Source organism: Chamaea fasciata, unplaced genomic scaffold, assembly GCF_029207755.1.
Source record: "Chamaea fasciata isolate MVZ Bird 193981 ecotype frontalis unplaced genomic scaffold, bChaFas1.0.hap1 SCAF_4, whole genome shotgun sequence".
Taxonomy (NCBI): Eukaryota; Metazoa; Chordata; class Aves; order Passeriformes; family Sylviidae; genus Chamaea; species Chamaea fasciata.
In genome coordinates, this window is record NW_027094089.1 from 29,334,664 (window position 1) to 29,478,842 (window position 144,179).

The 144,179-nt window shown below is 39.6% G+C and overlaps 3 protein-coding genes across 7 annotated transcripts; 2 read left to right on the plus strand and 1 right to left on the minus strand.

Moving 5' to 3' along the window:
• Positions 1 to 2,759: 2,759 nt before the first annotated feature.
• On the minus strand, positions 2,760 to 30,948 carry ERCC8 (ERCC excision repair 8, CSA ubiquitin ligase complex subunit). 3 transcript variants are annotated; one of them, XM_066181184.1, is made up of 12 exons: positions 30,844 to 30,948; positions 28,756 to 28,851; positions 28,494 to 28,595; positions 20,691 to 20,814; positions 19,051 to 19,132; positions 18,343 to 18,411; positions 15,730 to 15,796; positions 14,374 to 14,477; positions 13,209 to 13,333; positions 11,339 to 11,536; positions 4,824 to 4,910; positions 2,760 to 3,111 (listed from the first exon to the last, which is right to left on the minus strand). In XM_066181184.1, the coding sequence occupies exons 1-12, from the start codon at positions 30,918 to 30,920 to the stop codon at positions 3,043 to 3,045; spliced, it is 1,200 nt and encodes a 399-aa protein (XP_066037281.1). In that variant the 5' UTR covers positions 30,921 to 30,948; the 3' UTR covers positions 2,760 to 3,042. The 3 variants fall into 3 exon arrangements, with proteins under 3 accessions (XP_066037281.1, XP_066037282.1, XP_066037283.1); XM_066181185.1 differs by lacking the exon at positions 30,844 to 30,948 and adding an exon at positions 30,381 to 30,544; XM_066181186.1 differs by lacking the exons at positions 28,756 to 28,851; positions 30,844 to 30,948 and adding exons at positions 28,936 to 29,009; positions 30,381 to 30,544.
• A 98-nt stretch (positions 30,949 to 31,046) lies between these two features.
• NDUFAF2 (NADH:ubiquinone oxidoreductase complex assembly factor 2) lies at positions 31,047 to 102,533 on the plus strand. 2 transcript variants are annotated; one of them, XM_066182368.1, is made up of 4 exons: positions 31,047 to 31,243; positions 73,380 to 73,469; positions 87,967 to 88,007; positions 101,190 to 102,533. In XM_066182368.1, exons 1-4 carry the CDS (start codon positions 31,117 to 31,119, stop codon positions 101,445 to 101,447), a joined length of 516 nt encoding a protein of 171 aa, XP_066038465.1. In that variant the 5' UTR covers positions 31,047 to 31,116; the 3' UTR covers positions 101,448 to 102,533. The 2 variants fall into 2 exon arrangements, with proteins under 2 accessions (XP_066038465.1, XP_066038466.1); XM_066182369.1 differs by lacking the exon at positions 73,380 to 73,469.
• Positions 102,534 to 105,302: 2,769 nt separating this feature from the next.
• On the plus strand, positions 105,303 to 108,059 carry SMIM15 (small integral membrane protein 15). Of its 2 annotated transcripts, XM_066181189.1 has the most exons (4): positions 105,303 to 105,366; positions 105,481 to 105,536; positions 106,059 to 106,140; positions 106,235 to 108,059. In XM_066181189.1, the coding sequence occupies exon 4, from the start codon at positions 106,262 to 106,264 to the stop codon at positions 106,484 to 106,486; it is 225 nt and encodes a 74-aa protein (XP_066037286.1). In that variant the 5' UTR covers positions 105,303 to 105,366; positions 105,481 to 105,536; positions 106,059 to 106,140; positions 106,235 to 106,261; the 3' UTR covers positions 106,487 to 108,059. The 2 variants fall into 2 exon arrangements, with proteins under 2 accessions (XP_066037286.1, XP_066037285.1); XM_066181188.1 differs by lacking the exon at positions 106,059 to 106,140 and having other exon boundaries at positions 105,342 to 105,366.
• The last annotated feature ends 36,120 nt before the right edge of the window (positions 108,060 to 144,179 follow it).

A 144,179-nucleotide genomic window follows, 5' to 3' on the forward strand; every position in this document is an offset into this window, starting at 1 on the left:
CTTGGCAGACAAAGAGAGTCTTCTAAGCAACATACAATTCCCAGAACAACCAGAAAATATTAAATTCCCTAGAATCTAAGATTAGATTCTCTATGTTCTCTGATACAGTATGACTACTAAATCCCACTACCACTAGTGAGATAAAAATGCAGTTCATTGCAGCCTAAGTTCTCTCTTTAAACTCTTTAACTTTTACTGTTCTTAACAGCAAGAATCCAGCTATGAGCTAGCTGACTCTCAAATGAATAATTTTTTTTTTTAGTAAGAACAGAGCACTCATTTTGACATCTGACTGGATTTTTAGATGTGTTTTTTTTCTGACTGATGGGTAAGGATGGGAAATGTGATTAAGTCTATACCACCCTACTTGCTCCATTTCAAGTTCTGAAAGAGTTTTGATACTACAAAAATACATGCCATAAGCATATAAGCAGAAAGGTATAAACAAAGAGGAAAACTCAGATTTAATTACAACATTTAACTTATACACAAAAAAGAGATTGCAGATGCAACTGATATTGTTGGCTTAGTACCTAGTTCTTGGCAATGAGAAATCATATACAATATACCTTCACTGCTCTTTAAAAGTTTTTATTTTGGAAGCACCAACACTTAGTAATTAAGTACAGCCACCATAAGAATTCAGAAGATACAAAATATAATTTTTTTTTTCTAGCAAAAGCTTAAATAAAAATTTTAACACAAATACTGAAAGAAGCAGTGAAGGAAGTAATAGCAAAAGTGCCATTCTTCAAAGTAGAATTTTCACAGAAATTGGTATTTGAGATGCTGGCTAGTACAGAGGTTTTAAACCTCACAAACTAAGCACCACATATCAGCAACTGCCATTATGTGGAAGGATTGCAGGTGCTGGGTTGTAGAACGTGTCTGGATTCTTGCCCACCTGAGAGGCAGGTGTTTCTCATTTCCCTCATCAGAAACACCTCTCCTTCCAGCAGAGGACAACAGGCAAGAGGGAGAATAATATCACCAACAACTGATATCAGAAGAGGATTTGGAAAGACTCCTATGAAGAAGGTATTAGCTGCCAGAAGGTGCAAGAAGCCCCCAAAGCAACTAATTTCTATTTTACCTGTTTGAGACACTAAACCCAGAAGCATCTGGGTAAGAAGATACTTGGACAAGTAATTTACAGCTCATCTCTTCTTGAGCTGAATCCCACATTGCTTTCATTCATGGTGCAACTTAGGCAAAAACTGACATGTAAAAGGTTATTTGGCAATAGTGCCCCAAATCTCTCTCCCGATGTGATCTGAGAAATGCTCCTTAGGAACAGCACCCAGACTAAGCCTCTCTTGACTTAGCAGTAAAAACACTGTCTGCTCCCAGGAATTTGTGATGTCTAACGAGCTCCTGTGTTTTAAACAGCCTTGGACACTTCTTTTGTCTGAATAAGAACCCAAGTGGAATAGTATGTTTTCTTCTCACACTTCCAAAGAAAGTTTCCAACCCGAGGTGTGGCCAGGATGGAACACTGTTATGACCAAAGCCCCCTCTCTTGCAGCCCTAGGAGCAGCACCCCAAAATGAGACCCTTTGAGCTCTCCTGGAGCAGCACCTGTGACCAGCAAAGCCTCTCTGAGTGGGGCCTCTCAGCGCCAGGGAACTCCCAAGTTTGCTGAACTCAGAGGATCCCTGAACAATGATACCCCCAACTCCTTGAGGCTCCACCCTTCCCAAAGGCATCTGAAGTGGGTACTTCACTACCTTTGAGGGGAATTTTTCACCTTGTACAGGCTCTTTGTGTCTGTGTGCATTCAAGTCTGCATACTCTGTACCAAGGGCACAGGAAATGCTGCTCTCCTAGATTCTCTAAGGACTTAAGGTTTGTACGTTAGGTCTCTAAGATACTGTTGTGGTATAGTAAATCCACATATGAGTCCCTTGCTAATCATTTAACTTCAGTTATAAGTTATGTGGCATAGTTTTTGGTTTATTTTGGACTGGACTGGTTGACTCTGGATTTTTTTTTGCTTTTCCTCAGTGTGCCCCTTAAGAGTGAACCTTGCCAATGAACCTTGTCATGCTGTTGCTTTTATACTGGACCTGTTTTTACTGATACTTTTGCTGGTGATGCTTTAAGAAATCTGAAAACATTCTTTAGTGACAGACTACATTATGTCTGAAGCACAAACTAGTGACTGAGATGAGACAATATCCCACAAAACTCCCTTTCAAAACAAAGCAGGCATTAGGACCACAAAATGTTTTAGATGAAAACAGTTTGGAAGGATTACATTCAATATTTTCAACTTGAAACGCAATCAGCTTTCTGCCTTGTACTGTACCTCAACTCTGTTTCTGTCCAGGAATCGTTCATGTTTGCTAAGGACGTGTGATTCATACGTAGAAGACTGATCTTAAAAACCTGCTAACAGGAGCATCAAAAACTCTAAACTACTTTCTGTTCTTAGCTTTCTGGGGCAGATTCAGATATTAGATGATAGGGTCACCATATAAATACTTCAACAGAGGATCCCAGCTATACCTCATTCTGAAGTGAACACTACATTTATGGAAAAGCATGCACAACTGAAAATACAAAAAGAACAGGCACAAAAATCTGTTGACTCCCACAGCTAAGAAGCATTTGAAAATGGATACAATCTGCTCCACCAAGACATTGATAAAAGTAAGTTGGAAGTATTTCTCAGCTTGCCCTCCTTCATAGAAAATCCTCTGTATCATGTGTCTTGAAAATGAATGAGTTCTCATGAACTAATAATAACAGAAACAACGTAATTTTGACTGGTCCCAAGGGCTTTTATTTTTTCTTTATCAGCTGGTCAACACTGAATAAAGTATACCAATGTGAAAGTACAAAAGTCAGACAGCATGAAAAAGTAATTCTTTGGATTTAACTTTACAGTGACGAAGAAACACAGAGAACAGTGGAAACTTATTTCTGAAAGACGTTGCTCTAACAGAACTGTACCTAAAATCCAGTTGTGATAAATCCAACAATGTCCAATTCTGTACATAAAGTTTGCATGTCAATTTTATATCCGTCCATAATTTAAATTCAGCCTTCATCATCACTGCTGCTCCATGCATCTTCATATGCTGGATTTAAATGTTGTTGAGGCAGAGACTAGAGAAAATATAAATTCTCAGTGTTTTGCTTAATTAAAAATACTATAATCAAATAAGGGCAAAGCTAAATGAACTTTTTAAATGACTACATGTAGACAAACTATTCTATCTCTCATGAGTACTGGATTATTCTTAATTACCTTTTTAGACATTTTGCTGATTAGAGACATGAAAAATTATGAAAAGAAATAGTACTGTATTTAATTCCAATTTCAGCATAAAATATCTGGAGGACTGACTGGAAGCATTACAAATCTTTGGTACAAAATGTAACAAATGTCACAACTGTGTTTATTGTATGCCACTGTTTTAATTTAGGTCATAATAGCCTCAGCCCATCATAACTTAGCACTATAGTGTCAGGAAGCAGTCCTGGCCTCTATCCACATCCAAGGAAAATTTCTCACCTCACCAATAGGGTAACTAAAGGGTTTGTGTAGCTATGCAGCGCACTGAATCACAGTCACTTAGGGTAATTTTTTTTTCTTGTTTACTTCTATTCTGGGTTCAGATTTAGTTCATACAAGCACTCAAATGCCTATTCTAGCACCTGAGAGGGAGCAGGAATTAGTGGCCTGTGGACAACAGAACAGCTTCTTACAGAGACAGGGCTCATCTACAGCATTTGCAAACAGCAGCTCTAGCTTAACAGATTTCAAAACAACGGCATATATTACATACTGCCAGTGTGTCAAATTAAAAGGAATAGTTCCAATCAGAGCTAAGTAAATAATCTTGTTCCTGTGAGTTTGTTTCTGTTTTTCAGACTAAGAAAAATACAATTCATTCACATCAATGTTTTCACAGCAAAGACGTAATTTCAGGTCAACACATTTTGGGTTTAGGGTATCAAACCTTTGGAACTATATTTTTCTTCTCTGCTTAACTGCAGAATAGTTTTGAAATACAAAAACTTACAAAAGGTAAATGTTACAATAATGACGCATCTTATCATTTCCTCATCTAAAATGGAACAATGACGGAATTTTTAAAAGTGGAATTTTCATATAATATTGGCCAAAACATTAATACACCCTCATTTTTCAACATTAGTACAGTTCACCAGACTTTAATTCTGTAATGGTTTCAGTTCCTTAAACATAGACTTTTTCCCATTCAGGTTGTTCACTGCAATATTTCTTGCCCAAGAGGAAAAGAAAGTACTCTACTGGAAAACAGTCTTACATATAGTTTTCCCTGCAATCACCCTGAATGTCTTGCCTGGGGCAAAAAAATACTTATTTAGAAACTCCTATATTATATTTTCACATCAAAAATATTTGCGTCTAAAGTGTGGTATCCCTAATCTTACTGCTTAATACACAGTATATTCTTAAACAATTTAAAATACAATCTAGCACCTCTACAATTCCAAAACAGGGCAAACTGCAGAAAGCAGTCTGGAAATTAAAGAAGCAAAATTTGAACAACCCATAGTCAAATGACATGAACTACTCTTAACTTAGTAGGAAGTGCGCAGCCTGCAAGAGGTTTCATTATAAGAGAAAATGTTTTCTCAAAAGCCTACAAGAATCAAAAGATTGCACAGAAATAACAGGTAATTCTCCTCATAATGAGGCATTATTAAAAATGTTGATGGTGAATACTTGAGCAACATACTTCATACTGAATTCCAACACAACCTGCCCAAGTGTGACAGCCATTAAAAAACCCCCCAAAAAACCCAGTTCAAACTCAAAAATTCACTACCTTTTCAGAAACATCATCAGGGACTGACTCTCGTGGAGCTGGTATCCATGCAAGGATATTGCAGTCTTTGCTACCACTATAAAGTTCCTGTAAAAAAACAAGCAAAAGTTATTTTCACACAAATTTACTGAATAGTGACATAGGTACCATACTGGGCAGGAAAAAAGGTACAGAATATTATTTAAAAATAAAGGAAAATAGTAAATTTCTAATTTATATTATAATCTGGATAAGTAGTATTTTAAATAATATGCCAAAACAAAATAAATATGTTTTTATAATTTTTTCCCAGATTGCTCACCAAAACACCAAAACCATATTGAAATGAACTTTCTTGCTCAAATTCATTTTTCTTCTTCCCTCTCTCTTGTCTCCTGAAAATACACCTATTTTAACAACTAGGAACTTTAAAAGATTGTTCATAGGGAAGTAAAAAAAAAACCCAAAACAATAACCAAAATAACCACATAAACCAAAAAAGGGCAAATATCTTACTATAATTAAAAACCAGGAATTAACTCAGAAGAATCAAGAATCTAGTAATACACGTTAGAAAAAAGCATATGTATGGAGCAAAGAAGTATTGAGTAAACATAGTTTCAGTATGCCTAGGGAAGGAAAATAACAGAGTACAGTGTAAGGCTTGTACCCTGTTGGGAAGGCATAGATCAGAAAGACCAATTTATTACTTTTAACATAAAAAACTCTATTTTGGTAATGACTAAGGACTGAGATCCCATTGTACAAGGCACCCTGCAACACATCGCAACGAACAGTCCTTACACCAAATAGCTGTAAGTCAAATGTGTCTTAATTTTCTTAGTTCTGTACTAAAGGAAATACAGAGTTCTCTGTCACTTTAAGATAAGGAAATTTTGCTGGTGAGAAATACTAACACCATCTTTGCAGTAAATTTTGCACCTATAACACTTGCATATTCCGAAGTGCTACTTAAATGAACAGGCATGAAGATACTGAAGGCATATGAGAACATGCCTTCAATATTGAATATAATTATATAATATCTGATGTTTGACCACACTTGAGTATTTTCAAATATTTAAACTGCCTGAGTGAGACATATAAAGGGTTTTTATGTGGTATTCAGGCTGACAGTATGAAAGCCTTGCTTTAAGTATGCTGGCTTTTATACTTAAACTAGCCACTGTCTGCATATGTGCATGTTACGAGTACACTGATTCAGTGTAAGCTCAAGACATTATCACAGGTCTGTCTTTGCAGGAAGTTTCCTATATAATTTATATATAATTAGAACTGCATGAATTATGTTGACATTTGGTGCACAAACTTAATGCTCAATTCCTATAAACATTTATGTAGGTAATCTTATCAAGCAAGCTGCCATACTTTTTAAAAACCGGTCCTATGCACGAAGTTGTTCATATATGAAAAACATTCACTATTAGAGTTTACAATTTTAAGAGAGATAATCATCCTACTTACCTCACTTGAAAGAAGATATATTACAGCAAAGTATAGGTCAAAATCTACTTTATTCTGTCAGCAGTATTCTACTTGGGCCTTCTGTCTTTGATAGAAAATAGACTATCACTAAGAACTTTAAAAGACCTTTCCATGGCAAAATATCTCCTAATGAGCAATGTCACAGTGACATCAGCATACTTCCATTTCATTCTTCTTACCACTTGTGTCACGTTCTGATCCTGGTATGGCATGATCTTCTGTTAATATCCACTGCATTAAGCAATACTTACAATTAATTATTACTATCTAAACTGGTGACTCATACCGTAAGTCAGTCAAAAGAAGACCTAGTGACCTCTATGTAGAATCATAGTACAATACAAGATAGACCCATATATTTCACTAAAAACATGCTCTATGCATGTTTATGGTAAAATATATGGAAAGACTGCATATAAAACCTGATTTAACTTTCAGTTAACTTGATGTAATAGCCTACAACTGGATTTGCCAAATACTTTTGCAGATGTCACTAGCATTTTTTGAACAGCATGAGCAGCTATAATTTAAATCAAAATTGCTTCCTGTTGCATACCTACTATTTTATGACATATTATTTATGCATGATGATTTACGCTACTTCTTTTTCTGAAAGGGAAACGTAGGTCTTGTTTGTTTACTTAAATCATTCTAAGCAGATAATATGGTACGCTGGTATCTAGTGTGTTAGATTCATCTGTAAACATCATCTATTGCACAATGAAGATTTTCTCTTCCACACCACCCTTGAAATTACTGACCTCTTATTAAATTAATGCTTCTTATTAAAGGGCCAAATTCTGCAGTTCTTATTACTCAAGCAGTCTAACATCTTATTAACCTTACTGAGATATTTACATAAGAACAGTATAGGCAAACAATAATATAGTGGATTTTATGGCTCTGTTCCTAGGATTAGAAAAGGCATACATTAACACACATTAACTAAAGCTCACACCATTCTCTGGAGACAGCTCCATACTGTACCTCAAACATAAAACATATATTCTACACAAACATGTTAATTAATTTGGATAAGAACAGATAAAGACTAGTAATAATTGAATTTCACATAGCTAGCTGCTTGGTTATCAGTGATCATATTTGATTATACAGTTTCATGCAAACAGAAGACACTTCTCATCTCAAATACATAATTGGCTCAAAGTTTAAGTTCTTTCTTAGAGCCTATTCTAGTCATGACATGACACAAAGACAGCAATTAAAATACAGTTAATGAACAGAAAGAACATTAAAGACTGCCACCAACCAGTATCAATAAGAAGTTCTGAACACAGTAAAAAATAGTGATAAAAATCTAAGGACCAGATTTGAGGATGGGTAGGACACAAACCAGGGTTAAAGACAGCAGAAAAAGTTTAGAAAACTGTTAACATGAAGAACACTATTAACAACGATAGAAAATACTAGATGGAAATGGCCAAAGCTACAGAAAAGTTGTAGACTTTTTTTCCCATGAACACAGTATACTAAAGTCCAGTAAGTGCTAACAAGTAACAAAAAAGTTACAAAGTTATCCACTACACGTTTCATCAGCGCATACATAGCTTACATCAGAGAGACTTAGAAGAACCATCAAGGAAAACTTCCGGCTTGCTTAAGTTAATTACATTTTGGTATGTATTTAAAAATTCCAAAGCTGATTAGCTGAAAGTAAGCTAATATACAATTCAGAAAGAAAGAACAAAATAAAAAGCAGAATAATATTGACAAGGATGAACTGACATTTTTTTAATCCTAAATATGACAATGGAAAAGATTATTAAATGATTCAGTTACTGTACAGTTAAAATATAGGTATATAAATATCACTCAACAGGGTTTGCAATAGAGCAGGTTTTGTTAAGCAAAATTGATTTTACTTACAACTAGTAACAAAATACAAATGCACAGCTGTGAATAACTGCAGCATGTTGATTTAATAATGCTTGAGAGAGTAAAATAGAAGAGGCGACTATAATTATTACAACCAGCATTACATTCTCAGGAATTTCACTGGCAAAATCATAAATTCTATAGGAATTACATAAAGACTGATGAATACATTTAATTGTCTCAAGATAGGATAAGATACTTGCAAGTACATGTGTGAACACAGTGAAAATAACAGTACCACTTCCTTTGGTGTTGACATCCTGATTACAGTGTGTTGATTTGGCATTGCCTGTTTTTTTGGTACCAGGGGAGGGACATGGGTAGCTTTTGTGAGAAGCTGCTAGAAGCTTCTCACAAATGTCCGACAGAGCCAATCTCTAATGGCTCTGAACATGGACATGCTGCTGGCCCAATTGAAAAGGTTGGTAACACCTCTGTGATGGCATACTTAAGAATAAAATTAAAACAGCACACAGGCAGTTTTTTTCCTGGGTGGGGAGGCGCCATGGACACCACTATCTCGGTGCAGCCTGTGGCTCCTCTCTGCCTGCCTGGCCACCCCCAGCCAGCCGTGCTGTGGGCAGAGAGGATAGGGTCAGCAGTGGCTTATCCTTCCCGGTGCCCGCGTGAGGAGCAGCGCTAAACCGCACCAGCGCCACAGCAGCCGCCGTGCCTGCGCCATGGCTGTGGGGGCACGTGGTGATGGCAAAAACATGGCCCATGACTCCCCAGCATAGAACCTAGACGAGATCAATCCCTCCGCACTGCAGGATGCTGCAGGAATCTTTGAATTAGTGGAACCTGCTGGCAATGGTACCCACGAGCAACAGCTTTTCTTCGACTCAGAGAAGAGGAAGAAGTGAGGACGTGTGAGGGAAAGCAACATGGCAGAACCAAGGTCAGTGGAAAAAGAAGGGGAGAAGCTGCTCCAGGTGCCAGAGCCAAGACTCCTCTGCAGGCTGTGGTGAGGACCATGGTGAAACAGGCTGTTCCCCTGTAATGCACAAAGTCCATGGGGGATGCAGAGATCCACTTGCAGCCCATGGGAAAAGTGCTCACGTCAGAGCGGCTGGATGCCAGAGGGGCTGTGATCTAGTGGGAGACCAGATAGAAAGAAAGGGCCCCTGCTTCCAGAGACAGAGGCAGGGCCTTTCCTTCCAAAGTAGAGAGCCTATACTTAGAGGACTGCACCCTGTGGATGAGTGACTCACACCAGACCAGTTTTTGAGAAGACTGTTTGCCTGTGGGAGGGATCCCATGGCATGGGAGAGAAAAGACTCCTCTCCCTGAGTGGACAGAAGATATCTTGGCTGATGAACTGACCAAACCCCCACACATGGTCTCCCTGTGCTGTTGGTGGGAGGGAAGAAGGGGCTGAGGGGGAAAAAAGTTGTTTTAAAGGCTTATTTTATTCCTCATTATCCTCCTCTGACTCTGTTAATAATAAATTTACTTTATACCTTTAAATTTGAACCTGTTTTGCCTTAGAATGTTTTTCTCCCAATCCTTATCTCAACACATGAGCCCTTTGTTAATTCTTTTTTCCCTCTCCTCTGCCCAGCTGTAGCAGGAGAGGGTAAGTGAATGACTCTTGTGGGTGCCTGGTGTTTGGCCAGTGTCAAACCATGACATACAGCAATGTTGCTTCTCAGACTATTCAATACAACTGAAAGCAAAGCATTTAAAAAAAAAGAAAATCCAGTCACACTGCTACAGAATAGAACTGAACTCTGGAAAACGGTGCTTCTGAAAAAGAATCAGGAGTCACATCAGATAAGCAAATGGACATGCTGACATCTCAAACTTCTAAATACAGTGACTGATGTAGTTCTTGTGTGCATATGCACATATAAGTGATCCTTCACCATGGATCTTAAATGCCAAGATAGAGACATGTAAAACATGTTTTACAGACAGAACTAAATAGCCTCACCTCTTCAGTCTATCAAAAAGAACACCAAAGACAACTTTATATAAACACACTAGAATTTTTGTTGGGGAACTATTCTTGAAAAGACAAAAAGCTTTTCAAGAATATACTGGAAAAGATATGCTTTAACCACAATGTGAATATTGCAGTTGATGTATTTCATTGACTATTCATATCGGAACTGCCTTCCAGGTCTGGCAAGGGGTCTTGGGGTCTACCATGTGTCCATAATTTTCAGGGCAGTCTGTCTCAGTGATACTGTCTCAGTGATCCAGTCAAAGCTACAGAACTCAAAGCAGAAGCCACAAGAGTCACTTCTATGATGCATTGTATGAGAGGTCATGAAAAGGTATCTACATGCCCCTTCTGCCTCAAATATTTCTGCCTGATACTCAGAAACAACAGGCATGGAAGGAGCTGAAACATGAAGTATGATCCTTAACAAATGAGGGCAACTATGTAACAGCCTGAAAATCCACACTATCATCCATTCTGCTCTTGGCACAAAACATGCCACATGAACAATCTGTTCTAAAGTATCTCACAACAAATTAACCTTTGTTATCCTTAACTTTTTTATTACAAGAGAAAAAAACACCAGAGGGGGATAGGAAAAGAGAAAAAGGCGGAGAGGAAGAAAAAAAAAAATCTGTCAGTACCATGAGTCCCTGTAATGCTATGGTATCTCTCGGTTAAAATGTTCTCTGATTAATTTAAGAATCTTGTGATGTTGCCAACACTTTATCCAAAGCGTAACTACAAGAATTTGAGCAAGACCACCTTAGCAAAGTAGTTGAGAGCCTTCTCAGTACCCACAGAAGTACTAACGCAATTCACATTCCTTCTTACTGTAATTAGTCTCAGATATCTCTGAGAAAGAAAACTCCTCTTCAGTGTTACAGAAAACAAAACCCTTCACGCATATTCTTTATTAATGACTACACAAGCCAAAAAATTACTAAAGGTATATAGAAAAGTTACATATATGAGACAAAACAAGCAGTGTAAGGAACCTAATTCAGAAAACGTCATTCTAAAAACTTGACTAAACTTTTCCTGGATGACACGTAAACCACAGTACACCCTCTTATGATCTTTGATTAAAGCATACACCTGAAAAGTGAATGCTTTTATAGTGCAAATGGTATGTCAATCTGCATAAGTATTCCTGCTTGTCTGGAATATTTGCTTATATTTTACTTACCTGAAAATGAGGTTGAAATACACAGCAGTTGACAGTACTATAATGCCCTCTAAGCATAGTTATCAGTTCTCCTGTGAAAACTGTATAAACAGCAATGGTACTTCCATATGGAACAAAGGCAAACTCTGGATTACAGCCACAAGAGATGGCAAATTTGAGTCCTTTCCTACTTTCATTACAGACTTTCCCATAGTTCACCTGCAAAATGAAAGACCACATAGATTACAGTCAGCTACTAAACCCACAGGAAATTATATGAAAAGATCAATTTTACTTTATGTTTAATACTCAATAAAATTAATTTTGGGTTATGTTAATATCTCTTGATATTTCAAACTACAGATGTCTATCCAGAGAATTATTTTTATGTTCAATAAAGTTTACTCTTCATAATATAATTTTTAAGAAAGGGAAAGAAAGAAATGCTTAAAATTTAGCAATTCCACACTAAGAAATAGGATTTGCACAGCCTGTTGCATGCCAGATCTGCATCAAGCACCTAAACCCTCACGAAAATTAGACATCTTTCAGGAATTACCTACCACATGTTGTGGTTTAGGAATGATATTTTCCAATTCAGTAGTCCTGCTATAATAACCACTTGCTTGCCTGCCTCAGATTCAAAGCACAAAAGGCAGAGATCATGGGTTGAGATAAGAACAATTTACTGGAAATAGCAACAAAAAACTGAACAGTAACAGCATCAATATTAGTAATAAAAGGTATGAGACAGGGAAATCATTTACAAATTGAACAAAAGAATACTGGACTGTTTTCTCCCAGAGTAGCTTTGATAGGAAAAATTTCGAAGACCTTGCTGATGAGGTGTAAACGGACGACTCGAAAATTAAAACAGTATAAAAGCACCTTATTAACACCTGTATTAATGTCTCAAACTACAGAAAAACCAAAAAATCAGTGATCCAGCTGGAGAGTGAACAAACTGTATTATTTACTTCAGTGGTGGTGATTTGAAGACAGAAAGATGTTTGTGTATGAGGTGCTGAGAACAAGCAGGCAAATATGGGTAGCATGGAGAGTAGCCCTTTTTTTCAAATATCTGTAAGGAATTCTTTTTGCTCTGTTCTGAAACTAAGCAGCAGAATTAAAAGATTTCTGAGGTATAGCAAAATTTCTTTCTTTCCTGATAGCAATGACAGACCATAATTACAGCTGACTAAAATTCTATGGACACTGATTTACCTAGTCATATTCTTCTTTCAAAATAAACAAATAAAACAATTTTCTTTACTGAACAGAAAAATTAAAACAAGAACCTTAAGCACAAAAAAAATCCACAAGCCACTGAAAGGACTGGAACAGCAGTAGAGGTTTAACACACTTCCCACCCCTCATTCCTGCTGCTGTGTGATTACAACACAAATCTGGAAAGATGGATGACTTTTAGCACTGCCATGCAACTCCACAGGAGATATTCCACAAAAACAGAAAGAGAGCTGCAAGAAAGCCAGGCAGCCAGTGAAACTCTCAGGTATGGCAAACTGCTCAATGGATAGTACACTGGCAGCTAATAGTTTGAAAAAACCCAAAACTTTTTACCAACAGTCACCGTTTATTAAAGTTTTTATTACTGTATGAGATGTTTACAGCTATACTCTCTAATTCACGAACTTCGAGGTACCATATTCAATCTTTAGGTAGATCCAGGCTTCTTCATACTCTTTTTCTTTATGATAAGTAGAAGAAATCTGGAAAAAAAAGATTTACACCAAATCTTCTAGTGATGAAATTGAGCAGCTACATCCTTTTACAAAAATGAATTCCAAGTTCTACTGACAACTGCAGAAATTATAAATCTCTTAAAATTAAGTGAAAGTAAAAACACAACTGAAGTTCCTTGAAAACTTACTAAGGTGTTTTCTCCAGTGGAGCTGTTCCAGAGTCGCATTCGATCATCTGTACCAACGGTTAGCAGGTGAAGTCCATCACTTGTATAGCACAAACCATTAACTCTCCCATTGTGAGCAGTGTTGGCTGCCAGGAAAAAGAGCCGTCTCAGGTTTCTAGAGAAGAATTACTACTTTGTATACATTTTTACTTCAATGGAGAGCACTGGAAGTGGTTTTTAAATGGTAACCTTCAGTTAAAATTATTTCATTACTTGTTTACAAAAGCATCTGGCCAGCAGACAACACCAGCAGTGCTCCTCAGGGTGAGGTTCAAGGGCCAGTTCTGCCCAATCTGTCATCCAGTTGTTGATGCCCCCCTCCTGTCAGTGTTCAAGAGGAATTTGGACAATGCCCTCAACAACATGCTGTAGCTTTTGGTCAGCTCTGAAGCACTCAGGATAAGGTGTCTCTGTATTATACTGCAGTATCTAATTTAGACATACCTTTTAGGTAGAAGCATAAACTGCTTTTTAAAGATTTTATTAGAAAAAAATTATTACTTGCAATTGGTTTAGCTCATATACATTTCAGTAAATGAAATACCCTAGCCTATACGATTGATATTAAATAACAAAAAAAAAATCATCTTGAACCTGTCAGACAAAAAAACAGTTGAAAAAAAAGATGCTGTGATTGAACCAGTCAACATGTTATTCAAAGAAATGCATAAAATGGCACCAGGTATCTTTGGAGTTACATCGAATTTTGTTTTTCATTAAACAATATTTCTCTTTCTTTAACCAAGTACCAGCTTTCTTTAGAATATTTTCCTCTCAATAATTTCTTGAATTTCAATCAATATTATATTTTTATAATGGCTAATCTACAGCATAAACAAATTCTTCCACTCACAAAAAAGATAACAGAATTTTCCTTTTTAGAGGAAAGCCATTTAGAACAGATACACTGCTGTTGTTAAGGCAATCCCTCTAAACAAGGTCCCAAACAACAAACACCGACTCTATAACAGAAGTAACTGAACAAAGCTGAATGGCCTCTGTTATGTACTAAGTAACAACTGGATTATCACTACTGTCCTTGCTGATCATAGTATTCAAAACATTCATGAAATATAAGAATGATTCTAGTTACATATGAATTACCACCAGTTATTTTTTTTATTACCTGCCTCAGAAGATGCTTTGGACTTTTCCCCGTTGTGCTGGTCAAGTGTACTCAGACATCCAGAAGCTCTCCTCACATCCCACAATTTTACTCTGCCATCAGCACTAAGAAAGACAGATTTACATCAATTAGAGAAATTGTGTGCACCATGGTTCAGGAACTGCCTTTGGTCAACCCACCTGGCACTCACCTTGGTCCAGAAACTATTCTGAACCACTCATCATGTGGGCACATTCAAGTCAATAGAATTCCATTAAAAATATTTTAACACAAACTTCAGACTTTCATTTACATGTACTAATAACTTCAGCTAGTACACTATCAGGACGTACGAGTGAATCTTTAGGACATACGAGTGAACTTGTCTCTTTGAAAACAACATAACACCCCTGCATACATACACAGCCTAGGAATAAACTTGCTAATTCTTCTGTTGATTAAACTGTAGTTACAGACTCTAGCATTGTTTGTAATAGTGGCCTGAAATTTGGGCTTTTGTTATCACAGATGTTTCGTATGACTGGTACAGAAATTGACTACAAGCAAACAATTTTTCATCTGCGACAACAAGACAAGCAACAACAAAAAACCCAGAAACAAACAAACAAACAAACCTCTAAACAACACACTATTAAAACATTTTCCAACTTTGATGAGCCTTTCAGAAGCCTGACTTCAGAAACCAAAGGTGTGCAAATCTGGTAACTTCACTAAACTTTATATAACAGCCATTCCTAAACTTATGAAATAGCTATTTTTCCCTGCAAAAGAAAAAAGACATGGCATCTAAAAAGCGAGAAATGTCACACTATAATCAAAACAGAACATACACAAAAGTTATAGAAAAGCCGAGAAGATTTTTTAAAATTAAAAATGTCTGGACAGAAAACAAAAAAGGCCCAGGAATATCAACATACAATCAATATTCACTAAATTAGCTTGGAAAGTTGTATCAGCTAAGCTACTCAAGTTATTCTCTTCAACATAAGTATGATTATTAGAACAGTAATTTGAGCTAGACATGTTTTACTTTATTACAATACGGATTAGCAATGCACACACTAATAAACAGTAAGAAGTGAGTATCTTCTTAATATTCTACCATTTCCCTATACCAGTAGTTATAGTTAGTGTTTCAACACTCTGCACAAACTTGCTATAAAATAAGCATGACTTGTACAGCTCTTCAGGTTTCATTTTTCTAGGGAAAAGCTATAAAATTGTGAATAGGTAAAAGTCAATGAAGCAAATTAACTCCAGAAGTTCATTTGAATTGAAATAAGTCTGCATAAAGAATATGTAAAATTTTTACTGACCAATATTCCAGTGCATTTAACAATTCAGCAACATCCCTACCTTCCTGTTGCCAAAATATATTCATGACGTGGGGACCAAGACACTGCCAATACTTCCTGTCTGTGACCTAAGAATTACATGAAAAAGCTTACAATACACACCATTTTATGCAAATAAAGTAAAAGCAAATGCAAATATTTAGTTGCATAGGATTCACTAAGCCAGAATAATAATTGGAATTGTAACATCAACTTAAATTTCATGAAAATGTATTATTTTGGAACAGAAGTTATTTCTCTATCTTCTTCTTCCTTGAGAGGGATTGCAGTGAGCAGAAAGTGATACACACAGAACTACATGTCCATAGATTTTGATAATAAAGATGGTTTTACCTATGAAAAACACATTACAGCCCAGTCACAGCTTTTTGTGTAGCACTGGTATTCTCATACATGGAAGGAACTTTCCACTTATTTTTCTTCAAATCCTTTAATAATGTTCAATATAAACTATATCTACCTTATATACTTATAATTAAAACTTTACTCATTCTATCCTCTAAGAATTTAGTGCTGATTTTGCAGTATTTTTCCCCTAACTTAAGGGAAAAGTATCAATAAAGCTAGTGAAAGGTGTTGAGCACAACTCCTGAGAGTAGCAGCTGAGGGAGCTGGGGGTTTAGTCTGGAGAAAAGGAGATTTGAGAGGACCTTACTGCTCTCTAAAACCACCTGAAAAAAGCTGTAGCCAGGTGGGTGTCAGTCTCCCAGACAACATACAACAGGAAAGGAGAGGGAGTGGCCTCAAGTTGTACCAATGGAGGTTTTGGGTATTAGTAATAATACCCATACTTTCCAAATAAAATTCTGGCTGGAACAGGTTGCCTAGGGCAGTGGTTGAGTCATTACTCATGGGGATATGCAAAAGATGTACAGATGTGGCACTTAGAGACATAATTCAATGATGGATTTGGCAGTGCTGGGTTAACAGCTGGACTCAATGATCTCAAAAGTCCTTTTTTATATATATATATATATATATATATATATATATATATATATATATATATATATATATATATATATGGGGTTTTGGGGTTTTGTTTGTTTATTTTAACACACACACATGCACACAAACACACATTTTAAAACTTGGAAAGTTATATTAAATAAATACAGACAATGGGAAGGATAAGATGTCCTAAATAGAAAGACTGCAATCATGCTTCACGTCATAACAGAAATATACTGTTGAAAAATAAACCAAATCATTTTTGCTAACGCAGTTTAGAGGTGGTGTGAACCACCTTGCTCCTGGTGCATCTTCTAGTAGGTGCTTTCCCATTACCTGAATTAATCAAAGCACTCTAATGACCAAGATAACAGGAAAAACCTCCAAGATACAGGTACTACAGGATACACTTAGAAGGCTCAGAACAGATAAATTTATTTGGATTCATTAATTAAACTACAGCCATGCACACATCTCCATTTCGTCTGCTAGAGTTAGCCTATGTGAAAACATTCATACATATAGTCAAGACACTACTGATTGCTTCAGTTCTGCAAAGAATTTTACTAGATTATGCTAAATCAATAACATATTCTCCTTCCACTTATTCCTCCAATATTGCACTTGAGGTAACAGGCAGGCTGTGTACAAAGGCACAACAGAGCTTGTGCCCGGAAAGCACTAACCCTTGTGTCAAAATTAAGAAGCCTTGATGAAACTAAGCATGATCTTTAGAGAACTCTTTTTGTCACTTCCCCCTCTGGAGCTCTTGGTTCTAGAAACTGAATATGAGATGCCTGTTTTAGCCAATTCAGTTCATAGAAGTTTAACAGCTTAAGCTCTGCATCACAAAAAGATCACATTGGCTCCTTTTAGACTTAGCTGGCCAGCGAAGAAATAAAGATGAATTTGCACACTGCTGTGTCTGACTTCATGTTTCTCTACAGTTTAACGCATGAAGAATTACCTCATAACTACCTTCTCTTGAGCAAGTGCATATATGCTAACACAAAAAGTACACATTAGAAAAAGGCCACCGAAGACAAATTCCCATTCAGTGCCAAAATTAATGGATTATGGAAATTATGGAACAATAAAACCTTACACTTAACTGAATTAGGAAAATGCAAAGAATTTGGTAACATCCTTTTATAGAAAGCTTGTTCTACAGAAATCAGAAACTTCTAAACAAATCCATTCAAACACCGCCATGGGATATTTTATTAAAAGCAGTGAAGTTTTCTTTTTGTTTAGGTAGGAGGTTTCTTTTCTGGGGTGTGGTGGGGAGTTTCTGTTGTTTTACTTGGTCTTTTTTTTAAAACACCAAGTAAAACACCACTTCTTGACCACTCCATAACCTCCCCCCCCCAACCAATTACTACATTTAAGCATGTAATAAATAGTAATCAGTATTGATTAGACCATGAAAATGCCCAAACATCTGTAGTAACTGCTCACTGATTAATGTTTGTACTCTGCAATTCATTAGCTTTAGAAAAACACCCAGAAGAACCTTTTGCCACTGTGTAACTTTCACAACCAGCTATAAATAAATTAGTCATCTTACTGACAAAGAATACATTGTATACAGTATTTCTTTACAGGACTTGTTTTAACTCAAAGTAGTTATTGTTTAACATTAATGTTTCAGACTAAAAAGTACCCTGCAGAATGTGAGAACTGGATCCAGACTTCAAGTCACAGAGCTGTACTTTGGGGCTTTTGGTACCAACTGTAACAAGAGAAACAAAGACAGCTAAAAAACCCTCCGGCATTTGAGAGAACAACAACAAAAAATCTTAGCAATGACAAAAAAATAGAAGAAAAACGCTTGCTGCATAACTGGTCATTCAGTCAGAGCAATGCTTCTATTAATAGATTTACATTTTCAGTTGAAACTAATTTACCATATAAGAAACAAAATTTAGAAACTGGGGGTAAACAGGACCATACTTGGGAAACCTAAAAATACCTACTCCAATTATTTTTTTGCTAAGCATAGTTAAATTGTGTACATGTAAGCAATACACAGATCTATTTACAAAATTTACTATATTTGGATCTAATAACCTTTAAATGATAACTTATGTAATAAAAGAATCTAATTATAGCAAAGAATTTTATCAGTCAGGAGAACTGATTGATGCATTATTTCAGAAGAACAAATGATACTCTCATTGACATCATCCAACTAATGGATAGTATTTTATTGTACCAGTAAACTTACATCTTATGAAGACTTGATTTATGTAAAAATAAGAGAGAGTAGGGGAAAAACTCCAACTGAAATATTACATGCTTATTATCATAAGCCTTATCTATCCATATATCTGTATCTATGTATATCTGTTTCTTAAAAATAGATACATACCTGCTATTAAACAATGCTTCGTAGCAACTGGAGACATGTGATGGCTATAGACTGTTCCCTCAAAGTGAAATATATCCGCAGGCTGATAATAAAAACATTAAATTAATTACAATGCAAGTATATTAGCAGAATGCAAATGCTCACCATTATTTTTCAAGTAACAGCTACAAGTAAGAATAATACAAATAATACTATTTACATAGTAATGATAGCTCTCCTGGTTAGAAGCCAGATCACACAAACATCACAAAGTAAGCCTGTTTCCAACAGCAGGACAACACCAGAGCTCAGAGATGACCCAAAAGACAGACCAAGAGAACTGACAAATGAGAAGCATGAATGGAAATTATTAGTTACCAAAAATTAATAAAGTTAGTAAGTAAACAAAAAGGTTATCATATGGAAATAGAATCAACTGGAAGAAGGCATGTAAGACAAAGTTTAAAGCCCCATTTTCATTCACAAATACTACACACTATTTTCAATTCCTAGAAAAAATAGAACACTTCCATATGAAACTATTATCTGCCTTATGAATGTTTAAAACTAATGGAACATATTTACTTTAATATTTACTTCGATAGGAACTATTAATTCCAGGGAAACTGCTTTTGTTGTCTCATTCTAAAATGAAGTATATGAAAAATCTCTTAAAACTGAATTGTCTGTACTTTCAAAAACACCATTTAGTGGCAGAATAGGTCATTCAATAACCTTTATGAGTACACTGTGTCTTTCAAGAGATGCTCACAGAACTATCTGGAAACTTAAATGTTTATGAGAAGATTTAGCAACTGCAAACATAACTTCATATATATATATCTATGCTAAAAAAATTTTCCCTATTACGTCCATAGGATGACAGACCTATTTTCAAAAAAATTCTCTTGCTATCTGTGAAACAGCAGTCAAATAATACAAATGTAAATTCCTGTTCCCTATGAATATTTACATATCAATGATACTATAATTCAATGTAAATGTTCATAGGGAACAGGAAAAACCACAGTCATGAATTCACAGTTCAACACAAGATGCAAGGATTAGTGAGTCAAAACAGTACAAATTCCTAAATAATCTGTTTACCTTATTAATGTCAGCTACATTGGTTAGAGTATTTTTCATGGTTTCTCTCATTCTCTCCTGATTTTTAGAAACGGTGTCTATAGTGCTTACAACAGCAGAATTTTGGACCTGAATCCTGCATGTCAAGAGCACCAGCCCTCAAAAGCACTGGTTATTACATGCTGGTTATTAAAAATAAATCACCCTGCTGTACACTTCCACTAGACTCAACAATCCCCAAAAATGAACTGCAGACTAGACCTTCCTGGACGAGTTTGCCCAGCAAAAATTCAACTAGCTGTATTCCTATTCACAGCAAAAGCAGAAAGGAACTGTCCCAAGGGATCCAAGCTCCCCTACAGTTTAGATATTCAAGTCTTCAGAAATGGGCAGGTACACATCAAGGTGTACACGAATGCCAGGACTAGATCACCCTGCTGCTGCACCCACAGTTCTAACAGGGGGCTGGTTTTCACCATCAGGATGCATAGTCCTGTTCACCTCTGCAAGAACTTCAGATATGCAATAAATAACATGAACACAAAGAAGGTTGCAATCTGTAGAAACTTTCTTACTTGTAAAGTATTTGTATCCCATATTTTCAAGGTTTTATCAAATGAGCTCGATGTAAACATGCCAGTGTCATGAGGATACCACTGGACTGTCTCCACACTGAATTTGTGTACATCAGGATGACTCCTAAAATCAACAAAAATATTCCAACTGGTTAGAGTTTTGATAATCATCTTGTAGTTGTCTTGGTATTTGATGACAAGTTGAAAACAAACATTTTTCTTAATTTGTCCTGAGGTTTTCAAGAAGAACTATATTTTTGTTGGCTTAATTTTCATTCAACTAACACTCATTACTTTGAAGAGCCTTCATTTTAGGAAACTACAGATCAAAAAATGGTAGCTGCAGCATATCTAAAGACACTCATAAAGCATAAAAAAAGGCTTTTGAAATGTTTAAGTTGCAATGTTTACAGATCTCATGTTAAATGTGATGGCCTAACACTAGAAACCATTTATGCTTCTTAAAAATGGATCCACTGAAAAATACACACAAAATTAAAAAAAATTCATTAGCATTAGTGAATAATTACAGCTACATAGTAATTGGCAATCCCTGTCTGACAAAGTCACCACAGTAGGCTAAGTAACCCAGAGTCATTTATATTTGCATTCAAAAATGAAAAGAGGAAGAACAACAAGAAACTTTAAACTGAACTGTGGATACTTAGACACTGTAATATAATTAATAATTATCTGTGGCAGAAAGAACCAACAGCAGAGCCAATCTTGACAGCTCCAGGATACAGACTCAACTGACCAGGCTCTGAGTAATATATGTCATTCAAATACCTGGTAGACGACTCATATCTCAGCTGGATTCACATGGATCCAGCTTCAGGGGCCCAAAACCAGCTGTTTGCTCACTCTACCCTCTGCAACAGGATGAGGGAGAGCATTCAAATGGTCAAAGTGTGAAAAGTTGTGGATTAAGATAATGGCATAGACTCTGATTTACTAAGGAACAAAACTAGTCACAATAAATAGTGACTTAATTTAACTGAAACAATTTCTATGATCTCCTCTTTTGGCTTTGAGAACTAATCAATGGTTTCAAATAGATATATTACCTCAGTGGGAGGGAGTTAATTAAAAAGACCATCAATTGATCACAGGTGCACTCAGCATAGTCCAAACCAATGTTTCTTTAGTTCTTACTTCTATCCAAGCTCAACTATGGATGCACTGATAACAGCTACAATCAACAGGGAAGGTGAAGAAACCATTACTCATTGAAATTTGAGAGGTAATATGGGATAATACAACTGAATTTCAAAGAAATTCTAGTTCTGCTGGTACTTAGTCAATTTTACCTATGATCCCATCAGCAGCACAGCTTTTGTGTTAACAGTACACAGTGCTTCACTATATGATATATACCCAGTCATTGCATTAGCATTAAACCACAACAAGACCACACTCATCCTCTGGAGCATAGAGTATGGGCCTGAAAAGATGGAAATAAATGGGAGACTGCTGAAGCCAACATGTGCATTGCATGAGAGCAACAAGGATACATTTCTGAATGTAACACCATCAAAACCCAAGGTATTTGTTGTGACGCCAAGTAAAATATTTCTCATTTTGAGAGTCATCCTAATGAAAACTTGGAAACTGTGTATATTGGTAAATGATGTGCTTTTATGAGGCCCTCTTGTAATTTTGTATTTGTGGATAACATTACTGTAGACACAAGTAATCACTCTCACATCTGTGCTATAAATTTGTCAACACTATGAAATGTAATTTTAGTTATTCAGCTCCTATTGTATCCTATTAAACTATTAAAATCTAATTATACTCTGATTCAAGATTGCAGCCAACTCCCATGGGTATGACCCTCATGCTGGCAAAGGAATCCTTACAGCATGAAGACCTGAGCTGCTTGTTCAAAACAAACCCCCCCCAAAAATGGACCACAGACTTCATTTACTGTCCATCATGATGTGGAAGAAATAAATCACATGATGGAGTAGGTGAAGAAAGTGGTGGGACACTCTTTTTGGATGGTCACTAATACCGACCAGAATTCTCAACAGAGTGTTTCACCCTGTTGTCATTTTGTTGATGGTAACTCTTCTGCTTTTTTTTTCTAATAATTATATTGTCTCTTAAGGTTTGGATATTTATGGAACAATTAGCCTATTGGCTACCCTCACTAATACCAGATTAGCACATACTAGAAATGTATTGGATCATCTGCACCATATAAAAGTGTGAGACATTCTCAAATTCTATATGGATATTGTGAAGTTTGAGTGACTTGTCATGGGTGGATTTATGTGGAAATCCATAAATGGATTTTATGGGGGTAAAATTAAAGGAAACTAAGAAGTTATATTCACATCCTAACAGAAGTTATAATGATAAAGAAATTATACGGTGAAGTGCAGTTGCTTCTTCTGGATGGAATGTGGCGAGCATGACTGAAAGCCATTCCACAATGATTCCCCCTACAAACAGCCTGCAACTTCAAGCACCTGCTAAGGCAGATGAAATGGGGGTGGAGCCGAGACACCACAGCCAGGCACTGTTAAATTCCATGCAGGGAGGGGTACTTTCTATCTGATAGATCACACAGCATCTGTCCAACAAGAGAGATGGAAGAAGATATTTTGCTGTTGAACCAGCAACTGTGGTGAAATCGCCCTCCTTGGATGAACTTGGTTCACTATCATCTAATTGTAATACTAACACAGATCTCCATCTCAAAGTTCAGAATCACAGAATATTCTCAGCTGGAGAGCAGACACAAGGATCATCAAGTCCAGCACTTAAGTGAATGGCCCATATGGGAATCAAACCCACAACCCTGACATTATGAGCACCATGCTCTAATCAACTGAGATAACCTCAAGTTACCCACCTCCAGGGTAAGATCACCCCTCATCAAGCATGTGGTCTGCATTTTTATTGACTGCATTTTTAAGAGAAAGGGAGAGAATTTTACACCATTTAGTAACAAAGGTACAGTACCTCAAACTCCAACTAAACATAACAGAATAATATAAAAGTAAGTCAAGAATGGTGAAGACTCCACCGTAACTTCAGGGATCAGGCAACAAGGTGATCTGTCTTCTTCCTCAGAGCAATGCCTGTTACTAAGAACCTTACTCTATGTGTGCTTTATTAGGGATTAAACCTTGTCTGTATATTGGTCTGAACAGGTTTTTGCAGTCAGAAACAATCACCAGCAGGCCTTGAACCTTAACCTGTCACATTTTTTTCTTATTACCTGTTGGGGGTTAGGTTTGTTCCTTCTTTCTCTAAAGAATTTTTCCCCCATAGGTTACCAAGGAGACTAAGTGTTGGATACTTGAGAGTACTTAACCGAAACAAAGAGGTGGACAAAGTTGGAAGAGGGAGATAACGAAGGTAAAAGACAGAGCTTAAGGCAGATGGGGGCTCTTCTTTTTCCTGCGTTCGGGGAGAGAGAGAACAGCTGCTGCTGGCTGGAAGAGTTTCACTGTGGCCAAAGGGATCCAGTCCTGGGAAATCTACTATCACCAGTTCCGCCTGAATCCTGAGTTTTCTCTGCCACCCACGGGAGCTGGTCCAGGCCCTGCCTCGCCTTCGGCTTCTTCGGTGCTGCTCCTCTTGCTACAGTGTGACCCTGCACCCCCTGCGCTGCCGGGACATCCTGCCCCTGCCTGCCGGGACACCCTGCCATCCCAGCTACCACCCCGGGACTCTTCCACTGTTTCAGCTTGGTGCTCTGAGGATCCTGCAGGGACACCGAAACCAAACTGCCCTGGGTTTTGTGAAACAAAGCCCTCAAGGTTCTTGGTACTGTTTTCGTTTGTTATTAATGCTGTAGTTGTTTGGTGGGGTTTTTTTTTTTTTTTTTTTTTTTTGTGTTTGTTTGCTTTGTAATACCTACTAGTAAAGAACTGCTATTCCTATTTCCCAAATCTTTGCCTAAGAGCCTCAGATTGTAATTTATAATTGAAAAAAGAAAAAAAAAAGGGGGGGGGGGGGGTTTACACTCTCCATTCCAAAGGAAACTGCAGTTGTTTTTTTTATTACCTGGCAGATACCTGTCTTCCCAAACCAAGACAGATTACCAAAGAATGTTATTCCATAGTTGGAGTGAGTCCTTCATGGACACTGGCACTCACTGGCAGTAGGTAATATACTTGAATAAAGGGGGAAATTCCACTGAGGGGGTCTCTCTTATGCTGTTGGCGTGTGCTCCTGAACAAGTCAGTCACCCTCTGATCCAGCAGGACTATTCAGTGAAGGGTCCCTGTAAGAGGTGCTGAGGGGTTAGTTGGACACAAAGGTCTCAGCTTTCCCAGGGAACTGACAAACTAACACTAGGGGTTAAGGAAATCTTCCCTTTTCACATGACATCTATAGACCTGATTTCATTTGAGCTAATATACCTTTCTGCTAACCTGGGTTGCTACAAAGCAAAAAAACACAGGAGAGTTAGCCTGAAGCCTGCACTGACAATACCAAGCAAGAGATATGGAGCAACTTTTGAGCTTAGTTTAATAACTTCTGCATTGCTCCTCCACCTCTGAGGCATATCCAAGAATGGCCTGTTACTCCGGCAGTGCTAAAAGTAAACAAATTTCATGCATCTATCCTTTAGGGAGGTGTGCTGGTTTTGGCTGGAGTAAAATCAATTTTCCTCACAGTGCCTGGCATGGGATACATTTTGGATTTGTGCTAAACAGCACTGGTAACACAGACGTGCTTTTGTTACTGCCCAGCAGGGCTTACAGAGAGCCAAGGCCTTTTCTGCTTTTCATACTGACATGCTGGTGAGGGGACTGGGAGTGCCTGGGAGGCTGGGAAAAGACACAGCCAGGACAGGTGACCCCAGCTGACCAAAGAGATACTCCAGACCATACAATACCAAGCTCAGAGTATAAAGATGGGGGCAAGAAGGAAAGGGGAGGAGACACATTTGGAATGATGGCATTTGTCTTCCTAAGTAAACATTAAGTGTGATGTGGCCCTGCTTTCCTGGAGATGCCTGAAGCAGTGAATTAATTCCTTGGTCTGCTTTGGTTTGCAGCTTTTGCTTTTCCCCTATTAAACTACCTCAGCCCAGGAGTTTTCTAGCTTTTACCCTTCTACTTCTCTCCCTGATCCCACTGGTAGCAAGCACCTGAGCAGAACTTGGTTGCTGGCTGGAGTTAAACCATGGCAAGCTAAAAATCATTAGTACCTGCAGAACAAGGAAATCAAGCTTGACTCACAGTGAGCTTACTCCTGGAGAGGCATTTCTAAGCACTGTGCAGAAAAATCTAAACCCATGGAAATAATTATTCGGCTATAGTAACTATAAGTGCACAACACTGGACTGTAATCCACTCTGCACAAGAACAATAAATTGTCCCATAATCCACAGGGCTGAGGAATGAGCCAGCCAGCAAACTCTCAAGTTGCTCTGCAGGAATCATCTTTGATCTGGCTAAGCTTAGTAGTGGCTTCATGCCATTCAGCCTAGTTTCATGTCTCAGGATGTACACTATTCCCAGTTCATTTCATACGAAGCATTTTCATCCACTACTCAAAATATCCCAGCCTTTTCTACCAAACACAAAAGGAGAATTTCTTCTATGGATAATAGGTCACTGTCATTCATTCTTCCTAGACATGTTTTGAGTAGTAGAGACTACCTTAAAGATAAGCTTATCTGCATATTATCTAGAAACTGGTACAGTTTGGTTGTCTCTTAACGGGTGGCAGTTTTTGTCATAGGCAGCATGAATCATATGAAACCAGGTAAAGCTCTCTGTGCTGACTCTCAGGAAAACAGGGAAAAAATTATTTTTGTGTTTGCAATAGTGGCCCTATATTCTGGATGAGAAATATGAGAATCACAGCCTACCACCAGGAATTCTCTCTTTTGTTGCTCTATACTACTGGATCATCAGCAAGCCCAGTTCAGGGTCTATTCAGAAACAGCTTTAAAGAGCCCCTAGCAGAAACTTATTCTTTAAGCAACTTTGAGACCAGACCTGTGTTCTGACCCAGAAACTTGGAAGACAGGCAAACTTTCACAACATGTCAGCACTAGATCTTTCAAAGATAGGAGCTACACAGACAGAGGGAAATTGTTTCTGAAGTATAAATTCATTTATTAAGTCAGGAACTCTGAATAACATTCCAAATATCTGAAGATAAATATTAAATGTAGCTAATTAGTTACAGTAAGTATTCAAAACATACTAGGAAGCTTCATAACTACTACGAATAAATAATTGAGGCAATAAACCTACTAAGTTTATTTAACCAATAATAATCATAAGCCTGTCATTTAGAGGAGTGCCACATAAAATCCAATTCTACAAACAAAATTTATGCCTCAAGTGGTAAGAAATAAAAGATGCATCTATGCAAATTAACACCAACTCAAGAAACAGACAACCAACTGAACATCCTCCTAAACAGAATCTCCAAAGATGGAATGCTTCTACTGACCTAACTGAAGTTAATGATGGCTTGATTTTAGCACAGATTTGACAGCTTTTACGTTGTGCCTTCTTAGCATGAATTCCTTCAATTTGCTGCATCTGTCTCAGAATTCATTTTGAGATTTGGGGATGTATAGTCATTATATGATCTTAACTACAATTTAAAATGATTTTGTGCAAGAATCCCAGCCATCAACACTTGTCCTATTAGCTATGCTCTATTTGCCTTTTCTTTCTTATGAGCCAAGATATTGTTAAGGCCTTTTATTGTTATAAGTCTGTCTTGTTCTTGTATACCTGACTTATGAAGACACTGACTGATAGACTTCAAATTATTTGTAAACTGGGAAGAAATAAGGGGAAAATGCAGTTACCAATCCTTTACAAAGCAGAATATCTCTTACTGTGAGTCTTAGTGAAGTTCTAACCTACTAGACAAGCCTATTATCCAAATAAAGGAAAAAACAGCTACTGCTAGAAAACTTAATGTCTGTAATGAAAAAATTTGTATTGCCTGTAGGGACAGCCTGATAAATCAATAAAGGCTTTGACTCTTTACAAAGATTACACACAGCATGGTAGCTCTCTAGAAAAATACATTCCATGTTTTCAGTAACACATCTTCATTCAAACATATTCTTAAGAAGTTTTGTATAAATCACTTCTGTACCTGCTGAACACCTGATGAACTAAAAATAGCTACTAGTAAAGCAGCAAAGAGAGAGAGGGTAAATACAACAAACAACTGCAAATAGGTATTAGATTTTTTCCCAAACAGATTAAAAGGATTATGCAAATAATTGCATAATAATCCTGCTTAAAATTATATTTACTCAAATGTATGTACTATACATATTTGGGGAATACAGGGAATATTTCTACAGCAGTACCAAAGCTTCCTTCTCAGTTATTCGCATAGAGGTACCAAATTTCATCATGAAATAATATGAAAACTCACAGGTGAAAAAATTTGAATTAGAGGAAGGTTTGGGGTTTTTTTCCCTCCCATCTTTTTTTGCTAGTCTTAAAATATGAGGTTAGAGTACTAGTCTGACTTCTCTTTGTGGTGTCTACAGCAACATAAGACTGTCTAATTTTAGTTTCCAGATGAGTACAATTGATATCCTTCATTTTAACTTTTGAAACTGCTATAGATTTGCTCAAACAATACCAGAGTCACTGTACATATACTGTAACTTTTAGAGCAGACAAATCAAAAAGAAACAATTAGCTCCTGCTACTACACTTCAAGGACTTCTGGCACTATTCTCTACAGTCTTTTTATCCTAGAAATAAGAACAGATAATTTGCAAGGTTAATTATAGCCACACAAGAGCTATATCATGTACTTTTAAAAGACTTTTGGAATACTTACCTTCCAACAGAAAAAAGTGCTTTACACGTGTAACTTGGTTTCCTGCTCAAGTTTTCAAGGTCATAAAGTACAATAACACCATCCGATCCACCAGATAACATGCTGAAAGTGTTAATAAAACACAAATAATCTCATAAACACAAAACACTCATAATCTCAATATGCTCAGTATAACAGACTGGTCAACAAGACAGCAAATCCATAGTACCAAAACACAGTGGATTACTTATGTACATTTTTACCAAGCAAAGTATATACTTACTATCTTCCCTCAACAGGTTCAATATCAAGGGTGTTGATACCGCTTCCATGTATTCTTTCCACATCTCTATCTTTATTTAATTCCAAACTTAGAACCCTACCCGCAAAAAAAAAAAAAAAAAAAAAAAAAAAGGAAGAGAGATGAACACCAAGAACAGAATTATTAAATGTCATTATGTACCTTTGAAAAGCTGAAACTTAGTTTCCTGCTTCTTCAACGCCTTTAACTCATCCTTGCCATTTTTTTTTGCAGAGCTACACAATACAGAGACAGAAATAAGTCTTGTGAAGTCGGCAGAAAAAATACTCGTTTGTTTGGAAGGCAAGAGAGAAATGCATACGTAAAACGGGCTCAAAGAAAAAGCAAAACTGCATTTGGGGTCAATATATTAAACAAAACCTAGAATGTAATTGGAAAACACTAAGAAAAGGTGTAATTAAGAAGGTTGTAAACGCCACAAATATTGGCTACTTTGAAGCTTCATCATGTAGGATACTTTCAGGATTCATCCGGAATGGAACTATGGACACCTAGTGGACAAAGTAATGTAGTTTATCAAGTTTACAGTATTTCCTTTAATGAAAGGAAGTATGTCTGCTACATTTTCTGCAATGCTAAACAAAAGCTGGGCTACCCCCAAAGATGAAGCTTCCAAGACAACCTTTTCTGACCTACAATTCTTCACTCACATTTTTAAATACGTTAATATTGCATAGTCCAAAAAGAGATATTATGCTTCATTAAATCATACTACCTGATATAAAACTTAGCCTTGCAACATGATCAGAGCTTCCTACAGCACCATTTTGTACAAACCACAACAAAAACGTAACTAAGCAGGTAACTGAAAAGCTGTGAGGCAGAGTGCCTCTACTCAGCTTCAGCTCAAGTGGCAAAAAAACTTCACGTGAGAACCTTAGGGAGCTACAGGCAGGCCCCCAACGTCAGTCTGCAGACATGCTATAAGTGCAGCAAATCATTTAAGCTTTCTTAAACTATGAGAAATACAATTACTCAAGAATTCACCTAGAATAAGAATTCTGACATATACAAGATACTTAATTTAAAACCTTTGAGTTCCAGATGGAATTTTAGGAAGCAAGAAATCCTCCTGTGGAAATGTGTTAAAACACATGACTTGGAAATGTAGCTATAAATAAAATCCACTCAAGACAACAGACTTTCTTTTTTCTTTTTTTATGTCAAAATTAAAAAGTTTAGGAAAGGAAATGCTAAGCAGACAATTGTCCAAATAAGGTTAAGTCCATCCAGTGTATTTCCGTTCTTAAAACTGAATGGTACACGAATGCTGAGGGCACAGAGTGACATAACTGTGTAGTCAAAATGCAGCCAGAAAGAAGTTTCCTGAACTACCAAACTTCATTTCAAGTTTAAATATTTGTTTTACAATGATAGAGCGTCATAAAGCCATAGATCACCAACACAGATCCAGAAGCTGTATGAGTAACTGAACGAAGGTAGGCTTTATTGGATTTATCTTGAAATACATTCGCAAAGTAAATTCTCTGAGAGTGAACAAACACCACACTATAACCTTTAGCATGATTATTAACAATCCGTCTATGCTTCCATCACTTCCCAAGAAACTAAGAACACCCCCTCACCTAACTCCTCTTCAACCTGCCAAAAGGCCAGGTTTGGGAAAAGCAAAGACGAGCAGCTGAGGGTACATGAGCCGTCCAAACACCCATTTCCTCACAAGCGGAGCACAGCCGCACGCAGGTCGAAGCCCTGCAGGAGCCGCGCCGACAGCAAGGGCAGTGACGGCGAGGTGCGGGGAGGGAGGCACAGCTTATTGCGCCGCGCACACTCCGCCCCGGGCTGAGTACACAGACCCCAGGGCTGCCGACCCACCCAAGCCACCACAGCCCCGCGGGGCACGCCGAGACGCGGCGGGCGGGCGCGCAGCTCCCCGCGCACACACGGGAGCCGCGGCGGTGCAGCCCCTCACCCCGCCCCGGCCCACTCCAGCGCGGGCCGGGCAAGCGAGGCTCCGCGGCAGGGCGGAGCCAAGGGCTGCCGCTCCGGGGCCTCCCCGCGCAGGGTCACCCGCCCCGGGCCCGGTACCTCCGGGTGCGCTCGGCCCGGCGCAGCCGCGCGGGGTCGTCCAGCCCGGCCTGGCGAGCAGCCACAAGCCCCAACATGGCGGAAGCACCCGGCCCGCTCCACGCCGCGCCGCCATCTTGCGGCGGGCGGCGCCAATGGGCAGCGGAGTTGCTGGCGCGCCCGGCGCCCATAGGCGGGCTCGGGCCGGGCGGGCGGGGCCGGGGAGCTCTTCGTGCGCCAGTGTCGCCGTGTCCGTGTGCCGGTGTCCGTGGGCCTTGCCGTCTGGATTCCGGCATGAGCCGCGCCTGGCAGGCTCTCCGCGCCCTGCGGCTGCGGCTCGTGGGGCCTGCCAAGGAGCTGGTGGGCACCGACCAGTTTGGCAACAAGTACTACCGGGTGCCCAAGCACGAGAGCCGCGGAGGTACGCTCCGGGGCCGCGCCGGCGGCTGCGGGCGGGCGGGCGCGGGAGGAGCACTGCCCTGCGCCCCTGTCCGCCGGAGGGCGGCTGGGAAAGGAATCATAGTGGCTGAACAGTAACGGGAAGGGAAGTGCCGCGCATCGGGAAACACGTGCGGGTTTCTGGTGCTCTGATGCCGGAAACACCGTAAAGCCACTCACGGGAGGGTTTCAAAGCGCAGCCTGTACTAGGTAGATAGGCAGCGATTATCTGCTCTTCTTGGTAATTCGGAGCGCTTTTGCATAAGCTTTAGAAAGCTGGAGTCTAGAGAAAGGCAATGGAGCTGGGGAAGGGTCTGGAGCACCAGTCCTGTGAGGAGCAGCTGAGGGAGCCGTGGGTGTTTATCCTGGAGAAAAGGAGGCTCCGGAGTGACCTTATCACTCTCACCACCTGTCTGGCAGAAGGGTGCAGCCAGGGGTTGGACATCAGGAAGAATTTCTTAACGGAAAGGGCTGTTAAACATTGGAACGGCTTGCCCAGGTAAGTGATGGAGTCACCATCCCTGAAACTCTTCACAAAACAACTGGACGTGGCACTTAGTGCCGTGGTTTAGCTGACATGGTGGTGTTTGGTCAAAGGTTGGTTGCACTTGATCTCAGAGGTTTTTTCCAACCTAACTGGTTATGTCATTCTGTGAAATTTATTCTTACATTTACATTTATTACACTCTTGTAGAAAATACTTTTCTAGGTTTCTGCCCATGTTCCAGGAATCCAGATGCCCTTATTCCCTGTGGATGCCCTTATTCTCTATGGATATGCTACGTTATAAATAATTCATGGAAGGCGGGTTCCCTGAAGATGGCCAGGTGCACATGCTAAAATGTTTTATATTACTCTTTCCTCTCCCTGCACAGGCTTGTTTATCTACTTACTGTATTCCACATCTTTTGTATGACTGCATCAGCTAGAGCATCCTGAGGCTGTAGATGCTTTTTGCTTGTTACTCTTCAGAATCCAACAAGAAGCAGAAGGTCTTAAACTGTGCAGTTACTTAATCAGTATGCCTTCTCCTTAGTAACACATAGTGTCCGCTGGAGTAATTTTCCCTTTAGAACAGTTCCCTTGACATGTTTTGCCGTTTAAGTTCCTGAACAACTGGCAGTGACTTAAAGCAAGCGTCAAACAAGAATCTGGGAAGAAATTGTGAACACTCTTTTTTTCCGAAGTATGTTTTTCCTCAGGGGTGATATGCTGCAGTAGTTAATATGCTTCCAGGGTTTCTTGATCCTGCTTTCAACTTTTGGTCTTCTCACTGCTGGGGTTCATGCTGACTTTGAGGAGTGTACAAAAGGCTTTATCTTTTAACAACAAGAAACAGTGAAAACTACAGTCGGATTTCTTCTGTATGGTTGCTGCAGTGTCAGTCCCAATTAACCAGTTAAAAATTATTTCTTCTTTCAGAAATACTGGTAGGTTTTTTCTTGATATTAGAAGTTATGCTGGCTTGCCTTTCACAGTGATAGCCACCTGCTGCAACTTTCAGGTTTACCGCTGTGTTTGGAGCTGTAGTCGTTGTGCCAGCAGGAGGACAGAGAAGGTGGAACATACTCTGCAGGAGCACAGAATAAGAGGCTTTTAAGGTTAGTAAAGAATTGAAATAGCTTTATCTAAGACCACATTGTGACAGCCCTTTTGTTTCCCAATTTTTGTTCATCTAGACTGTAATAATACTGAGAATCACACTCCAGAGCTGAAGTTGCTTTGATTTTTCTTTGAGCAGAAAGGATTGGCTCTTAAATGCTCTGCAGTTGCAGCTCTGAATTCTGCAAGAGCAGCACTTATGTGAATCTTAAGTCTCTTGCACCTGAAGTCTATTTTAGTGATACAGATGGCACAATGCAGATCTGCTGAGTTATCAGTATTCCTCTGTTACTCTGTGATTCTTCTCCTTGTTTAAGGTTCACTTGATATCTTGAGAATTCTGCGCCACCAGCTTGCAGTGACACAATGTTTAATGCCACCAAAAGGGAGAGATCTTATTTTTCTTCTGTTTTCTTTCTTGCTGCTGACGTCTTTTCAGTCTTTTGATGTTGAAAATGGTTTTATACTTCCTGTAGAAAACTTTAATAAAACAATAAAATGACTGATGAAGAATAAATTGCAAGCCAGAAATAGCACAGAAGTGGGAATGAAGAGTATAAGCTGTTGTATGGAGAGGATAAGCCGTTGTATGGCACAAGGTTCTGCAAGATGTCTTGAAACAAAGTGAAATGGTGGAATTTTACAATGTGTCTAATAATTCCTTACCATACTTACCTCAGTTTTTCTAATAGTTTACCATTAAGTTTTTTAATTCCTCTAGTTTGACCCAGTCAAGTGCATATTATCTGGGAAAAAAAAATTGTGTATTAAAAAGCAGTATAGGAAATCTGGCAAAGGCCTAATGTTTAATTCACTTTTTCTATTCTTCTCTTTCATCTTTGGCATCAAATTAGGAGAAGGCTTTTTACAGTTCAGCTATACAAACTGAAATTTTGCATACTGAGTAGTAAGATCATACCTTCCATGTGATCATTCACAGTCAGTAAATTCTCCCTTTTTCTTTTTCTATGTAAATAGAGAATAGGAGAGTTCATATGGGAAGTACTACTGCTATGATTTTGTGAAAATACTACTTGTGAAAATTCTGCTTATTTTCTGTATATTTGTCACTGTGCTTTAGCTTGATCTAAAAAATCCGTAATCACTCAACATCAGCAGAATGACAGAAATCTGAAAGAAGTAAGCATAACCTTCTGCTAACAAAAAAGAAATGGATGTGTTTTTTTTTAAATGAAAGTGTTCAAGCATTGCATTTTATTCTGTTGATTTATCTAATGTTACAATAGTTGACGGTACTCAGTGTTAGACATACTTGACCATGAGATGTGGGTTTTAGCATTAGTTATTAAGGAGAAAGGGAAATAAGTAGAATGAAAGCAGCATCAGGCTTCACAAAAATTCTAAAAACAGATAGGAAATATCCTGTGAAGGTCTTAGGAAGAATCCGTGAAAACTCACAAAGGACATGTCACAGCTGTACCTCTTCCAGTGGTTAAAATAACTAGTACAAATTACCCTAATGTGGATGAAGACCAGGAAGTATAGCAATAAATTAACTGGGCTAAATAATAAGTTTTTAGTGACCATAAAAGAAAAAAACAGACCCTCCAGAAATCATGCTAACTGGTATGAGTGCTGGAAAAATGAAGGAACAAGTAATATATCCTAAATAGACTCACTAGGTAGGGAGTGAAAACTGATGTGACATTGTTGGTTTGAGAAGATAGGTTTGTATCTTTTTTTTTTTTTCTGCTTGGGCAACACTTCAGTGTTTTTTAGACCTTTTTGTGTGCTAAATTTAAGAATATGGGTTATGAATTTGCTATGCAGGTGCATAGCAGGCTAGCAACTGTTCTTGGAATAGTCTGAAATGCTACCCTGTCAGATGCAGGGAATCCACCAGCTACCTGTCAAAGGCAGAACTACTCAAAAGTTTTTATGAGGCATTTGGATGAAGAACAATAAAGTATTTTTATTGCATTTGAAGGTCAAACTCTGCGGGTGGAAATGGGAAGTAGCTGTGAGCATCTCATGGCAAGTCACTGTCAAACTGTTATAAAATTCAACTAGAGGATCCTAGGTAGGCTGGGATCAAGATCTACTTGTTTATAGAGAAAATGTGTAATTTATTGGTTAAAGGGTTCTGAGAACATGGATCTACACAACTGACAAATTTTCTGTAGTACCACATGTGTCAAAGTATTGTGCTGTTAGAAATTTCATTTCTGTGACCTCTTAGTTTGGATGCCCATTTTCTTCTTCCGTTTCCAGCTGACAGACTGTCCTCCACTTTCCTTACAAAATGGACTTCCTTGTGAATGTTCATTATTGTTTTAAGATAGAGTTCTCCCTGACCTTTGTTGTTTGGGGTTAATTGCATGTAGGAGATTCCATTTTCCCACACATTGGTGATTAATTTCCACTGTAATTTATGCCTTTGCTTTTTGTGAATGGCCATCCTTATGGTGTCAGTATAGAAAAGATACAAGGTTTCATATATTCCAGAGCAGGAGAAGTATGCCAGTTCTCCCTCAGGTTTGTGGCTGAGGAGAAAAATCATCCTGACACTAGTGAAGTGATTACAGATGGTTTCACCCACGGTAGTGGGTGATGGTAACTAACTGCCTCTCACAACATTCTTGAACAGCATCCTGTGCTGTGCTGTACAAACAGGGTCACACCTGGCATTTGTGGGCTTTAATAACTTTGTGAAGAAGTTTAAAGGTATAGATGGCAGAGGTAATAGAATTTGATAAAGGTCTATAGAAGTTAAAATATACACAGAAAATTTCTTACGGTTAGTTTTTGAAAGAAACTAGGAATTTAAAAGTGCTGAGAAAGCAAGGCTCCTTTTCATGTGATGTACAGCATTATTTGTTGTATATTAGGAAGATCTGCTGCATATATTTCATAGCTCACCCAGTGTTCTAACCATATAGAGGCCAGTTCAGGTTTGGAGCAACACTGGAAAGAAAATGAGTTGTAGAGGAAACCAGTGAGATGATGTGTGCAGGTTTCACTGCAAGGTCACTGCAGTGTGTCTGCACTGTGCTTTGCTGTCTCCCCTATGGATTTAGGGAGGACTGAGTAGCTCTATGTCAGTGCTGGGCCTGATGTGCTTGATCCCTTTGTATTGCACTGGATCAAATATTGCAGAGAGTGCAAAACAGACAGGTCTTGCTTTCTCTCTGTTCACTTAGGGTAGGTCTATCAGGACAGGCTGGGCTTTGTTTCAAACCAACATCCCACCTTAAGCTGGAGGTGAGAGTAAATAGTGTAGGTAGTGTCTAGCCACCTTCTGCTTCGGTCAAAAGCCATCTGACTGCCCTGCCTGCAAAGCCTGCCCTGGTCTTTGTTAGGGATTTAGAACAGAAATAGGGGAGTGTGTGATGCAAAGAATTAATGTTTTCTTTCTGTCAGTTGTGAATTGTGCTCTTTTACACTGAGTCCAAAACACTTTTGGAACTGGAGGCCTTGTCTGTAATAGAGGGTAATAGGAGTAGGTCAGTGTATACACATGGTTGATGGTAAGTTTCCTTATATCCCCATCATCTGTGATTCAGAGAGTTTTCTTCTTAAATGTGGTCTGTTTTCCAGGAGTGAGCATCTGCAGTATAGACTTCGGAGACCCCTCAAAGGGGTAAAAAATTTTTAGGTATATGCTGCAGCTATGGCTTTCGCATTGCCACAGCACCTAATATGCTGTTATTTTTTGAAATGCTTTCTAAATTAGGATTTCTTCTTAAAAAAAGCAGGTTATGCACTCAAAAACTACTTTGAGATCCGAATCAGCACATGGTGAATAAAGGCAACACAGGACAACACTACACTTTCTTTGATCCAACCTGCTACAGTAGGTGTAGTCTCACCAATATCCCAAAGTCTTGAATGTCCAGGTCAAACTCAAGGTGTAGCAACTTTATCCTGAGACCACCCTTCACTTCTGTCATCAAAGGACAGTTACCTTGCTTTCCTGATTTTGTCTGTCTCTGTGTAATTAGGCTCTTAGGAGAAGAGCTAGCAACTTGAATAGGTTTTGTTGGGTGAAGGGAATAATTGTGGAGATTAAAGGAGTGTCAGTGATGTGCAAATGTTGATTTTAATGTGTTTTGCCTTAATTCAAAATGTTCTAATGAGTAATAGTAAAAAGATATGAGTTTGCAAGAGTATTGTAATTCTCTGGGGTGAATATAGAAAGGATTGGCCTTTTGAAGTGGAGGGGAAGACAGATGTAAAATAATGCTGTTTCAGCCAGGTTGTCTTATTTCTCTTGAAAGAGTGAAAGTGAATGCTTAAAGTCCCTAGACTGTAAGAATAAGAAGTCATTAGATTCAGTAAACAAAGTAATGGCTAGAAATAGAAAAAAATATAAGAAAAATTTAAATGCCAATATAGAGGGAAAAGATCCTAAGAAAGTAACTGTACTGTCAACAGGATTATGGGAGAATTCAAAATTAGAGTAGTTAATTTTCTGAAAAGATGAATCTTGAGACAAGGTACACTGTTTAACATTTATCAAGAAATTTTATTTTCAAGTGGGAAAAATAATCATCTTGAAAGTCAGGTCACAACTTCAACAACATAGTATGATGGGCTTATTTGAATGTTAAGATGGTTCTGTATTTCATGACATTCTGTAAGTGTGTTTTTACAAAATCATCTTAAAGTGATGACAGTGATATAATACAGCTACACCAGGCTTGCCATGAGAGGAACTCATGGCATAACTCAGTAACTCTGAGATAACTCTTCAGTTGATTATGATAAAAGATGGGAATAGACAACTGAGTAGTAGTGATTGGTGACTCATTTCAGTATCTTGGACAAGTATTTCACTAAACAGACAAGATTTATCAGTTTAATTATTTTTCTTATCAAATAACATACTACCAGGGCATTGCCATAGCTTTGGTACATGATTAATTGTTCTTGCAGTAGAACATGGAGTGATGCTTAAAGTGTTCATACATTTTTAATTGAAAAACAAATTTCTCATACAGTTTATACATTTATTGCAAGCAAACACATCTTGCTGGAAATAGCTGGTTCTATTTTCCATTGAAAATAATTTATAAAGACTCTTAATAACCATTTTAGTTTAAAAATGCAGGAAGATAAGGGGCCCTAAATACTTAATATCTGGTATATATTTTTTTCTTCAAAACGCTGATTAATGAGCAGGTTATATTTAAACTTTTTCAATATCTTCATTTGCACTCTTATGTATTGTAATGATTAAGAGTTAAAATGAACATTGTAAAGTACCATCATCATATGCAAATTTTTATAAGAACAGTAGGTCATCATCAAGGAGTCAGTTTATTTCAAAGATTATGTAGGAGTGTTAAAAGCATGACTTAAGTTTTAAAGTTCTCTTTATGGGAACAGCAACCAAGTTTTGATTTGTTTTGGACCTTCAGCTTACCAGGAATTGTTGGAAAAAGCATGAAGCATTCTCTATTCTGTAGGTTTTTATATGTTGCACAAGCTCTGCATTAGGGGCTATATGTGGCCTAAGCTTCTGCTGCTATGAACTTTAAGAAGGAAAGTGGCAAGCTGAAGTTTCTGGGTAGCCTTATCAAATATCATTGAGAAATGCATGTAGAATTGAGAAATACATGTGGCATTACCAAGTTTCAGTGGTAAATTTAGTTGCTAATAATTGATTGTAAGCACTGACTTCTGTGGGAAACATTTTCTTCATGTGAAATGCCCCCTCACATTTGCATAAGCCTGTATATTGTGCAGGAAATTCTCAACAAACCAGAAATGCATAAATAAAGAAGAATCTGTATAAGGAAAAGTACTAAGTATTCAGTGGCATTTTATATATACATTATGCTATATCTGATTGAATCCAGTCTTCAGCTGAAGTATGTACATTTTTTAATGAAAGATTTAACATTCTGTTGAGACTAAAGGACTCCTCCCTGATAGTTTTAGTTGCTCCTTGTTTCCTGTTTTAGATAGTGGCCTGTCACCTTCCTGTGCATCAGAGATTTAGAGTAGAATTTCTACTTTCCTTCAAAATCTTTTATAAAACACAGCTTTTTATTGAAGACTAGACTGAAACATTCCTGTAATGCTTTTATGATGAATGGCAGAGTTTGGAAGAAGCAACAAATTCTGAAGCATATCTTCAGAGATAAAACCTATGGTTTTTTTCTGAGTTTGAATGTTAGCTTCCTTGCTAACAGGAATGGAGTCTGAGGAAGAGACTGATTGGTTGTGATTGTATGAAGTATTTGTAAGCTGATAATTGAGATTTGCAGATAATCGTACATCATATTACTGAACATTAAAAGCAGTTTCTCAAGTTAGTTTTTCAAGTGTTGGTGGAAAGCTAGTAAATTTGAGTTTTACATGTCTAATGTTAAGGTACTAATGAAACACTGAATCTGAATATTGATTCATGAATAGTAAACCAAATTTTAGAAGATCTCATTATCTTGGTTATGGAAATAATTCTATTGAGAAAGTGTGGGTTTGTTCTTTTTCCAGATGCAGACACTGACACCACGGCGATACCTGGCAGTTAGAGGTTTGTCCAGGTGGTGGCAACGTTGTTTCAAAAACAGAAGAACAGCAAATACTGACAGCTCTCTGAATATTCCCTTATGGAGAGATTATAGAATACAGAAACATAGTTGTAAAATAATTGTGTGTATGTTTGTACAGAAATAAAACTTGTACTGCACACTGCTAGTTTATAGGACTGTAATTCTATAATGACAAAATAGCTTTTCAATCTGGGTGATACTCTACGTAGCAAAGCAATTACACTTGGAAGACTTTACAGATTATAAAAGCATTAATACTTGAAAAACCTGTGTTTGCTTGCTGTGATGTAGAATCATAAAGGTATGAAAAAGACTTCCAAGTTAATTTAGTATAACCTTCGACTAAACACCACCGTGCCAACTGAACTATGGCACTAAGTGCCGCGTCCAGTCGTTTTGTGAACAGTTTCAGGGATGGTGACTCCACCACTTCCCTGGGCAGGCCATACTAATGTTTGACAGCCCTTTCCGTTAAGAAATTCTTCCTGATGTCCAACCTGAACCTCTCCTGGTGCAACTTGAGGCCCTTTCCTCTAGTTGTGCCACTGGTTGCCCAAGACAGGAGGCCGACCCCTGGCTGCACCCTTCTGTCAGACAGGTGGAGAGTAATAAGGTCACCCTGGAGCCTCCTTTTCTCCAGCATAAACACCCTCAGCTCCCTCAGCTGCTCCTCACAGGACTGGTGCTCCAGACCCTTCCCCAACTCCATTGCCTTTCTCTGGACTCACTTCAGCACCTCAGTGTCCTTCCTGAATTGAGAGGCCCAGAACTGGACACAGCACTGGAGGTGTGGCCTCACCAGTGCCCAGCACAGGGGGACAATCCCTGCCCTGCTCCTGCTGGCCACACCATTGCTGATCCAGGCCAGGATGCCATTGGCCTTCTTGGCCACCTGGGCACAGCCTGGCTCATGTTCAGTCACTGTCACCAGCACCCCCAGGTCATTTCCAGCCACTCTCTTCCTGCCTGTGGCCCTGCCTGGGGCTGTTGTGACCCAAGGGCAGGACCCAGCCCTGGGCCTTGTTGAACCTCACACCATTGGCCTCAGCCCATGACCCAGCCTGTCCAGATCCCTCCAATAGTTAATGCTCCCACTCAATTTGGTGTCATCTGGTAACTCACTGGCAGTGTATTCAATCCCCTCATTGAGATCATCAGTAAGGAGATTGAACGGGGCTGGTGCCAGTATGGAGCCCTGGGGAACCCCACTCATGGCCAGCCACCAGCTGGATGTAACTCCATTCATCAACACTCCCTGTGCTCAGCTATACAGACAGTTTGTAGCAAGATAAGTGCATCTGTCCAAGCAACAGTGCGAGCATTTCCAGGAGATTGCTGTGGGACACAGTGTTGCAGGCTTTACTGAAGTCTGAGTCGATAACATCTACAGCCTTTCCTCTCATCCACTAAGCAGCTGGTCCTCTAATCCACCTGGTCGTAAAAGGAAATCGGGTTGGTCAAGCAGGACCTGCCTTTCCTAAACTCATGCTAGCTGGACCTGATCCCCTCGTTCTCCTGGATATGCTGCGTGAGAGCACTCTTGATAATCTGTTCCATATGTTTTTCTTTTAGCTGCTAGAAGCAAACTGGCAGGAGGCATGATATGTTAATCTCAGACTTGAAAAACCAGGAATAAGTAGTCATGTGGACAGGTAGTAACTTGTATATTATCTGGCCGTTGCTACAGCCAGGTTTGATCTTCAGTGTGTGTCTTGATATTAAACTGAGATGCTGATCTTGTTGAATTCTGCCTGCTACTATTAACATTCATATGCTGTACATTTTTAAGTTAATTATTGCACGTTTGACTTGAAAAGCTGTTTTGGTTCTTTCAGTAGAGGTATGTGAAAAGGTAATGGTTTGAGTGGGTATCTTTTTTTTAGGTTTCTTCAGTTACCAAAAAAATCAGATAGTAAAAAAAAAAAAATTAAAAAAATCCTTATGTTAGTAACTCACTCCTACAGTGTATAGAGAGAAAATGGTCGTGTAGTGCTAGAAAGATAGGTGTTTTTAATCGGTGAAAAAATTTTAGTGTTTTAGTCATGGTGGTTTGAACAGCTGACACCTGTAGAGCTGAGGTTAAAATGGCTGAGTGTGTAGCTAACATGATCATTATATCAATCAGGATTGTTGGCATATCATCATGCCTGCTTTGTGACTAAATCCATGCCTTTTAATTTCATTATTCTGACGTAAAGGAGAATTCAACTTACTTTTCTGGTTCCAAAGGAGAAAAAAAATCTATCATTAGTTATGCGTAAAAAGAACAAATCACCTCCTATGTGTAAAGTTTTAGGGTTTGAAATCATGTTGGGAAATGGAGGAACAGCTTTTACAGAAGAGAGTGCAAATATGTCACTAGCAGGTACAGGGAACTTTTTTCCTAAAATGTGTGTGTAATTAATTTCAGTGCATTATTTATATGAATTTGGATAAACAAGATTACAAATATTGTATATGTACTTTGTTGTGATTCCGATATGAAAATTTGCAGTGTCCTTTTTTGCTGGCTTCTTAATTTGGTGTATCTTTTTTTAGGATATATTTGTTACTGTAAAATAAGAGTGCAAATAAAATTAAGCATTTAAATAAAAGTGGTGGAGCTACCCACCAGTGATGTCATTTCAAAAGAGAAGATAAAATGACAAAGAGCTTAGCAAAATGCAGTTGAGAAACCATGAGATTGAAAACAGCTGAGTAATGTTGGCATGCTACCTTATGGGCCACTCTAACTTTTTTAAATTCTCCTGAAGAATAGAGAATGTGGTAAAGAACTAGGTCTTGCTTCTGCTTTGTGCTATAAGTTTATTGTGTTCTTTATAAATCTTTGAAATAACAGAGTTTCTGTCACCAGAGGCTTTATAGTGTTAAGGTTAGGTTTGCCAATACAAGAACTGCTTTGCTTTGAGGAGAGGGAAGAATCAGTTTTATACTCATGCTCTGGGCACAGGGATTGCACAGAAAGAGAGAATATGGAGAAATTAATGTGACAGGTTGAGGGAGTGTAAACGATGACATAGGGAGGAAAGATCTTAAATTCTAAATGTCCCTTGTTTGTGGCCGTGCATGTATGAAAAACAATATGTTATTTCATTCGTCTTGAAGTGAAGGAGTGATTTGACTAGCCGCTTTCAACTAGATGGTCTGGAAACACCATCAGCAGGAATTGCAGTCAGTGTGAAATTTAGGAGAGATCAAAGAAAGGGTGGATTCTGACAGACCTCTGCAGGCAATGCTCAGTGCTGTAGGAACTGAAAATGTCACTAGCTTTGGAATTAATAAGCACATGTACTGATTGATATTTTGTGTCTGTAATAGGGATAATAAATTAAACTCCAGGATGAAGAAAAGTTAGTGCAGACAACTACAAACAGGAGGATAGAATGGAAAGATACATAGCAATATGCAGCAGGATGTCCACTGAACGTAACATCCACTACAGATGAACAAGTAGAAGTAGACATCTATGCAGCAGTGGGGGAAGGTGTTGGAAAATTCTGTTAACTTTAGCACGGTTAGTATGACCCCTGTATTCATGGTTAGAACTTAGTTTTGTACCCCACAGTGCTTGGTACAAATACTAGGCGTCAGTGTGGCCTTGTGCTAACTCCCTGTTGTGACTAATAAGTCTTGTGACACTTAATGCTTTATTATAATTTAAATTAGTGATTAATATGTACTAGTTGATGTCATAGTTTTGAGAACAGAGATAGAGTGCTGGAGTAAAGAATGATAAGAGAAACGCATCATGACCTGACCACATATTTGAGATACTCTTCAGGGAAGAAGATTCTTCAGAAGATCCGGGACCATAAAAGGGAATTTTGAGTATTAGGATGTTCCTAAATGACCACAAGAAGTCCCTCAAGAGACTTACAGCCAGATAGGTTTGGGCTACAGGGGAATATCTCTGTTTTGGCATCTAGAACACCTTCTTACCCTCGTTCTTTGCTTTACTATGGTGTGTGCAGAGTTCTGCCATATATTCTCACTGTTCTCTGGTTGCAATTTCATCTGCATGGTAACTTTTTTTTCCTTCTTAAGTGTGTTAAATCAGAGGTGCCACCAGTGTTGCTGATAGGCTTGGCCTTGGCCTTGGCCTGTGGTGGGTTCTTCCTGGAGCTGTCTGGCATTGCCTCTGTCAGATATGGCGGAGCTTCTCACAGCTTCTCAGCTTCCCGTCTCAGAAGAGGAGCTCCCTGTAGCCATCCCCTCCACTAACAGAACCTGGCCACACAAACCATATATATGTATGTGTATATGTATATGTATGTGTAAATATATGTTTGTATATATATATGTCTGTGTATGTGTATCTATATATCTATATCTATATCTATATATATAGATATATTTATCAGTGGCTTATTATGGTCAAGAGTACCCCAGTTTAGCAGTTGTAACAGTAAGATATACAATGTAATGAAGAAATTCAGATAAGCAAATTGAACTCTTTCATATCATGTTTTGCTCTCTGGATTATAATGTCCTACCCAAAGACTGATAGCAGTCATGGTGAAGGTTCTGCCTGAATAAAGGAGGAATTCATCCAAGAGTATAATTCATGTTTAGTTCATATAAAGGTCAGCTGAATATTGATATTGTTTCTCTGAATGTGCCTAAGAGAGGAATTCTGTAACGCAGACCTACTGATTAGGAATTGAGGAAGGGGGAAATAAAGTTCCCAGGCACTCAGAATGTCAAGATCTGTGTTTTAGGACTGCTGGCAGTTATCTGGAGCAGATGCATCCAGATACAGGATGCTAAAGAAACACTTGCTCCCATGACCAAACATCACAAATTATTTAATTTTTTAGAGAAAAACAGTTGCTAACAGTAGCAGTTATGGGCGAGGAGGTGAGGGGACACCCACAAAACTGTAGGCAATTTTAAAAGACCTTGCAGTTAAGGATAGTAGCTGTTGTCTACTTGATTATCCTGCACTCTCACTCCTAGTGGTCTTTGCTACTATTTTTCAGACTAGCACAAGGCCAGCCAGGCACAGCAAGTTCAGTGTTAGCCTAATTTGCTTGTATCTAGCAACTTTCCTTGTTCTCCTATCAACAAGCCTTCATTTTGTGTTGAAAGAAAGTGAAAAACAGATAAGCCTGCTTCATGCACAAGAGCTTCATGGCTGTATGAGAGTCATGAAATGTTCAGGCAGAGCAAGAGAGAAGCTTCAGAGGTGGTTATTACCAGAAGACTGCAAAGACTGTTTAAATATGTCTGAAAGCTGCTAGAGTTGATGTTTAGCCATCAGACCTTATGTGCTTGTACTTAAAAAGTGGTGGCTTTTCCCTGTATGTTAGCTACAGTGCTGTTTAGTGTAGTCATCACAATATTGAAACAACTAAAGTTTCAGATGAACCGATCCTCCAAAAACATTTTAAAAAATCTGGTATGGTGCCAGCAACCTCTAATTGTGGAACTATATGTATGCTTCAGATACAGGGACACAACTTTAATAAGCAGCTGTAATGTATCTTTTCCCATATTTAGTCAATTAGAAAATGTTTTTTAATAAATTATGATGGCTTGATTATGGTCAGAATCATCTTTATGTTTTCTCTTTTACTACATAAGGTTTTTAAAATGCACTGGTTTAAATGGTTTTCCATAAGAAATGAGATAAAACTTTTTCTTTTGAAATCGATGATGGACTATTTGTTACCTCACAGAATTTCACTTTTTGCCATTTTTGCAAAATACCTATTGAGAGTCTTCGGTAATTTAATGCTTGTGGGGTGTTCTGGTGTTTAAACCAATGTATAAGCACAAGTGTAAATACTTAATCTAAGCAATATGATAGAAACACTGAATTCTAAAATTGCCAACAATTCAACTCCTAATGGTCCCATTTTTTGCAAAACTACTTGGCTGTAGTAAATTTATCATCTCTATTTATTTGTGTGATAATCTCTGATCTGAGAGTTAGTAGTCTAGTATTTCTGCCAAAGACCAGCTGTCCTCTTCCTTCCTCTTCCTGCTCATGTCTGCCTTTTAACACTGGTTACAAGTGTTTGTATGGCCTTGCGCTCAGTCTGTTGCCTGTCTAACCCAGTGCGCTGATTTTTTTTTTCAGCAAGAGTAGTTACTTGGTCTGGTTCATGGCACAAGCTGTGTAAAGACCTAAAAAGCATCCAGGAATGAAAACAACCCAGGCTGACTACTTTCTGTGGCTCCTTTGGTTTGAAATGCTAGCTGAACTACTAAATCAGTATAAACTGTTCCATTACCTTACTGGGTACTGAGGTCAGGTTAACTGAGCTGTAATTACCAGGATCCTCCTTCCCACCATTTTTATGAGTGGGCATCACACTGGCCAGCTTCCAGTCCTCTGGAACCTCAGCAGTCAGCCAGGACTGTTGGTAAATGATGGAGAGAGGCTTGGCAAGCTCATCTGCCAGCTTCCTCATCACCCTGGGATGGATCCCATCTGAGCCCAGAGATTTATGAATATCCAAGTGGCTCAGCAGTTCTCTGATTGCCTCCTCCTGGGTAACAGGGGGACCATTCTGCTCCCTGGCACCTTCTACCAACCCAGGAGGACAGTTGTCCTCAGGACAAGCTGTCGTCCCACTAAAGATTGAGGCAAAGAAGGCACTAAACACTTGTGCCTTCTGATCTGCAGTTACTAAGTTCCCTCTGTGATCCAATAAGGAGCAAAGGTTAGTCTTAACTCTTTTACCATTAATATGTGTGTAAAAACAATTTTTATTATCTTTTACAAAAGTTACCAAATTAAGTTCAAACTGAGCTTTGGCCTCTCTAATTTTTTTCCTACATTCCCTAGCAGCCCCCTTAAATACTTCCAGAGAGACCTGACCCTCCTTCCAAAGATGATACTTTCTCTTTTTATTTCTTAGTTCCTTAAAAACCTCATTGCCCATCCAGGCTGGACATTTGCCTCATTGACTCATCTTTCAGCACGCAGGGACAGTCTGTTCCTGTGCCCTCCAGATCTCTGTTTTGAAGCACTCCCATCTTTCCTGAACTCCTTTATTTTTTAGGGTTGCTTCTCAAGGAACTCTCTGAATAAGTCTCCTAAACAGGCCAAACTCTGCCCTCCAGTAGTCCAATGTAAGAGTCTTACTGATGTTCCTCCTGATTTCACCAAACATTGAGAACTCTATAATTTCATGATCACTGTGCCCCAAGCAGCCTCCAGTCACCACATTTCCCCCCAGCCCATCTCTATTTGCAAACAACAGGTCCAACACAGTCCCTCCCCTGGTGCGCTGCAACAATAAATTGTCGTCCACGCACTCTAAGAACTTCCTGGACTGCCTTTTTTCTGCTGTATGAAGTTCCCAGCAGATGTCTGGTAGGTTGAAGTCACCTACAAGAACAAGGGCTGGGGGTCCTGAAACATTCTTCAGCTGCTTATAGAGTAAGTTGTCCACGTCTTCCTGGTTGTGTGGACAATAACAGTCTCCCAGGAGGATGTCAGCCTTGTTGGCCTTCCCCTGAATTCTTACCCATAGGCATTCAACTCCATCATCATTAGTTTCAATTCCTATGGTATCAAAAGCCTCCCTAATATGAAGGGCCACCCCTCCACCCCTTCTCCTTTTCCTGTCTCTCCTGAAGAGCTTGTAGCCATCCAGTGCAGTGCTCCAGCTCTGTGAGTTGTTCCACCATGTTTCCATGATGCAGACCACATCACAGCTTTGCTGTTGTGCCCTGGCCTCCAGCTCCTCTTGTTTGTTCCCCCTGCTGCCTGCATTGGTATACATGCACCTCAGCTGGGCTACTGATTTCACCCCTCATCCTGGCTTACCACCCTTGGGCCTGCTTCCAGACAGCCCAGCTGCATCCCCTTCCCCCTTTAAACCTAGTTTAAAGCCCTCTCAATGAGTTCTGCCAGTTCATGAGCTAAAATCCTTCTGCCCTTAACGGAGAGATGGAGCCTATCCAGTTTCCAGCAGGCCAGGTGCCAAAAAAGTTACCCCGTGATCAAAGAACCGAAGAAGTTGCCTCATGGTCAAAGAACCAAAATTCTGCTGATGACACCAACCCTTGAGCCACTTGTTGATAATGTGGGCTCTCCTTTTCCTTTCATCATTTTTTTCTGCCACCAAAGGGACTGAGGAAAAGACTACCTATGCTCCTGCCCTATCAACCTCTTGACCCAGTGCCCTAAAGTCTTTTTTAATTGCCCTGACACTCCTCTTTTCAATTTTGTCACTGCCAGCCTGGAGTATCAGCAGTGGCTAGTAATCAGAGGGCTGAATCAGCGCAGGAAGTCTCTCAGTGATATCCCATATCCACACCCCAGGGAGGCAGCAGACCTCCCTGTGGGGTGGGCCCAGAAGACACATGGGGCCCTCTGTGCCCCTCAGAAGGCAATCACCCACTATGACTACCCTTCTCTTTTTGATATTAGAGGTGGTGATATGTCCTACAGATGGAGCATAACTGGGAGGCCCACTGGGCAGATAATTTTTCTTCTGTGTCATCTGGCTGACCCTCTGGGTCCAGGGCCTCATACCTATTCTGAAGTGGGACCTGGGTAAGTGATGGGGGTCAGGAGGAATTTTTATTATTACCTCCCCAAATAGGGACCCATTTCCACTCCCCTTCATCAGCCAGGTGTCCTCCTATTGCCTGACACTGGGAGGCATGGGAGTCCTCTGACTCCTGGTGGGCCTCTCTTCAAGCATGGAAGAGTGGAACTCCACTGGTCTATTTCCCTTTCACTTTCCCTGATACTCCTTAGTCTTTCAACTTCCTCCCAATGCTCAGCCACCAGCGCAAGGAGGTCATTCACTTGTTCACACCACAGACAGGCTTCTTCTGCAACAGCCCCTGGAACCACTGATAAGCTCAAACACTTGGCACGGGAATGGGTCTGTGCAGCCACATCATTTTTGGAGAGTTCTATTTAGTTATGCATACTTGTACTAACTACAGTTTTTGGTTGTGTAAAAGCCATTACTTATAGCCATAACATAAAAGCCATAACAAAAAGCCCTAAAACCGACCAACCAACAGAAACACAGCAAATGAACCTTACTAGCAGGAAAAACCTGCAACCCTGCCTGCTTGCCCTGCCTGTGTGAACTGCCTCCCAAACTGCTGTGCCACGCCCATTTGCCTGCTCTGGGTCTCCACACTCCCTAGAGGCCTCTTTTAATCAGCCCACTGCTCGCCGGTGGAGGAGCCCTGCCCTTGCCTGTGAGACTCACAGGGTGAGTCCCTGATTTCAGAACCAAGAATCAGTATCCATAAGCACTGACATTGGTTTAGTGTAATGTACCAAAACTTCCTAGGTTGTTCTTGAAATAATTAGGTGGGAGATGATAGGTGGTTTATGAAATCAGCTAGTTTTGTGACAGTTTCATCACCTCAAATTGAGAAGACGTGCTGTGTAAGCAATTTCTGAGCCAGAACTGGAAAATGGGCAGCTCTGGATTTGTTTCTGACCCAGATATGTAATAGCATGGGAAAAAGTCCAAAAACTGGAGCCAAAGTCTGCCGTGAACCTGAAGGTGAAATGAGGTTGACTCTTTTGATTAACATAAGTTTGTCATTGATGAAATGGAGAGATTATATTCATCCTTCACGTTCTCTTCTGCAAGCTGACAGTAGCATTCATGAGAACTGTTGCTGAGCTAGTTTAATTCAGTTGTAAAAGTTGAATGTGTGGTTCCATGAATTAAGAAGGTGGGACAAAGAAAGAAGGTGGAACATTTGAGCTAAAAGTGGTGTGGGAGACTGGTGACCCTGGGTGGAGGTACCTTGAAGACTGCCAGGGGAACACGTGCCTCTTTATGTAGCTTACTCCTTAGTGTTTCTATAGGATTACTAATGAGATTCTGATTTTTGTTTTGTCTTAGATTAAAACAGATCTCTTGTATGAGAGAAAAGGGGTAATATTTTCTGAAATAGGAAGCTTACTATGATTTGTTGCTATGATCACAGGGTTTTGGCAGGTATATTAAACTGTTTTTCAGTTCTGGAAGAAGCTATTTAACCCTGTCACAAGGAGAGATTATCAAATTGAGTGTTTTAACAAGCTTTATAAAAACTTTTTGCCAATGTAATCTCTACTGAAAGGTCTGTGTGGTCTGTACAGGTGCTGTAAGGTAATGCTTCTCAGGAGGTCCTTGTCCATTCCAGACCAGGACTTTCCTCTGAGAGCAGGGAGGAGTTAGGAAGGCCCAGTCTCTTGAAGAGTGTATTAGATTTTAGACTTTTGCAACAGGCACAGTATTCCCAAATGTGACTAACTCTATCCTCTGAAACAGACTGAAGGTTGGTCTGTTTTTCCAAGAGGTGTAAATAATTAATTTCTGGAGTAATTAATTGGTTAACTGATTTCTGCTGCTGTGTTGCTTCTGTGCAGCTAGACAGTTCAGTACAGTCCGTAAGCCTGATTCTTCCGTGTCCTTTGGTTGTTCACTTCATCCCCTCAGGAAAGAAAGCTGGCTAATCCAAATCAGGGTTAGAGGCCTTGAATGCCTAACCATACCACCCCATCCATCAAAATAGTTTCAATGTATCAGAAAACCAAGAAAAAATGCGCTTGTTCTAGAAGTCACAAGTTAGTTGTTATATATTAGTTTTAATTACTTTTGATAGTATTAAGGCAGCTGGTGAGCAGACTGCTCCAGTAAAGAAATAAGTGTGTGTCACCCAAGCACCTTGGAGCCATTTACAGTTGTGTCTAAAAAGGAAAGAGGGCTTCAGCTAGTTACACATCTTGACCTGCCTTCTGAGTGACAGCTTGGTGCTGTCTCTTACTATCTGCTTTTTACAAATTATGACTTGTTGGGGGTTGGGTTTGTTCCTTCTTTCTCTGGGGAATTTTTTCCCCACGGGTTGCCAAGGGGACCGGGTGTTGGATACTTGAGAGTGCTTGGCTGAAACAAAGAGATGGACAAAAGGTGGAAGGGGGAGATAACGCAGGTAAAAGACACAGCTTGAGGCAGCTGCGTGCTTTTCTGCTTCCGGCGTTCGGGAGACGCGTGTCGGCCGCTCCTCGAGGATCTCGGCCGCCGCAAAGCACGCCGAGCAGAAGCTGGGCCGCCGCTATTCTGCCTCGCCTTCGAGCTTCTTCGGCGCTGCTCCTCTTGCTGCAGCGTGACCCTGCACCCCCTGCGCTGCCGGGACATCCTGCCCCTGCCTGCCGGGACACCCTGCCATCCCAGCTACCAGCCCGGGACTTTTCCACTGTTCCAGCTTGGTGCTCTGAGGATCCTGCAGGGACACCGAAACCAAACTGCCCTGGGTTTTGTGAAACAAAGCCCTCAAGGTTCTTGGTACTGTTGTCGTTTGTCATTAATGCTGTAGTTGTTTGGTGGGGGGGGAGTTTTTTTTTTGTGTTTGTTTGCTTTGTATTACATACTAGTAAAGAACTGCTATTCCTATTTCCCAAATCTTTGCCTAAGAGCCTCTGATTGTAATTTTACCTAGCAGATACCTGTCTTCCTAAACCAAGACAGATTTTGGCGCCCAAGTGTGGGGCTTGAGGGCACTGAGAAAAGAAAAGGGAAGAGAAATAGCAGTTCTTAACTAACCTAGTACTTTCTTTTGTGTGCGTTGGATATAAAAACCTCATTAGGCTGCATCATGTGGTCTAACTTAGCCTGGTTTGGGTGGCATGTGGTTGTGGCTGTATTCCTTCCATTTGCAGGCCCTTATCTAAACATGGGCCCTATAACTAAGGCTACTGTGACTGTCATCCAGTTTATTTTATGGCTTAATAAGGTGAAGAACTCATGGATTTTTAATTTCCTCTGGAAGGCAGGCACATGGATTCAGGGCTATCGTACACTAACTGTGTGTTTTTGGAGTTACTTTAACAATGGTACCTACTGTGAGGAAATGACACCGGGGGAAGTTTCTTTTTCCCAACCCTTTACCCATCTCTTTGGGTCTGCCCCACCAGTTTTTGAAGGGTTTAAATCCTCTCTGAATGCTAATGATATCATACAATGGCTGGTGCTGCTAATATGCGTATTCTGTTTAGCATTCAGAGATAAGGGAAGATTGACCTGGATAACCACCCTGATACCTAGCCCACAGAATAGGGATGATACCCCAGAGCCTGACTCTGCCCCACAGCCTGCCTCAGAAAGGACCCACTTGGATTGCGTTGAGGTTCTGGTAAAAGAGATAGGCCAAATGCTGAAGGAATACATTTCCCCAGCTCATGAAAAACCCTCCCCCTGCCCCGAGAAGGCAGAGACTGATGGTGCAGCAGTGGAACCCACAGATGTTACAACTGTCCAGGTTCCAGCTGAACCACAAGGGCAGCCACAGCCAGCAGCAGTCGCCCCTGTGGAAACAAGGAAGTGTAAAGTGAAATCGTCAGATCCTGATATTAAGGGTAAGAAAGGAGGGTCCTCACAGTCCACAGAAGAGCCACAGGTTGAGATCATCACTGAGTCCCTGACATATGAAAGTCTACGTAATCTGCAAAAAGATATTGCACGACGAGGACGTGAGGCTTATACAGCCTGGCTACTTCGAGTCTGGGACCTTATGGGTACAGGTGTGCAACTGGATAGTGCTGAAGCAAGGAATTTGGGACCCTTGACCCAGGACTCAGGTATAAATCAGGTATTTGTAAGAGAGCAAAGGCCCCTTCCCCTTTGGGAACGACTTCTAATGAGTGTGAGAGAGAGATTTGTCCACAGAGACAGAATGCAAGAGCACAACAATAGAATGCGATGGAAGACCCTTGAGGAAGGAATCCAACAGTTGAGAGAAGTGGCAGTATTGGAAGTACTTTTTGGGAGGACCGGACAGCATGATAATGACCCCGACAAGGTTAAATGCACAGGGCACATGTTGTGGAATCTGGCAACTCATGGACCATCCCAATACGCCACATTCATCGCAACAATTAATGCCGAGGATAACCGAGAGACAGTGGGTTCTGTTGCCAACAAGCTCAGAAATTATGAAAGTATGATCAGTGGTCCAATGCAGGCTCATGTCTCTGCGGTGGTGAAGGAACTCAAAGAGGAGATGAGGGAAATGAGAGAGGAGATGAGAAGGAACAGTTCCCATGTAGCACCGGTGTGAGTCACAGGCCCCAGAATCAGAGCCCAACATTCCCCAGCGAGAGAGAGAGGGTACACCCCTCGAGCTGACCTGTGGTTTTATCTGCGGGACCATGGGGAGGACATGGGAGCGTGGCATGGGAAACCTACTTCTGTCCTGGCAGCACAGGTACGTGAGCTCAAGGAGAGAAACGCTAACAGAGGGAGTTCCACTAGAATGAAGGTAGCCTCAGCCTCCCATGAGCAAGCTGCCAGGTATTACGGAGGTGGGAATGCTGTGTCAGATTCCCTCGAAGGAACCTCTACCATGTACGTCCAAGAAGGGAATAATAACCAGTGCTAGAGGGGCCCTGCCTCTAGCCAGGAAGAGGCACGGGAAAATCGGGTTTTTTGGACTGTGTGGATTCGATGGCCTGGCACATCAGAGCCACAAAAATATGGAGCTTTAGTAGATACTGGGTCGCAGTGTACTCTAATGCCATCAGGACATATGGGGGCAGAACCGATTTCCATTGCCGGGGTGACGGGGGGATCACAGGAACTGACTCTGGTTGAAGCCGAGGTGAGCCTGACTGGGAAGGAGTGGCAGAAACTTCCGATTGTGACCGGCCCAGAGGCTCCATGTATTCTGGGCATAGACTTCCTCAGGAATGGATATTATAAAGACCCTAAAGGACTCAGATGGGCTTTTGGAATAGCTGCTGTGGAGACAGAGAACATTAAGCAGTTGAACACCTTGCCGGGACTATCAGAGAACCCATCTGCAGTGGGACTCCTGAAGGTAGAAGAACAACAAGTACCTGTTGCCACCTCGACAGTGCACCGTCGGCAGTATCAGACAAATCGGGACGCCGTGATCCCCATCCACAAGATGATCCGTGAGCTGGAGAGCCAAGGGGTGGTCAGCAAAACCCACTCACCCTTCAACAGCCCCATCTGGCCTGTGCGCAAGTCTGATGGAGAATGGAGACTGACTGTGGACTATCGTGCATTGAATGAAGTGACTCCACCGCTGAGCGCTGCTGTGCCGGACATGCTGGAACTTCAGTACGAGCTGGAGTCCAAGGCAGCGAGGTGGTATGCCACTATTGACATTGCCAATGCATTTTTCTCCATTCCTCTGGCTGCAGAATGCAGGCCTCAGTTTGCTTTCACCTGGAGGGGCGTGCAGTACACCTGGAACCGGCTGCCCCAGGGGTGGAAACACAGCCCCACCATCTGCCATGGGCTGATCCAGGCTGCACTGGAGAAAGGTGAGGCTCCAGAACATCTACAGTACATTGATGACATCATTGTGTGGGGAAAGACTGCAGCTGAAGTGTTCGAGAAAGGAGAGAGGATCATCCAGATTTTGCTGAAAGCCGGGTTTGCCATCAAGAAGAGCAAAGTCAAGGGACCTGCCAGAGAGATCCAGTTCCTGGGAGTAAAGTGGCAAGATGGACGGCGGCAGATCCCCACTGAGGTCATTGATAAGATCACAGCAATGTCTCCACCGACCAGCAAAAAGGAAACACAAGCTTTCCTAGGAGCCATAGGTTTTTGGAGGATGCACATTCCTGAGTACAGTCAGATCGTGAGCCCTCTCTACCTGGTTACCCGCAAGAAAAACAATTTCCACTGGGGCCCTGAACAGCAACAAGCCTTTGCCCAGATCAAGCAGGAGATTGCTCATGCAGTAGCCCTTGGCCCAGTCAGGACGGGACCAGATGTGAAGAATGTGCTTTATTCTGCAGCCGGGAACAACGGTTTGTCCTGGAGCCTTTGGCAGAAGGTGCCAGGGGAGACCCAAGGCCGACCACTGGGATTCTGGAGTCGAAGTTACAGAGGATCTGAAGCCAACTACACTCCCACAGAGAAGGAGATCTTGGCCGCCTATGAAGGAGTTCAAGCCGCCTCAGAAGTGATTGGCACAGAAGCACAACTCCTCTTGGCACCCCGACTACCAGTGCTGGGGTGGATGTTTAAAGGAAAGGCTCCCTCCACGCACCATGCCACCGATGCCACATGGAGCAAATGGACTGCCCTCATCACACAGCGTGCCCGTATTGGAAACCCAAATCGCCCTGGGATTTTGGAGATAATTACAAACTGGCCGGAAGGAGAAAACTTCGGTTTCACGGACGAAGAGGAGCAGGTACAAGTGACACGAGCTGAAGAAGCTCCTCCATACAACCAACTGCCAGCAGAAGAAACACACTACGCTCTCTTCACTGACGGTTCCTGTCGCATCGTGGGAATGAACCGTAAGTGGAAAGCAGCCGTATGGAGCCCCACACGACAGGTTGCAGAAGCCACTGAAGGAGAAGGGGAATCAAGTCAGCTTGCTGAACTCAAAGCTGTTCAATTAGCCCTTGACATTGCTGAAAGAGAGAAGTGGCCAAAGCTCTACCTCTACACTGATTCGTGGATGGTAGCCAATGCTCTGTGGGGCTGGCTGGAAAGGTGGAAAAAGGCCAACTGGCAGCGTAGAGGAAAACCAATCTGGGCTGCTGATGAATGGAAGGACGTTGCCACTCGTGTAGAGAAGCTGCCTGTGAAAGTCCGCCATGTAGATGCCCATGTTCCCAAGAGTCGGGCTAATGAGGAACACCAAAACAACAAGCAGGTAGATCAGGCTGCCAAGATAGAAGTGTCAAAGATAGATTTAGATTGGCAACACAAGGGAGAGTTGTTCCTAGCCCGATGGGCCCATGATGCCTCGGGTCATCAGGGCAGAGATGCCACCTATAAGTGGGCCCGAGACCGAGGGGTGGATTTAACCATGGACAGTATTTCTCAGGTTATCCATGACTGTGAGACATGTGCTGCAATCAAGCAAGCCAAGCGGGTGAAGCCCTTATGGTATGGTGGGCGGTGGTCCAAATATAAATATGGGGAGGCCTGGCAGATTGACTACATCACCCTTCCCCAAACCCGCCAGGGCAAGCGTTATGTGCTAACCATAGTGGAAGCCACCACTGGATGGTTGGAGACCTACCCTGTGCCTCATGCTACTGCCCGGAACACCATCCTGGGCCTGGAAAAACAAGTCCTGTGGAGACATGGCACCCCTGAGAGAATCGAGTCGGACAATGGGACTCATTTCAGGAATAGTCTTATAAGCACCTGGGCTAGAGAACATGGCATTGAGTGGGTGTACCATATTCCTTATCATGCACCAGCGGCCGGGAAAGTTGAACGGTGCAATAGCCTGCTTAAAACTACCTTGAAAGCACTGGGTGGGGGAACCTTTAAGAATTGGGATACTAATTTAGCAAAGGCCACCTGGTTGGTGAACACTCGAGGCTCCACCAACCGAGCAGGTCCTGCCCAATCTGAGCCCTTGCAAAAGACAGACGGAGATAAGGTTCCAGTGGTACACATGAGAGGTATGCTGGGAAAAACTGTTTGGATTAATCCTGCCTCCAGCAAAGACAATCCCATCCGTGGGGTTGTCTTCGCTCAGGGACCAGGTTGCACCTGGTGGGTGATGCAAAAGGATGGAGAGACCCGATGCATACCTCAAGGGGACCTTGTTTTGGGGTGAACTACCCATGACAATGTGGCTGCATCCATATTTGCATATATATATATGTATTTTTAATAGTTAAAACTCAATGTAATATGTTTGTATGGGAAAAAAATTCGGGGTGGATAATGTTGGGGGTTGGGTTTGTTCCTTCTTTCTCTGGGGAATTTTTTCCCCACGGGTTGCCAAGGGGACTGGGTGTTGGATACTTGAGAGTGCTTGGCTGAAACAAAGAGATGGACAAAAGGTGGAAGGGGGAGATAACGCAGGTAAAAGACACAGCTTGAGGCAGCTGCGTGCTTTTCTGCTTCCGGCGTTCGGGAGACGCGTGTCGGCCGCTCCTCGAGGATCTCAGCCGCCGCAAAGCACGCCGAGCAGAAGCTGGGCGCTTTCTGCCTCGCCTTCGAGCTTCTTCGGCGCTGCTCCTCTTGCTGCAGCGTGACCCTGCACCCCCTGCGCTGCCGGGACATCCTGCCCCTGCCTGCCGGGACACCCTGCCATCCCAGCTACCAGCCCGGGACTTTTCCACTGTTCCAGCTTGGTGCTCTGAGGATCCTGCAGGGACACTGAAACCAAACTGCCCTGGGTTTTGTGAAACAAAGCCCTCAAGGTTCTTGGTACTGTTGTCGTTTGTCATTAATGCTGTAGTTGTTTGGTGGGGGGGGAGTTTTTTTTTTGTGTTTGTTTGCTTTGTATTACATACTAGTAAAGAACTGCTATTCCTATTTCCCAAATCTTTGCCAAAGAGCCTCTGATTGTAATTTTACCTAGCAGATACCTGTCTTCCTAAACCAAGACATGACTGTATCTCTGAACTTGTACCTTTGGCATGAAGGGTAGTCATCAAACTGTCTTGTAGTAATACATTTGTAAGTTATTGAAGTACAGAAGTCATCAGGTCCTTTAATATGAGTTACTATCTCATGACCCAGAAGAGACTGCATTGAATTTTACCACGTGATTGATTAGGATGTAAGTTGAGTTGACCATGAAAGGGAGTCACTTTACCACAACCAGTGTGGTTCTGGGGGAGTGATAGGGGCAGGCACTCATGTTGTTCTACCCAAGGGAAAATGGAGATCTCTTATGTTCTGTCGTGTAATAGTTATATTAGATAAAATAGTTAGGCATTACTTAATGATAAAATTACTTCTGCTTGATCAGTAACACGCTGCTGCATGTTATCAAGTCTGAAATTATAGAAGCTTGTGGTTTAACCCCAGCCAGCCACCAAGTCCCATGCAGCTGCTTGCTTCCTCCCCCTGCCAGCAGGATTGAGGTAAGAATTGAAAGAGTAAAAGCTGGAAAATTTGAGGGGTGACATAAAGACAGTTCAGTAGGGAAAGTGAAAGCCATGTATAGAAGAAAATCAGCCACCTCAGGATAGCAGCATAATGGTTGCTGAGGAAGATAAATGCTGTCACTCCAAATGTCCCCTCCTTACTCCTTTTTGCCCCTGCTTTGTATACTGAGCTTGATGCCACAGGGTCTGGAATATCCCTGTGGTCAGTTGGGGTCACCTGTCCTGGCTGTGTCTGCTCCCAACCTCCCAGGCACCCCCAGCCCCCTCACCAGTGTGGCAGGAGGAGAAGCAGAACAGGCCTTGGCTCTGTGTGAGCTCTGCTCAGCAATAACAAAAACATCTCTGTATTACCAACCCTGTGTTCAGCACAAATCCAAAACACAGCCCCATACCAGTCACCTTGAAGAAAATTACCTCTACTCCGGCCAAAATCAGCACAAGGCGACTAAGTGGATTATAAGCATCTTGACTCATACCCTGACATTGCTCAGTGTAATACACTAGCAGTGATGATTCCTCGTCGTTTTTCTGTCAGCCTCCATTACTGTATCTTTCTCCCTTTGGGTGTCAAAAACAAAAATCAAACAAAAAAGTAAGTTAGGAAATCTCAAATATTTAACTTCCTCCTTACTGCAGATTCATTATCTACAGAGGTCTGATTTCTTTCTTCCATATTCTACCAAACAAAAAGCAAATACCTTGAAAAGAAGCACCTTCTTCTGAAACTAGAAGAATAAACTGAAATAGAATAAAAATAATTAAATTTGAAGAATAGTGAAGTTCTGTTGCTGCTGGTGAAATGTCTATATATATGTGTATGTATTTATGTACAGTTATTTCAAATTTTTGATCTTATGGTAGGAAACACCTGCTGTGGAATTACTTCAAAATTGTCTGTACTGCTGAGGAAAGAACAAGAGCCATATCTACTTTTATTTTATCTTCCTGTATATTGTGGCAAGATTTTTCCCATCTGTGTTGTTTAAATTTGTTTTCAGATTTTTTTTATGCCCATGAGCCACAACAATGTCTTGCATCTCTAGTGCCTGCTTGGTCATTGAGATGGAATAGTCTTTATCCAAGGTGTTTAAAATTGATGCCTAAGAAGAGGTATTGTAACTAAATGTGGATAGTTATGGCCATTCCTTATTAGCAAAACCACTACCCACTCATGGTAAAAATTTTATATTTCACATCAAATAGAAGTTAAAAGAAGATTTTGAAATTGCTTTGTGGATATTCTTCCAAATTTTGTGTGTTTGATACAGACCCATATGTGATAGAAGTCCCCTTGTCTCGGGCTACAGAAAGAGAAGGGTACAGAGGAGACTCCTCCTTGCATAGGAGTTTGAAAACAAAGTACCCTGTAGTCCAAGTGGAAAAAAGATACCTTGTGGAGGGTCTAAAGATACAATTGAGTTCCCACAGTTCCTGACCAGATAACCAATCTTTGCAGCAGTGCTGTGAATTAATGAGTAGGGTGGGATGTATATACCATGTCAAGGAACAATTGTGTTGTTACAGTTGTGCCTGAATGACAGATTTAGCAGTGTGGAAAATCAGGAAAGTCTTACTGAAAATATCTTACACAGAAAGAACCTACACATTTGAGAGGAATCCTGAGTTCCAGAAAGAAAGGAGAATGAAGGCATTCATCATGAATATGTGGACAGGGAGGATTATGAGACCGGTTTGAGACATTCTAATTTTTATATGAAAATTACACATGTATTTGGAGGAGCCAGACAGAGAGAGATAGTAAGACAGAAGGAGGCTGGACTAAACTGTAGTAGAGAAGAATTTGTTTCTGTGTGATGGATGAATATTGATAGGAAACTCAGCAGAAACTGTGAAGGGTGCTTAACAGTAATTTGAATAGAAAGGAGTAGTAAAAGTGTTTAGAGTTATGGTGTGGTATCTGTACTACAAATACTTGTCTGAAGAGTGTTTGTGTTGCAAAGATTGTAGTGTCTCCGGAGGTGAAATGCAGGAAGACAAGCAGGGATGAAGGATAGGAAGTGCCATGAGGCACTTGCCTTGTAAGTACCGCAAGATAATTATTAGTTATATATTTCTGAGAGCAGCTGTTAGAACAATTGCTGTAAATGCAGTAATGCACTGGAGCTTTTTTAGCTCATCTTGCTAATGCAACAGAAAAAGCTGGAAACCAGTGAAATGGCATAGAGAGAAAATGTAACTGTAGTGAGAAAGGGTGTGGTGGTGGTGTTTTTTGAAAGCAGTATGGTTGACAGACTGTATATAGGAAATGTCATGAAAGGCCAAATAAGTAAACATTGGCAATAAGGTGAGAGGCAGAAAAGGGTTGGATCAAATCACAAAGTTTCTTCATAATGGATATAGTTAAAAAACAAATGGAATCAAAAAGACTGAAAAGTTTTAAAAAGCACTCTTCAGTGGAAGCTTTAGTGTTGGATGGTGATTGGTATTTGTGATTTGGTCCATTTATAACTGGTTTTGGAACCAGTAAAATAGTTCAGAGGGCGGAAAGTGGTCAGAAATGTATGTGCATTTGATATTTAGAGGAGTTTCATGATGCAGTTTTGGGGTTTTTTTTTCCTATGCTGTCTTGGTTTGACACTAAAGGTGAACACTGCAGAATGAATTGCCTCCCTTTATAGGTTCAACCAATTCCACCAATAAGGAATGAATATGAGTAGATACAAATGCAACAAGTAACAGTTTGCTAACAAGGGGGGCAGCAAGCGGCAAGAAATTAAAGGAAATAGCCAGCAGATACAAAATTGCTATATATCACAGAGGACTTCTAACCAGGCACACAAAATACTGTTTATCCATGACAGCTACCAATATGAAATATGGGTGTTTTCCCTCAAATTAAACCACTGTTTATTAATCTTTAACATTTAGTTTAAGTATTGCGTAAATGTATAATATGATATAATGATGTCAGCTCAACCTCTACAGCACTCACTATTTTTGGGATGGTGCACCTCTTTTTAGAAGGCAGTATCTTTCAGTTTAATTTGAACTATATTTTAATTTTTGATCCAATTAGCAAACAATAAGAAATTCTATCTGTTCAATTGTGTAGAAGAACATTTAATCTCTGAAGTACATTATAATTTCTAAAACTGACAGCATAATCTGTTGGGTTTGTGGTTTTTAAAGTTTTATTTATACCAAGATGACTCTTGGTACAGTTTTGATCCAGAAAGAAGCAATTTTCTATTTAAAACTGACCTATCTCAAATTATGAGGTTTTTCCCATCACTTCTGTGGCCCTGCAGTGGCCACGCAAATCATGATATGTATGCAGTGTTCACCAGACTTCTCACCTATCTTCCTTCATAACCTCAAGCTGTGAAAAATATAGCAACCACTATGCGTAATTTTAGTAACAATTCACAAGTAGCGATAACATTTTACTCCTTTTGACTACCCAGCTCATGTGTAGCCAGCATATTTCTGAATAGCTGCACACGCCTCTTTTTCTCGGGGTTGTTTCCCAAAGCATGTTCTGTAGTTTGCCTTCTGTCATACTGAAGGAGCTTGCAGACGATGAAGGCAATATTTCTGTGAATTTAGAAAATTTTGTGTTCATAGATGGCAGTTTGTCATTTACTCATTATTGCTTTATTTTGAGTCTTTTCAAAAGACATTCAGATTTATTTTCAAAGTTATTGGCAGACTGAAATTTTTATGTTACTGTAAAGTTCACACAGTAGGTTAAATCATCACTATTTAATACTTTTAAGTGTTGGTGTTTTAAAATAATGATTTTATCATGAAATCATATGTAATAGAAGACCTCATAACTGCTAGTAAAATTGAAATAGTTTATAGGAGGTAATTTCTAGGCAAGAGTGGATAGTCTGCATGAATAAGATGGCAAACTCTTGGACTGACATTGGCATAATGGGGTTCTGATGCACTTCATAAGTGAACAAGTATGGATGCAGGGATTTTGAAGTGTTTCTGTAGAAAACTGAGCCATTTCTGTGCAATAAGGTTCAAGAATGAGTTGGCTCTGGATTTGAATCTGTACGTGTATATGTCTACCTGTTTTATCTAGTTTGACTAAGTGAAATGACTTCAGTTAGATCAACTAAACTGGGGAGAAAAGAGAGGACTAGAAGGAAGATTGAGCTGACTAAAAAAATTGTGGCATTGCTAATTAGGAAAAGATACAGTGTAAGGAAGTTGGCCAAAACTATAAAAGCAACTTGGAATTGGCTCAAAAGAAAAGATGCTATTGGATGTATCTGAAGATTTGTGTAAATGTGATAGGTAGAAAATGGCTGAAGATGAATGAGGACTGAGACACAGTATTTAATTCTATGTAGAGAAAAAGAACTTGCCCCTTGTAAAATGAAAGACAGAGTGCAAAATATATTTAATGTGGACAGTAGAATATTTTACTCATTGGAATATTTTTTTCAATTACAATAAACACCTAAGAAATAGTATGTCTGCATGTGAAAAACAACAAAATAATGGGCTAAAAGGAAAGTGATTGGTAGTTTCTTCAGTACAGTATTAATAAGTGTTTAATAGTATGCCTAATAGATGTTTCACAGGTGCTCAAGAAAATAAAATGGTGAAACAAAATGTTAGAAGAAAACTTGCCTGTTGGATGTATGGGATATGATGTTGGATTAGTCTGATAGCTACTACCCTGTATCATAAACAGTACCTCCACTGTTTGCCTTCAGAAAAAAAGTTGGATCTCCTATGTCTGGCTCTTTTTTTTATTCCAAAGGTGTAGAAAGCCTTGGATGGGAAAATCCATACAAGGAAGTCCACACTCCTGTTTTCCTTTTCCATGCTCTCCTTTGGATACTTTCTCTGTAGGGCAGTAGTCTGAACCTGCTATTTATGATGCAAATTGCAAGAGAAATTAAGCTTAGAGGGTCTTTAACATCTCTGTCTACATTGTTGACTGCTAAATTCTGTAAGATTCATGTCCTTCAGGGAGGGAAGTTTGTGTAGAGAAAATACAAGGTCATAGTAAACAACTGTGAGACAGTTTTTTGATGGTAGTTGATTAGTTGAGTTTTTCCCTTTGTCAAGAGAAAATAGGCAAATAACAAAGCAGTTTGAGCTAATATTTGAGTAAGTGAAAAAAGACGTTGAAACTTGAGATAGTTTTAGTGGGGACTAGGAATGCAGTTGTAAATATTAATGAACATGGAAAGCTAGGATTTGATGGCAGATACCTAGAAATTGTTTAGTGATTATCTTTTTTCTTTTACATCAAGCTTTAGAGAAGTCTTGTATTGTGCACATAGCCTCTTTAGGATCCTTTCTTTTCGATTCTAAATTCTTTTTGTTGATCATCTCATTGATGGAAGATACTTGAAAATTCCCTTAATGTATAAAATGACAGAAAAAGGATAGTGTTTGCTTGGTTATGCATTAATTAGCATAGCATCACTCCAGATGAGGCTTTTGAGGCTATCATAAATAGTGATACTGGAGATCACTGTGCAACATGATTATTCTTACAGTCTTGCTAATGGTTCAAAGGTCTGGAACACACACATTTCTGTAAACTACACAGATTTCTATTATACTGAGAAATATTTTTGGGAGGCAGGATATTATCCATGTTTCCTTTTAAAAGATAAAAGGAAATTGTGTATTTTAGGGGTGATGCAGTGTTATTATAGATGCCATTATCTAAGCAATGCTTATAGAATTCTAGAAATGAATCCATCCAAGTTTATACTTTGCCTGAGGGATAAACTGACATTTCCATTCTCTTTTTAATTTCCCTGTGACTTTACTGGGTTATCATGACAATTTTTCTCTAGGGATCCATCAACTGATGGAGGGAAGTACTGTGATTCTGTTTCCTTCTCCCTCAATGGTAACAACTGTAATATTTCTTTTTTCTCTTCTTGCTGGTGTCCTAGTGCTTTTCCACAGACTTTTCCTGAGAGAATTTAGGTACAAGGTTGTGGCACTGGACAACTGGCCACTGTCGCAGTATTCTTTATGTATCGCATCCTTGCTTCCTTGTTAAAGTGCCATAAACTGTGAAGGCCATGAAGTACATATGAGTTCATGTTCCCAGAGAGGGTGTGTATTTTATGCCTGTGGTGAATCAACTGACTGTCCTCCTAATAATACCATTTTAACCTCTGCATGTGCCTGCTTTGGAAACTATTTATTGTTTGCTTTATAAGATTTGGTTAAACTTCATGTCAATTTTCAGCAAGATACTTTTCAAGTTTTTTGAATAGAATAATTAGATTACATAGGGACTGCCTTGCAGCTGAGTACCTTGGATGAGAAAGTAATGTATCTCTTGGTTTTTTATTATGATTCACTTCACTTTTGCCTGCTTCCAGTATTAGCAGTGATTATGCTGTATTTTAAAAATCATCTTCATAAGGCAATAGTGCTCCCAACCTTTTTAAACAGTCTTGCCATTTAAAAACTTTCCTAGTTGTCTTAGGAAGAAGGTGAGAAAAAGGAAATCTTCATGAACTTCTATGCATATGTGTGTAGGAGGTGTTATTAAATTAAGAGCAAAACTTTTAATGTAGGAGGAAAGTAATGTAATCTGCTGGTGATGTGCCTTAATGCCATAGGAGTTACAATTTTTGTTTATTTGTGGTACTTCTGATACCTTGCCAAAATGTAAGTTTAGTGTCATGCTAGGTTATATTGGAAGGAGAAAAGAAATCCCACTTCTTCAGTGGCTTTACTGTGCAGAAGATGGCATTGGGAAATACATAGATCATACTAGGTTTTAAAGGATCACAGTTGGGTTTGTACTATGGGTTTTCTTTTATGCAGCTTTGTGTGGCTTATTAACACTGTTTCACTTTTCTTTTACTTCCCTAAGATTGTAATGACTTTGCTGTTTTCAGTTTTGGTAGGATGCCTAGAGGTTAGCAAGCCCAACTCCACACATAAATTGGAAAATTCTACAGATTGTTGTATTTGATGGAAGTTTAATCAGCTTCCTTTGGAAGTCCATCAACACCCTGCAGTTTAATAAAGGGTCATAGATAAAAGTGTGACACATAGATAAAGTGTCATAAAGTGGCCTAGAACTTGAAAGATACAGATAAAATAGGAGTAATTGTTTTTGAGAAATGGTGAGGTTTTGAAATAACGCAAAATAAAGTTAAATCCTAAAGAGACCAGTTGTTATACAATGATTAATACCATTAGGAAGGGCTCTGTTCCTGTGCTTTGCAATTATTACAAACTCTCTATCAGTAGTGCTCTCAATATTTTGAGAAATAGAACTAGATTGCCTTGTTATGCCTACCTTCTTTTCTGGTAGGCTCCACAGATAAAAATGACCAAATAATATTCAAGAATCTGTTATAATGAAAGCTATTATAAGACATTCAGTAATTATCACTCTTACTACCTACCTGGGCAGAATTTATAGCTAAAACTTGTGACTGGAAACCATGTGTGACAGAACATCTGCTTCACTATGTGAAATTACTTGTAGTAGAGGAGAGACTTGTCTGTGTCTTGGTTTTGCTGTTAAAATTAATTCGTAAATGACAGTGTAAACGTGAAAGTATCAAGATTATTTGATCTGGATGTTGTGACTCAATGAAACTAAATCAGAGTTCTGTTGAAATAACATTTTCAGCAAAGTTGAGGGGTGTTTTTGTCATGCTGAGCAGGGAACATTCTAAGAATAGCAAGTTTATAAGGGTCAGTTTAATAAGTGGAGGAAGCCCAGTAATTTTCCTCTGAGTGTCATGTCCCTCTGACCTGTCTGTTTGCCAGAGCATAAGATTTCACCTAACTAGTGCAAGTCCTTCTCCAGCTGCATACCAACATTCTTTCCTTGGGTGTTTTTTGGAGACTAACCTTATTTTTGACGTAGACTAGTGCTCTTGCATATTTATTAGTTTTTAAATCAGTGAATTATACTTACGTTTAAGAAACCAGTCAGGGAAAGTATATTGATCAGTTTTGAGGGTTTGGAACTGTGATCAACTCTCAGGGCATTCCAGTTCACATAAACCAGAATGAAGGGCAGATAACTGAGGGAGGGGGCAGGTAGTGGGGAATGAAGAAATGATGTAGTGATAAAAGAAATAGAAATTATAAAGTGATAGAACCTTGGTACATTGAAAGTCTTTTGAAATGGCATTACTTTGTAGCTCACTTTTAGGTTTCTTTCCTCATTCTGATAATGAACTGAAAGTTTGGTGTATACAAAAAGAAGAATGCCCATTTGAATTTTCTTTAAACTGAAACATTACTGTGTTTTAGAAAGTGATATTTATACTGAAACATCCCATACAGTGTAATTCTTTTCAGTGATGGTGAAGTGCAGTTCAGTAAACATTTCATCCTACCACAATATTTATCCCTAGAGAGAAGAAAACAAACAGAAAGTCAGTTAGTTCTCAACTACATGAATAGATTAATCATCATTAATAATGAATTTCTTTGTGTGAATTTTTCTTACTTCCTTTCTCTATAATAAACAGACTAATTGGTTTGCTTGCAAATTGGTAAAGTAGTATTGTTTTATATGTTTCATGTCAGTGCCTACGGAAGAGAGAAAACAAATGTTTCTCTAAAGCAAAATATTTGAATTGCTATTATATACTTGGTAAGCTATGTGTGCCTCCTAAGCTGCTACAAGAAATAGTAATTGTATGGGAAACTGTGTTTTATTGTATTCAGAAAACAGTAAACAGTTCGAAACTCTACTTAAGTTTTGATTTTTGTAATTTATGCATCTATTTTCTGTTTTCCATCAACATTTAATGTAAGTTGGGACTTAAAAGAAACAAACTACCTCTATGAACTATTTTGGCACCACAGGAAGTTCTGTTGCAACTAGTTTCTGGGGGTTTATCACTGCAAAATACTGTAAAATAAATAGCAGGTTCACAAAACTGATTTGAGAGTATTTGGAGTGTTTTGGAGGCCTTTCTATTTTTCTTCTAAAATGAACAAATGGGATTTAATTTTTTAATGTACAATAAAAAAGAAACAGATACATTTTTGTGGGTTATTTTTAACCCTTTCAGTGTCAGAGTTGAGATAATGAGGGGGAAAATTACTTGTCTCAATCTGGCAGGCACTATATCTGGACTGGCTCTATTTTAGTGCAGCTCAAATTCTAACATGAGAAAATTGGAGAAATTTACAATTCAAAGTGTGTTTCATCAGGGAGAAATCCACAGATTGTTTTGACACTCAGTTAGAAATTCAGCATGAAGATGGACGTCTCATGAAATTTGCAGCTGCTGATTGAATTTATACTTCCATAAAGGGCATCAACAATAGCAGCCTGCAGGGGAAGTGGGGGGAAAAATGACAAAACTTGTGAGGCTAGCATTTTTTCCTCAGCCCTATAGTAACAAATTACTCATAATAAGGTCCTATACTGACCACGATTAAAGAGAAATATAGGTAGCCAGAAAGGAAAGATTTTTCAGTTTAACTGATTTGAACTAAAAATGTCAGAATTTTGATACTTAAAGATACATGCAGTCACGTGTACAGTATGTAAAATGCAACTGTAAATCAGAAGTGTCCTTAAACTGAAAAATAAGACTCTTATTGATAATTCCAGATGACTTATCATACATGTAATTTGATTGCATAATAAATTCTCAGGACAGAAAATGAATGGTATTGAAATGCACTAAAATAGGCTATTTTTATTAGGGGTGAAAATCTCATCTCATCTGTGGTATGTTCCCTCTCATTCATACACATACACAAATAGGAGAGAATGTGTACGATTTGAATTTATTTCTCTAAGTAACAAGTCTCATTATGTGGGTCATTTAAAAAATAAATATGCATTCACATAAATCAAATTCATCTTATCAAAACAATTAGTAGGAAACGCTGTTGAAACAAATGCTATAATAGAATATAACAAATGTTGTCCTTTTTGGTTACAATATTTTGTATTTTTCTGTCTCTTTCTGTTTTTATGGAAGAAAGAGGGCAGGAGAAGGAAAAGGTCAAATATTTCTGAAGTATCTTCTTTTTTGATAGAAGCAGTAAAGCAGTATCATTCTTGTCAATCTGCTGACAACTTTGTTTCAGAATATCTGTGCATCTTGACTGTGTAGAAGTTCGGTGTTGAGGTCTTTTCTTTAATCTTGATGTAAGAGATTTCTGCCTGCAGCTCTCAATGCACTGCAAGGCAGCAACACACAGCAAGTTGTGTCCAGAAGACCTTTCCTTCATAGTTTGTAGTCTGCATTGGTGCCATCCTTTACTGCCGTTAAGGATGGTCAACAAATATGAGTTTTGAGGGCAGTAGACACTCAACTGTTGCAGAAACTAAAAAGGGAGTTCTCCACAGCTGGACAAAGCAGAGTTGTGGTTTAGTATGGTGAGACACAATTCATGTGGTTTCGATATTTAAGCATTAAAGTGAATGTGTGACATCTTAATATAAAGACATGGGGATCATGTATCTTAGCTGCTCACACCAGAGAAGAATGAGTTAGAGTGCTAGTTAGGTTAATTGAGCAACTTTGCAATAATGAAAATCTCTGTGAGTGTCTTTATTTCTGAGAGTTTGCATTTTAGAGATTAAATTGATAAAGCACAATAGAGTAATTGTTTTTAATTTTATTACCAGTAGGTTTAGGAACCTACTAGTCTTTGATGTACAAAGAAATGAAATTGTTTGGTTATAGAGTTTCTAAGTATCACAGCTTGTGGTTTTGATGGCTGTAAACTCTGTGTGAAACACTTGTATTACAGTTATTACAAGCAATACAATTCTAAAGGTCACCATCCAAAGGTGATCTTTCTTCTTTTCTTTCTCTGGCATCAGGGTAAATGCTTTCACATAGAAATTTTTGTATAAACTTATTGACAGCTGTTACAATAGTTGCACCTGGTGCAATACTCTTAAATCAATGAGCACTCACATAGTACTTACATACTTGATGATTAGGTCTTTACATACTGTGGAAATGGATAGACCTCACTTTTTTCTGTTTAACCTACAATTTTGTTAAGCCAGGACTGTGGAACTAGAGGGAAAACTGTCAAGTGTGGACTCTATGTTCCTTTTTGTGTAAACATTTGCTTTTTCTAACTTGAAAAGAGACCACACAAAGTCTGAAAGTTGAATGAAAAAATAAAATAGAATAATTGGTAGACTCAGATGTGAAAAGCTTTGAGTTATGGTTAGTCCTTATTCTCAGCTGTTGCACTTTGAGTCTTTTTCTGCTCAAATTAGCTTTGAAAGAGGATCAGGTATTGCTGCAATTCCTTGGGTATGTGAAGGCTTTTTTTTATTTCTTCACCACGTACATCACTCTGCGTGCACCAAAATCAGCTAAAGTATAGGATTTTTTTCTCCACATCAGAGATACTGGAAAGTATCTTAACTAATGGGTACATGCACACAGGCCAGCTTAAAGAAAGAAACTTTTGAAGAGACCTTAGAAAGTAACCTAACAATGTAAAGCCAGAGAGTAATCACCAAAAAAAAAAAAAAAAAAAAAAAAAAAAAATCTGTTGAATGGTAAATGATTTTACAATGTTATTAATCAACTAAATTATTGGTTACTAAATGTGTTGTTTAACAGTGTTTTAAAAAGTACCTTTGAAATACTGATTAATCTTAGAACTTTAACCAAATAAACTAAACAGTCGTTATTTCTGTATAAATGAAAGATGCCATTTTGTAGAAAAAAGAATAACATTTATGACTCTTTAAATGTTTGTAGGGTATACATATACATTAAGTGGGTAATACATCTCAAGGACTTTAACTTTTCTTCAGAAGTTGCACTTTTGGGTTGACTGTGGCTGAAACAGATGAGTGTTCTTCCCTAACCTCCACGAAGCAAAGCAAACACAGTAAAATAGTAGTACCAGCATTCTTTAATTCTTCAAGTGCAGTACAGTATTAGCTGTAATTGTGTTCAGACCTTGTATAAGATTGAATTTTCTTTGCAAATCTCACACCTGCAATCTTTTTGTCAAATTAATTAAAATATACTAAACCTCAAAAATAGCATTAGTACCCTGAGAATGTATGTGCAGCTAGTTGTAATAATTCTATTTATTGTGGGAAAAATGGAGATGGTAAATGAGTTTTGCAAAAAATTTCGAATTGAAATTTAATGAATCATCCAAACCAGTCTGTAACATTGCTGTTTTAGGTCATATTGCAGAATGGATGTTCTTCACAGCTGTGACTTTCTTTTCATTTTATTTACAATTCCTTCCTGTCATTTACCCATTTCTCTTCCCTGTATCACTGCTTTTTTGTTTATCTCCCTGAATTCTGTTTTTATTTATGAGTGTACAAGTTATTGTGCACTTATCTGCTTGCTAAATTCGCTTTATACATGCTAAGTTCCCATTTTAAGCCATTTTCCATACTTTACAGAATAAATTCAGCACCTCATTCTTAGATTTATCCACATTCTGACAGTAATTGGTAGAAGAGTGTTTCTTGAATCTGATAGACCAAAAGAAACCAAAAGAACTGTTGGGAGAAGGCTTCTCTGTGACAGACCACTGAGCTTCCACCAGCTCTCCAAGGAGCTGTCATTTGTACTAGTATCATTTGCACTTATGTTCCCAAAAGAATGTTATGTTCCATAATTCTAGCAGGTTTATTGTAGACTCATTTACAAAACAGTGCTTCTTTCTAAAGACATGGTATGTGTTGGGCTTCTTTCCCGTGAGCCGGGAGTGGAAACTGGTGGTGCTGCATCCTGCTGCCAGATTAAGAGAGCTCAGGGGCTACAGTGACAATGGATATTTAGCAGAGGCATTTGTCTGTCCCTTGAAGGAAATTGCTGCTTGAACAAGTGTTACTTAATTGAACTGCCACAGTCTAAGATACAGCAGGTTTTCAAAACATAAGATTTGTGTGAACATACGTAAACTCCATGGGCACTGATCCCAGAGCAAGTTACTGACTTTGTCAGCTGGCAGTTCTTTTGGGAAGTGAAAAGGGACTGTGATGTTTGTAGTGTATATGAGTCTTTTTCCTTTGACAGTACATATTCCCAAAGATGGAAGCAATTTCCCTGGCTTCATACTTTCAGTAGAAGTCTGAAGAAATGTGTCTTCCTTTGGGAAGAAATTAGTACTTGCAGACAACTCCGGAAAGCCAAATGTATTGCTGTTAAAATTTAAATATAAATAGCAAAATTGAAACACAATTTTTTAGCATGAGTGCCTCATACTTAGAGCTTTTTTGGACTTGCTGAGTCAGCACTGAACAAGTTTAATATTGCTTGATCCTGCATTGCTGTAAAACTGTAAAATCACTGATGTGGTTCATTTCAGGTTAATGAAAATCAGAGTCATCAAACATCTGTGGCCTTGTTGCTCTTAAAAGTTGAAATATGTTTCTGTTATGATTTTATAAAGCAGAAAGCATTTTAGATGATTTCAAGTGTGTTAACTATTGGAGAAAATAGAACTACATCTGTAAGTGATAGACGTTAGTTCCAAATACTTAACTTTTTTATATTTCAGAATACTGTATTTATTCTATTAATGAATATAATGAACAGTTGGAAGTTATTAATTTGTCACTAAGCAAAAGTTAAAAAGTTATATCCCTTTATAGGTAAGTCTGTAGAAATTGATTCATTATGCCGTTGGCTAACCCTTTATGTTACACTGAGTATTTCCTTTGCTGGCTTTGACTATCCCCTTCTTATGCCAGCAGGCCATAAAACTTCTGCTAAACAGTTTTGTTTTGGGTCTTTTATACAAATTCTCTTCAGTCATGAAGCTCTGTTTTTTTGATAGACTGGGACTGAAAAGTTTAGAGAAAATATGTGATGTAAGGAAGTATATAAATGTAACATGTAAATACTGTATCACTTGCTGAAGGATCTGTCAATTGCTTGGGCTTCTTGGCCCTTTTACCAGCTTGAAAACTCCTGCTAAACTGCAAATCTTGGCTACTTTGGTGTTCAGTGTAAATGACGTTGTATCTGATATTCTGTGTGAATATTCTATGCATCTGGTAAATTCTTTCTGAAGTGACCTGCTTTTTGCTTTAAGACACAATTGGATACATTGTGTTATGTATATAATCCTAACATGAGGCATTAATGGCTCTTTAATGTTTCTAACATCCAGTGGTCATATGAACATGAGGTTAATTTTAAAGTTAACACTGTTCTTACGGTGCTATTTTTAATTGCTTCAAATGTATGCTCTTACAAGTGGAATTTCTCGCATTGCTGCAACAAAAACCAAAGTTTTTGTTTGAAAATATGGGAATAAATTAATAGGAAGCAAAACAGTCAATAAAGTCAATAAAGTGAAAAAACACTTTCCTAAACTGTAAAATGTTTTAATTACATCTGCAGAGGCCTCAGTGTGATCTTCCCTACAAAAACCTATGTAAATTATTTGTCAGTGGTGGTCTGCCAGAAAAAACCTCGGAGACAAGGCAAATCAGACAGTTGAAGTTAATTAGTGTCATTTGTGCCTCACAAATGCAGAGAAGCTTAAAGCCACCAGCAATACTCAAAATAACACATTAGGGAAATAATCTCTGAGTTTGGCTGTACAGTGTGATTTGACTGTGGGATCTGGAAGATGAATTTTTATGTGAGTTTTGTGACAGCTTGCAGCAGAATAAGAAGTGGAACATTTTGGTAAATAGTAGCAGTCACAAGTTGTGGTGACAGGAAAAACAGTTCTTCACTACTCTTTCTAATGGTGATTTATTCCGATGGTGTAATACACAAATTATGGACAGCTTTTTAAAAGGTGCTGTTCTAACAGTAAAGTCTATTAACTTTAAAAGATTGGAGATAAGTGTTTTTTTCTGAGACTCTTCAGTTTTTCTGGAAATCCTCTGTATGGGAAGAAAGTAATTCTGCAGTTTTGTTTTGTTTTGTAGATGAACAGTGTAAGAAATTAAATGATCCATGATATTGTTGAAAGAAAATTATGTTACAGCAGGGTACAAACTATAATTTCATCAGCATATAAGAATTGTATATTTATAAAACAAATAAGTATCAATCCTATAATTTCCAAAACTGATTAAAAATATCTAATTTTGAAGATGAAGTAATTCTACACAATTCTCTTTGCCTGATGGCATATCTTGAGAGAATAAAAAGGTTGCTTAAAAATAAAATATAAAGCTAAAGAAGAATCTTAGAGAAGGAAATTCAGATTATATACAGGTACTTATTTTACTGTATTAAATACTTAATAATGAATTAATGTGGAGTTTAGCTTCTATTGGTTTCAAGTCCCAACTGGTATCAATTTTTAAATAACTTCAGTTGAAATAGTTGTTGAAAGCATACTGGAGGAATGAACTGCATTAATCACTTCGTTATGAAATAAAATGTTTTATGCAGATATACATAATGTTTCCTCAAAATGTCAAATTTCTCCATATCAGCATCCTAGGAAGGGAAAAAACTGGTAGGAAGAGCCTAGGGAATATTGTTAGGTTTTTCCCTATGAGGGATGGGGACCTTGCATATATTTCCAGTACCTGCTAATTTAAAAAGCAAATTAAAATACTCTTTCTCCATACAGTAGTATAATGTCTGACAGTCAATCTGCTGTGTACCACCTTACTGTTCAAACTTTTTAATTCTTCTTTGGCAGTAATAGAATCAGAATGTGGGATACAGATTCAGGTTCCCCACACTGTCTCCCCTTTCAATATACTGAATGTTCCCTATCAGATTCCTACCTACTATTTTTTGGTTTTTAAAAAAGAAAATACTTAGTTTGTAGGCAGTTGTGAAAAATCTCACAAGTACGAGGCAGTTGCCAGTGATTGGAGATGATGTGGCCTGACTGCTTTGCAAACCTAGCCAGTGAGCTTTGAGTGCTGTTTTTCATCATCAATAATACAAGTCAACTCGGAAATAGATCATGAAAGCTTTTCTTGAAGTTTCTGAAATATAGCATTTCAAATTGACATCTAGATGAATGATAATTTTCACAGTATTTCAATCTTTCATTTTCATCCTGTATGTCATTGTGCTCAGATAAATAAATACAGTTCTTTTAAAATACTAAGGTGATCAACAATTATAAATTTATGTGGAAATACATAATGTATATACATATATAACTATATAAGTATAATTAAATATTATATGTATTATCTATTTATATACATAACTATGTAAAATTATATATAAAATAAATAGTATGAATATATGTATTTTTCTTTTCTTTTTTTTTTCCTGCTATAGGGCAGATTATACCAGAAAGAAGATTTGTAGAAGCAGTAAATCGTGAAGCATATCAATATCAAATGGGTGACTTTCCAGTAGAATGGGAAGGTAAATATTTTGACTTTATTTCAAGATAATTTTGCCATTGAATGTAGGCTCTGTATTTTTAATGGAAAGCCTGACAATGTAAACAAATAATTTGTCATCTTTAATTTTAGGTCCGGCAGGCTTTCATTAAACTGCATAACAATTATTCTTAAAGTAACCTCTTTAAAAATAGGATAAATTTTGTTTGAGAAGTTGGTACTTGGTAAAGTCATCCTCCATCTATGTGGAGATGACTTATTCCTGTTAAGTGTGGCAATATATGTGCCTGTGGAGGATCTAATTTAATAACTAGCATGAAATATATTAAATAACACAAAACTTCCTTATTATTCCTTCACTGCAGTGTTAATTTTTAGGTCAGTTGACATACGTATTGGTGGCAGAGTGATGGGGCTGCTTTTTTTCTGGTGTATTTGGTTTCCTATATTCTCTCTTGTGCAATCTAGTAGAGAGTTGGAGAACCTGTTAATAATTAACCATTTTGTCCAACTGCTACTGAATAAATTCTTGTCTGAAAATTCAGGATATAATAAAAACTTTGCGGAAGTTAGCACATTTCCTTAAGATTAACTGATCAGCTCTTGGAGAAAGAGAGAAACAAGAGAAAGAATATATGTTGGTCTTTGAGATTGGTAGGTGCTTGAGCCAAGTGTGGGCTTAAACATGACTTAAAATCCAAGACTCTGCAGCATACCCAAGGAATCCCTGAAATAGTGCATAGAGACTACTCGTTATTCAACATGCTTTTAGGTGAGAAAAATATCTAAGCATCTCCCAGTTCATAGGTGTAAAGCAAACAGATTTTAAGCAGTATGTATTTAAGCTCTTGAATTCCTCGTTGAATATGCTTCTTGCTGGAAGTTTACATGAGTTCAGCAAGAGATCAAAAGTATTGGTGGAAGAAAAATTGTTCTTATACACAGATATGACTGTGGTTTAATTTGTCGATGAGCTGCAGATGAATTGAGTCTACATGTTTTATGCAAGTCTTAGAATACTTGCTTTTTCTCATTCCCTTTTCTTTATGCTTGGTGGTCTTCTCTGAGGGAGATGATATTGAGTAAAGAGAAAACTTCAGGCCCGTTATATTCCTTCATGGAGTCAGTAGAGAAATAGAAAACATTCTTATCTTGTCTTATCATTGTCATTACACTAATTCCTAGGATTTTCGCTGTGATCAGAAAGCTGAGCTTCAGAAAGCTTCTGAAAGATGTTTCAACACTGTTGGCAGTATTTGCCAACTGTGGCAAAACCACAGTATCAAGAGTTTCTGTCTTCTGCTGCTGCAGTACCCACATCGGGTTAGCCAGTCTTGCTCTAGTTGTTTCTGGTTCTTTGTCAGTCCAAGATAGCCATCTTCTGAAGGAGACCAGCAACCTGGTAGGCTTGTCCTAACTAAATCATCTGGTGCTTGAATAGATGAATGCTACTTATTCAGCCTTCTGAAGGTCTTTTTCCTCATCCAAGAGTTCTCTAGCCATCAGTGCTCATCTTAGTTTTCTGTGACCGCTGTGCAAACTCTGCACCACGGACATCGGAAAGCATATATGAAGCTTCAGGTAACTCTTCTTTCCTGTGAATGAATTTCTATTCAGGATAATTCAGTAGTCTCTGTCTGCACTTGGCTGGAATTAATAGGAACACAATGCAGACAGATTGTCTCAGATGAGTGTGGGCTAATCATGCTTTCATGAATGGTCTTAGACTGCAATGTTCAACAAAATTGCCCTACAAAACCCATTGCTTCATGCTATTGGGATGTGTATGGCCCTAAAAAGCCTCTGCTGTATCTCTCTTCAGAAATTTAGCACAAATGCATATGATTTGACAGTGTGGTGCCTGGAAGGTTACAGATTTTTGGGAGGCTGCGTGTGACAAGTCCTTGAAGTCAAGTATCATGTATCTTCATGGGCATATGGACTTGCCTAAAAAGCTGCAGCTGCTAGACCTGAGACACACTTTTCAAATCAAGGCACCCTGTTCAGGTTTGTTTTAGAGAAGAAACAATTAACTGGCCAGTCCTGGTTTTGTGTTGTATTTATAGTTTTATTACTCAACTTCCTCATCTTCATAACTGTGAGGTTTTCTCTTTTTGATATTGTCAGCAAATACAAGGAGTTCACAGAGGAAAGGAGAATTTGCAGTTTGCAGGTTGAGTAATAGTCTTTTCTTCTTAAGTACTTGTTCTGATTTTGGCCAAGAATGGGGTTAATTTTTTGCAATCTTTGGGAGAGGATGTGGCTGATGGGGTGTTGCCAGAATCCATATGTTATACAATACCACCTCAGGTTATTGCTGGGAGTAGGGAAAGGGGACTCTGGCTTCTGAGAAAAAGGGTGCAGCTTCTGGTTGGGAAGAAACATGGCTGTGGTCATCTCACATCATCCTCGATGGGCATTTTGCTTGTAAATTGCCCTCTCTTTTGTATGCTTTTATTATTAGTATTAATATATGTTTGTTTTGTTATCTCATTGCTGTTTCCAGTAAATTGTTATCTCACCCCATGATCTTTGCCTTTGTGCCTCCCATCCTCCTCCCTGGCCACCCTCAGTGGGGAAGAGTGGAAGAGGAGGGGAGAAGAAGCAAGCAGGCAGCAGTGTGGTTTGGGGAGCTTTTGTAGGAGAACTGAATTGGGGGGTATCATTCCTCAACCACAACAGTACTGAATTTCTCTAGAAAGAAGAGAAGCATGCATGCTTTTTTTTACCCAGTGCATTTATTAAGCAGAATGGGTGTGTAGTGTATGCTTCCGAGAGATAAAAGATGGAAATTCCAGAAAAGAGGCTAACCTGTGCTTTTTTGTCCAATGCTTGTCTAACCTTTGCAAATGGTTTAGTGGATGAAGAGTTTTAAAAAGCCAAAACTGATACTTCTGCTGTGGGTGTAGAAGCTGTTCAAAGAACTATTATGTCTTTGCTACGTATTCTGGGGTGTGAGAGATGTAGCATGCTCTGCATTCCAGTTCATCATTACCACTTTTTTGCCTCCTGAAAAAAATTCTGAATTAGTTAAAAATGAAAAGGAATGGAAAGAGTAGATAGTTCAAATACTACTATAGAAGCCAGTTATCTGAGTAAGAACAGTTTAATTCAGGCTTTTTAGACACTCTTTGCTGAATTGCTCATTTCATTTCTGTCCCAATTTTTTCCTCTTTAAGATTGGTCTAGAAGTTTCCCAGGCCCCCAGGACCTGTGCTGAACTTTCACTGTGTGTCTTCTGTCCAGATGCTTGAAAATTTCCCAGTACATTCTTTCTGTGGGTGTTCACATTATAATTCCTGCTATTATGGATGCTGATCATTCCAGCAAATGGCCTGAGACTTTGCAGAAGGAGTTCTAACATACTTACTGTTTCCTCTGAACAGTAAAAGATGAATATAAGGATAGAATCTTATTTAATATTTCTTACTTTGTTTTCTCTTTGCTCTTGGACTCTGCTGGGCACACACATCTCCAGGGGCCTCCTCTCCAGACCCTGTGTATGTACTTCGACTTCCATGGCCTCTGCTTATGTTTTGGCTGGCTCTCCTTCCTATCCCTCTCAGACTTTTCACTTTTAGGACTGAGCTGAAGAGTCTGTTGTCTCATCTCCTCCTTTTCTTGGGACTTGTAGAGAGCTGCTTTTACTTCTACTGTCTTTCTTCTGCCAAGACTCAGGTTTTTTACTTGCAGACAATTCTTAATGGCCACCTCATTTAAAAGCAGTCATCCCAGCACCCTTTCTCTTTCTTTGTTATCCTGCACAACTGTACAACTGTCTGTATTACTAGGAAAAGAAACCTCTTGTGACCAAAATTAGTAAAGGTACTGTCCCTGGAAATACTTACAGGCATCACTTGTCTGAGGAGAACTTACACAGAACCAGGGACAAGGGGTAGTGTAAGGAGTGGGAACAGCCTATAGAGCAATTGAAAAAGAGGCCACATTAAATCTCATTCTGTACCTAAGATATTCAACTTGGACAGCTGGTAACCTAAGGAACTGGTTCTGGTGCTGTGTTTATCAAGTTTTAAACACGTAATAAGGTAAAAGAGACCAAGCAGAAAGTTAGAAAGCATCACAGACTCAATTTGTGCAAGATGTTTCTTTGAGAGGGTGTTTACCCTCGTACAAGGCCAAGGGTTTACTCCTGAAGGACTTGTCTAGAAATTTTATCCTAAAAATATTAGTTTTAAGTACTCTGTGGGATCAAATTATCTACATTCTCAGAGCTGTGAATTTTATGAAAAATTCTGAAATGTCCATTAAGGTTTTTGTAAAACTAAAACAGAATCCCTTGTGTTATCCTTAGTGTTAGCTCTTTGTACACATAAAATTCAATTTATTTAAATTTTAAAATTCCAAAAGTGTATTTCCTCTTGTAGTGTAGTTTTAAATTTAGAATTCAATCCACATGTATAATACAAATATTGCCTGTTTCTGTTTAGGTGAAGTCTGTTATATTTTACTTCAAAGTGTGGGTGCCTACTTTTCCTTAGGCAGTATGGATGCACACAACAGATAATGTTTCTGTATTTTAGTTCTGAATGTTCCTCTACTGAAGAATATGTAATCTACCTCCTCAAGACATGTCAATAGTGCTCATGACGGGACATCTGTAATTTTACATACCACAGAGATTCAGGACATGGCATGCTTCATGCAGCATTTTATTGCCACCTACTCCTAATCTCTCTTTTCTTTTTCTTGATAATATTTAGTGATTAATGGGAGTCTTAATTTGCATGTTCACTCTTATGATCATTGCAGTGTGCTATCTGCCAGTAGAAGCCTTAAAGTTCAATGAAAATTTCATGCATACTAATAAGAATGCAAATGTGTGCTGATGAAAGAATGCGAATGTCTCAGGGTAGAGAAATGTCCAGCTTACTTGCCAAATTCCTTTTAGACAAAGGTGGAATTAAAATGAGTGCATCCAGATAAAATCAGAAGCAGCAGTTTTAAATGGAAGCAATGATTCATTTCACCAAAGCTTTGGGGGGCAAGGTAGATCTTTTGATTGCACTCAGTAAGTACATGTTACCTTCTCTGCCAGATTTAAAACATCTTGGCTGACAATGATGAAGGCATTATGTTTTGTTAGCTTGGGGAATGGGAATGCCATGTAAAAGTTTTTCCCAGCTATGACTGTCAGCTGTAACATGAGGGTCATGGGTTGGAGACAACAGACACACAACACAATAATTCCTGGGCAACAGCTAACCACTTTATTGTTCCAAGCTTCCTTTTTTAGCCAGTTTGAATTTCCCAGGCTTGGGAAGCTTATTGGTTGGGAATCTCTGCACCACCCAGATCTCTGGCCAGTGCTGTGTCTGCATCCAGTGCTTAATGGGATTGGCTGAGGTCTTTGTTCCCCTAGGGACTTTTAGGGACAAGCCAGGTCGGGAACTGAATCATGGCTGTTATGATCTTTATGTCCAGCTGTAAACCAGCTGTACATTGCTACATCTCCTCCCTTTGTTTTAATTAAAGATGCAAATTGTTTGCTGTTATCCCATTTGCAAGGGCTCTTTTCCAGATAGGGTAACTGAAGACAGCTTGGGTTTAATTTGAATGAGGTTTTGACTAACTTAATTCTCCTTAGGCAGTGTTGTGTTTCATGTGCCACTGGAGTTGCAGCACTCACTTTCAGGAGCTTTCAGGTGAGGTTACAATTTTCCAGGCTGGTGATGTTACATGTTAACTGCTTATGGTTACAAATTATAATGTAACACAAAACCAAGAAAACATTCAACCTTTGGAACAGTGAGGAAAAACTAATTAACAGGAAAACAATTTGTGAACAGAAAAAACACTTTGTAAACAGAAAAACGGTTTTTAAACAGATAGAATCCTTAAATGAAATGCTACTTTAAGAGTCTCAGATCTCCATGGGGTAGGTAAACAAGTTGTTTCTATCACTGTTCCACACACAGCTCCAATAAATCTGTTGGTGGGCTGTCAGGAGGATGCTGCTTGTGGTCTGGGACAGGACACAGGGCAGGACGGACACATCTGGCAGGTACCCAATGCATTCCAGTGTCCATAGAAATATAGGCATCTCCCTGTCCCCAGGTAATGAGATTCCACAGGCCTCCCCACTTATTGGTGACAAGATCTTGTGCCATTACCTTGGGTTTTGGTGACTGATTATTGCTGGATGACTGTAGTGATGGAAAGTGATTTAAAATGGCTGGGTCCTGGGACTTCTCTAGTACACTTAAATGATTCAGTGTGTATACAGCCTTAGCTACCTTGCTCTGTGAGGATTCACCACATGTTCCTGCCTTTTGTTTTTCAAGTAAACTTTGTTCTAAAGTGCTGTGTGCTCTTTCCAAGGTATCTTGTCCTGTTGCTAAGCGGGGGATACCTGTGTGGTATGACATGCCCCAGAGCTGTAGGAAGTGTCTTGGTTTTTTGTGAAAACAATGCAGGGCCATTGTCTGTTTTGATGGAATGGGAACTACCTAAAGCAGCAAAGGCTGATCCCCAATGTGCAATGGCATCCTGACTTTTTTCTCCTATGTGTACTGTAGCCCATATTGCTGATGTAAAGGTGTCAATGGATAAATATATGTTTTTTTGATATCCAGATTCAGGGATATGTGTGACATCAGTTTGCCAGACTTGCAAAGCATGTAGTCCACGAGGGTTTACCCCCATCTGCAGCGGTGCAGTGTGGCCTTGGCAGTCAGCACAGGTGTTAACTATATTACAAGCCTCTGTGTTTGACAGCTGGAACTGTCATGGTAATGCTCAAACACCTTGGTGGAAAAAATCATGTGATGCCTTTGCTTGTGCCAGCACATCTGGCTGTGGTGCTGTTCAAGCAGGGCTAGCTAGCTTATCTTCTTGAGCATTGTCCTCTGTGCTGAAGCCTGGTAAATTTGTGTGACTTCTGACGTGTAATTTGTAATAGGGGCTAGTTCTGGCTTGGATAGTGTGGCACAGAGTTTTTAGTAAATCAAATAGTTGTGCATTATCAATTGCCTTTAGCAGTGCTCGATCTAATCTTTGTGTGGTATCAGCAACATAGTCAGAGTCAGTCACAACATTTAGAGGAGTGTGGGGACAATGTTGGAAAGCCATAGCCATGGCATGCAGTTCTACTAACTGCACTGATCCATTTTTATAACCCTCCAACATTTGCCACTTGCCTTACTCTTTCTGTGTTACAATGGCCTTTCCCATTTTCCCAGAACTGTCAGTGAACTCTGTAATACCTCTTAATGGTGTTCGGCTTTTTAGAGATTTTAAAGAGAGTACAGTTTCTTCACTCAATTTTAGCAATCTCTGGCTTGGTCAATGGTAAGTGATTTGTCCTTAAAATTTCTGCAAAGCACTTTGCAAGGCTGTATTGTTAGCAAAACACCATTCAAATTGCTCTTGTGTCACAGGAGTAATAATTTTTGAAGGATCTCTAGCATTTAATTGTAGACACCTGCAGCAACATCTGATAATTAACTGTGCAATTAGTTCAAAGATGGTGAGTGCTGTCTTTTTTGGTTGGTGAGGTAGAAACATCCACTCTAGAATGTGCAAAGGTTCAGGCCAGTGTGTATCCCACTGTCCAATAACACCAGTAGGATGAAAATTAATAATGAGAATAAACGCAGTGATGCACACTGGCCATATCCAGTGGACTTGTAAGTTTGTGATGACTTGCTCTACTGTTTTGAGAGCAGCTTTTGCCTCTGGGGTTAATTTTCTGGGGGAAGTTAATTCAGGGTCATCCTTTAGGTCAAATAAAAGTGCTAATTGAGAGTTGGTGAGTCCTAGGTAAGGTCTGATCCAGATGATGGTACCCCAAAGGTTTTGTACATTGTTTAGAGTTAGAATTTTGGTTGAATTGTTTATGGCTGTATAGTCTGATTCATTATTTTGAGTCCCAAATATTTCCAGGGTGGTTGCTGCTGTACTTTCTCTGGTGCTGCCTGCAGCCCAAATGTTTTTAATACTTGCAACAGGCTTGGTTGAATCACTGAGAGTTCTTTTTGGTTTGGGTTGCAATTGAAATGTCATCCATGGTAACAGTATGCCCCTAGAAATTGTTCTCTCACTGATGAGAGTGCCTGAGCAACATATCACTGACAGACTGTGGGGCTGTTTTGCATGCCTTGGGGTAGAACCTGCCTTTGATAGTGCTCCACTGGTGCAGCATTATTAATAGCAGGCACGGTAAAAGCAAACTTAGGGATATCATCTGGATGCAATGGAATAGTGGAAAAACAGTCATTTAACTCCACAGTCAGAATGTCCCAGGTGACAGGTATCATAGTAGGAGATGGTGTACCAGGCTGGAGAGCCCCCATGCTCTCCATAACGGAATTGATCTTTCTCAGTCATGGAGTAATCTCAGTTTAGCAGATTTCTTTTTTATAACAAATACTGGGATGTTCCAAGGGTTCACAGATGGTTCTATGAGTCCTTGAACCAGTTGTTTTTGTACCAGGGCTTTAAGGGCATCTAGTTCCTCTTTTTCAAGGGACCACTGTGGTACCAGCACAGGCTGAGTAGTGAGCCATTTCAGCATTAATGTGGGGAACTTTACGCCCTCTAATACAGTGGTCTCTGGCAAAAATCCATTCCCACCCAAATTCCCCATGCAGATAGGACATCCCTCCCCCAGAGAATTAGTGGGACTGCAGTGTTGTGTGGCTGTACTGTAGCTGTTTGTCCTTCAGGTTTTTTACCAAAACAGTTTTGCTGCTCAAACGGCTTTGTGTGATCCCTCCAAGGCCAGCAACAGTAGATCCAGCAGGCTCGGTGAGCCATGATGGAGGCCAGGTGTGGGCAGAGATAATGGTGACATCTGCTGCTGTGTCATTTAAGCCATTGCTGCTCTTTATCTGTGAAGGCTTAGCTTGGGACATCATAACAGTGCAAACCATATAGGTCTTTGCTCGCTTACAACTTGAGTCCAGCAAACCTGGGGCAGTCCTGTCAATCCGAAGCCTTGGTCTCCTCGCTGCCTGGAATCTGTTTTAGGGACAGAAGACTTAAAAGGAATAAGTTGAGGAATTCTGGTATTAGCAGGGATAGTCACAGGTGGAATAGGGGTTGATACGATAGCATGTATCTGTCCTGTAAAGTCTGCAACTATGACACCAGAGTGCACAAAGACACCTTGCAGTGTGGCACTGGAAATTCCCAGAAGCAGTGCACTCAGTCCTTCCCCCATGGGCCCCTGGGCCTCAAGGGGAACTTCATAAAGTTTGAATGTAATTCATACCTGTAATGAGTTTATGGATATTGGGATTGAGGTGGATACATCCATGCTAGCTGATCCACTTGTCCTGTCTATGAGTTGGTCACACAGGCTCAGAGGGTGGGAAAATAATTGTGTTGTCACGCGTTTTTCTCTCGTGCTCAGTTTCCTGTTTCCTTGGTTCTAGAGAGATTGTCCATTAATATGAAATTTGGACCTGCATACCTTGGCCGCATGTCCGAATCTCCCACATTGGTTGGAGCTTTTATTCATACTCCTTTGCTCTTGAAGTGTCCCCTGTGGTATAGGCTGATGTTTACAGTTTGCCTTTATGTGGCCTTGTTGTCCACATTTGAAGCATTGGGATGTTTGTTTAACAGCATCCGAAATAGTATTAGCTATTAGAGTCCAGCCACGTTGTGGGGGGGTGTGAAAAACAGCTCTCCAGGGAAAGGATTTGGTGACGAGGGTGCATTCAGGGCAGCATGGCCCCATGGGGAAGTGATTTTGTCCGGCCACCCCCTCTGTGAGCTCAGTAGGGTCCCCAACACCCTTGCTATCTCCTCAGGCATCCATTTTAGTGCATTTTCATCAGTTTTTAACAGTCTCATCAAGTCTAAAATAAGTTTCCAGGGGTAATAACTTTAATTTCTTTTTGATTGCCTCTAGAGATGGCTTTAATTATGAATTGCCGAGTTCACTCCCAAGTATTCAAATCAAGGGCAGCCTCTAATTGTATCAAATCCAAGTTTCTTTGCCCACATTAGAAGATCTTGCAATGCCTCTGAATTGTAATCAACCTCCCTTTCTTCTAGAAGAGCGGACCATACCTTTAGGGTTTGATGTTCCTGTATGGAGATCCATCCTCCCATGGCTCCGATGGTTGTTTTCTTCTGTGTTCAGGAGTAGGTGCAGAAGAATTCTGAGTTTGAGTGGTTTCCACTGCAAAACATCTCTGCTGCTGTTTTTGTAGCTTTTTGCTTTTTCCAGCCCCCACGCTGCTTTCTCGTCTCCCTTGCTCCTGCAGAGAGAAAGCTGTTGACCTCACACAGGGGCACCACCTGTACGGCCAGGGTGCTGAGTTGGAGGCAGACCCACGATACAGTAACTCGTGAGTTCTGAGCAACAGCCAACCACTCTATTGTTCCAAGCTTCCTTTTATAGCCAGTTTGAATTTCCTGACCCTGGGAAGCCTATTGGTTGGGAATCCCTGCACCATCCAGATCTCTGGCCAGTGATGTGTCTGCATCTATGGCTTACATGGGATTGACTGAGGTCTTTGTTCCCCATGAGACTTCTAGGGACAAGCCAGGTCAGCCGAATCGTGTCTATTATTATCGGAATGATTATGTCCAGCTGTAAACCAGCTGCAAACCAGCTGCACATTGCTACAGTCAACTTCTAATTAAATATTTGCATGTGTGCATATGTTGTTCAAATAAAAGGTAATAAAGCACCTACCTAACTTTTTCCATCAACAAATACGTGACTATGGTATAAAGCTGTTCAGTTATTTAAAAGTGCATTCACAAAAGGTGTAATGCAGATCATAAAGAAAGGTGTAAGAGCTTTTTCTTTATTCAACAGACATATTTTCCAAAGAGAATGCAAAATACATAAATTTCAACATATTATTTACTTGAATTTTGTTAAACCTAGTGCTATCTCAGTAGGAAATTGGTTATATTTTTGTACACCTTCATTCTCCCTTTGCTACCATGAATTTCTCTTACACCTGAGTTTTGAGGTGTTGGTGCTTTTTTCGAATAGAGTGCTGAGTGCTCAAAATGTTACTGATAACTTAAAAATCAAAGATTTTAAAAGCTTTTAAAAATCTTCCCGTCTCAAAGAGAACTGCATAAAAACTGGTGAGAATTAAATATATTTATTTAATATATTTAATATATATTGTATATATATTTAATATATTTAATCCCATTCTTATGCCCAAAGATTAAGGAGTCTTCAGGTGAATTATTAGTAAAATGTACTTCTTTTGAAAGACTGATAAAACCATTAGATGCTAAATTCCAATGTGCTAAAATATACTGGAATCAGATGATGTTTTCTTTGCTTTTAAACTTGTATTGCATCTTGAGCTTTATGAAGAATAATTGAGAAGTGGATTTGCACAGAAGAATATGATAATGTTTAACAAACTTCATCTTATGGATATAAAAAGATTTTAGTAAGTTTTCATACTATATTCCTCCCTCAGCTACATGGCAGTGAAGAAATCTTTCATAAAATAACGGCTTTCTTATGCAGTTCATGAGAGATATTAAAATTAATTTACTTGTAGAATTCAGAAAATAATATCGACATTTGTGCCAACATGGTTTATGTACTGTTAAGCTGAAAAACTTCTGTACTCCTGACATTTATTAGAAAAAACGAAGGTTAATAGCTCCAGTAAAACCATGTATTCAAGTGTTGTTATAACTGGAAAGAAAAAGATCGCAGTGTTAAAACTGTGTGCATTGTTTATGTATTTAAATGGATACAGTTCTGTTATGGAAAGTTTGATACAAAAAATCTTCCAAAATTAAGGTTTGTTCCTTTGCTTTGGGTGTTGGTAGTGAGTTCAGTTCATGAATGAAAATGTATTGATTAGTGGTCTTTGCTTCACAGCCTCTGTTCACTGGACATATGTGATTGTGTTACTCTTCACTGTTTTGTTTGCAGCTTTTTAAACGAGGTAGATAATTTAATGATAAAATTGTTTACTAGAAGTATTCCATTCATCTGAAAATCGTTAGTCAAATAACTGCTAAAAGTCACGGGTACTCTTGAAAGAAAATCTATTGTAATGTTTATATTTCAGCAGTACTTTCTAACTGCAGCTTAATTTTTGGAGTATTTAATTTCTTTTCTTTTGGGTATCAGTTATTATAATCATCTGAATTTAAAACGCAGCTGATGTTTTACAAAAATACTGGCAATTTCAAAAGAAGTAAATCAATTTTTCTATGCTGAGAGCTGTGGTATTGAAAACAGTGGTACCCTTCCATAGGTTAGAAGCAAGGCATGGCAAGGTAGAAGATGATATTTTGTTGAAAATAATCTGTTAAATTTTGACCATTTAAAGCTTTACTTTTTATGAGACATTTTGAAGTAGTTTTTTTTTATTTTTTTTTCTCCAGCTGTATCTATTATTGATTAGTGTCTAGTCTGCACACTTTGCTATATCTGAAATCTCTACTACTTTTTGGTTTTTTCTGAATGATATTGCTAAGTATTTCAGTATTCTGAAACTGTTGCTAGGTGTGGACAAAGGTGACTTTTGTCAGGAGGAAAAGCCTATGTGGTAAGATTTTCTTCAGTAGCATGGTTGGTTTTTTTACGGCGTGTATGCAAGGCTGCCAGCTGAGAAGTGATAGTCTCAGTTTAGTCTCTCATTCTGCCAGATTTTGCAGTTTGAAGTCCTTGTAAAATTTAAATGTTTGTAAGTGCTACAGGTACATGCAAAAAGTTCTGTAGTTCTGTAGATTTAATAGGAAGTCATTTAGTTGTATTTTGAATAACCTTAATGGGCTGTTTTTCTTTCCACTGACATAAAACTTGCAGAAAGTTGACTGTTCATAGCTCTGTCACTTCTCCACAATGACAGATTTGGATCTATTTTTTGTTAGGACCACTGAGAAGAAATGACAGGGACTGCTTTTAAGAAAAGTAGTTTGAGAAAGACATTTAAAAGTACATATCTTCAGGAAGTGGCATCTGATAGGCAAGAACCAAAAGTGTTACCTTGCTTCATATCTTTACAGGTATTTTACCATTAAACTTTACTATTAACCAAGGCTATTGGCCTTGCCATCCTGACTAAACTCCAAGCTGTTCTACCATATAGTCTCCGTTTGTTCATATGTTAATTGGAAGCTATTCTCCCTAGAACCAGTTGCATACTGCTGCTGAAGCCATGGTGTTAGTGTTTCACCCCTTATGTAACTGCACTTTTAGAAGTGAGATGATGTTATGACTCTTTGCAGGTTTTAGTGTCTTAGGCTTGTCTAAATCGTTCCCTGGTTTCCCCAAAATACAGCACAAATGGTATTAGAAAATTAAAATATGGAATAGTTACTTCTTAAAGCATTTCTGAAACTTTATAGGTGGGAACAGGTGAGGCCAGGAACTTGGGTGGATTATAGCAAAATGCTGGTTTTGCTCTAATTTTCAAGCATAGTAACAAAAATCTTAATTATCAAAACAGACATATGAAATAACATTTTGCTGCTTCTCAGCACTTGAAAGTGGCTTTCCTTATGTTTGTCATTCTGTTCATTACTGGCTACTTGTATTAATTAATTTGAAAAATATAGGCAGAAAAGACAAATGTCTTTGAAGTATCCAACTAAGAACCTACCAATTGTGTGGATTAAAAAGGCGTGAAAAACTGTTGCAGTAGTAGTATTTCTAGAAAGTGATGTCAGGTCATTCCTCTAAATAATGTCTGTAATAGTTGGAGCTCTCTCTCTTAATTCATTGACTGTACAAAGTGAGACCTGTCAGTGTCTGCAATGGGGTGTCTGGATTGTGGCCTCCTGACAGTCCCAGTTAACAGCGGTGTTAGTGATGGGAGTGGGCAAATGTCTGTGAATCTTGTTCAGAAAAACTGAGCTGCAGGACAACTATCATCACCACTGCTTTTATTCCTCCATTCCTCTGCTGTCTTTTCCAGCATGAATTAACTGAGATGGAGGGATCCTTCCCCCATTCACAGTACCCACCCCTCCTGGAAGTGGGTAAAATCCCACAGAGCCGCACAAAGTGCTTCAGTCCAGGCTCTGCAGTCCCTCAGTCAGGTCTGGGGCTGTACCTTTCATACCTGTAAAGGAATTTTACCTGGTAGTAACATAAAAAGGTTTTCAGCTTTAAGAGTGTCTGAAGTATGTACAGGAATCTTTTTTCTCCAGAGTGGTCTAAGGCTGTTCTTACTTTCCATCAGTCAGCTTGTAATTTTCTTAGGGTGTACCTCAACTCTATTGCAAACTTAACAATAAGCCTGTGCCATAAGCCCTGCTTTTTAAGCCCTGTTTTAACAGCCAAGGTGATACGTAAACTGTGCCCAAGGTCTCCACACTGAGGTGACACCATCCTCCTCCCCTCCCTTCTCTGAAGGCTTGAGTAGTGGAACAGGAAACAACATCTTGTGCCTGCATTTTGGGAAATGACAGGTTTGCCAGGTTGTGGTGAATTCTATTGTATTTTTTTCATAAATACCTGCTTTCTGTAACAAATTCATAATAATTTTGAGTTTTAATACTGTTTGTGATCTTTGAAATAATCTATGTGATTTTTATTTTTTTTTCAGCTTGGATAAGAAAAAAGAGAGAAGATCCACCCACCATTGAGGTGAGATGAAATGTCTTTAAATTTTCAGTTGTTGTAATGACACTACCATAATTAATTCATAATGAACTCATGTGTGCAGTAATCTGTCACTTGTGTGGAAAAATTTAGTATGTTCCTTGCCTAATTGATGAAAATGCACACTGACTAGACATCTAACACTTAGAAAAAAGTAAAATAAGTGGAAACAGAAGCTCCATAGTTCTTTGGTCATTCTCTGTGTGAATTCTTTTAAGATGATATAAGTAGGTTCTTTAAGATGACTATAACCACTATAACCATGGAAGAGTCTCTTCAATTAAACAAATTCTTAAATTACTACTACAGCTTTTTAATTAATGTAAAGTTTTTTTCATGATAGTTGATATTAAAATGTGAGTTTCAAATCCAGCTGCCAGTGGATTCATCAAAACAGGAAAACCACTCACACCATCATTTTACAGTGCTAATGCTACAGGGAGTTGCAGCTATGTCTTTTTCCATAAGAGAAAGCAGAGAAATGTCCCACAGTGTCTTTCATGCTGAAGAGTCTGTGAAGAGTTTAGAAACAATTTTGACTGCTGATCTATGTATGCAGATGCAGGCACACACATACATGACTTGCCCAGCATTTCTGCTACAAGTTGCTAAGCACCAGCTAGGAATGAGAGAGAAGACATTGCTTGTTGCAGAAGATTCAAAATTACACCCATGGAGACAGATACTTGACTTGCATCAGGAGTAACTGTTCAAGTCCAGATCCCTGAAGATGTGTTGGCATCTCCAGCCCATTTGGTCCCTGAGATCTTCTGGAACATCCTGGCCTGTGAGAAGTTGTCCTGACTCCTGTGTGTTGAGATGACTTGGGGAAGCGTGTCAGCATCATTGAAACAAGCTCCTACACAACATACAGCTTTTCAACTAATTTTCTCTGCCCCTCTTTCACATTTGCCACTGAGACTATAGAGACAGTCAGGGCTATAATACACCCATGAATGAAAGAAGTTTAAGTTAAATTTATCCTTAAACCTATTCAGGGAAGTATGTATGAAAACCCACATAGTAAATGTGGGTTTGTTTTGGTTTCTTTTGTTAATTTTTTCCCTTTCCTCCCCAATCTAGTTACTCACGTAGAGTCATGGAACTGATACTACAACAGCTATTCCATCTAAGTTTGGACTGACCTCATTTTAATTACTTCTGGCTAATACCAACTGTCTGCAAACAACTTTTATTGTTGAAATTACCACTTAATGTGAGACTTGAAGATGGGAGCTGTTGTCTTTTGTTCTATCACCTTTGTGAGCCAGGGTGCTGTAATAGTTGCTCTGAGATAAACCTGCTCCAAGGCAGGCAGCTTTGGATCTGGAATTGGTGCAATAAAACTCCTTCTGGTGCTAGAGATGTTGGTTCATTTTTTAAACAGGGAGCAATAAGTCTTCACAAGGAAGAGAACTGTGGAACAATAGTATTCTAAATATTTTACCTTCCAGAAAAAGGAATTCCTGGAGAGTGAAAGATTGCTGTGACTAATGGTGCATTCAGAGTTACGGGACTTCTTATATTTTTAGTTTCATGAGGTAATAGATCTGAGAAATAATTTAGCAGCTAGGTACTTTACCTGCAGGGTAAGTGTGCATTGACCGTATCACAGAGCAGAAATGATAAACTAGGAATTTGAAAATAGCTACCTTTTGAAGTAATCTTTAAATAGTTTTTTTCCTGTGTAAGAAGAAGTAGTTCAAATATATGTTAAAAATTCTTGCTAATATTTTGAATACAATGCTCCAGTCATATTTTTAATAGGTGATAGTAAAGCCTAATATTTTTTCTGTATTACAGAAAATGGTTTGGGGCACTATATATGATCTGCTTTTCTCCTAATTTGAAACTGGCACAAACCCTTACATCACAATATCATAATAAATATAATTATAGTAGTGAAGTACATGTAGCATGTTGTTTGGTCCCTATTTGTAGGGCAAATTTGCCTTTAGTGTTTTAGCTACATAAGCTTTACTGGCTGCTATTCCGTATTATATTGCCCTTTTGACAGTAAAAATGATATGGTGAACTGCTCTTTTACAGCTGTGAAACAAGGGAATATTTGTGGCATATTCCATGTTGAAAGCCTGTATAACAAAACTCCTTGTTCTTTCATGTATTCCTCATGAAAGCAGACTATTTCTGAAAAAGGATATAAAGCCCACAAATTTTGCATTTTTGCTTTAATGACATTTTGCTGTCAACATCTTATGGTAGCAACCGGAAGTTCTTAAAGCATAAGTTTCTGGAGTTGTGACTATGTTCATACCACTGCAGTCTGTAAAAGTACTTTTTTGGATGGTTTTCCTCTCTTTCCTCTACTTTGCCCTTCATTTTTTTTCTTTCTAACAAATGACATATGTTGAACTTTATTACAATTTCTGTTCCACTTCTGTTAGCCTACCATCCCCCTTTTGAATCTTGTATTTAGGGTTTTTTTTTATTTGTCTGCCTTATTTTTTATTAGCTCTTGGCTATTTACGATAGAGGTTGCCCAAGTGCTTAGGTTACCAGGTTTCAGGATGAGGTCTATGAGAAATTTTTACTTGAAAATATTACAGAGATACAACTTCACATAGCAGTTGGATCTTACTGATCACACTGATGACCACATGTTGGGAACCAATGGTTTGGCACTTTAGGCTAACAAAATGTCATTCATAATCATCAGAACGTGTCAGTCATTTAAGTGAGAACAAATGTGAATTGTTCTGCCCTGACAATGGTCGGAGTAGTTGGGTCATGCAAGCTAAGTCTGTTGATGGTTTTCTTGAGACTTGATCATGTTTTGTAGTAGTCAGGCCATTCTTTTTTCCACAGACACCTCTCTTTTTTTTTTTTTTTTTCTTTAATGGAAGAATACTCCAAGTCAGCTTGTGCAGTGTTAAATGTACCACATCCTAATGGTTTCTCTTCTCCTTGTGCACCCATCCCTCTTACCCCATTTTTGAAGGAAGTCACTTGGCCTTTTGTGTCTGGCTAGACATAACTCATGAATGTTGCTCATCACCTTGGTTATTTCTAACCTGGCCAGTTACACCAGGAATGTTAATGCTGGAAGCCTTGGGATATAAATGAAGTAAAAATAATTTTCTGGGATACTGGTTAACTGGTGGTTGCCTTTTGGTTTTTTTACAGCTTGAAATATGCCAAGTCTCAACTCAGTTATGATAAGGGTGATAACTTGACAAATTAGTGCAGATCCCATTGTTTCTTATCTTCTTTTTAAACATACTCTGTTCCTATGGGGAACTGAGGAATCTGGGAATCAGGGAATCTGTCTTGATATAGAGTTCTGGATCATGCCTTTACCCTGTCTGAGCATGCGTACACTATGTATAGTACATATACTCCTTAATAACAATGAGAATCTGAGCTTAAATAGGTAAATTTTTGCAGTACTGTAGCATCCTGTCATCTGTCTACATCCCTTTATATGTATATTGAGTATGATCATATATGGTTGGCTGAAGAAAATCATGACCTTTATTCCTGTGCAGCTCTAAATTACATTTTAACCTGTTTAACTAGGGATTAATAACTAAGTTGACTAATACTTTTCTTTATTATTTATATAGGAAACTATATATATGTAGCAAGTGTTTTTGCAATTAGGAAATATGTCTTTTGTCTAGAGACCTTACAATTTTAAATGAATGAAAATGTTTTAAAGGCTACTAATATTAAAATAATTTTAATCAAATGCTATTTTGTGGAAGCAGATTGAATAATTTAGCACTTTACATGCATATTAGTTCACCTGCTAAGTTTTAATGCTGTCAAAATTTATTGAGAAAAGTTGTCTTGATCTATATAGCAGTTGTTTTATAGAAAGAATGTTCCATCCACGCAGATTATTTCTTTAAAAGGCTATTCCCTTCTGAGCCACAGTCCACCTTCAGTATAGCTCATCCAAATTTTCTAAGGTAAATGTAAATGTGCTGTCTTGCATATGCTCCTACCTCCCAGTTTTCCATCTGGCTACAGATTTCTCAACTGACTTTAAACATGGCATCTTCATATTTTGGATTTTTCACATCTTGTTTGGAAAAGAAAGAAAAGATGCTCATGAAGACAGGGAGGAAACCTTCTTTCTTTAGGCCTTCCTGTGCCTAACTTGTGTTCGATTTTTTTCTTGTTTCAGAGGCATCAGATTTGTAGATGTTTTTAAAGAATTCTGCTATCTGTAACACAAGATATCCAAATGAATTTAGAAATCTAACCCTTATTTTCTCCCATAACAGACCTTATAGCTACACACAACTGACAGTGTCCTGAGGTTCAAGGATATCTGAGAAACTTGGCATTGTTTAAGGCCATGTCTGTAGAATGGAGACAGAAATAAAGTTACAGACCTTCCGGGGGTGTCAGAAAACTAATGAGGAAACTTGTAATTATGGCGATGCCAAGAGAAGCTGGTATGGAGAGAAATTGTTTATCTCTGATGCCGCCAGCGTGGTATCCTGAAAGTGGTGGATGTGAACCCATGGTAACACATCTCTGTGTACACAGATTTTTGTACTAGGTAGCACTTCCCTGTTGATATAAATGCTGCTTCCTCTGTAGCACTCACCGGGCTGCACAGCCACAAATCTCAGTTTGAACTGAAACCTCTCTGTTGTTCTGCATGCATGTGTGGTTTTTCACATTTACTTCCCATTTCATGGGAAGTAAAGTAGAATTGCATGTTCCTTTAATTACCATCAAAATCCTGAAAATAGATTGAAATTGAAAACCACGGTAGATGATTGCTTTTCTCATGCAGAATGTACTTGTTACACAGTAATAAAATTCAGTGAGTTCTGAATTGCACAGTTGGATAGAAGGTGAAATGCTAAAAAAACCTTTTGTGATGACGCCTTAATTCTTTTGAACTATTTCTATCCATAATTATCTGTTTTGGCAAACTCCTTGTCAAGTGAGGGAAAAACATACTTCAATGAATTGTAGTAAGCATAAGGTTTCTTCCTCTCAGCCCCCAAATAATTACATTGAAATTAAATTCTATTTAGTTCCCACAATGTATATCCACTCTTCCCATTTGTTTGATCATAAGTATTACTTATTTGAGAGATGCTATGATCAAAAGTAAGTTCATTCATGTAGGTTAGTTTACACAGAATTTGCATTCCTTTAAGGAGAATGGAATGCAGTGTAGAAAGATGCTTTGTTTGACATTGTTGGGATTGCATGTTATAGTTTTGCCTCTGTCTGCTTTCAGAACCTTCAGTTGAGAAGTTGTAAAATGAGAACACTGACATGGAGATTGTATTTCTTACATAGAGACTAGGGCTTAGCACATGAGTAATTTACTCCTAAAGTCACCAAAAGCTGCACAGTATGATTAACAGTTCAAGAAAAAAATATTTTAAAAGCACAGGGATAAACGTGTCTCTGAGCAAAATATTTCCCACCATTGTTGTCCAGAATCACAACCATATTCAATAACTTAGGCTGCACTAAATAGCATTTTGCATAGTAAATTATGCATGGTTCCAGAGAGGATTATTATTCAATGCAAAAGGGCAGTAAAATTTGACAATATAAAGAACTGAGCTACGAAGACCTTAAATAGAAGGGAGTAGTCATAGAAGTCAATTTAAAAAAAGAAAACAAATCGAGCATTTGCAGAAGCCGTCATCTTTTAGATTTTTCTTCTTGTTCATTTTAACTTTCTCTTCAAGTTTGAAATATAACTGCTTGTCAGCCTCCACAGACAAGCATCGGAGCCAATTTGCCCCATTGCTTCCAGGTTGCCCATGCTGCACATTCCAAGGCTGCAGAGGAAGGAGCTCTGTGCTCTTGTGCTCCTATCCCTGTGGGAAGGAGTGCAGAGCACTGGCTCTATGTCCTGGTTCACTGACAGCGCAGCTGAGCGGGGGTGGAGGCCAAAGTGAAGCGTGCCAGGAAAAGGGCTGGTACAGATTACATCACATGTGGAGTAGGGAAAGCACGGACCAAACTGCAACTGAGTCACAGCTACAGTTCCTTGTTTGCTCTGTGGAGATCAGGGCTGTGCATTGCCCTTTATTCAGGGCAGAGTGCAGTGGTGCCAGCCTAGTTTGTGCTCTGTGCTGCTTCTACACAGTTTCATCTGTAATCTTGAATATATGTGTAGTTTTGGACAAATATCTTTGCAGAATTGTAAAAATAATTCAGGCACAAACCCCTACTGTCTTCATGTGTTGGTGATATGCTTTACAGTCCAGTGTCTCTTCCTTTTGCCTCTTGCTACATTTTCTTGCCAAACACCTGTGTTACTCTGTGGTGCCCTAGAAACTATGTCAGCTCATGCCAGAGATTCTGTAGTTCATAACTAGCACTATAGTAGTTCAGTAATAGTAAGCACTGCTTGTCTGCAGATTTAATTAAAACAAAAATTACTGTGAATTATGATTAATATTTAACTTGTTTACTTTGCTAGTAAATGTGGTATTAGCACTGCATGTAAAACTAAATATTGTAACTGATCAGAGATTTGCTCAAAAACTGAATCTGTGTAAAGCAAATCTTACATTGATTTGATTAACATTATTTGTTGATGGACCGAGGATATTTAGTGTATGTTCTTTGCAAAATTAGCAGTCAGTGTTTGATTTAAATAACTATTTTGGCTAATCCAGATAAGCCTTTCTACTTCAAAGTGCTCCTCTGTTTTTGCCAAGCAGTGACAGCTTTTCATTTACCACATTATTTCTCATTCCCAAGCTGATACTGCTGGGGTCATATTCAGTTGCTGAGTTATCAAGACTTGCCCTGGATCTGAACATTCAGAGCTTCCCAAAGATGAAGTCTTCTCTCTGCCTCCTACTCTTGATGTAATATGATGTAATAGCCAATTATTTCATCTTGCCTATTTAACTTGTCAAACTGGAAAATGGAGTTCAGTTTAATTGTTTGATGATATTCTAAAAAATGGTGATTCAGCTTAACTTCTAGCATTTTGCCTTCGGTAATTTGAAGAAAAATTCTGACATGTTAAATTGTCTTACATAATTTTTTAAATACTCTGCCAAAACAATTTTTTCATTCCATTTGTAATTTTTTAAATTTTTGCCAGCCTACAGGTATGAATTTTTAACAGGCAGAGTTCTAAGTTCAAGTTCATTCATAATTAAACTTAAAATATTTACACTAGACATAAAATGTAAGTATTCTATGAATTGCACTTTCAACAGTTCAAAAATCATTGATCTGTCCAGCTGTTTCTCATTTCTGGCATCAAATAGTAACTAGCTAACAAGATTCAAATCAAGAGAAATCATGAGTATTTCAATTTATGATAACTTAGGAAGTGAAATAGTTTCTAAGACAACATAAAGAAGCTATTTCTATTTTAATCAAAATACAAACACATCTGAAAAGAAATGTGGCATTTTTCTCAAAATTGATAATAAATAAAACCCTTGTAATTAAAGGGTTAGGCCTAAGGTCTTTAGAAAACCTTCTGGAAAGTGCCAATCTGATAAAATAACCTTTAAACCCTGCATATCTGCATGTACCTGCATCCTTAGAGTTCCGTTCACAACTTTGCACTCAGGGGTTTGAAAATATTTTGTGGGAGGCAGGTGCTGGTGACTGGCCAAGAGGGATACAGTGAGGAGAGGACTGGTTCCTCAGGATGTGAGGTTCAGCAGGTGCTGCAGGATAGAGAGGGTTCAGTTCTGCCATTTGCCTGCGGAGAAGAATAGCTAGAAGTGTTCAGCAGAGACTGGTCACTATTGAGCCAGGCTCCACTTGAAGGAATAAGTGTGTCTAGAGAACCCTCTTTTATATCCATGACACCTTCCTTCCAAGAGCAACTAATTTTATTCATTCTGTAAGGCTACTGGTTTATTCAGGAAGGGGAAAGAAGTGACAATATGGGAGTCCTTAAGAGCAAAAGAACACTGCATTCCAAATATTGACCCTACAAAGCAGGTCTCCCAGTACAGTCAGGTAGGCATCTAAAATCCTTTTTTTAGATTTTTCTCCTTGTGTAGAGTGGAGGTGAATATCCACAGAGGATACTCTGTGATACAACTCAGGTGCCTTAGTTATTGAGAGCTTTGAAAAATACGTAGTTTGCAGCAAAAGTGAAGATTTCATGTTGGTGGCAAGAAAGACAGCCGGATGCCTTTTGCAGAAACACCCTTGGAAGACAGCAACATGTCCTGAGCTGTGTTGCTCCTAGGAGCAGGCCATCTTTAATTCTTTGATCGTGCAGCTGTTACCAATACTAAGATGTCAGATTATGCAGAAGTCAGCAGTTTTGTGAATGAAAAACAGATGCCTCAATCTCCACACAGGGCTACTTTGGTATTTCCTTAATAATAATGTTCTTCAAGAAAACCTTAGACATCACTTTCTTAAACTCTGCCTTCCAAAGGAGGGAAGACATGCAGCCCCAAACCTTAGAAGTTTTAAAAACCTCACAAAACTTAAAATAATCACCAAAGCTGGACAACCTGCAGTGATAAAATGTCTTGTTTTACTTTTCACCTAAAAATAAACTGCAGAACATGCAGTTGGACTTAGCTCTTGGCATATCCTTTTGTGTATCCTATTCCGTATGCTGGGAGCTGATACATTTCTAAGTGAACATCTGCATGTAGGGATTTCAACTGCTTTAAAATGGGGCTGGATATCCTAAGGCATTTTTTATTTTTTATTTTGCAGCATAGCCCCAGTTCTTAGGGTTTTCTTTTAATAAAAATGTTGAAGGACATTTCTGATACTCTTGAGATGCCATGTACTTCCTGAGAATTGCTGGTTCAAAGAGCTTATGTAATTTATTTGTACAAAAACAGAGTGTTGAAAGAACAAGCTAATCCTTAAAAAAATGCAGCTATCTGATAGGTAATATGTTCTCTGGGTTGGATAGAAAGATTTTGTATTTCCCTTAATGGTCAGAGCACATTACATGTTCATGTACTTATATTTTAGCAGAAAAGTTGTTAGGGGGCAGTTTATAGTAAAGATAGCCATCTTATAAGATACTTGGAGGAAGAGAAAATATAGGTGTTCTGAACCTGACAATGTAAATTAAACAAACAAAGAAAGAAACCCGCAAACTAACTTTTAGCCCTCAGTTACTTTTTATAGCAAATCAGGTAATAAAGGATTGTTTAGCAGTGGAGTCTCAAAGTGAGAATGAATTTGACCCTTTTTTTCTAACATGCCAATTGACTCCGTATTTCCAGTTCATATTTTCTTTAATTTGAGTGCAGGAACCCAGTGATTTCAGTGTACATGTTAGTGGCATGAGTTTAATGCCAAAAATGAATGTGTACACTTTGTAGTTGAAAATTTTTTATCCTGATAGATTGTATAGAAAATTCTGAATAAGTCACTTCAGTTTGGGGTGGGTTTATTAGCATTTGCTAATAAGAGTAATTTCTCATGTTATTTTGGGTTTTTTTAAGATCCACTTTTTCATTTTCCTGTATCACATTTATAGTTTGTCCACAGAAAGCTGATTAAAAGAGCCTTATTTGAGTCTGAAAACCAGAGAACAATTATACATCAACATTTTAAATGGACCTGGAGTATTTGGCATTCAGTTACAGCTGCTCTTACCTGACTAAGATAACTTTATGTTGAAGTAATCACTTGAAGAGATTTTAAATTCATAATATCTGTTCACAGTAAGTAGGTTATGTTTGTATTTTAATAAATCACTTTCCATTGTTTTAGTAGAGACAATGATGCAGTCTTCAGTTATCACAAAGGTGTTTGCTTTACTTGTTTCATAGTAGTGGTTTAATACAAGCACCATAGAAGTAATCCCCTTGAAATCAATAAGGTTGTGGTGGATTTACATAGGCATGTGGTAAACAAGCATAGAATTGAGAGATGCCACAAAGAGGTTTTGCTATACTGACTGTTGAAAATTTGATCTTGTTCTGCTTGGCAGTGTTCCTATTTGAGCATGTGAGAATTTTCACCCCTCTTCAGTTTGCAAAGTAGTTTGTGTATTACTTGTGTATTTCCATTCAGTTTCCATTTGTATGAAAAGGGTTCTGCCTCTGCTCTGTATATCTGTGAATTTAAGTACAGAGGCAACTAAGAACTGAGAACAGGAGTTACTTTCCATGGTACCTCTAAGATAAGGTGTATTGGGTTTGTATGGCCAGGTTTTGGTAGCAGGGCAGCTACAGGGGTGGCTTCTGGGAGAACCTGCTAGAAGTTTCCTCCATGTCTGGCAGAGACAGTCCCAGCCAGTTCCAGGATGGACATGCCCCTGGGCCCATCCGAAATGGTGGTAATGCCTCTGTGATGACATATTTAAGGAGACTTAAAAAAGTTTTGCAGTTGTAATTGTGCTCAGAGAAGAGCAGGGTGACAATATGTGAGAGGAACAGCCCTGCAGACACACAGGTCAGGGGAGAAGAAGGGACAGGAGATGCTCCAGGCACCAGAGCTGAGGTTCCCCTGCAGCCCGTGGTGCAGACCATGGTGAGGCAGCTGTGCCCCTGCAGCCCATGGAGGTCCCTGGGGATGCAGAGATCCCCCTGCAGCCCCTGGAGGAGACCCAGGCCAGAAGAGGTGGATGCCTGAGAGGGGGCTGTGACCCTGTAGGTGGCCTGTACTGGAGCAGGGTCCTGGCAGGGATCTGCCCACCCATGGAGAGAGGAGCCCTTGCTGGAGCAGGTTTCCTGGTAGGACTTGTGACCCTGTGAGAGATCCACACTGGAACAGGTTGTGCCTGAAGTGCTGCACCCTGTGGAAGGGACCTACATTGCAGCAGTTTGGGGAGGACTGTTGCTCATGAGATGGACTCATGTTGGAGAAGTTCATGGAGAACTGTCTCCCATGGGTGCGATCCCATGATGGTATAGGGAAAGGACTCCTCTCCCTGAGCAATGGCAGGAGTGTATGAGGAACCTTAACTCCCATTCCCTGTCTTCCTGCACTTGCTAGGGGGAGGAGACAGAGCTGAGAAGGAGGGAGGGGTAGGGGGAAGGTAATTTTAAGATCTTGTTTTACTTCTCATCATCCTACAATAGGATTGAGTCTTTTTTGCTTGTGATGGTATTTAGTCAGTGATCTCTCATAGTGAGAGATCATGCACTAAAAACCTTAACTTGTGAACTCTTAATTATATGTTCTCTCCTCTGTCCAGCTGTAGAGGGGAGTGACAAGCTTTGCTAAGCATCTGGCATGGTCAAACCCCTACATAAGGTTTTCTTTAATTACTACCTTTTAAAGCATTCTTAGGTGTTCATAATTCCTATTTCAACTCTTGGCAGTATCGTATGTATTTTAACACAGAAATTCCTAAAATTATGTCCTTGCTCACAGGGGAATGTACCGGTGTAATTTCTTCTTAACTCCTCCATATACTTGTAATCTGGAGAAAATAATTCAGACTTTTTCTTAACTTTGGAGGCCATCTCTATCCACATGGATGACTGGAAGGTGATCAAGAATAGTCAGCATGGATTCACTGCAGATAAATCATGCTTGACCAACCTGATTGACTTTTATGATGACACAACTACCTGGATGGAGGAGAGGAGAGCAGTGGAACCTCGACTTCAGCAAGGCTTTTGACACTGTCTCTCATAACATCCGTGTAGGAAAACTCAAGAGGTGTGGACTGGATGAGTGGACAGTGAGGTGGATTGAGAAGCGGCCCAATGGCAGAACCCAGAGGGTTGTAATCACTGGCACAGGGTCTAGGTGGAGGCCTGTCACTAGTGGTGTTCCCCAGGGTTCAATATCGGGCCCAGTATTGTGTAACTTATTCACCAGTGAGCTGGGTGAAGGGACAGATGCCTCCTCAGCAAGTTTGCTGAGGACACAGAGCTGGGAGAAATGGCTGATACCCCAGGGGGCTGTGCAGTCCTTCAGAAGGACCTGGACAGGATGGAGAGATGGACAGAGAGGATGCATCTGAAATTCAGCAAAGGCAAATGGAGGGTTTGCACGTGGGGAGGAACAAAACCCCAGGCACCAGCACAGCCTGGGACTGACCCGCTGGGGAGCAGCTCTGAGGAGAAGGACCTGGGAGTCCTTCTCCTCAGAGCTGGTGGACAACAAGCTGTCCATGAGCCAGCAGGGTGCCCTGGTGGCCAAGAAGGTCAATGGGATCCTGGGGACATAGGAAGAGCACTGCCAGCAGGTGGAGGGAGGGGATCCTGCCCCTGTACTCAGTCTTGGTGAGGCCTCACCTGGAGTGCTGTGTCCAGTTCTTCTCAGGACAAGAGAGACATGGAGCTCCTGGAGCAGATCTAGCAGAGGGCAGTGAATTTGATTAGAGGGCTGGAGCATCCCTCCTACAAGGAAAAGCTGAGGAGAGATGACTGAGAGGGGACCTGATCAATGTCTATCAGTATCTGATGGGAGGATGTCAAGGGGATGGAGCCAGGCTCTGGTTGGTGGTGCCAAGCAATAGGACAAGAGGCAACGGGCAGAAACTGATGCACAGGAAGTTCCACCTGAATGTGAGGAAGAACTTCTTTTCTGTGGGGTTGATGGAGCACTGTAACAGATTGACCAGAGGCTGAGGAGTCTCTGTCAGCAGAAATAATCAAGGACCATATGGACACAATCCAGCACTGTGTGCTCTGGGATGACCCTGCTGGAGCATGGAGGTTGAATGACGCTGGACTATCTGCGCCACTGCACTATCTTCCAACCAGCCCCAGTCTGTGATTCGTGATTTTAGTTATTCATTTTGTAGTCTTGCCACTAGCAAGACCCCAAAGGTTGCACGTCTGTTTCTCCCAGAACTGTGCCGTGAGGCAGAGGTACATAACACCACAGGCAAAGTGAATTACAGGAAGAGATACAAATGCTAAATAGCTCTAAGTATCAACTCCAACATCGGAAACAATGGAAAAAGTAGCCTTATTTTTAATATACTTTGACATTTGTTGATGACTCTCATTTAATTTCTTAATTTCTTCTTTTTTGCTCTAATAGAGTAGTGAAGTGGATACTACAATGCAGTTTTTCTTCAACAAGATGATTCAAACATTAAGAACCTTGTAAGATAGGGCTGAATTTGCAGTTGTGGAAAACCAACTCATTTTGCCACATTTTATTTTACTTAAATACCCTAAAATGTGAGTTATAAAATTAAGAAAACAAATGCCTGTTTGAAATGTTTTATTGCAACTCTGTATATTGCATTTGCTTCTGACTTACCTAATTACCTTTCTACTTTGTTCTTAGGAGATTCTTAGGAATGAAAATTATAGAGAAGAAATGAAACAGAAAGTCAAGGATGTATCTGAAAAGGATAAGCTGCTTCAGGCCAAGGAGTACGAGGAAGGACTCGTTGCTGAGCCAAGTCATACTCAGGTTAAAGGCCACGCATCTGCCCCTTACTATGGAAAGAAGGAGCCCTCACAAGACCCCACAAGCACTGCAAATACCTTCCAGCCAGGTGCCTGGATGCCACCAGGCAGTGATAGTAGTCAAAACAAATAAGCAATTTAATGGACAGATACTATGGATAAATATTTCAACAGATGACATACACAGTTGTTATATACAAGAGTCAAATAAAGTAGTATTAAAGCAGTTTCAATTTCTTCTGCAGAATGGAGAAAAAACTGAAGTCTTTTTATTGTTCAACCACATCTTTAAAACTCCTAAACCCCCCACCACTGCACAATGGCACAAGAATTCCACCTAGCTCTTCTAGAAACAGAGATATTGAGCAAGTGGACTCTGCCATGCCCAGGACATTATAAGTATACATAAGGATTACGGGAGAATTCGTGATGTATGTGGAAAAAAAAAATCTTCAAGGAACTAATTTATCCTCAGACTGTACAAACAAGAGAAGGGTAGCCAGAGATTACACTGAGGGAAATATTTAGCAGCTTCTTTATACAGAAAGATTCTGGACTACTGATACATGGCAACACATCTGAGTGAAATGGACACATTTACTCAAAGCTTGTCTTCACCACACAACCAAACACTTCACAGACCCTTTAGTCACTTTTGGTGTGAGAAAGGCTTTGCTTTCATGCAAGTAACTCTCCCATTTTCCATGCCTGTACTGCATTCCCAGCATTGTATCTTATTACTTCTGGATTTTTGGAGTGCTGTTTCCGTTTTCCTGCCCACTCCTTTGTTGTGACCTTTGATCAGTGGATCCTTCCCTGACAGATACAAAATTAATGACTGCCTTAAAATACACACAGGCACATACATTACTATAAATAACAGAACAGGGTCATTTAAAGGAATTCTACATTAGATGTAAAAGAAAGTGCAGATTTGCAAAGTAGCAATTCAGTGACAAAACAATGGTGAACATAAACACATGCTTAATGTGGTCTTTTAAAGTACTCTGATGGTGTACTGAGGGCTGTGATGTTTTGTGCAAGTTGTATTTAATTCTGAAATTTCTGCTTTCTCTGACTACCAAATGTACAACAGTTGATAAATTCAGAAAACCAAAACAAGTATCCTGATCTACCACGGCCTCATGGTTAAATTATTCTGAATTTGGTAAACTGCAAGCCACAAATGAAGCCTCCCCATTTGGCAGTATTCCCATAACACCTCTTCATTCCTATTAAAGATGCACTGCAGCTTTCAGTCAAGGTAGTAGTCTGGGCCTGTCTTCTCTACCTAGCCACGTGTTTTCACAGATCATAAAAGGAGCAAAATTATTATGGACAAGACTTTATACTTTGCCAATATAACCAGTGAATAGCTTCACCAACAGTTAGGGGGAGAAGGACAGCAGGAGAAGCAATTACGTAAAATCTGTTTTCTAGGAAAAGTGAATTTAAAAGCCCTGCCTTTTTTTTTTTTTTTCTTCCCTGCCACAATGAATTAGGTACTTTTCCTCTTTAAAACAATAAGGCAGAGAAAACATTGAAAGACAGACAGATGAGACATTTTCTATTATGTGAAAGACTGGAACTGGAAAGTAATTTTGCAGTGGTTATATTAAAAAGCTGGTATATAGCTGCTGACTAAGTCAGTGCTTATTTTGGAAGATGTATCTGTACCTGTCAGATGAATCTGACATTCAGGCATCAGAAATGTAACTGTGTCCCTTCTAGCTGAATATGCAATTTTACCAGAAATAGGTTATACTTATGTAATAGCCCATCTACTTTTATCTTAGCTACACCACACAAAAAGTTATCATGATACCATTAGATACAGTATCTCAGAAACAGTATCTAAGATTCTGTAAATTGATATTGTTATATTTTTGCCAAGATTCACAAACTACAGACCAAACGGGGACTGTAACTTCTCTAAGAGTTTTAATGTTCACATAAATGGCTGAGTAACACAGGTACGGAGATACATGTACAGATAGCTCCCAAAGATCTTGGAGTCTTTGGGGGTCCTGGACTGGAAGCCAGCCAACATTATCTCAATTTACAAAAAAGGCATGAGGGAAGATCCAGGAATACCTGTTGGTACACTCTCAGTACCTGGAAAAAATATGGAGAAGATCACACTGGCTGCAGTCGAAAGGCAGAAGAATAATGCAGTCAGGCAGAATCCACAAAGTTTCACAAAAGCAAAGTCTTGTTTTACTGATTTGATATCCTCTTATAACAAGCTCACCTGCCTAGTGGGTGAAAGAAAGCATGTAGTTCTCCTGGATTTAGGAAGGATTAAGGATTCTTAATAGATTATGTTTGGATTAAGGCTTCTGATACTGTCTCTCACAGCATCCTCCTGGACATGTTGTCCAACAGGGGGTTCACAATGTGCTGGGTAAAGACCCATCCCATCCCATCCCATCCCATCCCATCCCATCCCATCCCATCCCATCCCATCCCATCCCATCCCATCCCATCCCATCCCATCCCCTCCTCAAAAGATATTACAAGAGGTTGAACACAACTGACAGTTTTTATTACAAAAACACACAGATAATGCAATTTTCCACATAACAAAATTTTACCTTCGACACATTGAAACTAAAGCAATCTAGATTATTAGTCAGGTGTCCTCTCAATAACTCTTTAGGAAAATATATTTTTATTTGCCTGTGTTCTGCACTTGAAATAATGTAAATATTCACATAAAGAAAAGATATACGAAAGCAGATTGCCGTGGTGCCATTTGCTGGTACAGTACAGACAATTGATCCTGAATTCCTTAATATAGTTTGAGTAATTGCAAGATTCTCTCATGTATTAACCTAAAATCCTAATCTGCGCTTTTTCTTGCATTGGAAACATGACGAAGTTGTTATTCACATCTGCGTAAACATCTGCGCAAAGGGAGAAGGCTTAGTGCAATATAAAAAGGCAAAATATGGGGTTTTTTTTAAGTTGATGTTTCAGTATGAGCATATTAAAGGCTCAGAATGAACAGAGATCAGCTGAGTATTTCTGCGGAGGTCAGTCCAGTGGGGAGCAGTGCAATAGCCAGCGGCTCCTGCCCCGGCCATGTGGCCCCCTGAACAGCCCACCCGAGCGGGTCAGGAGTCCCAAAAGGATCAGGACATACAGGTGGCATCTTGCCGAGGTACTGGCAAGGTACCCTCGGTCTGCTCCTCATCGTCCCTCGCACGGCCCCAGCACGGGCGAGCGCCCGGAGACACCACGGGGCTCCCAGCTCTGGCGCGAGCGGCATTCCAGCTTCCAGGGGCTACTCCGCATCCGGGTACCTCGGAAACTCCTTCTTCCCGGCTTACAGCTTTTTTTCTTAATGGACTGACGAATCCTCCCGTTCCCTGCCGCGTGATTCCCGGCGGGCAACACCGCCCGCCCCGCCGTGGCTCCAGAGAGCCCCGGGCAAAAGCACCGCCCGCCCCGCCGTGGCTCCGGAGAGCCCCGGGCAAAAGCACCGCCCGCCCCGCCGTGGCTCCGGAGAGCCCCGGGCAAAAGCACCGCCCGCCCCGCCGTGGCTCCGAGAGAGTCCCGAGCAAAAGCACCGCCCGCCCCGCCCTGGCTCCAGAGAGCCCCGGGCAAAAGCACCGCCCGCCCCGCCCTGGCTCCAGAGAGCCCCGGGCAAAAGCACCGCCCGCCCCGCCGTGGCTCCAGAGAGCCCCGGGCAAAAGCACCGCCCGCCCCGCCGTGGCTCCAGAGAGCCCCGGGCAAAAGCACCGCCCGCCCCGCCGTGGCTCCAGAGAGCCCCGGGCAAAAGCACCGCCCGCCCCGCCCTGGCTCCAGAGAGCCCCGGGCAAAAGCACCGCCCGCCCCGCCCTGGCTCCGGAGAGCCCCGGGCAAAAGCACCGCCCGCCCCGCCGTGGCTCCGGGCGGGGCCCGGGCAGAGGCAGCGGACGGGGCGCGGCGCGGCCGCTCCAGCCCCACGGCGGGCGGGCCCTGCTCCCCGCTCCCGCCCGCCCGGGCTGGGCGGAGCCGGCGTCTCTTTCCTGTTTCCGCTCGGAATCCCGGAGCCCTCCAGGGCCGCGGTAGCGCGGGGCAGCGGCGGGCGGGGGGCGGCCCCGGGAGCGCGGCTCGGGCGGGGGGCGCCGGCGGCGGGGGCACATCGCCGTCCCCTCACGGCCCGTGTGTTCTCTCCGCAGGGAGCTCGACTCGCCCTTCCGCCGCTCGGCAGGCCCGGAGGGAGCCCGGGCCGCAGGTGAGGCGGTGCCGGCCGCGGCAGGGCGGGGGGCTCGGAGGGAGGCGGCCGAGCCGGTGGCCGGGGAGGCGCGGCGGGGCTTCGGCTGCCCGACCCAAAGCACTGCCGGGGCTCCCTCCCCTCCCTGGTGAAACCTACAGAGGCATAAACCAGCCGGGCTGGCTTTTCTTCACTTCCAGAGAGAACCACAAACCTCTTTTTCCATTTAGCAATGTGTTGTTGCTGGTAGCATTTGCAACTGTGTTGGATTAAACCCCTAATTATTCTGTAAGCACGGACCTTTAACGTAGGATCAATGCTTTGTATTGCACTTTCACATACTATGCACTGCTTTTAACTTCTAGCAAAAATGGTCTTGCCCTTTGATAGTGATAACTTAGATGAAAATGGTACTTGCTGTCAAAGAATCGGTAGGGTTGGAAGGGACCTCTGGGGTCCAACCCCACTGCCAAGGCAGGGTCACCTAGAGCAGGTGACACCGGAACCTGTGCCTGTGTCGACCTGAGCTTTCTGTATCTCCAGAGGGAGACTCCATGACCTCCTTGGGCAGCCTGTTCCAGTGCTCAGCCACCCGCAATGGAAAGCTGTTCTTGCTCATGTGAAGGTGGAACTTGTGTTTTGTTCTTGTGTATGTGTGCTTTTATTTTGCTGAGTACTCAGAATTTTTTTTTTATTTTTTTTTTTTTAATATCCCACAGGGTTTTCTCACTAGGAAAGCAGAAAAGATGTTGGATATTAAGGCTTGGGCTGAGTACATCGTGGAGTGGGCTGCCAAGGACCCCTATGGCTTCCTGACGACTGTGATCTTGGCTCTCACACCGCTGTTTGTGATCAGTGCAGCGCTGTCATGGAAGCTTGCAAAAATGATTGAGGCCAGGGAACGAGAGCAGAAGAAAAAACAGAAACGCCAGGAGAACATTGCAAAAGCCAAACGAACAAAGAAGGATTAAATGGGCAAAAAGGGCCTTATTTGTGCAAAGAATCCACTTTCAAAATGAAATACTTGTACATTTTGTGTTGTAACTGTCCTTTGATACTTGATCCTGTTATTTCTTGAATATGAATGAAATCTAATACTTCCAGTGTATTTTTTTCCTGCTGATTTGTGTTAAAATTTGCCCACGTGACAGTTGTTAGTGTAATTAAGTTTACTACTTGTGTCCTAGTGCAGGTTGCTTTTCTAAATTTGCATGATAAATTTAAAAATTAACCTCTTGGGTGGCTCTGAAGGTAAATAATTTTTTTTCTCTTAGCTGAGCTATGACTTAACAAGTGTCTTAAAATTGTGGAGTTTAGGGGAAAATGTGAATAATAAACTGGATTACAGAAATGCAAGTTTTGGCATGCCCTGAGCAGGGCTGTAGAGGGAAGCTAGCTGTAGCATACATTGGATAGCAGACATGACTGATTTCCTTTAAGGTCACTGCATATGGCTGTGTGTGCCCATAGTGGCTGCTGCAGTGTCTTTGATGGTGCTGCTTGTTTGCAAAAGTAACCTTAAGCTACCTTAGCTCTTCCTGTTTCCTGAACTACAAGCCATCAACAGCCTTTAACTTCAGCCCGAGTTCTAGGAAACTGATTGCTTGTTCTTACTAGCTTCATTTCTCTTACGGCACTCATGCTGTATAAAACACAGTGCTGTTGTTTGGTCTTCCCTAATAATCACCTGAATGCTCCACCTGTAACTAATTTGTTCTTGCCTTCATAAACTCTTTATGCCTCAAAGAATAGCCATAAATGGGGTGAGACCAAAGACCCAGGTGGCCTGGTGTTCTGAGTCCCAGACCTAAAGCAGATAGCTGTGCAAGGATGAAGCACAAACTGGTGACAGTAATTCTGCTTGTTAACCTGCTGGCTACCTTTGATCTAAGACTTGAGTTTAGGTAGTACTTTTGTTCTCATGGCCCTTGAAATTCTGCTGCCTTACAGGTTGCAAGATGCTGACACAGTCAAAAAAGTCAGGTTTGTGTTGTAAATAGATCAAAATTGTTTAACCTTATTTCCAATTAATCTCTTTTACCAGAATTGATTAATTTTTCAAAGCCTAACTTTTTAATAATAGTCTGTGGTGGCCTCTATGTAGTCTAGTTCAAAAGAGCTTCTAGCAGTCATTAAGATTTTACATTTTGTTTATTTCTAAACAGCAGCACGGAGTTGTGCATTCTAGGAGCTACTCTTTGATCAGGTTTAAAAATAAAACCTTAAAACAATACCATTGTTCAAATGAAGAGACCTATAGAGCTGGCTGACACCAAGGGGGATCAGAAGTGGGGAATCTAACTGAAATTACTTTAAGTAAGTGTGAAGTTGATCCCCTTTCACTTTTGTTGGTGAAAGCAAGCATTATTAGAATATGACATTTGGGCATTTTATAAATATGTGAGATTAAGTCTCTGTGTTTTGTATGCAGTGTTGTCAAATATGTATGTGTTCGACCTTTGATACCTACATAGCTTGAAACACAGGGAGGAGAACTGATGAGGGATATACTCCGTAAATAAATTTGATACTTTTTGAAAAAAATTTGTGTGGTTTTGATTTTATCTGAAGTTCTCAAACATCATCTCAAGCAAATAATCTGCACATTTGATGTATCTAAACTATGGCCAAAATGATCTAATCATCTAGGGAAGTCCACCGATAGACCAGGAATAAAAACTAATTAATGTTTTGAAATATTCATGACAGTCCCTTGTCCCAGACCTAGTGTTATTTTCCAGCAGCTTTATCAAGTATTTCTAGCTTCTATTATAGCAGTTATATGTAGTTTAACTGATTTTACTTTCTGCAAATTGTAAATCAAACATTCAAATATGTTGACTGTTTGAAGTTACAAGAATGTCCCCATGATGAGTACAGTGCATAATCAGTGTAGTGTCAGTGATTCCTGTTCATGAAATCCCTTTTTCTGTCTGCTTGCCAGCAGAAAGCACGCTGGCACTGCCAGGGAATTTATTCTGAAGAGACATCTTGGCCAAGGTTTGGGAAAATCTAAGTGTAAGTACAATTCTTAAATCAAGAACAGTTTTGAAACTAAATTAGTCTTCAAGGAAAAAATCAATTTGGAATTCAAGAAAATTTAGATAGTCTTTTAGCTATAAATTTAAGAGTAACTGATGAACAGCAACTGTCAACCCCAAATTTAGTAACACTGGTTTTCATTAAACCCAAACACTTCACAATACTTTGTCATCATTAAGCCTATTTGAATAGGCCTGTTGAATAGCTAAGCAGTGAAAAGTTTATTGGCAGTTTTTTGACTGTGTATGATACATTCACAGTATGTGCCAGCCAATAAACGTTCTGGTTTTTACAATTGTACTTAAGCCAACGAAACTCCCTTGCAGCACTGGGGATTAAGGATTCTTTTTCTGCCACAGATCTTTAAGAAATTTGGTGTTTCGTGTTGAAGTGAATTTGCAGTCTATTCTGTAAATTGCATGATCACCCCAAAATATTTGTAGTTTGGCTGTCATTCCCAACAGTTAGGTCTGAGTATACAAGATTAAAGTGGTGAAAATCATGATTAAGGCTGCTGCCGTCTAAATTTACTTCAGACATCCCTTATAAATTAGGGTTGTTTGAAGTGAATTTAGTACACCCTATACTCCTATATACATTCAAGGGCAGGACATGCTGGGACTGTGCATGACCAAAGGTTAACATGCAGCATGCTTTTGTATCTTAAGAAGGTAACAGAACATAGAAGTGCATTTGTCTAATATTTGATTAAAGAATAATCAAATGTTTCTGTGCTCTAGGTGGACTCATTTATGTAAAAGCATTTTTTTACTACTGTTTAATGAATAATATATCTGAAGAACAAAAGTGTATCATGCCTTACTCTAGCCTTCATTTGTTCCTTTTGTAGGTCTTATTGCAGTTCGAAAAGGAAAAAGATTTATCCAAGAGAGAAAAGAAGCTATTCAAATGGTAAGGATCTTTTCATCTCCTGGATCATTACTGCATTGTTATGGTCATGACTGATGCTATTAACTGACTCCTAGAAATGTGGATTATATTATCGGGAAGTAGAGAAAAAAATCATTATCAATACAGCTTTATAAATCCTCAGACCTTTTCCCAGAGGTAGTTTAGTGTGGCAGGTCAGATAAGAAGTGGGTATCACAGGACAATATGCCAGCTGTGACATTAGGCCTGGGCTGATTTGGAAAATTTTAGCCTTCTCCACAAAAGCCTCATCTCCATTTCAACAAAGTTGAAAAGCACTGGAGAAAGATTTGTACCTCTGAACAGTGATTCAGGTCCTCCACAATGCAAGCCATTCTCTGAAGCTGCCTGCTTATGCTCACAGACCATGGAGGGCCCTAAGGACTGAGGATTAAACACCTCAGTGAAATGCCAAATTGAAGTGCAAGGAACACAAACCAAACAGCATCTTTTCCAGTGGATCAGCTCCATGTATAGTAGGTGCTAATATTTATTCACCTTCTTAAAATACTTCGAGCTTCTTGAATAAAATAAAGCAATGTTAGCAGGACTATTAGTTGAACTTCTAGGATTCAGGTTTTCCTTGATTTTGTAGAAACTTGAGTTTAACAAGCAATTTATGTCTGTTATAAAGCTATGTGCATGTAAGGGTTTTAAGCACAAGTTCAGTTTTTCAAGTTCAGGGAGTGGGTTTCATTTCTGAAACTTCTTCTATTTATGGTCTTTGCCTATTCCTGTTTATAGGTGTTGGTGTGCAGCTAGGCATCTCAAAACTGCACAGCTGAGTTAATTTTTGTGGCTTCTTCAGCCAGCAAGACAAAATGGAGAAGAGTAATAGACATTTAAGTCTTAAATTACATCCTTTTTTTAACTTGACTGACGTACTCTAAGGTGAGACACCTAGAGTGTACACAAGTCCTTTGTATGTTCTGAGAACTAGAGAATGAGATTCTGAGAACTAGAGAACAAGAAGCCACGTGTCTGTCTAACTACCACATTTCATCATGGGAGACCTGAGCACAATTACTGTTTTTCAGAGTTTCTTTCCAAGAGCAGTAAGAAGTAACAATATTGTTCCATTGTGTGTTACAGCTGCTTTCTGTGAGTCACAATGTCCCTAACTGGAGTTGAGAAAAGGTCCCAGGGTAGTGTCTGCAACAATCTATTTTCTTGAATCATCATGATCTGCATATTTCATAAGAATTAGTTCCTGATACTTCAGTAATAATATTAATAATTGTACAGCTTATTGTTTCAGTACTCTAAAGTGTTCATTACATAGTCAGGATACATCTCATAGCTCTTCTAGTGTCATTGCTAAATTCACATTTTAGTAATTTTTCTCAACAAAATTCCTTTTCACACCTCCAGTGATTTTGATTTCCTTTTTTCAGGGCACCAGGTAATCCAGGGTAAAAGTGAAGTTGGAGACTGTTATAATAGGATATACTTTAATGAGTCAGGACTGCTGTAGTAGCAAGGCACCCTGGTTCTAATTCCTTATTGCTTTTTGGGCAACTAGACCTTATGGTGCACTTTTTCTGTGTGTTTTATAGCTGTCATTTTCCATCTGAACATGGCAGAATGATTTTTTTAATGTGTTGATAAGGTTTGCACTTTTTATAAAGTATTGTGATCTCTCTGCTGCTGGAAGACACTGTATAAATCTTCAGTATTGATAATGAGGGCCCATTTCAGAATTAAGTTAATTTAGAAAAGTATTATATGCATGAGCCACTGAGATCTGAAAGACAGCCAGCATTGTTGGCTGCTTCCTGCTCTATCTTATATGGCAAGAAACTGTTGTCAGTGGAAGCAGGAGTCTGTACCTTATATGAATTCTTAGCTCCATGAAATGGAATTCTTTAGCAATCTGTAGCATTATGTGAACATCCCTCTTGTCTTCTGCTTCTTAGCAAAATAAAAAGAAAATTCTAATGTGTTCCCTTACTTAGTTTTCATGCTAGAATTAAAACACCTAAAGCTAAAAGCTTTTCAGCTCATTCTTAGCGAAGAATGATTAAACATAAAGAAACATCACCACAATTAGAAAACCTAAATGTCAGCCAGTCTTGATGCTGATTTTGTTGTCGGAAGTATCTCAGCCTCAGGATCACATGCTTAAATTGTACTGCATGCTCAAAAGATAATCAGAAAAGAAAAGTAATTACATTACTGTGGAATTTGTAGTAATGTATTTCCCCTTCAGATTATAGGGAATAAAGTTCTTACAAGAGCCTTTAGAGCTGAGAAATCTCATGGACATAAATTTATCTTCATCATAACAGTGGGGGTCAGTTTTGCAAATGCAAAAATGTATGTCCTTGAAATTGAATTGTTCATGACACACTTATCAGTTTGGGTAGGTGTCAGCTTGTCTGTCCTTGCCTATCCCAGGTCCACTCTTAAGTTTTGAACATATGGAGTGTACTTTTAGAATAACATCGCTAAGACAAAACAAGCAACTAAATTTGTATAACTTAGATTGTCACCAAATACAATAGCCTCCATATGATTTGTTTAGAACCAGCTTGACCGAGGAGCTTAAAAAACTCAGACAGCCAAAAGCTGCTGTCAGGACGCTTCACACTGCAACAAAATCAGGTGCCTTTCCCTCAATTGTTTCTCTATTCTAAGGCATAGGAGAGCAGTAGATTCAAATGCTCATCTGACTCTCTTGGTAGCAGAAATTCTATGTAAGAGGTCAGGTATGTTTCTAAAGATAGAGGAATTCCTTGCTGTACTCATGGTGTTTAAGAGCTCTACCCACAGGACTAGCATGGGGATTTACTCTGTACCTTCATTCATTTCACTGAATTCAGATCCCTGGTGAACTGAGCAGGGAGCAGCAAGGGCAGGACACTGTGAGAGCAGGTGAGCCAGGGGTGAAGGCACTGGTGAGGGTGCAGTCCACAGTACCTGAGCACGAAGAGCAGAGCAGGTCTAGTGATGGCATCAAGGCTCAGCTCACAGACCAGACCACCAGGCAAGCCTGTAGGGATGAGTCCAAGATCAAGACAGAATATCAAGTGATCAGGTCAGGATCAGAGCCATGAGTGCATCTCTTCTCCAGGAACTGTGGGAAGGTGGGAGACCAAGCGCAAGCACAAGCAGAGTCTGAGAGCAAGAGCCTGAGCTTAGAAGCAGCTCTGCAGCAAAAGTGGACAGAACCCCATCACCTACAGCTTCTTCTCACGCCACTCTTTCTAAGCACACCTCTGACTCAAGGTCACAGAGCTGTGTGAAGCCAGTGGTGAGCTTCAGCCTTAGGCAGATAAATCACAGAATCACAGAAACACAGAACATCTCCAGATCCTGCAAGAAAGCTTGCAGGATCATCAAGCCCAACTCTCTGCTCCTCACAGGACTGCTTAAAACAAAACCTAATGATGACTAAAAGCATCATCCATGTGGTCCTTGAACTCTGGTAGGCTTTTTGTCGTGATCATTTCCCTAGGGTGTTTGTTGGAGTGACTAGCCACTCTCTCAGTGGAGAACCATTTCCTAATGTCCAGTCTGAACTTTTCTTTAATGCAACTTGGTTACAGTTCTTTATTTCCTATCGCTGGGACCAGAGAGAGGAGATCAGGACTGCCCCCTCCACTGCTCTCCTGAAGGAAGCTGAAGTCTGCCAGGAGCTCACCCCTCACCTTTGTCTTCTCCAAGCCAAAGAAGCCAAGAGAACTTAACTTCTTCTCCTAAGTTTTATCCTCAGAATTTTTCACCGTCATGGCCACTTTCCTTTGGACATATTCTAATGGTTTGATATTTTTCAGATATTGAGGTGTGCAAAACTTTGAACAGTACTCGAGATGAGACCACAGTTCCTGGAGAAGAGATGTACTTGGGGCCCTAATAAAGCTTGGTATTCCAACTGCATCTCTATTTAATCTCAGTTGCCTTCCTTTGATGTCTAGAGAAAGAAATTGAGATCCACACCTGTAGTTTTGGTCTTGGAAAGGTGAACTGTTCTGCCTTTAGCTGATACAAGTTAATAAGCTCGTCCCCAGCATTACTCACCAAAGGTTTTATGTGAGGGACCACCACCCATCTGGACTTATGTTTGTAATTGCTCTCTGACAGTTCTGTTGAAATTACCTGGTTTAGAAACTTGCTTGAGATAACCTGTTTAGGGTCTTTTTAAGATTAACTGTATAACTTAACAGAACTGGGTGAGGGAAAAATTACATGTGCACTAATGCATGCAGGCCTTTAGGGGAGGCAAACAATTCAAACTGACTGTGGCTAGATAAGGTTGTATGAAATATCTCTACATTCTTCATGCTCTAAAAATCCTAGTTTTGAAAATTAAAACTAGAAATTGTCTTCTGAGTGGATTAGTTTTACTACAAGCAATTGTGTGAAACTGTCTTCTAACACTTCTAACACTTTCAATAACTCATCAAATTCAACCTCTAAACTAGGAGGAAAATTCTGTTTCTGCAGAATTTCTTTAATTTGAAGGCTTTTAATGTTAAAATTTCTGATTTAATATGTTTATGGCTAGTTTATAAGGATTGGTTGGTAGGTTGATTAGTTTGGTTGGTTTTTTATGCCAACATGATCCTCTAGGTTCACAGAATCACAGAATGGTTGAGGTTGTAAGGTAGTTCAAGATCATCTAGTCCAGCTTGAGCAAGAGTCACCTAAAGCAAGATGCTCAAGACCACATCCAGTAGGGTTTTGAGCATTTTCAAGGGTGGAGACTCCACAACCTCCCTGGGTAATCTGTTCCAGTGTTTGTTTGCCTTTGCAGTAAGAAAGTGTTTTCTTACATCAGAATGTGAATTAGAATCCTGATTTGTGTTCATTGCTGCTGGTCCTTCCTTTGGGCACCAGTGGGAAGAGTCTGGTTACATCTTCTCTTCAGTACTTCTATTCCTCCCTGGTCAGGTATCTGTACAGGCTGGTGAGATCCCTCTGAGCATTCTCCTCTCCAGGCTGATCTGTGCTGGCTTGTGCATCCTTGCTTCACATGATAAATACTCCAAGCCCTTAATGATCTTTGTATACATTTGCTGGGCTTGCTTTGATCTCCTTATCTCACTTGGGCAAGGGAATGTAGCACTGAACACAACACTCCAGATACCTAATTTTGTTGTCAAGGCTTTACTTTTTATGCCAAACTTATTAATAAAGAAAATTTTAAAACCCGGATTACCAAGGTTAATCCATTCAACTAGGAAAATTTTAACTTTTCCATTACTAGATGTTGCCACCTACCATTTCTTTACCTGTAATGAGCCCTATTTTTAAGCAATTTCTTTTGCTTACAGAATTTCTTTTGTTTTAAAAAAAGTGTTGTGTAATATATATCCTTCCCAAATTGTGTTTCAATTATCTCATTTAAAAATTTTTTAACTAATAAAAAGATAAATAACTTATTAAAAGGAACAGAGAAAGTATGAATGATTTTAGAAATTTTTAAAGAAGTTGTACTAGATGACCCAAAATCAAAAATTAGATTATGCAATTGAAAAAAAAAATCTCCTATAGAAAGAAAACTAAAGTCACTGTTTTGGAAATAATATATATCAAGAAAGGGAAAACTAAGAATTAATTCTTATTCTACAGCAGAAGATAAGAATTACAGAAAAGTGGTAAGACAAGGAAGCAAAGGAGCTTATAGCCAGCAGAGTTAAGGATAACTGGGAGGTTTGATTATATTTTCTTCTAAGGAGAGAATTCGTCCAGGATGGGTTGAAATTTTAGTAAATATTTACTATTTACATCTGGTGAAGAGCCTTGTTTATGGCCTAATATGTGTCAACACTTATTTATTAAAGGATAGAAAAGGTTTGCATATCTCAAAAGGACTCTTTAATGGGGAAAGGATGATTCTACAAAAAGCTGGTTCAAAGAAATCTCATAGCCAGAATCAAACAGCATGTAGAGTAGGTGGCCACAGAGGACTTCACCTATTTAGTGAATATTCTCTTGAAACCAGTGCTCCTAGTGGCAACAATGCTTGTTGATAGTGGCACCTAAAGAAAAAATTTATCTCCTATACATAGCTTTTATTTCCAGTTAAAAAACATAATTTTATCACTATTGCTTTTGAAACAGTCTTAGTCAATAGTACGTTACGTTGTGTACTGATTCTCCAGATGAAGAGACAGGACTTTTTTGTGAGTCTGTTTCACTTAATTTCCCAACAATCATATCTTTCATCTAGCTTGGATGATGAGGTAGGTGTTCATGCTCTGTGTCACACCTCTCCAGGTTGACTGTTCTGTTACTGTACACATTATATAATGTTTGCTGGAGAAAGCCAAGGGCTACGACATCCTTTTTGTGTGGAAGTGTTTCATAATGTGTTTGAAGACTATGATTCAGCCTAGCCTTTTATGTCATGTGGATGCTGAATTACCTGCTCTCACATTTCAAGACTCCCTCAGCCTGATGTGACACAATGTCCTTGATTCTGAGACTTGCCAGTAAACTGTGGTTAACAAAGAAACACCTGCATGACTAGGACTATTTCTGCATTCAAAGTTTTGCTTCATTTCTGTACTTAAATTTTATGGTTTTTCCTCCAATTTGCTTCTGAAAGGGAAGCCTTTTCTTCCCTGCTGCCATCAGGCATGCATTACAGGAGACAATGTGTTTTCTCCAAGGAGAGCTTTCACTTCATCAAAAATATCAAGGAAATGTTCAGAAAACCAGAAGGCACAATATTTCCTGCTCTGATTTCAAAGCATTTTTCACATTAGTCACAGTCCTTTTCAAGACAGGGAGAGGCATGGCCCCTAGTTTTCATTCTTAAAATATTTTGAACCAATCGAGTATATTTATTTTCGATCTTGAAGTTTAACTTCTCTGTGCTTGTTGTGTTTATTTAATTGGTCACATTTCTATAGGAAATTCTGCTCTCTCTGTTTTGGAACAGAGAAGAGAAAGATATGTGAATTCTGTTAGTTCCCACAAATTGCTCCAAGCAGTGGAAAGATCAGCCCTCAGACTCTTTGGTCAGATGAAGAATATTCATGACTCCTAGTCCAATTCTGCCTTTCCACGTTGGTGTTGAATTTCCTATTGACTTGGTTGGAAAGAGAGTCAAACTCACAAAAATGACATTGAGGGGCATTATGTAAAATATATACTCACAAAATCATTGTTTCCATCAGTTTCGAGAGGCAGGTTTTGAATTGTTGGGCTTTTTTGGAAGCTGCATTTTCATTTTACACCACTAGAGAACCTGCAGAAAAAAAATGTTGAAGGCAAAGGAGAGGACTGTGTTAATTGCTTAGAGATGATTGCTGAATTTCATGTTGGGCAAGTGCTTTACAAAATGCCTGTGCCTCAGGGAGACAATAAATTAAAACAGATGCACATAATCAAGACAGGTAAAACATGTAGGAGGACTTCTTCCTTGCACTGCACTTTCCTCAAAAAGTAGAAAATAGTTGTGTCCCAATCCCCTGTGTCGGGGGTTCAGATAAGATCCTTTAATGCTGGCAGTGGCTGACCAGTAAGGAGATAGATAGTATTTTCTTTCTTTAACATTCTGGTGGTGCCAGAGAAGTACAAAGCAGCTTGGAACTGAGGATTGGGATGCCACAGTGGTGGGTTTGTTGATTCCTTCGTAGGAAATGCCTATATTAATAGTCCCATATATCACAGGTAGAAAAAATAGTGTAAGTTAAATATCACCGCTTCGCTACTATGTGGCAGAACTTGGGGCCTTACTTTATATTGGTCCTTTGGAGAGAAATCAGCAATCCTTCTTAAGAGGTGCTGATAAGCCACATGCAATCAATTCTGATTTTTTTTTTTTTTTCAGAAATCTTCAGTCCTGATTCCAGCATGTTCACTGGAAACAAGTTTTAAAAGACTATGACTTTCAATCAACTATAGGCTGTGCAAAAGTCTATTGAAAAAAATCTATGGAAAACAAAAATTACATTGAATTCAACAGAGTAAATGCAAATGTAACAAGGTAGTGATTTCATAAAATGGTATAAGTTTAGTGTTCACTTAAAACTAGTTTTTTGTTATCTGTCCTTTTGTTTTTTTGAGAAGTTGGCCAGTTCACTACTATGGTCAGTAAGTGTGGAAAAGGACATGAGGTTTTGACAATTACCTTCTGCATTAGAGTGCATCCCTTCATTCACCATCTCACCAGAGATGTTTTCTGGTAGGCAGGTTGCACTCTGATCTTGGTTGCAGTTCTCATATAGTTGGTGTTCAACATAGAAACTTCTTTGACTGCATCTTAGTCAGGAGTTCTCCCATGGCCCCACTTCTTTTCTAGCTGGGGAAGTCTATAGTGAGAATGCTATAAAATGGGATGTGCTGGTGTGCTATTAAAGCTCGAATTTTAGTAACATTCAAGTAGGAAATGTCAAACTTATTTTCAGAGATGTCTCTTCTGTAATTTTTCCCTTTTACACCGTAATAGGGTATTGAATTGCATAATCCCAAAACTTCAGATACCAAGATGTATTACTCAGTCAAAACTGAACTGCACTGTTGTCTGTGATGAGCCATGCAAATATATAACTATATGCATGTGTTCATATATAATAGACACATATATATATATCTAAACATATATATAAACAGAATAGTGTTCTATTCTACTGCATTTGGGGATGTGTATTGTATGATCATACAATATAAAAGAACAGTTAATAGTAATGTCTACCACTGCTGTTTTAAAGGCATTTGGAATTATCCTGTGTGAACACCAGAGGGAATTCATTTAACATCTATGCAGAAAGTAGTAAAATAAGAGGAAATTTAATTCTATAAGCACAATTCACAGTTATGCCAAAGCTTATTTAGGAGGGACCTAGTCCTACCTACATTTATATCTTCTTTAACGCCCTGGTGTTTTCTTTGCATTATGTAAAGGAGCCAAAATGTGGATATGTCTGTCTTTGTAGTTAGTACTACTGCATTTACGTTAAATATTTTTATTGTTTTGATTTTGGTTTGGAGGGGAAAACTGTATATAATTGTTTATTACTTGTTGGATTAACATTTAGAATACAAATACAATGCACTAAATTACCTCACATGCTGCTGAATCTAGATACAACTCAGACCACTTCAGCTTCCAGACCACTTAAGTATTACTTTAGCATTATTTTCTGAATCTTTCTCACTTATTATTTGTGATATTTAAGAATGTTATTCTAGTTGACCACAATTCCCTCAAACATTGCATGTAACCTTTCCTCAATTAAAAAAAAAAAAAAACAACCCCAAAAAAACCAAAAAACCCCATAGTGGACTGCTTTCTTTTTACAGTCTACATTCATTTTTATTTATTGTTTTGATTTCTGCAGCCCTGGTTTGATTTTGTAGTGTATAAGGATATGCTAGTGTCTCTCTAAATCACTTGTGCACCTTTTAGTTACACAGCTTAGTGTTTATAGTGCTAATAGTTTAGAGAAGCTGCCAGAGACCAGCCAGAGCATCAGCATCCCTCTAGCTATATCTTGCATATTTGTGTGTTATTTAGAAAATGTGTTTATTTGATTTATTTGGTTCAATTATACTGTGTGGTTTCTTCAGACTACTTTCATTGTGGAACAAGTAAAAGACATACAGTTACCCACGGCTCTCAGCATCTGTCAGCATTTAGGGTGCTGAAAGCTTTTGCGGTTTCAGCCTATACTTCTGCTCATCAGAATTTCACAGTCTTGATGGTACTATTGATATATTCTCCCACAAAGAAAAAAACCCAACAACAAAAAAACAAAACAAAAAAAAACCCACCAAAAACAAAACACAAAACTAAAGGAAACCTGGCGACAAGTATTATGAAACCCTGCCAACCTTGTTCTTCACTGTTTCCATCCGTTCCATCTCTCAGGCCTCAACCTCTTTGAATGTCAAGACAAGAGGAACTATGTGGCATGCCTGGAATGGCTCTGCTAGGCATCATAGTACCTCCCACCTGCATTTTCATCTCTTCTGAGCAAATGGGTGATGCTGCCAATGATACTGAGGAGGTCAGAGAAGTGGAATTCACAACACCTTCTTCTGTACAGCATTATCAGCTGGAGAAGAGTCACTTGCATTTTGGTGCTATGCCTGAGAACAGCTGTCCTCTCTGAAATGGCTTTTGTCTGTGTAGACTCCTTTCTCAAGCTGCTGTCTCTGTATCCCCTCAACTGTAGGTGGGCCTTCCAGAGACACATTCTGTCCCTTATGCTGTTCCATCCCATCCCCATCCTGAGTCACATCCCGTTCACACAGATAACTTTTCCCCTATTTCATGCACTGAATTTTTCTTCTGTGCTTCTAATTCAGCTGTGTCTCTAATAAGTATTGGTGCAGGAATTCATCTTGCCTACCTGCTACAGCTGAGCCCTAATTCCTCATTATGGCTGCTAGAAAGAAATGATAGTTTAAGGCTGAAATTTATTTGACTAAACTGAAACATTCAGTTTGGGAAAGAATTAGCTGTAACTCTGGAAATACCTCCTTGTTTGTGTCGTGCTAAAGGGATGTCATATGAGTAGATAATTCATAAACAACTTACTATGAATTTACAAGTCAGATAATCCCAAGTGTATGTACTGCTCCTCTCCTCCTTCTTCTCATGATGTAGCATAACAGCCCTCCCACGCAAAATTATGTGTCTCCCTCATTATTCCAGAAGCACATGTAGGTGCTTAATACTCTTCAAACCAGACACCCTGAAAATCTTAAAAATCTAGTATAGCAGTCCTCACAACCAAGACATTCAGTAGACATTTTTCCTTCAATGTAAAATGAATTTGCACTATATAATTTTCATTACTAGAGCAGGCTTGCTTCTCACACAGCATAAAAATTTAGTAAAAAAAAGATTCTCTCCTTGTCTCCAGAAACAGACACAACTTTATGTTTCTATGTTTTGTGTTTCAGTATAGATTCTTGTATTTTCTTTGCCTGCCACTTTCCAGAGTGATACTCTGCTTATCTCTGTTAATTTTATCATAAACTACTTGGTATTGACCACACTTTGTAAGAAATTTGTAAACCAGAAAGAAACATGCAGGAGAACTTTTATAAATACACACAAAGCTCTTTTCATTGCATCTGGAAATTAAAAGTGTTAGTATTGAGATCATATGGCAGAAATTAGGGAATCAATTTTTAACATGCATTCTTGGTTAACCTATTTGTCCATAGGAAAAAAATACCAATGAGGAAAGAAAAATCTATCATATATAGATATTAAAAAAAACTTAGTTATAATAAAACCAGTTGTATTAATGCCAACATTGTGTGTATAAATCTTTATATAAATATGAGTTACTGCACATCACATAAAGGAGAGTAGTCTGGTCTCTCAAGTGAGTGCTGTCCCAAAAAACTGTAATAGTAGGGAAAAAATGCTGCAGTACCCTGGCTACAGGATCTCCTTGGAATCATATGATGTGGAGGTGGGACTTTTGCCCTCATACATACCCATGAAGAAAAACACGTGAAAAGAATTTCACTAGCAAAAAGAATATCAGGATGCCTGTCCAGTTGCTGTCTTATTATTCTTTCTCTGTCAGTGTGATATCTTTCCAAGTCCCAAAACAGTTACTCAGGCCTCCGAGAACCTCCCTCCTCAGGGCAGGGTATGGATGCTGTTGTGGCCTACAGAAGAGTTCAAAAACACTGCCTGACTCTGGGCTGCAAACTGGGGTGCTTGGGGTCATCTTGCTTAGGCTTGCTCTCACTTCTCCCGTGTTTATTTCACAGAAAGTGTGTGTGGTTTTGTGACACTTTATGCTAGCTGTAAGCACTGTACCATCCAAAAGTACCTTTGTGTGTAAACTGGCAAAGTTGCCTGAGAATCTCTCTGAAATCATGTACCCTGTACCTTCTCACTCAGCCTCCTGTCCAATACCATGGAAACACATAGGTCCAGAACCTGGCCGTGCAAGCTGCTATGCCCCACATGAGGAAAAGTATTTCTCTAAATAATGTTATAGTTTTTAAGTATTCCTGTAGTATGCCTAAGTCCTCTTCTTCTTGAAAGTCATCAGCTTGCCTCAGAATATCCTTGAGGTAGCCCAGGGAGATGTTGCTATAAGTTATTCTTGTTCCTAGTATATAAAATGCTTGCATAACAAAAGCATATATTTTCTTATGGCTTTACAAGAAATTATTTTCTTCTTCACATTATTTGGTATTTGCATGGATAAATATTTAAAATGCAGTGGATGTTGCCTTGGAAGGGATACCCTTGGATTTCATGGACAGCTCTCACCTTTGTTAGTAAACAATGATAAATTTTTGTTTTGTTGTCCTACATACTTTATTATTCATAAGAAAATAAGAAAGAAATTGACTTTCCTTCTATTCTTCTATGCCAAAATAAAACCAGTTTTGCAGCCATTAAACTTGATTGCAGTCCTCTTTCCTAACACGGAAGTAGAAAGCTAGGAAATAAGTATATGACAACCCTTTAAAAGTAACCTCTTTCTTTATGCATACAAAAACTTTTCTAATTTATCTATTTTTCAACATGAAAAAAGATGAATTCCTATTTTCCATTGAGCATAAGGAAAAAATTGTAAAAGAACTCTACAACAGTGACTAAAATATGAGCATATATATTTATTAGAAGTAACTACCAATCTATGGGTAGATTTAAACTCATGCAATGGTGACTAACTGCATGATTGAGTGCTCTTACAAGTCAGTGGAAGAACTTATATTAATTTCTGCCTGGATGAATTGGCACTATGGACCTCCTTTTTGGGACCTAATCTGGTTTTAGCTTGGGTATATATTAATGGATATAGATGTCTTCCTGTTTCACAAGTGTATACTTCATCATTTTAAAGAAAATAAAGCAATGAAAATGGACATTCTCTCCTGCATTAAGTGAGGTTCTGTCAATATTTGCTTTTAATGCCTGTTTGCTTAGTGCAGCTAACATTGAGCATAGTCTATCTTGTCCACAGAACGACATTTCCAAGTGTTGAGTAAGTGGCTAAGGAATTAAAAAATTAGTTGTTTGAAATTTAGCCAAAGGGATTATACCAATTTCTACAGACAGGGTGTGTCTTACAGGTAAGTAAGTAGTTTTTTTTTTTTTAATTGCTGAAGTGTAACAAACCAGCTGCAAACAGAAGTGTTGCAAACTCAGAGAAATACGGTATTATACCCTCTTTCTATGGCTTTTATTTTTAAGTCATGCTGAACAAGAAGTTTATTTTAACAATCTCACTGAGATTGTTCGTACTTTTTATACAGTATTTTCCATGCACAAAAAATATAATTGTTAATTCAACAATGAGCATGAAAGAAAACAGCCTGTTAGAGTTTTTTCTTCCCCCCCCATGCTTAATCAATTTAACTTCTCAGCTTTTTTTTTTTTTTTTTTTTTTTTTTTTTTTTTTTTTGCAGGCCACTTGCAGGTGATGGAGGCCGTTCTTACTGAATGCACCGTACTCAGTACACAAATAATTGCTGTGATTTCAGCTAGATGGTCCTAAGGAAGCCCCAGTGTGGTTCTAGCTAACATTATCAAACTTCAGAATAATATTTAGATATGATTCTTTATAAATAGCCATGCATCATCAGTTACAAATAAAGCATAATTTTGTGGATAATGGTATACGTTTTGGAGCAGGCACCAAATTTTTTCCATATTAACAGGTTATAGGGACATTATGGGAATATAATCATATATCACTGACTTTTTAATTGTTGGTCATACTTTGTGTTTCAGTCAATAAATCAGCTTATAAAACAGCTGGAACAGGAATCAAAATGAGTATGACTGAACTGCTTATTGCTATTGCTGTTATCACTGAGCTGCATAATGACACTACCTGCTAATGTGGAAAGTAAAAGCTAAGTTTGTGTGGATTTTTTTATGATTAATTGCTGACAAATGTAGCTTGGTGCTTCCTGCGCTCTTCTTCAGGTACTCTTTCAGTCTGAAATTTATGGGAACCCCCCCCATCATACCTTTCAACACCTGTTAGCTCTAAGTATGATTTCATGTTCAACATCTACCCTCCTTTTCTCATTGTCATGCTGACATATCTGTCTCTGTGGGGGCTGTCACAATGAAATAATGGGTGGTGCATAACTGCAAAAACTCCTGAGTTAACCTAGAAGCAGGGAATAACCTTTTATGGGTAAGCCTGAAAGTTCTGAGCCTCAGTGTACTGCAACTGCATGTAGAGTAGATGAAATCTTGGCTTCACTCCGTGCAAGTGGCAGAGATCCCACTGCCTTCTCCACCAGAGCCAAGATTTCACTAATTGAGTATTTGAAGTAGTAATGCCTCTCAGCGGGTGACTTGTGGAGAGGCATTGGCAGACCAGTGGTGATCCTGCTGCAAGCCCTTTTCTCCCAGCTGATGAATTGGTTGCAGCACCTCCTGTCAGGCTCTGATAACAGGCACTGATTAAGGAGTTCCAGGGTACAAGAAACAGCAGCACAGACAAAGTGGAACTGAAAGGGATAGGATCAGTTTCAACATACAGGCTGATTGAAACTGCTATACAGCCAGCATATTTCAATTAGATTTGATTCTAAACAAATGTATGTGTTTAAGAGCATTAATAAGGAGAGAGGTGAGAATGACTTGGTGATCTTAGAGGTCTTTTCCAACTTAAGTGATTCTATGAAATGAATACAGCAGATGCAGTTGAGAAGAAACATGAGAATAAGAACATTGTACTTCAGATTTGTATTCATATGGAGCTGCTCTTAGCCTTTGTGCTTCTTCATTCTTACTCACATTAGTCTGGCCTTACAATAACCTGTATTCATCTCAATTTTACATATGAGGAGATTAAAAGAAATGAATGGTGAGGATAAGACATTTATGTTCAAATTAGCCTTGAATTGTGACTTCCTCAAGGGAATCCTTACTCCTCCTTACTGCCTCTGTGCTCCCCTGCACCCCTCTAATGCTAGTGAGGCCTCATAGGAGGATGACTCAAGGAGCTAATCCAGAAGATATGTTGACACCCACAAGTGAGTATTTCTGCCAATTTAGCCCCTGGCTCTCTGAGATCAGACCTATCCCAAAAAAAGCAAGAGCAGCTCATGGAAGAATCAGGTGGGGAGCAGGGCAGCTCTTATACCAGGAGTTTTCTGGCTGATCATTTTTGCCATAACATGAAACCTCATTCTTAGCTGTTCAGAACTTGGCTTGAGATATTTATGACTTCATCCAGAGAATATCCCGTCTGATTATAGGGAGAATTGCAGGTGTCCAGAGCTTTTGAAAAGAGATTCAGTGTCTGAAGCAAAGCATCTGGAATTAGAAGCTGCTCTTGAGTATTTGAGTCTTTGTGATTCACTCAGAAACAAGCCAGTGGCACAGTCTGAAATAGATCTCCTGCCTCCTGCCTCTCAGCCACGTTCCCTGTGCAGTAATGTTCATGCCAGATCCTGCCATCTCCCACACTGTGACACATTCTGTCTGTAAAACTATTTGCACCTGTTGTTTTATTAACAGTGCAATGGTTAAAAATATGGCCTTCAGAAGAGGTTAATTAAACCACAATAATTTTCTTATTGTAAATCTCCAAGATTTTATCTTTTTTATGTTCCCCAGTACCTGCAGTATTCTAGGATAGTCTGCCCTTGACTCTGGTTAGCAGCAGCTACACTCAAATGAACACATATGGCAGAGGGAAAGGTTACTTTCATCTTTCTTACCTCTGTTTTCTTCTTGGTATTCTTTATTGCAATTCTTATAGTGTATTCTTTATTACAATTAAATCCATCTCTAAAATTTAATCCTTCCATGAAGCTCTTATCTTGTGCTCCTCACCAAAGATGCTTTTTTTAAAAAAATTTCTGTTCTGTGTTGCTAAATGAGAGCAAATATCTTTAGAGCTGGCACAGTGTCTATATGCTTCCCTAGAACAAACAACAAAGGCATCTGCAGCCCTCATTTATACTGCTGCCATGGCTCTCCTTTAACTCTTACCCCCTTTTACAACGTAATCCATTCCCTGTGAATGGGTTTTGTGTATCTTCTGGCATGAAATTAGGCAGAGCTGTGTTTGTGAATGTGACACACATAGCCCAGAAATTAGAAAGAGAACTTAGCTAGTCAGCTAGCTAGAAATTCTCTAGTACAGAAGGCATTTAGGATGCTTTGGTGATAAAGGCATAATATATATGAAGAAGCATAGTGAGAATATGGTGAGTATTGTGGGCCTTCAAACTAACAAGTGTGTAGGCTTGTTCCACTCCTTCCTCTCCAAATGTGTTTGGAGCTTGTAGTTGGAGCTGGAGCACAAGGTCGATTCTGACTTTTTTCCCAGGAGAAGACTTGCGACCCACTGCAGAATCATGTCCTGTACTTGCTGCTCTGCTGTCCAGTAAAACTTCCTTTTTTTGCTTCATAACCTGTGTCCTGGGCATTTATATTGCCTTCTGTGAAGGAAGATTTGTGGACTCACTGTGGCTAAAGAGGTATCTGAACTTGGTTTTTTGATTTCATGCAAGTGCTCTAGGCCTGAGACTGGATACGTGAGTTATCTGTGCCACTAGAAGCAGCATCTGAAAAGGATTAACAGAGCAGTCTGAAAAGCCTAGCAAATGCAATTGCATTTAGTGAAGGATCTCATTCTGCTATCTTCAGTTAGGTGTGCTTGGAGAACATTTACTGAGCAAGGCTTACATGTCACTCCAAGAGTTTCTGGGTCTCATGGTAACACTGTAGGCTGATCTGATGGCACTTAGGTAGTGTTTATGGGATTCTATAGCCCAGAGGCTGTGAGACTAACTTATAAAATTAACACTGTGTGGAAGAAGGGTGCCATCACAGAAAGGGACTTAAAACAGCTCAGTCATGCCTATATCTCATTCTGATTGCTCAAATTCATATAACTAAGGCTGCAAGAGATAACAGGCAGAAAAGATGAGAGCAGAGTCCAGGCTATTCTCTGGATCAAATTCTTCTGCTCGAGACTCTGCTTCATTAAATCTTGTGTATGTAGGTCCCGGTGCTTAAATTTTCCCAGTTATTTCAACACTCTGTTTGGCTAATATAGGGATTTAATGCATTATATCAGTCTCAAATTAATTCTTTCTTTCAAGATGTTTACAGGTTCTGATTTTGGTTCCCAAGGACACCAAAGAAAAATAAAAACATCAGTAGGTCCAGGCTGTCCACTGAGCTGGCTGAATGAGGGGAAACCCTGGGTATCACCCAAACAGAACACAATTTATCCCTAACATTTCAACATTACACAATTTTAAGGGGAGAGGAAGTAAGTTTTTAGAAGGAAGTATTTGCCTTTCTTGCAAATTTTCAATTGCAAAGTATGACATATGATTTCATTAAAAATAATCAATTCATTGTCAGTTGGAGTACATGAATAACCAGCCTCAGGTGGAAAGTTTTTGGAGTGACATTTCATATACTAAAGTGCCATACTTTTACTAATATGCTAAGAAGTCTTTGTTTGGTGATCTAAAAATAGCACTGGGGAAAAGGATTGGGTTTTAAATGAGGCTTCAAAGTGTGCACATATCTGACTAAATTATACTTTATAGGACAACATTTTTTAAAGTGAAGTGAAATTTAGTGCTCTTCTATCTGCAACCAGTGAATCCAGATCCTTCCTGTCAACTGTAAGTGATGAGAGGTTTCATTCTGTTCACAGTTTTTTCGGCCACAGTCAGTATATTCACAGCTCTGAGGGGCCTTGAATCCTACCCCTTTCTGTGAAATAGTTCCTTTCTGTGAAAATGCCTGACCTAATGTCTTGGTTTAGATAGCCAGGGAAGGTTGGAGTCTCCCTTGGAATGTAAGCCCCTCTCCCCCCTTTTCCAAATTATTATGAATTTGCAATTGAAAGGTTGTCAGGCAAAGATTTTGGGAATAGGTATAGCAGTTCTTTACTAGGGATATAAAAATACAGATGTTGTAGTACAGAAGAATAAGCAAGCAAACAAACAAACAAGAAATCCTAGAAAACCCTGACAGGGTCAGAAATACAACCTGACACCCTGTTGGTCAGGGTGTTGGAAGCAGTCTAGAGTAAGCCCTCCTGGAGTGGCAGATGTGGTTTTGTTGGAGTAGACATGGTACTGTCGGAAAAGGGTCCAGTAATGGTGAGATGGGTCCAGTCTTCCTCCAGGGATCTGGTGGAAAAACTGGATGACTGGTGACACTTGTGGCTCCTTTTATCTAGGTGAAGATGGTTTGGCTCCTCCTCCCTGGATAGAGCACCTTACAATGGTATGATGTAATGTGTCATGTCATTGGTGAGCTTTAATGGTCCATTAGCAGAAGATATCCCCGTGGGGGTAGTGGAATAATGAATAGAGATAAGCAACACTGCACCATCTGATAAGCAACACTGACTCAGTCAGCCCCAACAGATGGAACAGAATAACATCCTTTCGGTTACAAAACCCAAGACACCTAAACCTTGCAGATTCAACTGGAAATGCAGATGGAATCTTTACTTATCACAGCTGGACTGGAAGGTCATCTTTTTTCTGAGTTACAGTTATCTCCTAAGTTTTTACTGGTTTATTGTTTTATTTTTAATTTTGGGGAAAATACGCACGACACTGTAATGAAGAGTGAAGAATAACCAGTGCTGTTTTGGATTCCTAGTTACACCAGTCCTGGTAATGGCAAACACATTTGGAAAGAAAGGAGGGCCACCACATTCTTTCCCTCGCATTTCTTGGATTACCACCTGTGTGTCCATTTCAATAGGACAAAGGCATATTGTATTTTACAGGTTTAAAATGAATTATTATAATGTGGGATTTTACTGGTCCAAGGGCAATGATTAATGTTCTGCTCCTCTAAGAACAAAAACATTAAGTTGTTTACAAGTTGTAAAGAGTGTGCTTGTAGAGTTTACAGTAAGATATTGGATGTCTGCCATGAAGTGTTTAAGAGTGACAGAGAAAAACCCTGTCAATTCAAGTCAGAGGAGCTTTGCCACTCACTGCAGCGGGCTGGGGTTTCATGCACTGGGGGCTACTGGAAAGAATTGTGAGCAAAATTTTCAGCCTGGTTTTCTCTCATTCAAGTTCTTAATCTAAAAGGGTTAGTATTGACTTTGTGATAAGTGTTTATAAATCTTGTGAACACTGAAAAATGGAAGTATTTAAACTTAATGAAAAATCTGAATTAAAAAATCTAGGAAGGTAAGAAAATATTACTGCTCATGAACCCCTCTCTGGGGGACAAGACTGTTCACCACCCTGCATTCCAGTCTAGTTACTTATTTCGGAGAATCTAACTCTTTTGAATTTTCCTTCCTGCAAGGAAAGTATTTAACAAAAAATCCAAAACAAAATGAAACAATGACACAAACAAACAAAGAAACATACCAAACAACACAAAAAAAGGCCAGAAAAGAACTCCTCTTTAACAGAAAATTTCAAAGATACTTCATGTTTTCAGGAGCCAACCTGATGTGTCCCGCCAGTGTGCTACGGACTATGAGGGACACAGATGTCAAACAGCAGAACTGACCATTTTGCTTTGACTTCCTTAAGCTGTCACAATTATTCTCTATTCTCATTTCAGTCTTAGTGATTTTTTTTTATTTTTAAATCCCTTTGGACATTTAAATCCATCTGAATCAGAACCTTGTCTTTAATACCAGTTTTCTCTATCAATAGAAAACAGGCTGACAAATTCTCTCCTCTACCCAGCCTTTGCCCATGGAACAAAAGACTGCTTGTCTGCTCCAGTTCCTAACACACTTGTATTACTGTGTCAGAAGCCAATGCCACTCCTTGACCAGCCACACAGAATGGCTGCTGAGAATGACTGGATTCGAGACAAGCCAATCTTCTCAATTTCACAGAGGTTATGGAAGACCCCTGTGCTTCGAAAACACTTTTAAAATTGAGAAACACATTCTGAAAACTACATCCTCAATGTGAAATTGTCTAGTCCTTCCCCTCTAAACCAAAAAATCTGGGACAGTGATGGTGGAAGAGTGCAGCCCTAAGGAAAGCTGTATTTCTTTAATCTCAGGGAATTGCTAGGGAGAAATTCACTTTTCTAATCAAATGGTTTTGGAGGCAGCAGTTAGAGATCATGCAGTACTTTTCTTCTGGAGTTGATCCCGGATGTTCTTCATATCCTAGTATGATCCCCCACTGTGAACAGAGGGGATCAGGTTGTATCTCAACAATGTGCCTAAATACCTAATGGGAGGGAATGAAGAAGGAGATCATTCCTAGGTGCTCAAAGAGAGCGCAAGAGGCAGCGGGCACAAATTGAAACACATGAAAATCTATCTCCATACAAGAAAATGTTTTTTTACTGTCAAACACTGAAATAGGTTTCCCAGAAATGTGAAATTTCCGTTTGTGGAGGTACTCAAAACCCAGCTGGACATGGTTTTGGGCAAGCTGCTACAGCTGACCCTAACTGAGCATGGGACATGGATGTGCTTTCACTTTGCAAGTGGCTGTTAGTGAAAAAAAAAATTAACTTATACTTAAGAGGGACACGTATGTACTACTGAAATTTTCACGTGAGAAGTATGAAACATCGTATACAAGCTGACATCAAATAATTCAGAGAGGGATTGAAGGACAAAGTGGTAAGATTGTATTATTTTCTTAATTCTTCCCATATCCCTAGTGGTTTTAGATATTTGTGGAGTCTAGATAGAAATGTTAGCCTTTAAAACTCATGTTGCCATTTGCTCCATGTCTCATATATCTAATAGATAAAAATGATTTTAAGGGGCATTCCATTATTTCAATGAAAAGTTCCATGTCTGAGTAGTCAATGTGACAAACAAACACAAGTTAATTTCAATTTTTCTGGTGTTTCTGTAAATAAGGAATTAAAGATAAATATTCTAATACTACCAATAATAAGAAGATTCACTTTGTAAGAGTAATGAAAAGAATAATAGACCAAGGACTAACAAATGCCAAGTGCAACGTTAGCATTCTTGTCAAAGATCCACTTGCCATATTTGCTTTTTAAAATTCAAATTTATTTAGCTAATTGGACAATACATAGCTCAGATTCTGGCTGCATTACAGCCATGTCCCTTTACAACACCAGCAGCCAGTTCGACAGCAATTCTGGAAAATTGCCAGCACAGAGGCACTGTGGGCTAAGTCTAAAATATTTTCTGCTTCAGGAAGCAGTGGATGCTGAAGTGGAGAAGTCAAAGCAGTCTCAGGAGACTGGGTCATGAGCAGTCTGTGGGCAGTTGTGCAAGGTGATCCCTTGCTGATCCCTCGTATAAGCTACAAAGCTGTGGGAAGAATCTTAGCAGGGTCACCCATATACCTGTCTTAACTCACATGGTGTAACAATGGCTTTTCTCCAGGATGAGATGAACTCCTGTTGTACCTCTTGTGTGTCATAACTAACTTGCCAGGCATTGCAGTTCTCTTCTCACATGCAATGGACAGTTTATTATTAATTGATAGTGTAATACATAATTTGTCAGGTATTGCAGTTCTTGGATGCAATGGAAAGGATGTCCCCATGGTACCAATTCCATGTGTCCTATCACTGGATTGCAGGGAGAGTCAACATTTGTCTCTTCAATTCCCCTCCTCAGGAAACTGCAGAGAGGAATCAGGGCACTCCCCAGTTCCTTCTCTACAAAGTAAAGAAGCCCAAAGTCCTCAGCAGTTCCTCACAGGACATGCCTTCCAGCCCTCTCACCAGCTTTGTTGCCCTCCTCTGGATGCACTCAAGGACCTTCACAACCTTCCTAAATTGTGGGGCACAGAACTGCACGGAGCACTCCAGGTGAGGCTGCACAGCCCTGAATGCAGGGGATAATCCCCTCTCTTGTGGCTGACAGTGCCATGCTCCAGGCTCCTGGGATGCTGTTTGCCCCCTGGGCTGCCAGGGCTCACCCTGAGCTGCTGTCAGCCAGCACCCCAGAGCCCTTCTTGCAGGGCTGCCCAACAGCCACTCCTTTCCTGCTGTTTTTGCTGTTATTAAATGTCATGCCATTGAGGATTGCCCAATGTTCTTAGCCAGCCAGATCCCCCTGCAAGGCCTCTGGTCCCTCTGGAGTGTCAACAGCACTGTCCAGCTTGGAGTTGTCAGCCAGCTTTCTCATGGTGCATCCCAATCCTTCATCCAGATCACTGGTAAACACACGGAACAGAATTGGCCCTGGAGCTGCACCCTGAGGAGCACTGCTGGTGGCTGGTCACCAGGCAGACGCAGCCCAGTCACTGCACCCTGCTGAGCTCTGCCCTTCAGCCAGATCTTCACCCAGCACACTGTGACCCTGCTCATCCCACAGCTGCACACAAGTCCAGAAAGATGCTGTGAGGGACAGTATCAGAAGCCTTAGTTCAAGCTTAATCCATCAAAAATCCTCAGTCCTCCCCAAATCCAGGAAAACTGCATCCAGCTCCTTCCTTCATCTGCTAGGCAGGTGACCTTGCGATAAAAGGATATCAAATCAGTCAAACAGGACTTTCCTTTTGTGAAACTGTATTGATTCTTCCTGATGATTGCATTATTCTTTAAGTGTCTTTAAGTCTTTCAACTGCAGCCAGTGTTATCTTCTCCATAATTTTTCCAGATAGAGATCTCAGACTAACAAAACTGTAGCTTCCTGGGCCTTCCCTCACACCCTTTGTATGAAATGGAATAACACTGGATAGCCTCCAGGCAGCTGGGACCACCAAAGGCTCCAATGTCTTTGGCAGATGATCAAGAGGAGTTCTGACATAACATCCTGTACCTCCATCAATACTGTGGGGCCAAAGCCCGCAAGTGCCATGGACTGTCAACTTGCAGCTGATTCCAGCTGGTCACTTACAGTATCAGTCTCCAGAAACAGAAAATCACTGTCCCCACAGTCTGGTCCTCTGTCTCAGGACACCATGTAGCCCAATCAGTATTATTAAGGACTGAGACAAAAATATGTATTGAATATCTCTGCTGGTTTTTTCATCCTGTTAGCTGACTACCTTTAACAAGCATCAGTCCATGTTTTCTTTAGACCTCCTTTTGCTGTTAATGGACATGAAAACAACTTTTTTGTTGCCTGGCATAAAAAGGCCAATTTCAGCTCTGAGCTTTTGTGTCTTCTGCCTGTGTATACAAAACACAGGCCTGTGACCTTCCTGTGAGGCCTGACCTTACTTTCAGAGATCATAAAGTTTCCTACCCCTCTTGAGCTCCAAGAGAACTTGTTCAACCAAACTGGTCTTCTGCCACACTTGCTTGAGTTATCACACAGTGAATTTCCTGCTCCTGTGTTTAAAAGGTGGTTCTTAAAGACTCAGCGACATTCATGAACTCCTAAGCCCTCAAAAGCAGGTTCCTAGGGTACTCTGCTAAATAGCTCCCTGAATAGCTTGAAATTTGCTCTCCTAAATTCCAGGATAGTAACTATGATGTTCTTTTTTCTCATTACTCTGAAAATTTTAAACCCAACCATTTCATGATCACTGTGGCCAAAGAGCCTGCTACCATCACATCTTCCAGGACTCCTTCTCTGTTCACAAATACCAAAATACCAGAAAAATTGAAATAGGTGCATGTTGAAGTATGTAGGAACAAAATGTTGTCCTGGTAGATTAACAAAAGGTCCTGAGTTAGTGGAATGGTTTTAGCATTTTTTCTCTTTTCAAAGGGATCACCAAATCTCATGCTATTCTCCTGTACAGACAGTTTAACCAAGAATAATGGCAGCAAATAAAATGGAAAAGATGTGTGTGATGAGGGGAAGGGTAAGAAACATCCTGATCTAAAAACATCTTCCTGTGCTTTATGGAAGAATATCACACACCCCTAGAAAGTGCAGACAAAGCTGCATCATAACAAGAAGAAAGGACATGACAAGGAGATCATAACAAGGAGAGAGGATGAGTGTGGCCATGGAAGAACATGGTGGCAGCAGGAGCACAGGCTGTGAACACAGGCTGTGAAAACAGCTGTTGCTTTGCTTTGAAGTCTTATCAGCTGGATGTTCTTTGAAAGGCCCACGTCCTGTGCTATCTGCTTTCTGCAGCAAGGCTCATTTTCAGAGATTCACCAGAAAGGCCATTTGTGTATTTGCACCAGTGGAACTCTTTCACCTGAGGTGACACAAAAAGTACCCCTGACCTGGGCTCAGGTTACTGACTGAGCCCCCTCCCGCCCATATCAAGTCATAGTGTAGAGATTTGCTCTGTATTTAGGCAATAATTCTGCTTTTGACTCTGTCATGGGCATCTTGGACAAGCTGGGGCTAAATATTTCATGGCTTTGTGGTTTCCTTTCCCAGTCTGTTGAATGGGGTGGAATGGAACACAGGGGCTAACTCCAAATAAATAATAAAAAAAATACTAGCTTAAGTCTGAAGTCCTGGAATTATTATTATTTAAGGTTCTATTATTTATAAAATTATGAGGAATTATTCATAATTTTACTCTTGCTCAACAAAATCATTGAATTCTATCATGAATACTGACCATGAATTGATTGAGTGCATAGACATTTCATACAGCTATATGTTCATAAATACCTAAAAACTGCATTTTGCAATCACATTTAAAAGCGAATTTGAGATCTTTGTAATTAATGTTTCTTATGAATACTCATAGAAAACAATTCCAAAATATGTCTGTGTCTACACTGTTTATAAAAAGAGTGTCAGTACATTTTCAATGTACACACCCAAGTGCAGTTGCTACTTCTAACCATTGTATTTATAAAAGGTTCTTTTCTGCTTTAGTGCTATGCGCTCTTTTCTTTACTTTAAACGAAACTTTTACCAACATCACAATTTCATTTTAGTAAACAGTAGGCAAAAACTGACTGTATACAGGCTTCTAATGTATACAAACAGCAATTTAGATCTGTAGCATGTATGACATCAGAAACAATACTTAATCATCTAGGTTGTTTATTGTTATTTTTGGGGGGTTTTCTTGGTTGGTTGGTTGGTTGGTTGGTTGGTTTGTTGTTGTTGTTGTTGTTAAAGAAAACAAGGCAATGCGTTTCTTCGTTTTGAAGCTCTACAGCAAGCCTGTCATTGATTAATTTTTCCCATGTGCTTCTTTGAAGTGTATATATATGTAATATATATATATGGTAGGCTAAAACTAACTCCCAAACATGTCACCTGCTCCACAGTTATTTTTGCCTTGAAGTAGCATGGGTAGTGAGGAATTTCCCTAAAGCATTCCAAAAATAAATCTGATTTTTTTTTTTAGCCTCAGAGAAATAGCTGCTAATTCTAAGGTACCATTTTCATTTTTCTACATCAGGAATGCACATTTTCCACAACCATAAAATTTTCTCATACTAGAAATGAGCCATTCCCCAAGGGCGTGGTTATCAAAAGGTAATCTCACCCAATCTGATTAGAGGCATAAGGCTCATGTCTCAAAATGCTCCAGGGTATGATTATCTTATGAAAACCATACCCTGTATCATGTCTTATTAACTAATAAAGCTTCAGCATTATTATTTGGGTGAGGAATTAAGGTATCAGCAAGAGGTCTGTTTCTGGAATGGGGAAGATTCTTTGAAGCTCTCCATATAACCTCTCTTGTTCTGATTATAACATCACTGAAGTTATGGGGTCACCAGATGCCAGTTTTTCCTTCTTATTTGTGACTGTATCAACAGCAAGTTGACTCTACCATACCCAGGTATATACTTATGTAAAGACACAATTGCACTCAACTGCTCACTTTGCATTTATATTGCAAAGCAGAAGAGAATTCCACTCTCTGGAGAGGATTTTGTAGTCCAGACACTGACTGTGCTCTTCATTCAGGGCAACTCTGAGTTTTGTGAACAGTTACATTGTGGAGGGATCTCTGTTCTCACAGGGAATTGCTCCTTCCTTGCCTACACACATCATAAGAAAAGGGATAATAAAGACAACCCTTGGGCTCCTGAGTCTCCCAGTCCAAGTCATCCAGAGCTGCAGGCTTAGTATAGCTGTTTATCCCTTATATCTCCTAAAAAATAGTACAAAGAGGCCTTAAACCAGTGCTGGAGCTTTAACTGCATAGCCACCTCCACCCTCTCTGTAGTGCAGTTTGTTCTGTACCAAAAAAAACCAACCCAGCTTAATGGTGTGGGACTTGCTTGAACAGGCAATCTGAAGGCTAATGTTGCAGCCAGCACACGCTGGACCCTCTGCATCAGTAAAAAGCTGGAATTATTTCACTGACGTCAGTGGAGCAAACCTAGGTTAATAGACACATCTAAGAAGAAAATATGGCTGGTGTATGCAACAAGGACCTCACAGGAAATTCTCTTATAAACGAGTCTTCTACATACTGAGATCAGAGGAGGCAATATATCTCTTCTGTTAAGTTAAATGATTTTTTGGGGAACAGGAGAGAATATTTACATCTGCATGCAATTCCATTCTCAGATGAAAATTTTAAACAAACACTTGATCACACCCCTCATATAGGGATGTGCAGCTTAAACCTAACAAAGGGCTCTATGTGGCAGTGCAATGCACACCACAGTAGTCCACTATAATGAATTTTTGGCAAATCTGCTGTGTCTGTTGTATTGTCATTCACTCTGTTACTGGACAATGTTAATTCTGGAACTAGCTGGAGAAGTATCATCCCACCCTTTAATGCTGCATGGCAAAGATGGCTTACTGTTCCTACTTGCCAGCAATGCTCCCTTTCGGCTAGTCATAGAGGGAAGGTGGGTATAGACCAGGCTCTGAAAAATTCTGGCATCTGCACTATCATGAGTCAGCAATGCCCTGGCAGCCTGGATGGCCAGCTGTGTCCTGGAGGCATCAGGCACAGCATCTCCAGCTGGGCAAGGAAGGGGATTGTCTCACTCTGCTCTGCACTGGGGCAGCCTCACCTTGAATACTGTGTGCAGTTTTGGGTACCACAGTATTGTAAGGATATGAAGCTATTCAAGAGCATTCGAAGGAGGGCCATGGAGATGGCAAAAGATCTGGAGGGGAAGGCATGTGAGGAGGGGCTGAGACCACTCAGTTTTTTCAGCCTGGAGAAAAGGAGAATGAGGGGGAGACCTCATGGCAACTTCCATAAATACAACATACAACATGCAACATGCAACATGCAACATACAACTTCCTCATGAGGTAAAGCAGAGGGACAGACATTGATGTCTTCACTCTTGTGACCAGTGACATGACCGAAGGAAATGGCCTGAAGGTGTGTCAGGGAAGGTTTATGTTGGAAATGGTCAAAGGACCAGAGTTTAAGAAGTGTTTGGACAATATTCTCAGGCACATAATATAATTTTTGGGTTGGTTCTGTGCAGGGCCAGGAGCTGGACTTGATGATCCTTGTGCACCCCTTCCAATTCACCTTGTTCTGTGAGTCTGTGATTCTATTATTTTTACATTATCTATGAGTCTATTGTATTCCATGACCTGCAGCATCCTGAAATAGGTTCACATGAAGTAGGTTCAGCAGCCAAAAAAGTTGTTTTCCTTCAGCATTTTCACAGCTGCTTCCACCATTGGGACAGTGCTGCCATTTTTAATTGGGAACTGCTAAAATCTCTGAAAGAGGCAAAGTATTAAGACTGTAACCTGTCTCATTTCAAGATTTCTTTCAGAATGAGTGATGTTATCCTAAGGCATGTACCTATAAGAGGAAGGATAAATTACATTTCAGAGTGTCTGTTTCTCACTGTTGACAAGAGGGAAAGAATCAAGATTACTAGTTTAGATGGGATGCCTAGTTTCCATAGAGCCAGGGGAGACAAAGGGATTTCTGCCTGTATTATAGCAGAGTCTCAGCTGAAACTTGGGTTATTAGTATACAGCCTCTGCTGTTGCCCTCCTTTCCTGATCTGCATAGCAAGAACTGCTCTGCCAGGCTGCACACCATGGAGCTCTGTGCAGCAGATCTTCCTGTCTCCTGCACTGAAGATTTAGTGCCAGACGCCAACCTTGGCTCTCAAGTCTTATCTTTCTTTGTACAAAGGTTCTCCTGGAAAGAAATGTACTGTTCCTACTAGAGACAAATCTTGCTAAGGAACTCACTTCTTTCAATGGTATCTTTCTGATTAATTGTTGATTTGTAGGAATGGAGCTCATACTGAGTCATAATACATATTTTTCTTGTCTTGATTTTGCTACAGTCCAGGTGGCAGAAAAAAGAGGAGGCAGGGCAGATTTAAAATCTAGAAAGTAAAAAGTGTGCATGAAGTGCTCTTTTTTAAAATGTCAAGATATTTGATCACTGTCTTTTTACTCCCTATGACAATTACAGTTTTTCTGTGATGTTGGTGAAGTACTTTTGCAAAAGTGTTCCTGTTTTTGTCTGTCCTTTTGTAGAGAAATACATCATGTTCTCTACTTATGTACAACAAGTTTAATCTAGTGCCAAGAAAGAGAAAGCCCCCACACAGCCATCCTGAACATCAGAAAGAGAGTCACTGTCTTCCCTTTCCCTGAAACGTCTTTGAATGAAAAGTAGACCTTCAAGACAGGGCAAATGGTTGTCTACTAAAACAAAGGACTCTCACGATCCCCATTGTACAACACACTTTCTACTCATCTTCAGCAAGACCCCATTGCCTGAAATACAGGATGCACTTAGCAGTTCTGCTCCCTTCAATTAAGATGGAGAAGAAACCTGACTTGCACTTGAAGAAGAGCTTTTTAATAGTGCCAAAGCCCTTTTGAAGTTTAAGAACTGATCATCTATTTTCTACAGAATTACTTCATATGCAGAAAAGACTTGGTGTTATGTAAGATCTCTACTTCTTCAAAACCTGAGACATACAATTATGAATAGATAAAGTCTTGTGATACTCCCTATCAATTTCAGGCATATATTCAATGACTGGACTATTTTTTTCCATGCTGCTCACAGATATACAAGCCAACAAGAGATGCTGTGAGAATGCCCATTTGCCTTCCTTTCTTTCTGTATGACTTCTCTCCCTCTGCTACTGTTACTTAGCTGTCCTGGCCCCCACTGTGTGTTCCTGTGTGGAATCAGCAACAGTGAGGCCCTCAAGGAGTGAACAGCAAGGAGCTGAGAGCCCTGCACCTCCTGCAGAGTGTTTCTAGGACTTCATGAGGTTACGGCCTTCCAGTCCCCTTCATTGCCAGCACAGATCATCAGTAACAAAGCTTTTATTTCAACAAGACACAGATAATACATCTGAACCATGGTGATGGCCTAGAACAAGATATGCTACATTATCAGGAGCCTAAATATTTGTGTGTGTGCGTGTGTGCATACGAAGTGATGCCCTAGAACAAGATATTCTACATTATCATGAGTCTAAATGTTCCTGTGTCTGTGTGTGTATACAAAGTGATGCCTTAGAACAAGACATACTACGTTATCGTGAGTCTAACTGTGTGTGTTTGTAATCAGAAGCTGGTTGCACCTCAGCTTAAACTTCACATTTCCCTGACTTCTTGACCCATTTTCCCCTAAACACAAAAATATTTTAAGCATCTTGGAAGAGCAAAGCATATCAACAGACTTTCGTTTCTGCACAATATTTTAAGTTAAGCATTTAATTAAATATTTCTAAAGAATAAAGACATAAGAGATGCTACATCTGAAAAATAGTAATCCAAGAATTCTTATGTAGTTTGTTGTCCATTTAAATGCAAGAGCATGCAAGTAACCCATAAGGGAGGATTTACTGTTTGTTTGCTAATTTGTTTAGGGTTTTTTTTGGAACCACGATCCTAGGCAATGTATTTGGTTTGGTACATGGCAGCAGTTCTAGAGACAGTGCTGCAATGAAGGGTTAAATATCAGGATCTTCACTATTCTCAAATGGTGCCTTACTCCACAGATACTTTCACTGATTCAGTAGAAATAGTTTTGTCCAATAGAAGTTGGAGAGTATTTTTAAAAAATATGTGTGTTACTTTCATCCCTGCAGCAGGAAATGCAACTACTTAAGACAACACAAGAAAAGGTATCCTATGGAGTTGAGCATAATGCCTAAAAGTAGTAATGCAAGAGAAATGACACTTTAAATGCTCCATAGGACTAGTTTTAGCAGAGGCTTTTGACAGTTATTAGTTCTTTGTAAAGACCACAAAAATGTTGTTTTTACCAGAGAAAAATAACAGCTGTAAAGGAGACTGAAATTCTTTTGGAGATTACAAAGAACAAAGGAAAGACTTTGCATCAGTATCTGTGTCATCTTTAACAGCTAAATTGTGCTCTCAGCTCAGTGGACAGGATTGTCACTGAATGCATTGTGGGAGCACGTTAGACCATGCCCAAAGGGAGAATTTGGCCCAAATGGATTACCAAATCCAGGACTGAGGGCCAGCAGCCAGTGAATGAACTGTCCTTTCATTTAAACCCTCTAGAAAGTGAAGAGGCTCATCCCTAAATCTGTGTGCTCTGACAGAAATGGGAGCAAGAGAGATTTAAGCCATGTCAGTCCTCTGCCCTGGCTGACAGTGCAGCCCAGAAAATTCCAATGCAACACAAATGAAGAAGGAGTACACTGCAGCACAAGACTGGGTAGCTGCACATCAGAAGAAATGGAACACAGATGAATGCCATATTTAGAGTACAGATCAGTTTTACTACTGCTCAGAAAATGAGTAATATTCCTAATCGACATATTTTGTTTTCAGGTCTAGGACCAAACAAAAGGCAATTCAGTCCCTAAATCCCTAAGCCAGAAATGGGCCTTTGTGTATGATGTGTATCAGTCTGGAAGGTTTACTGTGTGCAAACCAAAGAACAACAGGATAGAGCAGAGTTTGTTGATTCCTTAATTAGTACATGTGCCCTGATGATGTTTTCATCTTGCAGTCTTTGGTCTACCAGCTCTTTGGTCAATGGCTTCAGACAACTATCCTTTTCTAAGTCTTTAACATAATTTTTTAACAGCTGGGCTGGTTCTGAACATTTTGGCACTACAATGTGGAATGAAAAAATATGAATGCTCTAAGAATGTATTTTTCTGATTATTAGAATATGTGTTTCATTTCACCGCAAAGACAAAATGCAGAAGGGGCTAGAAATGTAGATTTCCCTCAGAGGTTGAAGTTAAGCAGTCTCATATTCTGCCCTTGAATGGTGGCCCTGGGTCATGCTGTTGTGGAGGCCCTGGTAGATCCAGCCCCACCTTTATGGTGTGGTAGGCAGAGACAGAAGGATGAAACTCCCATCAGGCACAATCAGTGCCAGCAGCCACTCAGAGGTCACCAAAGTCTATGCCAAACTATTTGGATGACTTACAAATTGTATTTTCATCACAACCTCCTCTTTTCCTGGCTTTTGCCTGGACCTGAGCAACATGGGCCCCTGTGAGATGTAAATCTAAGCATGTAAATAAATAAATCAATACAGCACAGATAAATGGTACCACAAAGAAATACATACCTAAAGACAGAGCAAAGGGAATAAGTAGATGTACAAATATTTGTTTAAATATGAAAGAGATGTTTATGGCCTTTTTGTTTGCTTCTGACAAATATTCCCATGCTCTCTGTTTACTGCAAAGATTTAACAGCAAGGTATGAAGCAAATAAGCCCTTGCATTTAGTCTGTAGAAGAAGCAAAAGAGCCCTTCATGAGCCAGTAGCATCTTTCTCCCACTCCTCCAGTCTGAGCCATCGTGGAAGAGGTCGTTAAGCACAGGAGGTGAGCAGGAAGGGATAGTGCGCTAAAGTTTCTTCCCAACATGCAAGTATGGGACAATGAAAAACAGACAGGATAACTCCTGTGCCTTTCCTCTGCAAAGCTAGGCCTCCCTGTTTGGCAATGGTCTCCTGATCAAGGGACCCCTCCAGGACCCACTGCATCCAGCAGTGTGGCTTGTTTGAGTTCTGTGTGCCTTAATCTTAGTGTAGCATGTGCTCTATGGATATTGTTCTAAAATTGGAGTCTTCTTTATTTCTTTAGAAAGAGCTGTGCTGAACAACAAGCACACTGCAGATTGGAAACTGACAACCTAGAAAGAGAAATGCTATTGCTAGCTAGAACACAAGTGAACAGCCTCTCTATTTCCCTTTCTATGAGGCCTATCAGCATCTTTGGTCTATAGCCAAACACACTTGGACATTATAGTGCGGAGGGTCATAGTTCCTAACTTGTAGATACCCAGTGGGTATTTCTAACACCCAAATCTGATCCATGGGTGTGCTGGAAATTTGGTGTCTTAGAGTGGGATTTGTGGAAGGCAGCTAAGTGAGGAGCTGCCAAAGCTGAGCAATAATGCTTCCAAGGAGATAAGGATATGTTTTAAATTGCATCCTTTGCTGAGAATTGACATGTTTACTCTGGGCAAAAGATGCCATTTCTAATCACTCTACTGGGCATTACCTTTTCTGTGAAGGAGTAGAGAACCTCATGCTTGGGTTCAAGAAATGCCATGTTGTCTTGGCTCTCTGGAGCCCACTACAAGTCTCTGTAGAATGCCAGTTTGTCTCCATCAAGCTCTTTTCTTCCATGATGTTTGCAGACGCCTGAATTAGCTAGGTGTGTACTGACTGATAACTTGTCTGTTACTGACATTATTCCTGTACTCCTCTGTGCCTGCTTACATTTTTTTTTTTTTTTTTTTCTTTTTTTTTTTTTTTGATATTGGGACTGTAGGTCATTCAGGGGGGGATATGTCATTCTGTTCTTAGTTTTTCTTTTTTGTCTTGCATGACATTATTTCACTGTGGTCCTAGACCAGGAAAAAATGCAGATCTTGCTCTGTGTGTGCTCTTTCATCTGTTCAGGAAAAAGATCCAGTGTCAGCTGATGTGTAACCAGGAGAGCAGAAATTAGGACTGTTGGTAGTGAGTTTTTTACCAACAGTTTCTTGGTAAGGCAACACTTGCTGACTACCATCATAGGTAAGTAATTTGGAGTGGAAATCTGGAGTGGCATGTGAGTTCAAAGAGTCTATATACTACATACTGCATATTTATAATACTGCATACTCTATATTTATATGTGGCTTAATGTATGAGCAATTCTTTGTTATCTCCTTAAACAGCAGGGAGTGGAAGAGAAAAATCTTTGTGTCTTCCCCTGGTATGTGATTGCCTATGATGTCTGGCATAGACTTTGATTAAAAGGCTATCATGGCACAGGACGGAAATGGTGCATTAGTTGTCTTATATGGTAACAAAAACTTCTGCTAATCAAGAGAGAGATCTGTAATAGCTGGTTTGACCTGTTTCACTACTAAATAAATGTTTGGCTCCAGATAACAGTAAACATTGAAAAAGAAAAAAAAAAATCAACATTAGAAGAACACTTGGGGGATGGTATTGCCATTTTTTTTTAAATCTATATTGAACTCCTCTGACTTAATTTTTGCCACCTGAAGGTTTAGTTTCCCTCTCTAGTCTGTGGAGAAAGTGCTAGATGGATGAATAACCTACCAGGGCTGGCCTCTTTAGATATCTGTCTCAGATGGCATGAATGTGTCTCAAGAAGTGCCTATTTCTCTCCTGTGTCTGTTAGTGGAGGCTTGTGACTACCCCAGCTAAAAGCCCAACTTCTAAATACACGCAGCTGAGTAAGAGTAACCCCACCCTTCCATGTGAGCACTCCTCATTTTTCCATCTTTTCTCTTTCACAGTAAACAGAAAAGTTTGCCAGGACTCTCGTGTTGAAGTGGTGGGGTAGAATTATACTGTCACTCACTTGTCAGCGTATTGTAATCACCAAGTCTGGGCAGGGAAGAGAAGTCCTGGGCTGGTGAAACACTTCATCTCCCATGAGAATTCACAGGATGTGCCAGGGCTCCTAGCTGTGCTGGGTGACCCAGCATCTGTTGGCCTCACAAGCTCATGGTAGGACCAGCAGGGGTGCCCCAGGTTACCTGTGGTGATTCTGCCAAGTATATATATGCACGTACCACAGCAGCTAAATGAGATAGGGAAGCACAAACCAGGTTTGCCTAGGGAGTAGGAAATAGATTTTCATATGTGAACAGTAACACAGAAATGGAAAAGCATGTTTTTTCATGAGAGAGAGAGAACTGGCAGAACTGCAGCTACATTCCCTCCTGGAGAGCTCCTTCTTTACACTAATTCCACCTGCACTGGACTCCTAACTTGGGTCCCTTTTAGGAGGTGTGGAAAGAAATCAGGTTGTGACTGCCTCTCACTTCTGCCAATAAAGCAAGAGTCATTCAAGGCCTTGGTTGTTGTGCACAATGAATTAAAAATTAGTTCTGGCCAACTGTGACATTTGCCAAATTTCAAATTTCTTAGCAAATGATTTAATAGACAGCATTATGAAGCTCGTGTAGAGCTAGCCAGCTTAGCCAGTTGTCAAACCTTGCTAGAGAAAGAAAGCAGATTAAATCCAAACACATTATCACTCCACCTTAGCTACCCTGTGCTGCAAACTTCTTTCTCTCCACTTGTCTGCCACTCAGACATTTCGACAGGCTGTCATTATAAGCCATCCGCTGCCCCAGCTTTGCCCCAATTTTTTTAAGCCCTACAGCACTGTCATTTGATGTGTCTGGTGAGAGAATTAAAGTAGATGAAGACTGAGGATACCACTCCCTTAGGTAATGATATATTCTGATTCCCTGCAGCTATCTTCCTGACAACCCAGTCCTCCTCATCCTGGCCTTACTTTCCACTTCCACAGACAGAAGAATAATTAAAACTCCTCTAGATAAAGCATGGCCTCATTCAACATTCAGCTTAGACTCTGTTAAAAAATGTTTCTGACACATGGGGTATATTCTGTGCCATAGCAGTAGAGTTAGTTGGCATGCAATAGCCAGCAGGAAAAGAAGACAAAAATACGTGGCATGGAAAAGCCAAGAAGGAAGGGAGACAAAAACACTGAAGTGTTGCTTGAAATGAGGCCTCATCAATTTAA

Bases quoted from the DNA above. Each gene is read 5' to 3' on its own strand.
- ERCC8 (XM_066181184.1), bottom strand. From the start codon at position 30,920: ATGTTGGGGCTTGTGGCTGCTCGCCAGGCCGGGCTGGACGACCCCGCG. The intron at 28,852-30,843 runs GTACCGGGCCCG...TTTTGCGGGTAG, and splicing joins CGGGCCGAGCGCACCCGGAG to GGTTCTAAGTTTGGAATTAA. The intron at 20,815-28,493 runs GTAAGTATTCCA...TGTTGATTTTAG, and splicing joins GCACTTTTTTCTGTTGGAAG to GAGTCATCCTGATGTACACA.
- NDUFAF2 (XM_066182368.1), top strand. From the start codon at position 31,117: ATGAGCCGCGCCTGGCAGGCTCTCCGCGCCCTGCGGCTGCGGCTCGTG. The intron at 31,244-73,379 runs GTACGCTCCGGG...TTCCTGCTATAG, and splicing joins CAAGCACGAGAGCCGCGGAG to GGCAGATTATACCAGAAAGA. The intron at 73,470-87,966 runs GTAAATATTTTG...TTTTTTTTTCAG, and splicing joins CTTTCCAGTAGAATGGGAAG to CTTGGATAAGAAAAAAGAGA.
- SMIM15 (XM_066181189.1), top strand. From the start codon at position 106,262: ATGTTGGATATTAAGGCTTGGGCTGAGTACATCGTGGAGTGGGCTGCC.